Genomic DNA, 144,179 nt, shown 5'->3' on the forward strand with positions numbered 1-144,179 from the left:
ATTGGAGTTTCAGCTTCAACATCAGTCCTTCCAATGAAAACCCAGGACTGATCTCCTTTAGGATGGACTGGTTGGATCTCCTTGCAGTCCAAGGGACTCTCAAGAGTCTTCTCCAACACCACAGTTCAAAAGCATCAATTCTTCACTGCTCAGCTTTCTTTATAGTCCAACTCTCACATCCATACATGACTACTGGAAAAACCATAGCCTTCACTAGATGACCTTTGTTGGCAAAGTAATGTCTCTGCTTTTTAATATGCTGTCTAAGTTGGTCATAACTTTCCTTCCAAGGAGTAGGCATCTTTTAATTTCATGGCTGCAGTCACCATCTGCAGTGATTTTGGAGCCCCCCAAAATAAAATCTGACACTGTTTCCACTGTTTTCCCATCTATTTGCCTTGAAGTGATGGGACCGGATACCATGATCTTAGTTTTCTGAACGTTGAGTTTTAAGCCAACTTTTTCACTCTCCTCTTTCACTTTCATCAAGAGGTTCTTTAGTTCTTCTTCACTTTCTGCCGTAAGGGTGGTGTAATCTGCATGTCTGAGGTTATTGATATTTCTCCTGGTAATCTTGATTCCAGCTTGTACTTCTTCCAGCCCAGTGTTTCTCATGATGTACTCTGCCTAGATGTTAAATAAGCAGGGTGACAATATACAGCCTTGACGTACTCCTTTCCCGATTTGGAACCAGTCTGTTGTTCCATGTCCGGTTCTAACTGTTGCTTCTTGACCTGCATACAGATTTCTCAGGAAGCAGGTCAGGTGGTCTATTATTCCCATCTCATTAAGAATTTTCCACAGTTTCTTGTGATACACACAGTCAAAGGCTTTGGCATAGTCAATAAAGCAGAAGGAGATGTTTCTTTGGAATTCTCTTGCTTATGGAGACATATTTTTCTAGGAAATTCCAAGATTGTCTCTTTCACGTCATTTCCCATGCTACTGTATTCATACACCTTTGACCTCCAAGAAACAAGCCAATGAAATGAAATTTTTTTGCCTTTTTCATATTTTAATTCAATCATACAATTACTATCACATAAGGAAAATTTCTTGATGAAAGAACTAAAAAGCCTCTTGATGAAAATGAAAGAGGAGAGTGCAAAAGTTGGCTTAAAACTCAACATTCAGAAAACTAAGATCATGGCATGTGGTCCCATCACTTCATGGCAAATAGATGTAGAAACAGTGACAGACTTTATTTTTTGGGGCTCCAAAATTACTGCAAATGGTGACTGCAGCCATGAAATTAAAAGATACTTATTCCTTGGAAGGAAAGTTATGACCAACCTAGACAGCATAGTAAAAAGCAGAGACATTGCTTTGCCGACAAAGGTCTGTCTAGGCAAAGCTATGGTTTTTCCAGTAGTCATGTATGGATGTGAGAGTTGGACTATAAAGAAAGCTGAGCAGTGAAGAACTGATGCTTTTGAACTGTGGTGTTGGAGAAGACTCTTTAGAGTCCCTTGGAATGCAAGGAGATCCAACCAGTCCATCCTAAAGGAAATCAGTCTTGAATATTCACTCGAAGGACTGATGCTAAGGATAAAACTCCAATACTTTGGCCACTTGATGTGAAGAACTGACTCATTTGAAAAGACCCTAATGCTGGGAAAGATTGAAGGTGGGAGTCGAAGGGGACGACAAAGGATGAGATGGTTGGATGGCATCACTGACTCAATGGACATGAGTTTGAGTAAACTCCAGGAGGTGGTGATGGACACAGAGCCCTCGCGTGCTGCAGTCCATGAGGTCGCAAAGAGTCACATACAACTGAGCAACTGAACTGAAGGAAAATTTCTTTTAAGAGGATGCAGCTCTATCTCATTCATGGGAAAAGAAATTTTTTGATGAAGGAACCAAGAAAGTTCAATCCCAGGTCTAAATATTTTTTTCTCCTTCTTATGTGATTCCATATAAGATGGGTCCTGCAGTAATAAGACTGCCAACTGAGCCACCACACAGAACAAGCTAGGGCTGGGACTGCAGACTTGGAGTGAACTTTCCTCCCTTCCAGCTAGTTTGTGTAGCAACTGCCACTTTATTTCGAGATACTCAAAATTTTCATGTTCTCCCCTACCATTTTGGTGCATACCTGCAAGAGCTTCTCCTGATCTTCTACTCTTTCTTAATCGTATCCTAAATCCCACTACCTAATCCAAGTAAGTATTATCCATACATACACTTGTAGGCTTCTTCTAAAGGCACTTGGTTAGGGTTTTCCAGTCAACACAAAATGAACCATTCACATCAATTCAAGGGATCCATAAAGCTGGAAGTCATGGTGGAGTTTTTACTAGTTAGGGCAAGAGTAATGGTACCACTGAGACAAAACTAATTCACTCAAAGGCTTTACGGACCTATTTCCAGTGTCACTTTTGCTGTAATGCACAACTGTCCCAAATCATGCAGGAATCAAAAATTTCCAAAGGGAATGAAGCTAATGATATACCAACTCTACAGACAGACTGCTCTGCAGTAACATGCATCTGCCATCTACTCCCGCCCCCATCCCGCCCCCAGTTAATGGAATACTCTGCCAACATGTAATTCTTTTTGAATAGCTGCTTTTGTTTCTTCTATTATAAAACTATTTAATTTTATAAAATGGGCGATTCATGTCGATATATGGCAAAAACCATCACAATATTGTAATTATCCTCCAATCAAAATAAATTAATTAAAAAGAATTTTTAAAAACAATGAAGCCTTTTATTTAAAAAACCAAAATGCAGAGTCTCTGATCTCGTGAACAACTGTAACACACTGTGGTTGTCTCCTCAAGTTAGCGTGTGTACAGACTGCATACTAAAATACTGTCTTAACCTCACAATAACCCAATATTGTAAAGCAATTATCCTCTAATTAAAAGCAAATTTAATCATCAAAAAATATATTGTCTTAACCTCACAACTGCTCCCTTATGCCCACAATGCACCAACCAACAATCCTTGAAAGTTCTGCCTGCAAATCTCTAATCAGACCACGCCCTCCATGTCATGCCCACCCCCACTGCCTTGGTTCCAGCTCTTATCTCCCCCGTCAACTACTCTAATAGCCGCAAATCAAAAGGTCCTACTGATTCTTTCTGACCAACCTCAAAGCTTTCCTCCTCTGTGAATATTCCCCACCTCTCCAGGGTGGAGAGAGATTCAATAACTCCAATTTGCTTCACCCAGTAGCTCTTAGTACACACCACTCTTACAGTACTGATTATACTCTACTGCAATGCCATCAAATAAAAATACACAAGCCACAGGCATAATTTTAAATGCCCCAATAGCCTCATTAAAAAGGCAAAAAGAAATTGGTAATTTTTAACACTATATTTTACTTAACCAGATACATCCAAAATATTATGTCAATATGTAATCAATACAAAAAACAAGATATTCTATAATTTTTCATATTAGTTCTTTGAAATCCAATGCACGTTTTCCCTTTACAGCATATTTTAAACACTAAGTTGTTATCAAAAATAGTTGATCTGTATTTAGTTGCATAAAAGTTACAATTGAAAAAAGTAGATTCACATACCCAAGCGGTTCCAAATGAACTTGAGAGTTTTATAATAACTGCATCAAATATCAACTTTTTATTTTAAGCTAAAATTAACATCCAAAAATCAGTTCCTCAGTCACACTAGTGGCTAGTGGCTATGAGGTGGGATCGTGTAGCTGTATGGTAATTATTTGCATATACATTTGTCTTTCCCACTAAATTAGACTATATCTAATTTACCTATATCCTCCTCAAGCATAGGCTTGGCACATATATGGTGTTTTGTGAAAGTCTGTTGACTAGACAAAGAAAAACAGACATGGAAATCACCTGACTATAGCAACAATAAATCAACAAAATTCTTTTGTAGGGAATATGAATGGCAGTTTAATGAATATACACACACATACCAGCACAGGCTTGTATAAAAAATAATCATGACTAAGTACATTTGAAATAGGTGCAGCCACTATGGAGAATAGTATGAAGGTTCCTCAAAAAACTAAAAGTAAAGTTGCCATATGATCCAACAATTCAATTCCTGAGCATATATCCAGGCAACCTATAATTCAAAAAGATATATGCACCCCAATGTTCACTGCAGCACTATTTACAACAGCCAAAATATGGGAAAAGTGTAAATGTCTATCAAAAGATGAATGGATACAGAAGCTGTGGTACATATATACAATGGAATGCTACTCAGTCAAACAGAGAATGAAATAATGCCATTATAGCAACATGGACAGACCTAGAGATCATACTACCTGAAGCAAGTCAGAAAGAGAAAGAGAAATATCATATAATAACATTCATATGTGGAATCTAAAATATGACACAAATAAACTTATCTGTGAAATAGAAAGACTCAGAAAGTCTGTCTGGAGAATAGGCTTGTGGTTGCTAGGCATGGGGGTGGGGAGAGAAGGAGGAATGGATAAGGAGTTTGGGATTAGCAGGTGCAAACTGTTATACACAGAATGGATAAACAAGGTCCCACCGTACAGCACGGGGAACTATATTCAATACCCTATAATAAGCCATAATGGAAAAAAAAGATAGGAATAAAAAACATACAAAGGAAAAAAGGCTAAGTGCATTTGATTTGTTACTGATTCCTTCAATAACAAAAATCACTTCGTATATACTATTCCCCCTCTGTGCCCTCACCCCTTTCTCTCCGCCCTTTAAAGCATTCATGGGTATTGTACGCAATTAGCACTTCGTAATAGTTTTTACATTCACTGGTTGCCTTCTCTATGTCTTGCCTTCTCAAATTATATTTCAAACTTCTGGAGCTAGAGATCATTCCTTGTACTTTGTAACTATCCTCATCCATGGTTGAATAGCAGTAACAAAGTACAAGAATTTAACATATGACATCTAATCAATTTTCAGATGCTTTCCTTTTCAGTAAAGTCTTTCTCAATCAATCCTCGAAGCCCAGCCTCTCAGCACTCACATTCATATAACTGTCTCTGGATACCTGGCACCTGGGACCTACCACTTGACCAGTTCTTCTCTGGGCTTTGCATGCTCAATTGCCCTTCCTCCCCAAGCAGGTAGGGTGAAATTTCCAGTCTATGTCACAATTACCTACTTGCAGTGCTCTCACCAGATAGACCCTTCTGTAGGTGCTGCTTCCTGTTCCCATTTGCCACCTCCCTCTCCCCCTATCAGCCATGGATGCAGCCAAGTGATAGAAGAGAATTCTGTAAGGATAGAGGCCACCCTGGCGGCTCAACTGGTAAAGAATCTGTCTGCAATGCAGTAGACTGTCTGCAATGCAGGGGGCCGGGTTTCATCCCTGGATCAGGAAGATCCCCTGGAGAAGGAAATGGCAACCTACTCCAGAATTCTTGCCTGGAAAATTCCATGAACGGAAGAGTCTGGTGTGTTACAGTCCAAGGGATCGCAAGAGTTGGACACGACTGAGCAACTAAACCACATAAACCATAGAGAGCAGGTTGGTTTTGTTAGACGCATCACCTGGGCTTTGCTGGTAGCTCACCTGGTAGAGAATCCACCTGCAGTGCAGAAAACCCCAGTTCCATTCCTGGATCAGGATGATCCGCTGGAGAAGGGATAGGTTACACACTCCAGTATTCTTGGGCTTCCCTGGTGGCTCAGATGGTAAAGAATCTGCCTGCAATGTGGGAGACCTGGGTTCAATCCCTGAGTTGGGAAGATTCCCTGAAGAAGGGAGCGGCTGCTACCCACTCCAGTATTCTGGCCTGGAGAATTCCATGGACTGTATAGCCCATGGGTCACAAAAAGCTGGACACAACTGAGCTATTTTCACTTCACTTTTCAGACCCATCGCCCTACTGAAAAGATTGGTGGTGTGGGCATGCTCAGTTGTGTCCGATTCTTTGTAACCCCATGGACTGTAGCCCCCCAGACTCCTCTGTCCACAGGATTTCCCAGGCCAGAATACTGGAGTGAGTTGCCATTCCCTTGCCCAGGGCATCTTCCCGACACAGGGACTGAACCCACATCTGCTGCATCTACTTGCATTGAAGGCAAATTCTTTACCACTGCGCCACCGGGGAAGTCCACCGAGAAATAACCCTATAAATCAATGCACACACACACATTTACATGAAGGGGATTACAACAGGTTTATCTTTTAATTTCATGTTGCTTGAATAAGAACAAAATAAAAATAAATGTAAAGAGGTCTGGGTGGATCAGTCATGGGGCTCCTCCAAGTCTGCGCTCTTTGTCTTCTGCTTGGATAGCTCTTCGATGACATTCATCTCTGCAGGAGTGAACTTGGGGGTTAGCACCACTGCATCATAATCGAATTCTTCATCAAGCGAGAAGGGCTGAACTTCGTCTCCAGTGATCTATAAAAGGTAATGAAGGAGGAAAATCATATATAATCATTGGAAATGAAGATAAAGCTGAAAACATAAACTCCCTATTAATATTTAATTAAACTTTTTTTAGACTTCAGCACTCTCAGCTGATTAAGCTGTTTTTAAGTAAAGGAATAAATTCAATTATTCAATTTGACCTAATTTAGGCCTTTTAATGTGCCCCATTTGTACCATCCTGCGTTGGAATGAATATCATTAGCTAATTCCACCCACGGCAAGAATCAGAAAATCTCTCTTGCACACATTCAATACATTTTTACCATTTGTAGCATATGGGCTACAGGCATATGGAAAAACTAAGTTTGCTGTTGTTCAGAGGCTAAGTCCTATCTGACTCAGGGTCTTTTCCAATGAGTTGGCTCTTCACATCAGGTGGCCAAAGTATCTGAGCTTCGGTTTCAGCATCAGTCCTTCCAATGAATATTCAGGGTTGATTTCCCTTAGGACAGACTGGTTTGATATCCATGCAGTCCAAGGGAATCTCAAGAGTTTTCTCCAACACCACAATTGAAAAGCCTCAGTTCTTCAATGTTCTTCAATGTTATGGTCCAACTCTCACATCCATACATAAACTACTGGAAAAACCATAGCTTTGACTCTATACAGACCTTTGTTGGCAAAATGATGTCCCTGCTTTTTAAAAGTTATATTCAAATGTGAGAAAATAAACCCTAAGATTTTGTTCAATCTTAAAGACATTTTTATTTTTAGTATTTACTAAAAAAAGACTTGCATCAAAAATACATTCATTTTTGAAGATAAAAATACCCTATGCTTAACATACTTCTTCAGATAGTACTTGGGCCAATAATAGCAAGAATTAAAACACATAGTGTCCCCCTTAAATTAAAAAGTCTAGGATCCTTTCTTCCCACCAAGAATTTTAAAATATTACAGAATTTACTTGCAACTCAGAGAAGCTGCAAAGAGAAATAATAATTTTGTACCTGCTTATTCATAATCTGTGAATTTTAAAGACTTCCTAAAGGAAGGTAGTTTAAAAAGTGTATTTTCCAATAAACAAAAGAGAATGCTTTAAATCTCATTGTATTACCCCTTGGAAAGCCTCTCCAAAATCAAATGGCGTGTGATACTATGAGATCACCCAGTACTTCTTTGTAGCTCTATATTATGTATGATGATGCTGAAATAATTGAAAACTATGGCTTATGCAAGAGTAAAAAAAAATGCCCTGAAGCTATAATCAGCTTTAAATATTCTTGCATGGAAAATGATCTCATCGAGTGGCTTTTGCAATGTTCTTGAAAATGGAGCATCTCACTCAGAAGCTGTGTGCTGTTTTCAAAGATGCGAAGAAAAAAAACATGAAAATTAGGTTATCACCTATCTGTTTAGCAAGCTGCATTTTGTAGTTGGGTATGCAGTGCTAATAGCAAACACCCAGCCATCTATCATCCTTTCTTAGTAAAACCAGCAAGAGAACAAATTTCAGAGACTTGTTCATTTCCTCTTTATTAGAAAGTGTCTGTGCTTTTCTGACAAAGGTAATGATGAGACCTGTCACTGAGTGAGTTCCCACCACACGCCAGCCCCAGTTACTAGGAACTTTGTGGGAATTAGCAGTAATCTTCAAACAACCCATTTTACAAAGCTCTAAGAAGCTAAGTAACTTATCAAGGCTGTACAATTAGTAAGGTAGAGAAGCAAGATTTGAATCCCGGGTGATCTGTAGATAAAGCTTCCACTTTCTCAACAAAAAACACCAGCAAAGATCAACCTTGAAGTTTCCCTAAGCCAAATCATGTCTCTTTGGGAGAAAAGATCTTTTCTAAATAAGCTAAAAAATTCTCCCAGTCTACCATAAAAATGCACTCAAGGATCCACATAATACCGTGACTGTCCTTAAAGGAGCAAGTGTATACAGGAATCAAATCAGTCTGCTGAGAAGCTGATCTGTCCCTTCTGGTCAGTCTCTGAAAATTAAATTTTGCATCACCAGTGGGGTAATAGGGCTAAGACCAGCTCAAGTGAAGAAACGTGTACACAATGACACAAAACGCTCATTTCCTGAACAGAAGCATCCTTACCATCTCCAGCTCTATCCGGCAGTGAGCACTGAGGCCTGCAAGCCTGGTCCTGGCAGACGACGAGGAGGAGTCCCCTCTCTGCCAGTGTCTTCTGTCCAGTGGGATTCTTGCTGCCCTGTAGACTGGTTAAAGGCCTGCCATCCACACGTCCACCAAGATTCCAGCTGCCCACTGTACTGGGACTTTGAACCCTGTCCTGAGGCCTCTAAGACCTGCCCAGACTTCACTGCTGCTGCTAAGTCACTTCAGTCGTGTCCGACTCTGTGCGACCCCAGAGACGGCAGCCCACCAGGCTCCCCTGTCCTTGGGATTCTCCAGGCAAGAACACTGGAGTGGGTTGCCATTTCCTTCTCCAATGCATGGAAGTGAAAAGTGAAAGTGAAGTCGCTCAGTCGTGTCCGACTCCTAGCGACCCCATGGACTGCAGACTACCAGGCTCCTCTGTCCATCGGATTTTCCAGGCAAGAGTATTGGAGTGGGGTGCCATTGCCTTTTCCATCAGACTTCACTAGCCACTCTCAATAGATGCAGTCACTCTGCCTTCACCTACCTCCCTCTGAGACTGGAAAGCGGGTTCAAATACAACAAATCTCTTTGCTGAGCTAAAATCTGAGCAAGAGCATCCTTCTCAGACTCCCTCACACCACATGAACAGCCCTCACTTGCCCACCTCCCTCCCCTCTACGTGTTCACTCCATAAACAGCTATTGAGCATTTAATGTGAACTGGATACTGAGAACACATAAAGATAAAGAAAACGAAAATCTGTGTCCACGAGGTTTTGTTAACTTCAAGGAGAAGAGAGAAGTAAGGGAGTGATTTCCTGACCATGCTCCATGCTCCTCAACAGAGGGATGCAAAAAGGGCTACACAAGCATGGAGGGCAAAGTGCTAAAATTAGCTTACTTCCAACTGAGCGTGACCACTCTCCAGAAAATCCTACTCGACTCCCCACTCAACACCCTAGTCCTGACCCACCTTGTACCAGCAACCCAGACAGGGCAAGGCTGCTGTGTTGAATTTCTAAACTCTCTTGACAAGGGCTGACTCCCACAGTCAAGTTAGTTCTTTTTCCCAGGTACGGCTCAACCCATCACCCTCTTACCACTCTCCCTTCCCAAGGGTCCCAAGATACCTTTTGGCCACAATATCCAACATTATGGAACTGGAGATATAGAAATTAATCTTTAAGTGGAAAGTTTTTATTTTCCATAAGTTCTTTTTCATACACTTAAATTTTTCTCTATTATAGAGCACAATTTCCTTCATCAGTTATTTGGTATTAACTTAAATGATGCCAAGGAATAAGTTTTTAGCTAGCCAATAGATATACAATGCCAATGCAAGAATTATTCATTTATAATACACTTTAAAAATTAAAAATATGCTTAAAAATATAAATGCCTTCACTTAGAAACTCAGTTATTAACAGCAGCTTTTATTGTTAGATTAATTCCTTTAGGCAATCAGTGAAATGCTGATGTATATAATAAAAGAAAGAAATTAAGGGTGATAATAATTTCTTATCTGCAATGCCAAAATATGATACTCAAGACATTTTAAAGCTGTTTGGGTGTATCACTGTCACTCTGTACTGCAAGGTGTCCAGTACATCTCTGGATCAAAATATCAGAGGAATAGTCTCCTGCAATCATTCAGATATATTCCATTCTTTCCACGAATGTTTATTAAAATCTAGGTGCTGTGCTGGGTGCTGAGGATACAAAGCTGCAGACTTGTGTGAAACCTCAGAGAAATGATTTAGATACATATATGAACAATTATAGTAAAATGTAGTAAGTATACATGGTATAGTTAGGAGGGAATAGTAAAAGGAAGGAAAGCGTAACCCAGCCTAGATTAGAAGGCATTGGGAAGGAATCAGGGGAGGCTTCCTGGAAGAGCTGCTATCTAAGCAGAATCTTCAAAGGTAATATTATTTAACAAGGTGAGGGAAAATGAGCTTGGGACAAAAGCAGGTCTCATGAGCAGAGGAGGCCAAGTAAGAAAGACACAGAATTTCATGTATGTAGATCTACAAGCAGGTCAGTGCTGAAAATGTCAGGTAGAGAGCAGCAGGAGACGAGGATGGTGCCAGGTCACGATGGGTCTTGTATGCTGCTTTTCCCAGAGATGATGAAGTCGCTGAAGGATTTTTTTTGAAAGCAAGTAGATACTTGGTCATCTATGCATTTCAAATAAATTCCTTCCTTCATTCAAATGCTAACTGAGATAAGTGCTGGGGGCACCGGTGTGGTGCAGAGAACAGGATGCCCTGCCCTCCTTGAGCATACGTCGAATTAAGTCACTTTGCAGATGGAATAAAGGGTAGGCTTGGAGTCAGGAGTGGGCTGAAGCAGTCCAGACAAGAGACAAGGAGCACAGGGCACTCAGAGCAGACATTTGAAAATTTTAGAAAAACTGGCTAATTTGCATATGGGAAGGGACGAAAGACAAGAATGCAGGAATGGAAGCAGGTAAAGATAAGCTCAGTATTTAACATGCTGATTCGAATGTACCTTATGGAATCCAGATAGAATTGTCAACAGGCAGTGAACACACAAACCTGGAGCTCAGCAAAAGGTCTGAAGCTATAGAGACACAGATTTGGAGACAGAAGCACAAAGGGGAGTCACCTAGAGACGAAAACGGATCCATGTGTGCAAGTGGGAAGAGCTGTGGTTTAGCATGGAACCCTGAGGAACACCAGCTCCTAAGAGGAGCATGGCAGGAAACCCCCAGAGGAAGCAGGGCAAGAACACCCAGAGAAATACACACGGGAGCGCCAGGAGTGTGAGTGTCAGGCAAGATCAGTGGTGACAACTGCAGTGGAGAGGCCCATTAAAGACAGAAAAGTGTCCACTGGCATTTGGCACTAATAAAGTGCTTGGTACCTTTATTCTGACTCTGTCCAGGTAGACGATCAACACAAGGACGTTTTGCAATGAACTGAATGAGGAACAAGGGGAAAGGAAGCAGAGACGACGAGGGGAGCTAGATCTAATGGTTTGTGAAGTCTACATGGAAAGTGAGAAAAAAGGACAATAGCCAGAGGGGTCCAAGGTAAAGGGGAGGATATTCTTCCTTAGTTTTCTTTCATTTTGTTAAGAATGGGAGTGCCGGGAGCCAGCGTGAGGAACTCCGCCCATGGCAAAGGTCATGTGGAAGGAGGCTTGGCATACACAAAGGCGTGATCAAGCCTCAGGAAACCCCCTGTTCCCGAGCATCTAACCCCAAGACCAGAGTCTGTTTTATGCTCTCACCTACACCTCTGACTTTACGGGGGGCTCTCCCCCATAACTGTTTCTCTCGGAGAAGGAGTAAACGTGCAGCTCCAAGGCAAGAAAAATTCTTGGGCGTGACAGAGTGTTTCAGCTTACGGACTCCTCTGAAGGTTATCTAGCCCACCTGTATAGGTTCGTCCGGCCACATGTGATTGTTCACAGCCTCCCAATCTGAGAGGCATGAGATGTTTTAGACTTACTAAAGGCAAATTCTTTTGGGGAATTAGAAATTATTAGTATAGTGGGTTGGTTAGGAATTATATTGGTGAAGGGTTTTTCATTTGTTGGGTCAATAATTGCTGCTAATTCCCTGCTCTGGGTGGGACAAGGATGTCTCAGGTCAAACCTCTCTGCTGACAGACTAGCTTGTGTGACAGGATTATCCATACTCCTGCCACTACGCACATGATTGTTTACTACCTCTCAACCATAAACAGCACAGAGTTTGGGAGTATTTTGAGAGTCTTAATTAGCACAGGGCTTTTTCTTCTTGTTGAGTCAATGATTGCCGCCAGGCCTCCATATCCTTAGGCTCCTGGGAACATATTAATCAATGTATTTGGAATATAGCAAAGGAAATATAGTAGTTTGATGTTAGCAATACTAGACTTTTTGAGTTAATGGATTTTCTCTTTTATAATAGATCACTGTGCTTTGTTATAAATCACCATGATCTTGCTATGTAAAAATGTAACTTTATCATATCTTAAGACTAAATAGATCTTAAGGGGAACATTGGTGAAAGGATTTTCATTTGTTGGGCTGATGTTTGCTGCTAAATCTCCATGTTCCCTACCCTTATAATGAATATAACTAACATATAGGAGAAATAAGTATTAACCTTTAAGCATATAGGAGAAGTAAGTATTAACCTTTAAGACTAATCATGTTAACCTTGGATTAAATAAATTCCTTTCTTGATTGTAACTCACTACACCCTCACCCTATAGGAATGTAACTTTATTTGGAGGATGGTGCCTGGTTTAAGAAAAAACACCCTTGGAAGAAATAAGTTTTTTGGTTATCAGAAAGAAAGGATCATAAAATGTCAGCAGGTCTCACTCATGGCCAGAAGATGATGTACCTTTTTTATACATTTATGTGAAGCACCTGATTTTGATAAAGGTCAGGACTGCTGACTCCCGCGTGACTCTGTATTCATCCCTATGTGTAACAAAAGGTATATAAGCTAACCCAAAAATAAAGAAATTGGATCAGTTTCCGGAAAGACTGATTCCCCCATGTCGCTTCTTTCTTGCTCTCTGCTTTCCTGGCTGAATTCCCATCCGGAGCATGGATGCTATTCCACGTAATCCAAGTTATTCAGCCTCTTTTTCTCCACTAATCTTCCTACTACACTATCCATTTCTAATCTCTCTATATCTGTGATTAAATATGTATTTTTCCAAAGACGCCGACTCCGTCCCCACCTTCAAATCACCCTGGATCCACCGGGGCTGGACCCCGGCATGGGAGAGACTTAGATGTGTTTACATGTTGACGGGAATGAACGAATAGAAAAGAAAAAAGAGAATGACCCTCACCATCTTATTATACCAGAAAGTCACTCCCGGTAGCTAGTAAAATTTTTTTTGATTATTTGCTCATTCAGTATTTACTATGTCTTCTATAGGCATAGCACTGAACTCAGCACTAGTTCTGACTTTTTTGCATTTCAATTAAGGAATCTCCTTATAGAGACACACAGGAGTGAATGTAGTCTTCTAAGACAAGGGGCATACATGTAATTCAAAGTGAACCCTGACGTACCCTGCAGTTTAGAAGACTTTGCTATGATCTTCAAAATGACAGCTTTCCAGCCACAGTAAAGCTGCTGTTCTATTTATGCATTTCAGCTGTTGGCTACTGTGGCACACTTTGGGAATTCTCTTCTTTCAAGTTGCGTTCATTTTCGGGTTCTAAGCTCCAAGGCTCCGAGGTTTTTAAATTGCAAACTGAACTTCTGATTTATTTCAAAGCGCAGAATTTGTGCAATGGGACACCAAATCTCCTGCTACTAAATAGAAAACAACTGTGAATTAAGTTATTAACTTGTTATTTTTGCCTAAGGAGCTGAGAGAAATATATGGATTTCAGGTGTCTAATTTCAAATTTAATTGAAATTTTTTGTAGCCTCCCAGGGAATAGAATTTGTACACTATCAGAAAACTGCTGGTTTTCTTAAAATTGTTTCTGTGACTTATTCTAAGAGGGACACTGTTACAGGAAGAATCATTTTCATTCACAGAACCACACAGGCAAATTAAAGAAAATAAAACTAATGCTCAAATCAATAATAGCAGCATTTAGCTATAGGCTGTCTTGCACAGTAACATGGTAACTAAACTGTCTTTACAGGTGAAAAACTTGACAGTCCTATTTTGAATTGGAAAAACAGGCCATCTCCCATTAAAATATTACGAAAGTTTCTTCAATGACCTCTTCTGTACTTTGGAAAGTAGGAAAGGAACTGGTAATTTTTTATCTTCTTAACGTGAATTCTTTTTGTTCTATAAAGCTTCAGAACTTTATAGAACTTCCAAAATTCTATAAAGTTCAGAACTTCCAAAATTCATCAAAATAGAATGACCACAGCAAGAAATTATTCACAAAGGGAAAGTGGAAGTTTCTTTAAAAAGGTTTGACTGTTAAGGGGGAAATGCACATGAATAACAGCAGTGATAAAATTAGCGAAAAAAATTAAATGGGTTCAGTTCAAGAAGTTATAGATTCTTATTAGGCAATTAAGAGGGAGTCAGGACATCCAGGATACATTTTCAACTTTTGAGACTGACATCACAGAAAGGAACCACCGTCTCTAGCCCAAAATGGCCCCTCGGTAGGTCCTCACAGGACCCATGTGCTGGAATTTGGTGATTATGTTCTTTTTCTTGCACTGCGTACTTTAGAATAAGATTAATACTATTAAACCAAGGCAGAGGTGGTGCGGTACTGTGATTCTAGACAGTCCTGAAATGTTTCTCTAACAAATAGTGTCTAGAAATTAAAAGCCCACCCACAACATTACTCTGAATATAAATTATTCATCTGTGTCTCATTAGTACTTTGGCCACCTCATGAGAAGAGGTGACTCATTGGGAAAGACTGATGATGGGGAGGGATTGGGGGCAGGAGGAGAAGGGGACGACCGAGGATGAGATGGCTGGATGGCATCACGGACTTGATGGACGTGAGTCTGAGTGAACTCCGGGAGATGGTGATGAACAGGGAGGCCTGGCGTGCTGCGGTTCATGGGGTTGCAAAGAGTCAGACACGACTGAGCGACTGAACTATAACTGAACCGAACTGTGTGTCTCATTAGTTGCCAGCACAAAAACTGTTCCTATCATTTTGATTTGAACATTTAAAAATTTTCACATTTTCTGAGAAGAAACTTATACTCGTTTTAAAGAGATAATCATATACAGGCTTTTAACTAGCATTTTGCTGGCTATATGAGAGATCATAGAAATCATTCATTTTTTTAAACCCATCAGCTAAAGCCATTTTGTAACAATTTCTATAATGGCATGAATGCCACTGAATACTGGCTGGCCCAATAATTTGTACGGTCACAACTGAAGTCAAGAACATGAACAAGTCTTTAAAAGAAGCTGATTCTTGCATAGCAATCACCTTGCAATTTTAGCTTCTTAATACTCAGAGGAAGCTCCATAATTCAAAAAGACACTGAAAAGTGGCTGTCTCGACCCCATGAACAATAGCCCACCAGGCTCCTTTGTCCATCGGATTCTCCAGGCAAGAATACTGGAGTGGGTTGCCATTTCCTTCTCCAAGTAACCTATTTGGGGGTTCAATATAAGTCTGCAAACCTCCTAGATAGACTTTTCTGGTGTCAGTGAACAAAAGTTCTATTAGCAAAGGGCAAAAATTGAAATGTGTGGATTACTTCTGATTGAATGACTGCTTCCATAACAGAATATCTTCAGATGACAAGACTAGTACCTGAACGATTAAATAATCAGGAAACAGTCTAGTATTTTTATTTGGAATCAATAATAAAGAGCCCTTAACAACTTCTTGTACCTGATCCCCTTTTATGCTAGCGTAAAAAAGGTGATAAAGGTCACTACCCAGCACCATCAGTGGCCTCAGTTGGTGCCTGTCTATTAAGTAAATGAAGATATGACTCTCCATGTTGTGTATTGGGGAGAATTAACAGGTGGCAGATTCCATTCTCCCATGCTGGAGAAGCACATGGCTAGATGACATTTCTCCCTGGTGATCAGATAGGAACACGGGACTAAGTGGTTGCCAACGAGAGAGAGCAGAAATGAAGAGCCTAAGTCCTCAGCCTTGGGGAAGCACGCTGTCCCCATCCTCTCATTCCCTGCCCCTCCAGGTAGGACAGTGACCTGACTTGGAACATGCACACGCCGACAATGTCCTGAGGTGCACTGAGATCCAGAGAGAAGGAACCCGGTGGGCCCCAATGACTGAAAACAGAACCACCACTTGCTCACTTTAAAGGCTCTCCTCAGGCTGTTACAGGAGAGAAATAAACTTCTCTCTCCTTTTAGCCATTGAATTATTGTTCCCTATTGACCCCCTATAGGGTTCCCTACTATAGCAGCCTGGCCTTACCTTAACTAATGCAAAATGTTTATAGAGACTTGGAAGCAATAACAAAAAGAAAAGAGGCTGGTACAGACAAAAAGAGGAAAGAAATCTGTCCAACCTATCTGTGGATTAGTCCCCAGGTAGCACCATCCTGCAGCACGGCAAACATGATGACATAAAAATAGTTTCTGAGTAAAAGCATAATTGCTCTCTGTGTGTTCAAAGGGATTATACACATTAGAGAGAGATGACAGAGACAGGGACCCAATTAAGCAACCTGAATTCCACATTTTCCCAAACCTGAGAAAACTACAGGCGCACACGGGTATGGTGGCATTTCTCTGAAAGGACCAGTTATAGCATCAAGGCAACTTCAAGAGGCCTGAATTCCCTGAAAAGTACCTCTTCCCTTTGTTTATCTGCTGCTTTCACGGTGGGCCTGGGCTTCGTTCCAGGGGTGACAGGCTGGATGGCCACAGAAGGAATGTAAGAGGGAACACTCAGGCTCACTTCCTGCTCCACTTGTCCTGGAAGCAGCAGCACGTCTGTTGAACACAAAATACATCACTCGATCCCTTCACCAAGTCCACAATTGACCTAAATCATCAAAAAGCCTATGACAGTCAAAAGAATGAGCAAATATGCTCAAGTAAAGTAGGCCCGTTTCACAACACCTGTTCTCACTGGGGAACTTGGCTCAAGGGTGTCTCCCTTCTAGAAAATAAAAGCTGCTGGTGCATTAGTTTTTCTCTGATTGCTGCTATGTTAACAATCCATCCAAAAGGTCTGGGAGAAATGTTGTCTGGGGCACAGCTTGATCATGCCTTTCAACCCAACTTCTACTTCTATAGGAAACCAAGTCCAGAAGATGCTACTTTTGTCTCATTTTGCCACATTTTCCTAAGGGGGGAAAGAGAAAGAAAATGGAGTGCTGATTTCATCCTGTAACAATATGGCAATATTTCAAAACAACGTATTAAAAAACAATGATGCCAGAAGGAAGGAACTTCCACTTGCAGCAGAAAAATGAAATAATCCGTCATACTCAGAATGCGTGGCCTCATTTCCAACACTTGCAAACAACAATGTGTTTTGTGTTTCCGGCTTGTTTAGCACAACAGCAAGAATTCAAAAGCCAATCCTGGTTTTCTGATCAATCCATTAGAAGTAGATGTGTTCCCTTTATTTATTTATTTATTTTTGCACATGTGGCAGAATCATGGATGCATCATGGACAAACAATGATCTTCCACAGCTCTCTCTGAAGACAGAAAAACAAACAGAAGCCCAAAAGGATTGCTCCTTGGCCTGTTTCTGCAGGACCAGAAGGGCTGCTGGAGCCAGCCAGTAACTTGCAGCTGGCGCAGGATGCTGCGGCCTGCTACTCAATGATGATCCTAATTAAGACACTAATTAAGTTCTCAGTGGAAGTGATTAATTAACAACAGGCATGCCTTGGCTGTTGCCAATGGCAGCATATATGAGGAGATAACTGAGCAGGTACTGCTATTCAGAAATGGAAACAGATTTGAAATACATCTCTCTCCACTGCAGATACCACCTGGAAGCTTAAGAATTTTGTAATCATGTCTTTTTTGATCCCTGAGTGAGGAAGAGCCCCTGGAGGAGGAAACAGCAACCCACTCCAGTACTCTTGCCTGGAAAATCCCATGGACAGAGGAGCCTGGCAGGCTACAGTCCATGGGGTTGCACAGAGTCAGACACAAGTTAGAGGCTGAGCATGCACGCATGACTATGATTAATTACTGAAATCGTAGAAGGTGACCTGATTAATTAGGGGAAATGAAAACGATAATACTAGCCAGCTTTTTACATGCATTAACTCAGCTAATCCTCTCAACAACTCTATTATTGCCTGTTTTACAGACAAGGAGTTCTAACACCCAGAATCACCGCATTCAAGGCGCCACAGCTGCAGTCTGGCTGCAGAGCCCTGTTCTGAGCCCAAGACGTCACATCAGAAACTGATTTCTAAGAAAGCAGTTTCATCTCTTATGTTATTTAAATCTACCAGATTTGTATCTCCAAACTCAGGGCCAAGAAACATCACTATGATAAGCATGTTAACATGATTAGTCAGCAGTCAGTGTGTTCACGCGTTTTATAACCAGAGAAGTAACACTTTTAAATACTCAATAAGGTTGGTGGAAAGACTGGCTTTCCCTTGATGAGTCCAAAGCTAAACTCCTTCACTGGTTAGGGGCCAGCCAACAACAGAGGCAAGGAGAGTAAGGGTCAAGCCTCTTAATATGAAAACCAATATCTACCAGACCCAATGGCTGCCAGAGCAAACATCACTTCAAATGTGAAATAAAAATCAATTCTGCTTTCAGAGCTATTTAAGATCCGACTGACAACACTGTGCATCAAGAAGAACAACTCTGCCATTCCTTGGCTGAGATTCTTCACGTCCCTCATATATTTGCAAAGAAGGTAGGGTTTTCAGCAATAACGGTTTCCTTCCTAAAAAGCCCACTGCCATGGGAACAGTTCTTTCAAAACAAGACGACTCAGTATTCACCACATTCCACATTCCTGTCATTCGTTTCTCCAGGATAAAAAGAAAACACACAAACTTGCATAGTTGGAGTCTAACACACCCAGCACCTTATGTGTAGTAAATTCAACGCGTACTTGCAGAAAGGAAATGGATTTCCTGTATCTCAACTTTTAAATTGAACAGCACGTGTAAGTCTACCTATCCATAGAACATTGTGAATGATACAAAATATGTAAAGTCCTTATCCTCAAAAGCTAAGTTTTTTTCCAGGGATATGATTTTTACACATAAAATCAGAGACTAGTCAACACAAAAACTGAACTGCTTTACCTCTAAATAGGACAGATTTATAAAATGGTGAAACCATTATGGACACGAACAGTCTGATAATAAGTAGGTTATAAAGAAACCTACCTTGTCCTTTATCCATTTTATAGTCACTGATGGGTTATATATAAAATAACCATTTATATATTCATTCTCTGAGAGGGAAAATAATTGTATTCATTGATGACGAGGAATGGAATTTCTGAAGATCTCTAAAGCTTTTTAGACTGAAATCTGATCTTTAAGACACTTTTGCTGTTGTTTAGTCACTAAGCCGTTGTCCACTCTTTGCAACCTATGGACTGCAGCACACCAGGCTTCCTTGTCCTTTACTATTTCCCACAGCTTACTCAATCTAGGCTTACTGTTTCTAAAACAATTAGTTTTTTCTTAACTATTGATAAATACCACCATCTTGACTGATGGGCTTTGTCGAGTTAAGGCAACTCTCAAAAATGAATCTTCATATTGGATGGCAAGCCTGGTTGAAAGCATTTCAATCTCTTTCTCAACTACATAATAAGAATGTCCAACGTTTATAAATTATCCGTTTCTGCCATGTGCCTTTCTATATTTAACCAATGATCAGCAAGTCAAAGGTAATACCTTTAAAAGTAAGCAATCAAAAAAAGAAAAGGTAATCTGACACCTGATAATCTAGACAACAATAATACTTAATCTGCCTATCATATTTATAAGATCAACCAATTCAATCCTTTGTTGCCATGTAGAAATAGCCAAAATTTCCTGAAATTTTGGGCACTCCTCAAGACCAAAAAAGATACACATAAGAAATGGACTGAGGTCTCTTATGCATACGGATTCCAGCTATGATAGTTTATGTCAGAGTTTCTTGTTAAAAATTTTTGAAGATGCAAAGAGCTTTTTTTGGTGGGAGTTATATCTAACAATATTTACCATATTAGAAACTGAATTTTCAAATATTTGATTTCAAATTATTAAAATAATACAATCATTATTAAAATAAATACTTTTTTAAAAAGATATTTTCCAAAAGCAAAAATAATAGAAAAGAAGCATTGTTTTACATTTTCTGAATCTTTTAAGTTCTTAAGTAGAGAAAGCTGGATTCTATCTTTGCTTCTGCATTCAATTTTTGGAATATGCTGTTTCACATGATGAAAATGAAGAAATTCTAGTCTCACACGATATATACGTTGGAAAGGGGAGGAGTACTTTAATACTCCTTTTATACAGTTGGGGATATTCTTTGATACACACTGGATCTTGACAAATGATATTGGTTTTAAAAATATTTTCAATGTGCAACATGAAACCCTTTCAGAGAAGTTTTCATGCTCTTATGTTTAAAATTCATTGGTCTGGCCTTTATCATAAATGAATTGTTCTGTGCATGATTTTGTAACACCATAAATCGGTTATTTGGAAAACGGTGGTTCACTCTGTTATGCAGATCTTTCAAATGCTGACATATTTCATTATGCAATATAAAAGTCACATTAGTTAACATTACCAATTTTATCAAAAAAGCCTTTAAATATTGAGAAGCTGTCAAGCTCACAGTACTGGATATAAGTTTTCCAAAAATCCAATTTTCACTTGATCCATTGCCAACTCTATCACTGGCAATGAACACTATCAGTTGTTTGTCTTGAAAAGACAGCTTCACTTCATTCACTTTTGAGAACTACATTTTGTCAGTCATTCTTTCAAGTAAAAATGTTGATCCATGAAAGAAAAAAAAAATTAATTCCGCACACCACTCAACGGCATAAGTGTTTTTTATTAAAAAGTGTTTTCCATTTTTTCCATGAAAAAATGCTCGTGTATTTCATGCACATGTGAAATACAACTGTTGTATGTCAGTATGCAGCAGAAGTGCTGTATACATACAAAACATTAAAAAGAGGTATACTCAGGGATCAAGATTCAATAAAATTAATAATTTTTACTACTTCCCTGGTGGTGCAGACGGTAAAGAATCTGCCTGCAATGTGGAAGACTCGGGTTAGATCCCTGGGTCAGGACGATCCTCTAGAGAAGGAAATGGCAACCCACTCCAGTACTCTTGCCTGGAGAATTTCACAGACAGAGGAGCCTGGGGGACTACAGTCCACGGGGTCACAAAGAATTGGACGTGACTGAGCACACACCACACAAACACCATTTCATCAAAGACATTTTCAATGGAAACTGGCATTTGTTTTAACTACAAATTCATGACAGTGAAGGTAACAGTGACGACTAGTATAGCCTGGTGATTCTACCTTGAGTCACACTAAGGTACTAGTATCTTTGCCCATCATTGCTTTTGCAACATCAGTGCAAATGTCAACATATTTGACCTTCAGACCTTGGGGTTTCCAAAGGAGCTCCCAGACCACATTTAATATCTGACCCTCATCATATAGTCTGAACCTTCCAGCAAGAACACTGGAACAGCTGGGAAAATGATAAAAATTAACTAGTTAAAGGCATGCTACCAGGGAAGCCCAAAACTTGAGGGGCTAAGATCCTGGAGAGAAGGAAAGTACTGAATGTGAGTCTAAGATTCTAAGCTGTTTTTCAACATACGGCATCTAGTGATTTGTAAGCAGAGGCTAAAAGACCAAGAAGAAGAAATAGGCTAAGAGGCTGAGAAGCTTAGCAGAACTACCAACAGATTCACAGTGCTCTGAAGACAAAAAACAGAGTTCAGGACTTCCAAAAAGAAAGGGCTGTAATTTACCCTGAAGGGCTACACCCTAGAAGCAAGCGAGAACTAGAAGTAGAGCAGCCCTCATAAAGCCTGAGGTGGTGGCTCAGATGGTGAAGAATATGCCTGCAACGTAGGAGATCCAGGTTCAGTCCCTGGGTTGGGAAGATCCTCTAGAGTAGGAAATGGCACTCCAGTGTTCTTGCCCAGAGAATGCCATGAACAGAGGAGCCGGAAGGGCTACAGTCCATGGGGTCGCAAAGAGTCAGATATGAATTAGCGACTAACACTTTTACTTTCTTTCATAAAACCTGAATCTCAGTCACCAAATCAGCTCAATCCCATATTGGGTTAAGCTGATCTATAACTACTCTAAATGCTAGCAGAGAATGTTGGAGTTTCTCTAAGCACAGATAAAGGTAACATCATCCAGAGCCTCTGTAATATTTTATATACAGTATTCAGCGCTCAAACAAAAATTACCAGGTATACGAAGACACTGGATCAAAAGGGGAAATTAATGATACACATGGACCCACGGAACATCTCAGTTATTGGAATTATGAGACAAGAACTTTAAAATAACCAATTAATACATTCCAATACATATATTACAAGATGGAGAATTTGGGCAGGGAACTGAAATTTTTAAAAATAGATACTCCAGATCTCTTGACAACTATAACAGAAATACTGATGGCTTTAACATCATATTTGATACAAGACAAGATTACTGAATTGAAACACAGTAGAAAATATTCTAGCTGAAGAAAGAAAGGAAATAGAAGATGACGGAAATGCAGGAAAGAGCATGGGGAGATGTGGGACATGATGAAAAGGTCTGGGCACAGGTATTATTTGAAGACATAATAGCTGAGACTTTCCCAACATTTATACGAATCCGCAAACCCCAAGCAGAATAAATGCAAAGTAAGCAATACCAAGGCATAATGAAATTACTGAAAAACAAAGAGAAAATCATAGAAGTAAGCAAATGAGGTAAAAAACATATTGATATTACCTTCAAATGTACAACAATCAAATTGACATTTGGTTTTTCTACAGTTTTCAATAGAGGAACAATTAACACCATAACAAAACAGAATAACACCTTTAAAATGCTGAAGAAAATAATTATATATATTCTGGGTAGAATTCTCTACCCAGAAAAAATAGGAGGCCATGAAACAATAATATGTGATTGATCCAAAATAGGCAAAAAATGAGTGAAGAAAAGAATATATAACTGGCAGAACAAGTGGAAAACAAAATAGTAAGATAAGAGATTTAAAGTCAAATATATCAGCAACTATATTGAACATAAATGGATCAGGCACTCTAAAAGACAAAGTTGGGTGTATGTGTGTATAGATGCACATGAATTAATCATACGCCACTTTCAAGAGACACATTAGCCAACACCCACTCCAAGAAACAAATTGCAAAGTAAAAGTGGAAATATAAAAGGAGGCAGAAGACTACTACTGCCATCAAAGAAGCTGGGGAACAAGCTGGGGAAGATCTGGGAAGATTGACTTATGGCTGGAGCTGGCATTTGACAGTGATAATAAATCATATCCCTCTACCTTTAAATATAGCAATAGAGGAAAATACATTCAGGAGCCAAAATAATGGGGATCAAAATATGAGCTTTATAAATAATGAAGCTGATTTTGAAAGTGGAGCTTGTCTTGCAGTCACAATTGGATCTCTTGCTTATTGAGCTTTCCTTCCAAATCTAGACCTCAGACTATCCCACCTGAGAGGAAGTCCACACAGATGACACGAATCCAGCCAGGTAAAAGGAGAACCTCTTCACATCCCTGTAGCTCTTGGAGTAGGGGCTCAAGAGTGATACCTCCAGAACTGTCTAGAGCTGGTTCTCAGCTTCAATAGCATATTAGGGTCACCTGGGGAGCTTTAAAACCTGCCAGTGACCAGGACACACACAAGGCTACTGGAAAAGGATCTCCAAAGGCAGGATGCAGGTATTGTCTTTTTTTGTTAAAGCTCCTCAAGTGATTCTACTGTATCTCAGGTTGAAAACCACCGGGTAAGGCAGGACTGGGTCCCATGTAAAGTGTCTACAATAAGAAAGGTGGGGTGAGCACAGAAGAGAGGACATACACCTTCCAAACAGCACGACCCCAGAGGAAGAAGCAAAGGCCTCATCCATACACATCCAGTGTTTTCCCCTGATCTCTCCAATTAGATAAAACCTTTCTTTTTTCCTACGGGAGAAATAAACATAGGAACTGTTGAAAGGGCGTAATTATCATGCCAATTCTGTTCTCAGGAATGGAGTGGAAGCATTTATCTTTGTGGCTGACAAGGCTTTCAAACTGGAGTTTAATAGATGGATAAGTCTGCACATAAAAAATAATTGGAGGAAGAGAGACAGAGGAACATTTTGAAGCTAGGATTTTTTTCCTTCTCAAAGTTTTTAGTGATCTTCTAAGCAATGAAATGATGATTTTTAACAGTCTCAAGTGTAGAGTAAATGAAATGCCTAAACTATGAACTGGCGGAAATATGCCATCCTCTCCTAGCTCAGGACCTTTACATAAGCTGTTCTCATCCTGTTGCTATACTCTCCTGCCCACCCCTCACCTAGTTAATAATTACTCATCCTTTAGATCTCAAGCTCTCTGCTCTTTATCTGATCCACAGAAAAATTAAACTCCTCTACAATGTGCTCTCATAAGATCTAGAGCAATTCGTAATTACATATTTGTGACTATCTGGTTAATGTCCAATTCTTCCAATAAACTATGAATTTCCATAAGGACAGGAACCAGATATGTTTTATTTTTTATTTTATTCCCAGATCCAGTCACAGTTGTTAAATATTTATTGAATAAAGGCCAGGTCATTCATAGGCTACATAAAGCTGCTCTAAGTTGCAGATAAGGAAAATTTTAAACAAAAAAAAAAAAAAAAGAGGGAGAGGGAGAGAAACTGATATCTTCATTAAAATTGTAAGCACTGGAAAGCTTGAAAATGAAAATCAAATAAGGCTGCCAATCTTCAAGCAGGAATCAGTTGCCCATTTTCATTCAGTGAAATCAATCACAACATAAGTACATACACTGGTCAAGAAACTTGTATAATACAGTATAGTTCTGAATTCCAGACCTCAAAATGGTCTCTGACCTTCTGCACTCATACAGAGAACAGGCTGGGCCAACTGAGGGGTGGAAATAAAGACAATCAGAAGATTCTTTCTACTCTAAAGGGCTAACCAATTGTTGAGTCTTCTGTGATCCCATGGACTATATAGCCTGTCAGGCTCCTCTGCCTATGGGATTTCCCAGGCAAGAATACTGGAGTGGGTTGCCATTTCCTTCTCCAGGGAATCTTCTCAACTCAAACCAAACCAGAGTTTCCAGCATTGGCAGGCAGATTCTTTTACCACTGAGCCACCAGGGAGGCCCCTATAATAATTAATACCTATTCCAAATAATAATCTTTCTGGCTATGCATGGCAGTAAGTAACCAGGGTAATTATCTTGTCTCAAAGGAGGGGAAAAAAAAAGTTAATTTAATGTCAAATAAACACAGGGCACCACACTTTGTGGCCAAGGTTTCCTTGGACAACTGGTCAATAGCACGGCACTGGGATGGCTTCTTGGAAAAACTGTGTCCACCTGGGCTGCTGAAACAACAAGCTAAATCCCAGGGCAGCATCAAAGGCCTGAATCTTGGAGAATGTTTATGAAAATGAAGAAGGTGAACAAATAAAGTCAACGGTAGAAAAACAATAGGCAACTCACTTCCTTGTTGCCCCAGGCAAATCTGTTGTTTAAACAATAATGACAGAATCTAATCAGTAAGCCTCTCAGCTGCCAAAATTATACAAGCAACTTGTTTATTTAAAATGTCACATTTCCCATCTGATATATTCACCTTCTGCTCATATTCCTGAAGTGTAATACAAATTAGAAGTGTAATACAAATTAGACCCAAAGATAAAACCCACCTTGGCAAATAACTTGTGTGTGTGTGTGTGTGTGTGTGTGTGTTTTTTCTTTCAGATGACCCAGATTGTACATTATAAAAACAGTGAAGCTTGGTGGTCTTTTCAGTAATTGGAATAGATCACTGAAGCCTTGGTTGCTTTTTAGCCTTGACTTTTCACATTATTTTACACCTCAGAAGGTCTTGCCTAGCTCATCCAAGTCCACTGAGACTTGGTTCAGCCTCAAGAAGCTTTTATACACAAATGAAAAACTACCTGTTCTCAAATTTCTGGAAAAATCATACTAGTGAGACGTTTTTATGCAATCTTTTAAACAAAAGAAACAGACCTAATAGTAATAAAAAATAACTTAAAAAATGTTTAAAGGAAATAATGTGAAAGTAGTGGGCAAAGTAAAGACTAATTTAAAATACTGATACAACCAAAAGCAAATTCACTGGCTATGCAGGATCATGTCGGTGTACAGACTTTCTAATTACTGGCAAGAAGAGTAACCATCACAGAATCGTTCCACCTGTACACTGTTGTGCCCTTCTGTGAAGCTAACTTTATGTTGCAAATGTACACATGCCAATTCCAAGTGCCAACTCCAAGTACTACCCACAGAAGAACTATATCAGAATCCCCAGGGGGAGTGGTTAATAACACAGATCACTAGCTGTCACGAAAGACCTTCTGAATTAAACTCTTTTTTGGGAACAAGACCGAGGAATCTGCTCCTTTCTCCCAAACTACCCAAAACCCAGAAACAGTGCGCTTGCTCTACAAATTTGCCTCCCTCATCAATCCTTAGCAATATCTTCGAATCCAATCAGAACCCCTAAATTGCTCTTATAAAGAAATTCAGAGCCGCCTAAGGCACGGAAGTTAAAAGAACCTCTCCCAGGAGTCTGTGATTCCCTTAGATCCCTCATCTCCCTTAAGCAAGGGGAAAAAAATCTGCAGTTTGCTGGTTAATAGACTGCTTGAGAAACAGTCCCTTCAGTGGAGTACGGTTATGTTTGGAAGCAGAATAAAAATGTTAATTGCTTCCAATTACCAAAGCCTCTCAAATTCAGGGGGAACCAGAGAAGCCCAAGCAAAGGTTTCTATAGACAATTTACAGACAGCAGTCCACAAAGCAGCTACAGCCTGCACTTAAACTCCTGTGTGATCAGAAAGAAGCCCTCCTCCCCAACCATAATGACCACAATGGCTGTTTATGACCACCTAATGACTGTAAACAGCAAACACCAACAACCAACTCCCCTGTGGAAACTGCCCCATGGAAACATTCAACATTAATGTTGAGATATTCTTGCATATTAAATTAGGAATGAGAGTTTTCAAAACAACTCAAATTTTGAACATATTTCAAAGCTCCTTGGAGTAACAAAGGATACCTATGCTTACACAGAAATGTTAACCAGGAGAGGAAAAAGGCCTCATAAACGTCATGGACGATGTACATGTCAGCAGACAGCAGGCTCTCTCAGCCCAGCCTATGTAGAACAGCCCAGAAAAAAACATTCATAACACAGCTTTAGATTTAAGTGTTTGGCTTACATATTAATAAATATTTATAAAAGCAAAAATCTGGATTTTATTTTCTTTTGTGTTTATTTTATGACCAACTCTCATAATGTTTATGATCAACTGGTATTTTACGGAGCATTCAAAACTAATCTCAATTTATATAGCATGATGCAGAAATTCTAAGAAATAAGAGTTTGACTTAAGTGGTTCTACTTGAGACAATTATCCAAAAATCAATCATATGGTAAATGGGAGATGGGAGGAAGAAAATCTTTATTTCTTTTAAGACCAAAGACTTTACAACCTTCAACAAGCTTTGTTTGACCTTTCAGCTGAAATCTTTATTAATAAAAAAAGAGACTGCAGGACTCCAGTTTTCTGTATCTCAGGGAAAGGAGGGGTAAGAATTGCACCCCACGCCCACCCACCCAGGGGAAAGAAAAAAAAAGAAAAGCTGTCTAAAGTCTTACGTGTAGTTTCTAGAAAGAGGTCAAGCAGTGTAGGAAGGAAACAAAAAACATACCCTTGCTCAGTTGAGGATTAATCTCTTCATCCAGGTCTAAATCTTCTATATCAAGGAAATTGTCTACCTAGAAAAGGATTAATATCATTTTTATGCAAATCAGACCTAGAGGAAAAAAAAATGCAGTTAAGAATCAATGAATCCATTTCTACAACACTCAAGTGAGCAACTGAATCCAATTTTCTCATTAACTTTTGAGTCCCAGCTAGAGTCCTTTGTGTTCACTGTGCTTTCCCAGAGACATCTGAAAGAAGCAGTAAATTTAGAAGCTGGCCTGGATTTTGTAGGCACCATAATAAAATCTCTAGACTGAAAGAAAAAATACAGTCTGGGGAGTTTTTGAAAAGTTTTTGTTCCTGATTCTATCCCAGAATATATACCACCATCAAGACAGTCCAAAGCAGTGTCTCTGTCTTTTGTTTTTGTTTTATTGCTCTTGTTTCTCTGGCCAGCGATGGTGGTGGGTCTGACTATTCTCATAACAGTGTGCTTTAAATCCCAAAGAGAGAAGAAACTAAAGCAAGCAGGAGAGAAGGTTCATTCGAAACAAAATCATCCTGCCCCAGGTAACCACATGAAAGGAGAGCAGGGCAAAAAATCAAGTGTTCTCTTTCGAGCAAATAAATCTGAAGATTACTTCAAAGGTAAAAAGCAGAGCAAATGACCTTTACAGACACAATAGCAGCATTTCAATGAAAAACTATTCCACGTGGAATACTGCTTTCCACAGCAAGCTGACAATGACACATTTTAGATTAACAAAATGTTAACACTTCATACATGAACTGATTCATCTCAGGTGAACATCAAAGAGTGTAAATTAAAACAATGATTTCACCACTGGCAGACCTAGCAAAGGCAGGATGTCGAAATGCCTTTTATGCTTATGATCTAAAACATGTGCATGACAAAATACCATAAAATCATAAATTTAGATTTCATCACTGGAATTCAAAACACAGCCTAGGTCTTTCTTCCCCACTCTACTTATCAGACCATGGCTTTTACACAGGAATTAAAAATGGTAGCTTCCACTGCTTCTAAGTACATAACTGCAGTTATTTTTTGACATCCAAGTGACAGCAAAAACTGATCTTCCAAATGATGGTTTAGCGCTAAAACTTGAGAATCTGTTATATTGTCATTTCTCTTAATGGTGTAAGTTCAGGGGAATGAGAGTCATGTTTCTCTATTGAAGCACCACTTCCATTTCTAAAGCTTTGAGGAAAAAAGATCCAGAACCCAGCCAACCAAGACAGCTGAAGATAATCAAACATCATTTTTTTTTAAATCAAATACCATTAAAAAAAAAAAAATCACATGGACAAAATCTGCTGAATTTTCCAAATCTGTATGGGAGATAGCAAATGAGTCCTGTGAGGTTTCTGTGCTTTTTTAGGGTTTTGGCCATGGAACAAAATTGAATCATGCCTCACCTTCACCTCCCCTGCTCGATTCAGATCCCCTTGAAAGGAACTGCCAGCTTTTTGGCCATCATCTATCATTATCTGAAAAACAAGACAAAAACCACTGAAGACATATTGATGGGAACTTGAAATGACAGAAAATAAAGGAGCTGGTCTGTAGCCCTTCAGGCACAGCTCTCCCCTTCCGGTTTCTGTTCATTAGCTATGCTTGATAGACCGTCTCACCTTAGTGACGGCAGATTCGCTAGGTCATAGTGGTGGTCAGGGAATAGGTTTCAAGAGGTCTGACTTCTACTTCTGACCTCTAGACCCATCTACAGTGCACCTTAGAGTAACATACTTCATCTCGGTTTTCTCGTGCGTGAAACAGGAACACACCCCCTCTCATTACCCCAGCTCCCATGCCATCCAACGAACCTCTGCAGGACAAAGCAGAGAACGCTAACACAACATTTTCAAGTTATGAGGAAAAAATATTGTGAAACAATTCTTTGCCTCGCACATACTGGTTAAAGATTCAACAGAAAATGTAATTCCTACTGCCAGTGACTGCCAATAGACAGAAAATCTTCTAGGAAAAAAAAAAAAGTTTTGTTCCTTAATTGTCTCTCTGGAATAATTTTTAGAAGTAAAGAATTATAGGCCTTCACTGTATATAAACACACTTCTAACTTGGAGATGTTTTTCCCTTGCATAAAACCACAATCTCACATACAATTCTATCCACCATATCACAGGGAAGACATGTGAGATATAAAGTAGAAACTCAAATGGCTTAAAAAAAATAGAACAGTTTCCACTAGGATTCCTTGATTGTTAAAAAAAAAACATAGCTAGAAAGAATGTGAACATAGTCTATGAAATCTTGAAGATTAGGAAGAGAGCATCTAACATTTATTTATTGACCAACTCTTGGAAAAACCAAGATAACACATTCTACTTTAAGTCTGAAGGACTGAAACCACAACAGTAAAAGAAATTCCATTTACACAGAGAATTGTAAAAAGGAACTCTTTTATCCCAAACAGAAGATAAGCTAAAATATAGAAGTAATTACAAGAAAAATCTGTAGATGGCAGATCCTGATATTATCATAAGCTGGCTGTTGAAACCATGAAATGTAATGACGATTGTCAGCTAAGTAATCGGGTCTCTCCTTCTAAAATCAGGAGTGTGAGTTACTGATCCAACAACTGTCCAGTGTTTTTATATTCTTACAGTCTCTTGTTTTAAATTCATGGTGAATTTTTTTCTCTGCTTCCGTAAATGTGCTATGGTAGTACCTGCTCCTCTTCCGAACACTGTGATGAAGTACGAAGAAAGATGGCTTTATTGCTAAGACGGTGATCATTTGGTTCATTTCTCTGGGTAAATTTTATTGAAGTAAAATTGTTTTCTGAAGAATTAGCTCCAAAGGCTTCTCTTTTGGTCACATTCTCTGAAATGATAAATTACATAATATTAGAAAACACCCACCACATCCAGTCTAGTTTATTTTGTGTTTATTGAGAATTTTTCTTCCAAACAGCAACAGAAAACTTTTCAAGGACATCTACAAACTGAATGCTTGAAGCTTTAAGTACTCTTAACCTATAAAGTTATTTCTAAAAATGCATAAAAGACGACACTATTTTATTCACTATTCAACAAACATTTATAAGAGCTTACTATGTATCCAGCATTGTTCTCAGCCTGCGTTAAAAGGTCAATAAAACACAGTATTTGCAAGACTCTTAGACATTACCCGGAGAAGGCAATGGCAACCCACTCCAGTACTCTTGCCTGGAAAAACCCATGGACGGAGGAGCCTAGTTGCAGTCCATGGGATCGCTAGAAGTCCAACATGACTGAGCGACTTCACTTTCACTTTTCACTTTCATGCATTGGAGAAGGAAATGGCAACTCACTCCAGTGTTCTTGTCTGGAGAATCCCAGGGACGGAGGAGCCTGGTGGGCTGCCATCTCTGGGGTCGCGCACTGAGTCGGACACAACTGAAGCGACTTGGCAGCAGTAGACATTACCCATCTCTCTTTTTTTTTTTTCTAAATTTGAGGGGTTTTTTTCCCAGAAAGAAAAACACCAATTCAGTATACTAACACATATATATGGAATTTAGAAAGATGGTAACGATGACCCTATATGCAAGACAGCAAAAGAGACACCGATGTATAGAACAGTCTTTTGGACTCTGTGGGAGAGGGCCAGGGTGGGATGATCTGAGAGAATAGCACTGAAACATGTATATTATCATATGTGAAACAGGTCGCAGTCCAGGTTCGATGCATCATACAGGATGCTCAGGGCTGGAACATTGGGATGACCCTGAGGGATGGGATGGGGAGGGAGGTGGAGGGGGGTTCAGGATGGAGAACACATGTACACCCATGGCTGATTCATGTCAATGTATGGTAAAACCAATACAATATTGTAAAGTAATTAGCCTCCAATTAAAATAAATAAATTTAAAAAATAAAAGTAAAAATATGGAAGCAACGTACAGATGATTTTAGAAAATTTATAAGAGAAAAAAATTAAAATTAGAATATCACACATAATCCTACAAGACAGAAATGCTACAAAACAATTTTTTCAGTGACTATTTTTCTCATCTTTTATTTATGCATACATAAACTTCTAAAACAAAAATGGAACTGTATGATACATACCATATTATAAGTCAACTTGAGAATATTTTTTCCATATTATTGCATATTCTTCTGTGTAATTTTAATGACTGTAGAGAATTCCACTGTATATATTTAACATATTTATTTAACCAATTCATATTCTCAATTATTTAAAACTGTAAACAGTAAATACCTTTGTACTAAATTTTTGCACATTTCATCATTTTGTCCTTAGGATAAGGAAAGAGTCTAAGATTCCTAAATTAAGAGAAAATTATGATAACATGGTGCCATTAACAGAAATGTGGGGGATAAATTCAGATGAGAGAGGACAAATTAACCTTTGTCCCAAGTTGCATTTGAGGCTCCAGAGGAGACTGAGGGAAACGTACCCGGGGCAGCTGCAAATGTAGGCTAAAATGTGGGCGAGAGTCAGAGCAACAGGTGAAAGGGCTAGTGAGCCAACTACCCTGCGGCCAGGGCTTAAGCCATAAAATTAGTTTTAATATTAGCAGTAATATTAAAATAAATAAGGGTTAACACTTACTTGAGTGTCAGACAGTCTTTTATATGCATCTCATAAATCTCATTTAAACCTTGCAACTGCCGTAGAGGTAGGTACTGTTAGTATCCCCATTTTTCAGATGAAGAAATCAAGGCCTACAGAGAGCCTAAGTACCCTGTTCAAAGTGACACAGCTGGTAAGTAGCCAAGTAGGGATTTGAACCCAGTCCTTCCTAACCACTTACTGTGCTATGCAACTTAACTGGGAGCGTAGCACTGGCACAGATTCACTGCCATGTGTGAAACAGATGGCTAGCGGGACGCTGCTATGTGATAGGACGCAGCTCAGTGCTCTGTGTCCTGAACCGATGGGACATGAGGTGTGGGCAAGAGGAGGCCCACTGAAATCAGTGGGATTTGTGTTCTAATGACCTCAGCCTGGTGCAAGGCGACCAGAATCCTTTGTCTGTTTCTGAATACCTCATTTTGGTAGAATTAAGACTTATAGGGCTGTCTGCAGGACATTTAACACAGAAGTACTATTGGGGAACAGAGGTAAGGTGCACGCGTGCATGCTAAGTCACTTCAATCATGTCCGACTCTTTGAGACCCCATCGACTATAAGCACACCAGCTTCCTCTGTCCATGGAATTTTCCAGGAAGGAATACTGGAGTGGGTTGCCATTTCCTTCTCCAGAGGCTCTTCCCCCGCCCAGGGATGGAACCAGCATCTCTTCCATCTCCTGCCCTGGCAGGCAGATTCTTTACTCTTGGCACCTGGGAAGCCCATCCTTTAAGTCTAGCACAACCTAAGTCTAGTATTTCCAGAAAAAATACTGTGTACCCAGCACAACGTTACTGTAATAATCTATTGACTTACATATTTGAAAAGCACAGTCACGTCTGGGAAGAACAGATGCTCTCTAAGGACAAGTTCTATTTGTTCTCGTAATCACTCAGTGTACTCCTCTGCCATTTCCAATAAAACACCAGGTTATTTGACAGATAACCAGATGAAACTCCTTCAAAATAAAAGAGCAAAATATAATGAAGTCCTGGCTTCTGATGCTGATGTGGAACGACTGTTCAGGTGTCAGATCGAACAAAACTTCTCATTCACTCTTTTAAAACTTCTTCTTATTGTACACATAGAGCTTTCATTTTTAAAATACCAAAAGACGCAGAAAAAAAACTTATTCTCTGTCTGACTCAACCTACACTTGAAGACTCCTTCCTAAACCTGGAAAGCAGTTTCACAAGAGTACATACTGCTTGACCCCAAAGTGCGTCTTACAAAGGCTTTCATCACTTTAAAAAACAAAAGCAAAGAAAAATTAATCTCTGGGCAGAATCAGTTCAGTTCAGTTCAGTCACTCAGTCGTGTCCGACTCTTTATGACCCCACGAATCGCAGCACGCCAGGCCTCCCTATCCATCACCAACTCCCGGAGTTCACTCAGACTCACGTCCATCGAGTCAGTGATGCCATCCAGCCATCTCATCCTCTGTCATCCCCTTCTCCTCATGCCCCCAATCCCTCCCAGCATCAGAGTCTTTTCCAATGAGTCAACTCTCTGCATGAGGTGCAGAATAAGATAGGAGAAAAGTTCCTTTTCAATATGATAATAACAAGATGGCAGATGATGGCACAGCCCAGGATCCAAAGTAGCCTAAAGCCTGATTCACGTGCCGGATGTTGCCTCCCAGAGTGATTCTGGTGGCAATCCACACATCCCATCCAAGTGTGTGTCTCATATTCTGCTGTTTCTGTTTTTCATCAGAGTCTTTTTCCACCCTTTCATCTAATCCCTAATGTTTCTTGCTTTGAAATAAGTGTCAGACATAATACACTTAAGAAATATAACAGCAATATTTCAGAGAACAAATCGGTTTTTGAGACCTGAAAGAGCATTTCTTTTGGGTATCTCTGAGTCAAAACTTCAATATACATGAAACAAACGTTGTATTTTTTTTTCCTAAAAGTTTCATTATTCTGAAGCAGTGGAATTTCAATTTTCTTTTGATACCAAACAGACAAGCTTCAACAGATTTTCCTTGCAAGGCTACCAACTATATCTATTGTGTCTATTTTCAGGCCAAAGAAAAAGTTTACTCTTCTGGAAAAGGGTTGAAACTACTGATACCTTGATAAATTAAACACCTATCATAAATTGACTGTATATATTCCAGATGAAAGCGATCTGTTTCAGAGAACTCGGTTTCAAAAGAAATTTTTAAAAATTCAAATTCCCCCATTCAAAGGCTGGACTAGTGTCCATGAGCTGAGAAGAAAGTTTAGGCTTCTGGGAAAGTTTTCAGAAATCAACCCAACCAACATCAGAATTCACGATCTAATCCTCCTGGCAACCCCTAAGAGTCTGTTTTTCTGCACCATGGTCAACAGTGATATAAATCAAGAGCATGTTCCCAGTCATGAAGTGATATTGAATATGTTGCTATAAGGAAAGAAAAATTCATGGGGGGGGGGGTGCAAAATTCTGTGCAACACTGGGTAGCTGCAAAAAGCCTTCTGACAAGAGCGTAGGGGATAAGCATTCATGCTTATAACAAGGTTGGGTCCTTTGAAAATCAGGGGGGTGATTTTCACATCACATTCCTAGCCTAGAGCAATGTTTATCTGGACAATATCTGCTCTTCATTTGCCCAGCCAAACTACTTCACGCCACTGCTTCTTAATCACGTGTTCCTTGGTATCTGGCCTCCCCTGGAGCGAGAGTCATTAGGATTAAATAAGCAGGTTAAAAGCCAATCAATCATAAATCCGAATAAATCCAAAGAAGCTAAATTCAGCAGACAACGGTTTTGCCTAAATTCCCTTTGCAGCACTCTGAATTTCAACTGTTTCATGTTCTTCACTGGAAAGGGCGCAGGGAAGAGGGACTTGCCTCAGCCTGGCCAGCCAGAGATCACTGTGCTTTCCCTGAGGCTGGACAGTAACTGACTCATTATTCACAGTCAGAGCTCTCAAGCTGCCAGGACACAAATGTACAACCCTAGCTCAGTAAAAAAAAAAGAAAGAAAAAAGTGTGTCCAAAGTCCAAGATGAAGGACACAATAGCAGTTGATTTTTTTTTAATTTTACTTTATTTTACTTTACAATACTGTATTGGTTTTGCCATACATCAACATGAATCTGCCACGGGTGTACAAGTGTTCCCAATCCTGAATCCCCCCTCCCACCTACCTCCCCATACCATCTCTCTGGGTCATCCCAGTGCACCAGCCCCAAGCATCATGTATCTTGCATCAAACTTAGACTGGTGATTCGTTTCTTATATGATATTATACATGTTTCAATGCCATTCTCCCAAATCATCCCACCCTCTCCGTCTCCCACAGAGTCCAAAAGACTGTTCTATACATCTGTGTCTCTTTTGCTATCTCGCATACAGGGTTATCGTTACCATCTTTCTAAATTCCATATATATGTGTTAGTATACTGTATTTGTGTTTTTCTTTCTGACATACTTCACTCTGTATAATTGGCTCCAGTTTCATCCACCTCATCAGAACTGACTCAAACGTATTCTTTTTAATGGCTGAGTAATACTCCACTGTGTATATGTACCACAGCTTTCTTTTTTGTTGTTGTTGTTGTTGTTGTTGTTGTTGTTATTATTAAGTTTTTTTTTTAATTTTTTTTCCCTTCTTTTTTTTTATTTTTTTTAAATTTTAAAATCTTTAATTCTTACATGCATTCCCAAACATGAACCCCCCTCCCACCTCCCTCCCCATAGCATCTCTCTGGGTCATCCCCATGCACCAGCTCCAAGCATGCTGTATCCTGCATCAGACATAGACTGGCGATTCAATTCTTACATGATAGTATACATGTTAGAATGTCATTCTCCCAAATCATCCCACCCTCTCGCTCTCCCTCTGAGTCCAAAAGTCCATTATACACATCTGTGTCTCTTTCCCTGTCTTGCATACAGGGTCGTCATTGCCATCTTCCTAAATTCCATATATATGTGTTAGTATACTGTATTGGTGTTTTTCTTTCTGGCTTACTTCACTCTGTATAATCGGCTCCAGTTTCATCCATCTCATCAGAACTGATTCAAATGAATTCTTTTTAATGGCTGAGTAATACTCCATTGTGTATATGTAACACAGCTTTCTTATCCATTCATCTGCTGATGGACATCTAGGTTGCTTCCATCTCCTGGCTATTATAAACAGTGCTGCGATGAATATTGGGGTACACGTGTCTCTTTCAATTCTGGTTTCCTCGGTATGTATGCCCAGCAGTGTGGAGATTCCTTAAAAAACTGGAAATAGAACTGCCTTATGACCCAGCAGTCCTACTGCTGGGCATACACACCGAGGAAATCAGAATTGAAAGTTGACATTTTTGCAATGTCCAGTGTTAGGTGCTTTCAGGGAGGAAAAAAAAAAAGTGAAGTGAATGTAAAGTTGCTGTAAGTTTATTTTCAGGGAGAAAAGCTGAGTGGTAGTTGAATTATGCTGTTCATTCAACCCAGAGGTTATATTCTGAACATCAAATATGTGCAATGTGATCAAGACGGGGAAGACCCAGTCCCTGCCCTGACAGAGTCTACAGACTAAGAAGTCAAGCCAGGTTTGCAAACCACTCAGCTAGAACACAACTAAGGCAGAGGATGGACTTCCCTGGTGGCTCAGGGGTAAAGAACCCACCTGCCAATGCAGGAGATGCAGGATGGATGCCTGGGTGGGGAAGATCCTCTGGAAGGAAATGGCAACCCACTTCAGTATTCTTGCCTGGGAAATCCCGTGGACAGAGGAGCCTGGAGGGCTACAGTCATGAGGTCACAAGAAGAGTCGGACACGACTTAGCAACTAAACAACAAAAGGAGAGGTTGTAAGGAGAAGGGTGAAGTCACGGTTGGTTTAGGAGAATCACAACAGACTTCATATAGGAATGCGGAGTCTGAGCTAGACTCTGAAAACTGGCCACGATTTCAGCAGGTGAACCCTGCGCAGAGCTATCCCACAGAAGAAGAACCACACACAGAAGAACCACCACACCTCCAGGAAGACAGGAGTACATACTGGGCGATGCAGGAAGGCCTGCTACTTACAGGGCCTGACAAAAACTCTGCACTATACCAAGGCCCTAGGGAGTCATAATTAGACCAAGCTCTAAGGAAATGAACTGGATGGAATGCAGGAGAGTGCTTTAGGTACTGGAGGTAAAAAGTACGACGTTACTCCAACAATCCAAGCGAGAAGTAAAGGGAGCCTCGGTAACAGGAGTTTAGAAAGGAGAAAAGAGTTCACAAAGTGGGTTCTTCTTGTGTTTCTAGAACAGAAATGAAGACTCTGTCTCCAAGTGGTTATGTTTCTCCCACGAGATATCTCAGAAGGTTCACCTGATCTTTCCACGGCAATCTATACTATTCTCTTAATTTCATCTGGCATGCCCTCAGTTCAGTTCAGTTCAGTTCAGTTGCTCAGGCATGTCCGACTCTTTGCAACCCCATGAATTGCAGCATGCCAGGCCTCCCTGTTCATCACCATCTCCTGGAGTTCACTCAGACTCATGTCCATCGAGTCCGTGATGCCATCCAGCCATCTCATCCTCAGTCGTCCCCTTCTCCTCCTGCCCCCAATCCCTCCCAGCATCAGAGTCTTTTCCAATGAGTCAACTCTTCGCATGAGGTGGCCAAAGTACTGGAGTTTCAGCTTTAGCATCATTCCTTCCAAAGAAATCCCAGGGTTGATCTCCTTCAGAATGGACTGGTTGGATCTCCTTGCAGTCCAAGGGACTCTCAAGAGTCTTCTCCAACACCACAGTTCAAAAGCATCAATTCTTCGGCTCTCAGCCTTCTTCACAGTCCAACTCTCACATCCATACATGACCACAGGAAAAACCATAGCCTTGACTAGACGGACCTGAGTCGGCAAAGTAATGTCTCTGCTTTTGAATATACTATCTAGGTTGGTCATAACTTTTCTTCTAAGGAGTAAGCGTCTTTTAATTTCACGGCTGCAATCACCATCTGCAGTGATTTTGGAGCCCAAAAAAATAAAGTCTGACACTGTTTCTACTGTTTCCCCATCTATTTCCCATGAAGTGATGGGACCAGATGCCATGATCTTCATTTTCTGAATGTTGAGCTTTAAGCCAACTTTTTCACTCTCCTCTTTCACTTTCATCAACAGGCTTTTTAGCTCCTCTTCACTTTCTGCCATAAGGGTGGTGTCATCTGCATATCTGAGGTTATTGATATTTCTCCCGGCAATCTTGATTCCAGCTTGTGCTTCTTCCAGCCCCGCGTTTCTCATGATGTACTCTGCATAGAAGTTAAATAAGCAGGGTGACAATATACAGCCTTGACGTACTCCTTTTCCTATTTGGAACCAGTCTGTTGTTCCATGTCCAGTTCTAACTGTTGCTTCCTGACCTGCATACAGATTTCTCAAGAGGCAGGTTAGGTGGTCTGGTATTCCCATCTCTTTCAGAATTTTCCAGAGTTTATTGTGAACAAAAACAAACAAACAAAAAAAACAATCTCTGTGGTGGTGGTGGTGGTGGTAGGTATTGCAGCATGCTTGCAATCTGTCAAATGGATCACACTGTGCTGCAGAGAGGCTGCATGTATCATCCCATAAGACGAGTTCCCCTTGCAACAGCTTCATTCGAGGCTGCAGAAGGGAGCTGGCCCAGCGTGGGTACAGATGCAGTATATGTGAGTGCAGCTTCCCTGAGCTCCCAGAATCCCTAACAGGCTGACCCATTAGTGACACTGTCTACACAAGGTAGGATACTGTGCCATCTGGGAAGTCTGTTTCTTTTTTGTATCACAGTCTTTATCTACCTAAAATTTTCAAGTCTATGCTGCTGCTGCTGTTGAGTCACTTCAGTCATGTCTGACTCTGTGTGAACCTATAGACTGCAGCCTGCCAGGCTCCTCTGTCCATGGGATTCTCCAGGCAGGAGTACTGGAGTGGGTGGCCATGCCCTCCTCCAGGTCAAGTCTATGCACATATGGTTTATTTTCCTGGTAGGAAATAATTATGACAAGCAGGACCCTCCGAGTTTTTCAGCCAGATCCAGAATCACAAGGCTATATGCTCATCCAGTGAAGAACTCAGGTAAGAATCTAGGTGTCTGTGAACAGTAACGCTACCTCTCCATAGCTTCATTGAGGTATATTTGCAGAATTCACTTAAGTGTGTTGTTATTGTTCAGTTCAGTTCAGTCACTCAGTAGTGTACAACTATTTGCGACCCCATGAATCACAGCACGCCAGGCCTCCCTGTCCATCACCAACTCCCAGAGTTCACTTAAACTCATGTCCATCAAGTCGGTGATGCCATCCAGCCATCTCATCCTCTGTCATCCCCTTCTCCTCCTGCCCCCAATCCCTCCCAGCATCAGAGTCTTTTCCAATGAGTCAACTCTTCACATGAGGTGGCCAAAGTACTGGAGTTTCAGCTTTAGCATCATTCCTCCCAATGAATATTCAGTACTGATTTCCCTTAGGATGGATTGGTTGGATCTCCTTGCAGTCCAAGGGACTCAAGAGTCTTCTCCAACACCACAGTTCAAAAGCATCAATTCTTCAGCGCTCAGCTTTCTTCACAGTCCAACTCTCACATCCATACATGACCACCGGGAAAACCATAGCCTTGTTGTTATTCAGTCACTAAGTCGTGCCTGACTCTGTGATCCCATGGACTGGAGCACACCAGTCTTCCCTGTCCTCCACTATCTCCTGGAGTTTGCACAAACTCATGTTCATTGAGTCAGTGATGCTACCTAACCATTTCATCCTCTGCCACCCTCTTTCTCCTTTTGCCTTCAATCTTTCCAGCATCAGGGTCTTTTCCAATAGGTCAGCTCTTTGCATCAGGTGGCCATAGTAATGGGAGCTTCAGCTTCCGCGGCAGTCCTTCCAAAGGAAATTCAGGGTTGATTTCCTTTAGGATTGACTGGTTTGATCTCCTTGCAGTCCAAGGGACTCTCAAGAGTCTTCTCCAACACCACAGTTTGAAAGCATCAATTCTTCAGCACTCAGCCTTCTTTATGGTCCAGCTCTCACAGCCATACATGACTACTGGAAAAACCACAGCTTTGACTATACAGACTTTTGCTGCAAAGAGATGTCTGGTCTTTTTAATATGCTGTCTAGGTTTGTCATGCTTTCCTTCCAAGGAGCAAGCAGTCACTTAAGTGTACAATTCAATACTTTTTAATAAATATATGGGGTTGTCCAACCATCACCACAATTACATTTTAGATCATCTCCATCATCCCCAAAAGTCTCAGATACTCATCTGTAGTCACTCTCCATTCCTACTGCCAAACACCAGCAAGCACTAATCTAATTTTTAAAGCTACAGAGTTGCCTTTCCTAGATATTCCATATAAATGGTACCTATTCTCTTTTGTAGTTGGCTTCCTCACTTAATATGAAATCTTTGAGGGTCATCCACATTGTAGTTATATTAGTATTTAATTTCTTTTTATAGTCAAGAACTATTCCATTATCTTCATAGACAATTTTTTTTTGCCATTCACCAGTTAATGGACAGTTGGATCTTTTCCACATTTGGCACCCCCTTGATTCAAATACTGAGTTTGATCCAAAGACCACCGTCACTAATCCAATTCCTTTGTGGTGCCAAGACATGTTGAAATCAAAACAAAAGCCAACCACAGAGTTCCAGCTTCCCTTCACACCCCAACAAGGGAAGAAATGTGTATATTAATTGAAGCTACATAACTCTCTGATCATCTTACCATCTCATATGGTCACAGTCTTAGAAACACGACCCTGTTCTCTTCTCCAAACATACTGAAATCATCTGCAATTGCCTTTCTTTAATTTTCCATGGTGATCTCCTCCTACTAAACTGTAAGCCTAAGGAGAATTAGGGACCTCTCTGTCAGAAACTTACTCACAGTTCCTGAAAGGTAAATATCCTTTCCCCCTTCCTAAGGACATGTAACAATTAAGACTGGAAGGTGGACTGACGCAGTACACTTCACCCAGCGAGACCTCTGTGTGTTCTGTGCCATGCTAGGCTGGCAAACCAGGAATCGAGAAAGTTAAAGGTCATGACCTCTGCCTAAGAGAAACAGAATTTATCTCCTTAAAACTTTTACTCACTCAAAGGCATAACACTTTGCATATCTTTCAGCAGCATTTCTATGTCTAAGAATTTATCCAAAAAAATAATTATGTGGGCAAAGATTTCACTACAAAGCCAAAAATGTCTGATCTATTCCCTTGAAATTTTTTTACTTAATCAAGGCCTTACATTTTTGCATATCTTTGAACCAGCATTTCCATGCGTAAAAATTTATTCAGAGACCATAAATAAGAAGGGTGCAAAAATGTAGCTACTAAAAAAATAATAATAATACAATATGACCAAAGTCATTCAAGGACCTACCAAGCTACCATGCCTCGTCTACCCCCACCTCAAAAGCCTTTGATATCAGCTTCTCCTCTCTTCTCCCCCAACCGGGCCACTCTGGCCTCCACACTGTTCCTCAGCCAGGCCGGGTACCGCTCTCTCTAGGCCTCTGCACTGTTGTTTCACTGGCCTCGGGTGCGTTTCCCCCAAGTCTCTGCAGGTTTAACTTCCTCACTTCCTCCCAGTCTTCATTCAGATTTGACCTTCCTGTGTCTGCTCAGTCACTTTAGTCGTGCCTGACTCTTTGCGACCATATGGACTGTAGCCCACCAGGCTCCTCTGGATTCTTCAGGCAAGAATACTGCAGAGGTTGCCATGTCCTCCTCCAGGGGATCTTCCCAACCCAGGGATCCAGCCCACATCTCCTGCAGCTCCTGCACGGGCATAGAGATTCTCTACCACTGCACCACCTGGGAAATCCAATAATTGTGTTCGGTTCAGTTCAGTCTCTCAGTCATGTCTGACTCTGCAACCCCATGGACCGCAGCACGCCAGGCCTCCCTGTCCATCACCAACTCCCAGAGTTTACCCAAACTCATTGGAGAAGGCGATGGCACCCCACTCCAGTACTCTTGCCTGGAAAATCCCATGGACGGAGGAGCCTGGTGGGCTGCAGTCCATGGAGTCGCAAAGAGTCAGACATGACTGAGCGACTTCCCTTTCACTTTTCACGTTCCTGCACTGGAGAAGGAAATGGCAACCCACTCCAGTGTTCATGCCTGGAGAATCCCAGGGATGGGGGAGCCTGGTGGGCTGCCATCTATGGGGTCGCACAGAGTCGGACACAACTGAAGCGACTTAGCAGCAGCACCAGCATGTCCATTGAGTCGGTGATGCCATCCAACCATCTCATCCTCTGTCGTCCCCTTCTCCTCCCGTTCCCAATCTTTCCCAGCATCAGGGTCTTTTCCAATGAGTCAGCTCTTCGCATCAGGTGGCCAAAGTATTCCAGCTTCAGCTTCAACATCAGTCCATCCGATGAACACTCAGGACTGATCTCCTTTAGGATGGACCGGTTGGATCTCCTCACAGTCCAAGGGACTCTCAAGAGTCTTCTCCAACACCACAGTTCAAAAGCATCAATTCCTCGCCGCTCAGCTTTCTTTGTAGTCCAACTCTCCCATTCATACATGACTACTGGAAAAACCATAGCCTTGACTAGACGGACCTTTGTCGGCAAAGTAATGTCTCTGATCTTTAATATCCTGTCTAGGTTGGTCATAACTTTCCTTCCAAGGAGTAAGCGTCTTTTAATTTCATGGCTACAGCACCATCTGCAACAATTTTGCAGCTCAAAAAAATAAAGTCTGCCACTGTTTCCCCATCTATTCCCCATGAAGTGATGGGACCGGATGCCATGATCTTCGTTTTCTGAATGTTGAGCTTTAAGCCAACTTTTTCACTCTCCTCTTTCACTTTCATCAACAGGCTCTTTAGTTCTTCACTTTCTGCCATAAGGGTGGTGTCATCTGCATATCTGAAGTTATTGATATTTCTCCCGGCAATCTTGATTCCAGCTTGTGCTTCCTCCAGCCCAGCATTTCTCATGATGTAATCTGCATATAAGTTAAATAAGCAGGGTGACAATATACAGCCTTGACATACTCCTTTTCCTATTTGGAACCAGTCTGTTGTTCCATGTCCAGTTCTAACTGTTGCCTCTTGACCTGCATACAGATTTCTCAAGAGGCAAGTCAGGTGGTCTGGTATTACCATCTCTTGAAGAATTTTCCACAATTAGCTGTGATCCACACAATCAAAGGCTTTGGCATGGTCAGTAAAGCCGAAGTAGATGTTTTTTCTGGAACTCTCTTGCTTTTTCAATGATCCAGCAGATGTTGGCAATTTGATCTCTGGTTCCTCTGCCTTTTGTAAAACCAGCTTGAACATCTGAACGTTCACGGTTCACATACTACTGAAGCCTGGCTTGGAGAATTTTGAGCATTACTTTACTAGTGTGTGAGATGAGTGCAATTGTGCAGTAGTTTGAGCATTCTGTGGCACTGCCTTTCATATATACAAATTAACTAAAAGAAAAATTCAAGAAGGATATATAATATGCCCATGGTTTATCTCTTAAGACACAGGATTATGGTTTTATTAATTGGATATATGTTTGCCTACGTTAAACAGATACCCAAAGTAACAATTGGTTAAACTAGACAGAAGTTTATTTCTCGTTCATGTAATAGTACAAGTAGAGATAATTCAGGGCTAATATGGTTGTTCTGCTCCACAAAGTCATCCTAGAACCCAGGCTCCTTCTATCTTTCTTCTCTGGCATTTTTAAGGAACCACCTTTCTCCACATGATCCAGGAGGCAGCACCCTTGCTTCAAGAAAGAGGATGAAGAAAAGAGAAGAAGAAAGCATGGATGTCTGCTTCCCTCTGTTACTCACCAAGGTTCAGTTTAAGCTACTAAATGGAGGAAGCACCAAAACAAAGCAGCTGAAACAAGAATTTTATTTCTCTCTCATTTTATTCCTCATGGGGCAGGTGGGCAGGCTCTGCTCCATGAGATGATGCAGGGATCCAGGCTGGTGGGATGCCCTGCCATCCTCAGCATAGGGCTTCCACCTCTGGGTCTATGGAATTGCTCCAATGATTGCCTAGTTCGAGCCAGGGGAAATGAAACAAAAAGAGTCCAGGGTATGTTTCCTGAGGATGTGACTTCAAAGTTACACACATCAGTTCCCCTTACTTCTTTCAGGCACATACTTAGTCAAATGGCTATACCCAATTGCAAGGGAGAAGGAGAAACGTAACTTTCATTCTGAATGACCACAGAGTGGCCAAACATTTTACTGCCGGAGCAAGAGTACGTATTCTGATTTGTTGTGTGTGTGCACATGTTTTGGTGCCTCTCTGTATTTTCTGATTTCCTACTATGAATAAAAACAGACAAATACACATTCATTTATAGAGGTGAAAAGCATTTTGTTTTCAAACCCTCAATTCAGGGAGAATACCTACATGCATCTCCTTCCTTCTTAAGAAGACTTTCCTAAAAATACTCAAGAAAAACATACATATATGGTGTTTTACATTTACATGCTTTAATATTTTGGACAAAAGTTTCCTTTAGCATTTAACTTTGTGGTCCCTCTTTAATTTTTTGTTAATTAATTTATTCTTAATTGGAGAATAATTACTTTACAATACTGTGTTGGCTTCTACCATACATCAACATGAATCAGCCACGGGTATACATATGTCCCCTCCGTCTTAAACCTCCCACCCATCGCACCCTCTAGGTTGCCGCAGAGCGCTAGATTTGCGCTCCCTGCACCATACAGCAATTGCCACTGACTGTCCATTTAATACACGTGGTGTCTACATTTCAGCGCTGCTCTCTCAACTCATCCCACCCTCTCCTTCCCACACTGTGTCCACCGGGTCTGTTCTTTATGGATGGGCCCTCTTATAAATCATAGTTACCCCAATCATAAAATTTTATGCTTGACTAAATTTTTAAAACTTACCAAGAAGCTTCATGTATGAAATACAGAGCAGAAAAGTTACCAAAAGTACAGAACTATTGGTGGGGCATTTCCTAGAAATACACATAACAAGATGCCTTCATAGCCCGAGTGGCCTCCCAAGTCTCCTGCCTGTGCACTTGCTAATGATAAAATACTCAAACACGCTTCTGGTAGCAACAGAAGTAGAGAGGAGATTTCTCCGTGATTGGGTAACTTTGGCCTACAGATATAAGCACTATAATCCTTCAGAGTTGGGACAGAATTTATGCTGAACCAAAAACCACCCTAAAATTCTGTAAGTGATCGTATCTTCGCCTCTGTATCAGGTGGGCAGGATCAAAGTAAGACCATTCGTATAGGGCTTGCTTTGGTAGCACGTGTACTAAAACTGAAATAATAGAAGGTCAGCTATTGAATAAGAGAAGATCAGCACGGCCCTGGAGCAAAGATGTCATACAAAATCCGTGAACTGTCCCATATATTTTTGCAACTAGACATTATCATACAAACTGAAGCAAGTCAGAAAGAGAAAGGCAAATACCATATGATACCATTTGTATGTAGAATCTGAAATATGGCACAGATGAACCCATCTATAAAACAGAAACAGACTCACAAACACAGAGAGCAGACATGATTGCCGAGGAGAGGGGGACGGGTGAGGGATGGACTGGGAGTTTGGGGTTAGTAAATGCAAAGGATTATATATAGAATGGTCTTCTATAAACAGCAAGGTCTTCCTGTATAGCACAGGGAACTTTATTCCAACATCCTGAGATAAACCATAATGAAAAAGAACATGTATATGTGTCTAACTGAGTCATTCTGCTACACAGCAGAAATTAACACATTATAAATCTACTATATTTCAGTTTAAAACAATTTTAAAAAATTTTTTAATCATTCCTGCAACCTGCCATACTTTTTCACTGTCAAAGTATCTTTTAAATAATATAAAATGGTGGCATTAAATTAAAAGTTATATTTAAAGTACAATAATTGTTCTTGCCCTTTGGGTAAAGTGTAGACAATTTCATGAAAGCTGTGAAACTATTCCTAGAGAAATACTATATATACAAAAGCCAAGAATTCTGAGGAATTCGTTCATCTTCCCACACCCTTCCTTAATCTCATTTAGAGTGTTTATCAAAGCTGGTCTGAAAGTCAAGGCTCCCGGGCTGCACATTAGAACTGGTAAATCAGAGTTGGGAGATTGGTCCCCAGGAACCCGCATTTTAATAACCCTCTCCCAGGTGATCTTTACATATACTTCAGGTGAGAGTCCCAAGTAAAGATTCCATGGAGCAGTATCTAAAAAACTTATAATTAGAGGTTTCTGATGCCTGTCTTTGTCAAAGCACATAAATATACCTTTGCCTGAAGGATCTATGTAGACATATTATTTAGTCCATCCACCAGAGGCCAGTGTAGGATTATTCCCTGCACCATACAGTGTTACACTGCGTAACACACACTGTCGACACTACGCAATACATACTGTGCACAGCTGGCTTTAGCTACCTCAGTGAAGAAGTGTGGGAAACAATACCGAAATATATGACATCTTATAAAAATAGAGAATACTATAGGTAGTATTTTACATTTTTTATATTGTAAAGTCAAGATTTCTTTAACATTTAACCTTGATGTTCCTCTTTTAAATTACAGTCTGCATACTCATAATACTTGAGAGTAAATCTTTAAAATTTACCAAGTATCTTCATGCACATTTCATCTGATTATCTCCACAACCATATGAGACACCAAGCAGACAGGGTTACCCCTGATTTACAGATTCAGAGAGAGTAAGTGGCAGGTCTGCAACCTCAGAGGATTAATGAATGCCAGCATCCGGTCTTCTGAATCCTATACTAGAATAGCATCCTTTCCATTACACTCATCCTACCTACGACAAAATAAGAAACACAAGGGCAGTATACTAAGTTCCCCATAAAACTAAATCCTGCCAACCTAAGAAACGTCCCTTCACTCGAGATCATGCCCTTCTGCCTGCCTACAAAGAGATGCGTCTACTAAGACAATCTCTTTCACTCACACAGGTTGGAGAAAGCTGGAGTAATTTTTTTTCTGTCTCCTTCATAAATAAAGGCTTCCTACAAGTTTTCAAACTTTATGAGGTAGAATACCCTCTCCTGTACAAATTTGTAATAACATAGGACTCATACATTGGTGTGTGAGAGCAATGCAAACACAGAGATAAATTATACATGTCTTTCACACTCTCGATTTTTTTCAGAGTACTCCAAGACATCCTTGAATGTAAAAAACAAACGAACAAACAAACTTGAAGCAAAAAACAAAAGAAAAGTCTGAAAATCCACTGTTTCTAAACATTCTTACTGCTCTTTTCTTAACTCATATTAAGTGTTTATTCAACTGAAAATTGAGACTCCAAAACCAAAGGCAATATTCTGGATACTGTTTAATCAGCACTATTGTAAAGAGTAGTGAGTATTGGATCCCCAAACAATCTATAACTATAATGTCTACAAATATACAGATTGCTATTGCTTTTTCATACATCTAGAGCACTTGGAACACCCAGGACACAGAAATTAGTAAGAATGACATATTTCTGTCTCATTTATCTTGTATTCCCAGATTCCAACTCAATGCCTGAATTACAGCAGGAACACAGTCAATACAAAAATGGCCTCAACATTAGCAAGAAAAACTGGATTGATACCACAATTAGGAACTAGAATCAGTACTCAGAAATTAGATGAGTGGCTACAAGTCACACAAAGCAAGATTTAGAGAAGGTGGGGAAAAAATGGTACTTGGTTCACAACCCTTTTTTTCTAATCAGTGATTTGCACACCACAAAAACTAGAACAAAAGAAGCTACATCCAGAAAGCACGCGAAAATGGTCCAGCAGTTCCTCAGTGTGCTAAGGGAGCAATGGGCTGCAAAAAGAGTGAGCTAACTAGTGTCACTTCAAGCTATCCCATCTGGGACACATCCGAATGGGAAGGAGAAAAAGACAAAAAATGTCATACTAGACCGACTGCGGTTTGATTTTCATATAAGAAAAATAAGAGTTTGGTTAAAATACAGTTTCCTGTTTGTATCCCTTTGGGTTTAGTGGACCATTTCAAAGAAAATATTATTGTTCCATGCCTGGAAGAACATTTTGCTAAAACCATCCAGATGTGAATATGTACCCACTCACTGAATGAAAGGACACAGTCTTGCGACCACCTCAGTTTCAAGTCTAGTAATTAAGTTTTTTCCATCAAGTATAACAATACATTGACAACAATGATTTCTTAAAAATGCGTGCATGTGTGCTAAGTCGCTTCAGCGTGTCCGACTCTTTGCAACCCTCTGGACTGTAGCCTGCCAGGCTTCTCCGTCCATGGGATTTCCCAGGCAAGAATACCGGAGGAGGGTGCCAAGTCTTCCTCAGCACTCCAAACAAATGCACATGCACTTCATACTGTTTAAACTGGCTACTTAAAGGATGATAGGAAACATCTTAAAAGTTTCTTTGGGGATTTCCCTGGTGGTCCAGTGGTTAAGAATCCACCTGCCAATGCAGGGGAGATGGGTTCGATCCCTGGTCTGGGAATATTCCACATGCTGCAAAGCAACTAAGCCCACGTGCCACAACTTCCGAGCCCGTACATCTAGAGCCAATGATACGCGACAAGAGAAGCCCCCCTAATGAGAAGCCTTCGCACCCCAATTCCACAGCTAGAGAAAACCCATGTGCAGCAGCAAAGACCCAGTGCAACCAAAAAAAAAAAAGTTCTTTGGCTACCAGTAATTCTTTGCTTGTGTTTTGAAAAAGTTCAAAATTCAATTTACCCAAGAAAGTACACCCTTCTTGGAGAAGGCAATGGCACCCCACTCCAGTACTCTTGCCTGGAAAATCCCATGGATGGAAGAGCCTGGTAGGCTGCAGTCCATGGGGTCACTAAGAGTTGGACACAACTGAGCGACTTGACTTTCACGTTTCAGTTTCATGCATTGGAGAAGGAAATGGCAACCCACTCCAGTGTTCTTGCCTGGAGAATCCCAGGGACGGCAGAGCCAGGTGGGCTGCCGTCTATGGGGTCACACAGAGTCAGACACGACTGAAGTGACTTAGCAGTAGCAGTAGCAGTATACCCCTCTAATTTATGCATACATATAAAATATGCTAAATAATATATATATGTGTGTGTGTGTGGAGAAGTTATAAAAAGAGAAAGAAAATGACTCATTTATTAGGACATAAACCAGATTTAAAACTTCACATCATATCTTTTGTGTGTTTTACTGAGAAAACACACTAGAAAAGATATTTACTGTAAGAAAATACATGTCAAAAACACTGCCAAAAATAATTTAATGATTGTAATTCAAAATGTTGTAAATACTTAAATACATTTTCTTTCCTTATCCAATTACACCTAAACTACAGCAGACACAGAAAACAAATGACTATCTATGGACCAAATATTCCTGTGCAGAATGAATATGAATTGTAACAACTGCAGCTGAAGATTTATGCTAATATATCTAAAGCAAAATGGCTTGATCAGCTCAAAATCCATCATAGTTTGGTGGGGGTTGGATTTCCTTCTGCAACTGAACCAGCAGTTTTCTGTGTTTTACAATTTGTCAATTTCTCCCTAAGTGTAGTGATTTAGTGATGACAAAAGAAATAGAGAAACAAATGAAAACTGCTTAATTACCATTTGCAGATGTACCCCCAAAGAGAAATAGGTTCAGCAGCTGATGCTATTTCTTCCACTGGACTCTGCTATAAAGTAGCTCACTTCATCCAATACTCTTTTTCTCCTTCGGTGTTTATCTGATATTTGATGCTATGCTGTGATAAATATGTCACATACAGGCAGTCACTAAATGTATGACAGATATAAAATCATGAGTTTTTTTCTTCTCCTTTTAGTCTTCTCAGCAATCAGTTCAGTTCAGTCACTCAGTCATGTCTGACTCTTTGCGACCCCATGAACCGCAGCACGCCAGGCCTCCCTGTCCATCACCAACTCCCGGAGTCCACACAAACCCATGTCCATTGAGTCGGTGATGCCATGCAACCATCTCATCCTCTGTCATCCCCTTCTCCTCCTGCCCTCAATCTTTCCCAGCATCAGGGTCTTTTCAAATGAGTCAGCTCTTCGCATCAGGTAGCCAAAGTATTGCAGTTTCAGCTTCAACATCAGTCCTTCCAATAAACACCCAGGACTGATCTTTAGGATGGACTGGTTGGATCTCCTTGCAGTCCAAGGGACTCTCAAGAGTCTTCTCCAACATCACAGTTCAAAAGCATCAATTCTTTGGCACTCAGCTTTCTTTTATAGTCCAGCTCTCACATCCATACATGACCACTGGAAAAACCATAGCCTTGACTAGACAGACCAATAACCCTGCCTCAAAAAAAAATCAATCAATCAATCCTTATTCTCTCCGTTTGGATGCCAGATTAATTGGTGGATTTTTTTTAACTGCCTACTTGCTTTTATTAGCAAATGCTCATTTGATGTCTTCTACAATTTTCTCTTGAAGTTAACATCCCAGTGGTCTACATCCTAATTTAAATCAAGTTTATTACTACTTGCTGTGCTATTTTCAACAATGCACTTTACTGTTAAATTCACATTTGTAAACATGCTTCCCAAGTTGCCTTTTTTTTTTTTTAATGTGGCTTATGTGAAAAAGGAAACAGAAGGACACTGTAAATGGCCTGTGAACTAAAAACACCACTCAATATTCAGTAGGGAATTAAATGACTGATAACAACAGCACAGAAAAACTGGCTTAAGTGCCACCTGGAAGCATAAAGCTGGTCAGTTCGTTTCCAACTTCCGCTGGCGGGCAATCTGCCAGTGGTGAGGGTGTCAAAACAACGCTAAGCCCACTGGTCTCTAATACTCGACAGAAAACAACTGCAAAAGGCTATGCAGCAAGGATTATGTTTTGTTGTCGTGCTTTCTTTTATGAGAGAAAGCTGTTTTCATGCTTTACTGAAATTCCTTTCCTGCTCTGAAATTGGTAAGAGGGCCAGCTGCTTTCTCTATTTTTCTCTGAGGTATTTGTCAATGGCAGATTTTAAATTCATACTTCAGATGGGGAAAAGACGCTTCGTCTCCCTGTGGAAGTCTAAAGATGCATCGCTAACAATCAAATTCAAGATAGCTTTGGGGACCAAAAGGATATGTCAACTTTGGAAACGTGTTGTTTTACGTGCTGCCACCAGTTTCATTTTTAATTACCTTTTTTAGAAGTTGTCAAGTGTGAGTGGTGATACATATCCCTTTGGCTGAAGTGACAACTCGAAGTTTATCAGTCCAGAAGTGTAAACCAAATCCCAGCCCAAGATTCTAAGCTCTTTGACAGAATATACACTCAATAAGGAAAAAAAAAAGAAAAGGCTCCTGAAATGAGAACTGTGAACAAGTTGGCCTCAGTGGGCCTTGGGATCTCCAGGCAGGACGCTTGTGATTCGTCTTTGGCTGCTGCTTCTCCCTAATCCTGTCAGTCACCTGTTACCAAGGGCTGCACTTCCTCACTTGCAGAGTCTCACTGGCCCTATTTCCTTTCTATTTCCTCCTCCATGGCCCTAATGAAGTCTGTACCACCGTATATGTGTTTCTGCTCAGCCTCCTGGCTAAGCTAGTCTCCATGACTCTAGTTGCTTCTCTCCTTCTTTGCCTGTGTTTTTCAAAATCACTTTGTGTGTGTATGTGTGTGTGTTTGTGTGCGCGTGCACTCAAATTCCACTATGGCTCTCAATTAGCTAGTATATCAACTCCAGATTCAGGGCATCATGACATCAGGGCATCTTTTCCAGGCTCTTCTTTCTGTGCCTAGCCATTACATGTGGGTGTCCTTTAGGGTCTGGTCTGAGGACCTCCTGTCCATCTTTCTGCCATCCTGCGTTCTCATATGTTCTTTTTGTTTCATTTCTTCAACAAATATTTATTAAGCATCAATTTATTCTACATTACCAGTCACTGCTTTCGACACGAAAATAATAATAATGAACAAAACCCTCAAGCAACTAGACCTCATGGAGCTTACACTCTGGAGCAGACAGAGTAATTATATTTTGAGAAAGCACATCCATTCCCATGACTCACATTACCCACATGCCAGGGACTCCCCAGATCTCGAGAACTGCCCACTTGCTATGTGGAAGGCAGAAAAGTGAAATGGCTCAGGGTATGGGCTTTAGAGCTACGATGACTAGGCCCATATTCCAATGCCATCACTAAATAGTTACAGGACCTTAGGTAATTCTGTTAGGGCTGCCTTTACAAAACACCACAGACTAGGTGGTGTGAAACAACACAAATTTATTTTCCCACACTCCTGGATTCTAGAAGTCCAAGATCAAGGCGTGTGCCGGTTACCTTTTCTCCTAAGGTAAGGTCCCCTCACCTTAGCTTGCAAAAGGCTGCCCTCTTGCAGTGGCCTCCCGTGGTCTTTCCTCTGTGTGCATGCATCCCTGCTGCAGCTCTCTTTTCAGGAGGACACCAGTCATACTGAACTAGGACCCCACCTCACGACCTCGTGTAGTCTTCATTACTTCTTAAAAGGCCCTGACTCCGAACCCAGTCACCTTACCAGTTAGGGCTGCAACAGATAAATTTTGAAGGGACATAGTTTAGTCCATAACAGCAATTTACTTAAACTTAAGCCTTGGTTTTCTCATCTGTAAATAGAGAATAATAAAAATTTTTTAAATTATAATGGAAAAAAAGAAATTTACTAGGTTATTACAAAGTTTGAGATGATCCAGGTAAAGTGCCAAGCATAATACCTAGTACTTAATAAATGTTAGCTGCTTATCAATAAGGGAAGGTCAAACCCTCATGATTATTAAGAGTATTAGAACCTAAGAAAAACTGAAACATATTTAGAGATTTTGAGACTAAAATTTTGAGACAATCAAAAGACTAGACCACAACCTGATTATAAAGTCACAGGTATGGCCATTTGTCCAGAACATTCAGACACATAATATTCTACTTAAGGGGGAATTTCATTCAAATATTAACAAGCATGAAGGGGAAAAGGCAGGTTGAGTTGACAAGGTTTTTTTTTTTTTTTTTTTTCAAATATATGTTGAAAGAACAATAAAAGGCTAAAAGCATGAAGTGTTGGAAGGGAAATGAGAATGGCATAAAGAAAACAAGAACACATCAAAATCAGAAACAAAATCTTTGATCTCAACTGGTTTAAGTATATAAATATGGCAGTGAGTAGGAAGCTGTTATTATATGATATTATAGAAACTGACAAAATCACTTGGGAATCTGGATCCTAGGTATTTAAAGAATGAAATGAGAGAATGAAAAGCAAAGTCTTATTTAAGAGTTAATCATAAAATTACAGTAGATTCATTTCCATTTCCAAAGCATTTTAAGCTGAAATTGGTAAAACTGGCAACCTTAATGGAAATTAATCATTTACTCTGAAGCACACACACAAAAAAGACAATAATGGTGTGAGTGTGTGTGTGTATATGTGTGGGAGACGATGAGTGCTTGAGAACACAAACTATATCTTAAATGTTTTTTAATCCTTAGCATCTAAAACAAGAAATTCAGACAATAAGACACTCAGAGGATTGTTGAATGAATAAATGCATTAACAGAAAATCAAATATAATTATTTATATCTGTGTTTTTGTAACCTAAACAATGATAGAAATATAACAAGGAGGAAGAAGCATTTTTTTTTCCTTCAGACACACAGTCTGGTATCAATCAATTATATTCACAAAGAAACTGAAATACCAAAGATTGAAAGTCAGCCTCTTATCTTTACCCACAATAATGTAAAGAATATAATAATGTCTTCACTGATAATGAGCAAACTCAAAATGTGCACACCAGTCTTCTAATACAAATCTTAAACTCGGTCTTAACTTTCTTAAACTGAAGAATTAAATTATAAATGTCTGCTTAAAATTAATAAGCAATATATCTCTTTAAACATTTTGGTAAAACACAGTATTTATCATCAAATATGCCCCATGATAATAAAAACCAGAGCTGCTTAAAGAAAAAACAAACTGCAAAACATAGTCAATATAAATGTACTGGAGTGAGAATTATTCTACAATATTAACAGTTTCCAACTGTTTTCCAAGCACCTGAAGCAGTAATGTGAATTTCCTCAAAAAGGCTATAGTTTAATTTTTTCCAGGGAAATATTTTTAATAGGATTAATGACCCTTTTAACACTCTTGGAAAGAAAATGAATCTCATAAGCATTCTGGCATATAACTATTATAAAAATAAATAGAAGAGTCAACCAGTGAAAGCATACTCGAGAAACTAACTAAAGAAATGTACGTAACTTTACATGGTGATAACTACTTTAACACAGACAAGATTTCACTTCCTTAGCAAGACAACCAAATACACTGGGACAGATGAAGGGCTAGCAAGGAGGAGAAACTCTGAAGAAAAAACTTTCATATCTTCCTTCAAACAGAACTAACTACATTGACTGTGGTCAAGTCTGTTGGCTATTATTCAACTCTTAGGCCTGACCTTAAGTCCTGTGTGGTTTTTCAGAGGCATTTAAAAGTTTCAGGGTAAGAAAGGACACTTAGTGATTTAAGACATATTTTTGCACTCAACTCTTGCGCTCTAGGAGGAATTTTTTCAGATCATTAGTTTGTAATGTGAACTGGCGCCGAAGGATATTTTGAAAGGGAAAAAACTAGTGTGCTTGGAGATGCAGTTTCTGTAACTTGCATCATCATTTATTTCAGCTCAATTTGGGGCCTAAACGGAACTCAAAATGAAGTCACCACATCTGCAACAGATTCTCTGGGCATGGAATGAGCACACAGAAATCTGCAAACAGAACAGACTCCTTACCCGGAAAAACAAAAACAGTGTAACCTCCTTAAAATATCCAAGTCCTTGCAAGAAGTTCTTACACTTTCAGAGTACAAAAATAAAGTCAGCCTTACAAGTAAGTTCCAAAGTAATCTGGGTTATCAAAAGGCCATTGGCATACCAAAATGCATGAATTCTGCCAGTTTTACCCTTCTTTCCACAGCCTACCCCAGCCATTCACACAACCACACATGTGTGGGTCTGGAAAACATGGAACCAAATCATTAGGCTCAAAGAAGGCAAGCATCTTCCTAAATCCATGTGCATAAGACAAATGGTGATTTGGCCATTATCAAGATTAATTTGATCCACATATGATACCAAAATAGATCATTCTCAGCCCCAACTTAACAAAGTATTTCCTAAATTCTCTATTTCCCTTTCAGTTTAGTTCAGTTCAGTTTAGTTGTACAGTCATGTCCGACTCTTTGCAACCCCATGGATCGCAGCACACTAGGCCTCCCTGCTTATCACCAACTCCAGGAGTTCACCCAAACTCATGTGCATTGAGTCAGTGATGCCATCCAGCCATCTCATCCTCTGTTGTCCCCTTCTCCTCCTGCCCCCAATCCCTCCCAGCATCAGAGTCTTTTCCAATGAGTCAACTCTTCGCATGAGGTGGCCAATGTATTGGAGTTTCAGCTTTAGCATCAGTCCTTCCAAAGAACACCCAGGGCTGCTCTCCTTTAGAATGGACTAGTTGGATCTCCTTGCAGTCCAAGGGACTCTCAAAAGTCTTCTCCAACACCACAGTTCAAAAGCATCAATTCTTTGGCGCTAAGCTTTCTTCACAGTCCAACACTCACATCCGTATATGACCACTGGAAAAACCATAGCCTTGACTAGACAGACCTTTGTTGGCAAAGTAATATCTCTGCTTTTTAATGTGCTATCTAGGTCAGTCATAACTTTCCTTCCAAGGAGTAAGCATCTTTTAATTTCATAGCTGCAATCACCATCTGCAGTGATTTTGGAGCCCTAACCGTATCTCCCTTAAGAGTAAACAAAACAGATATTCCCACTACCTTGTACAATAAAAGAAACAGGTTAGAATCTCTTTTCCTTTTCTTAATTATAACTTCACTTCTTTTACATTTATTAAGGACACATGAATTATGGCTTCAAATCATGGAGCTGAGGATCCTGAGATTGTCATAACCTAAGAAATTATGGAACTCCCTATTTTCAATCCTGGGTACACATTAAAATCACCACAGGAACTTTTAAAAAGTCTATATTCCCGGGCCCCATTAGGGCCCTGGAGTTGAGTCCAACATACAGGTAAGTCAACAGTCTCCCAAATGTGGAATCATGACCTAAAAAGGACCAAGGTTGAGAGCAAGCCAATGGCAGTCAAAACAGAACTCAATGCCTACAGGAGCCAGTGACGTGAAAGAAGCAGGCAGGATATGCACACGGTTTTAGGGTGTGTGAGAGCCAGAGAGTGTATCACACTAGTGAGGTCACAGGGCATGGGCTCCTGAACTCTAGCTGCTGATACTGCCATCAGGGAAATAAGAGGTAACCATCTTCTCACTTAATCAGAAAAAAGAAAAAATAGAAAATAAAGATTTTTGTGTAACATTTCCAACTTTTAAATGTTGGCTCAATAAAACAATAACAATACTGCATGAGGTAACCAAACACATTACAAAACACAGAACACGTGTTTAGCCTCTAGGGCTTCAGTTATCACTTCTGGTCTAAAGAGTGGCTTCCATTCTACAGAAACCACAGCATCATCAGCAGCACAATAACAACAATAACAATACCTAGCCTTCATCAAGCATTTACAAGCTAGCCATTATGCTAAGAGGTTTACATGGTATCTCAATTAGCCTACATCAACCCTTATGATACTATGAATATCCCCCCTTTACCAAGTGACTTCCCCTCAAGCCAGAAAGTGGCAATGCCAGAATCCAAATGTGCGAGGTGTGACTCCATATCCTACATGGTGCTAGATTTCTTCAATGTTTTCAGTATGCTCTTAAAAGCCTGGACTCTTTGCACTTGTATTTTTTCAAAACTAAAACAAAGGGATTATACTAAATGATTTCTCTGGTCCTTTTTGGTTCTCAAATTCAATGGCTCAGACTCCATAATACAACTCTTGGCTGGATGAAAAAGTTAGCATTTATATGCATCAGTTGCAAATGCCTTGATGAGAATAACCTGATCAAAACAATGGAATGAATGAATGCTCATTCAATAGTCTTTCTGAAAAGACAGCAAAGACATAAAATCATAATAAAATTCGTTACCTCTACTGGGCTTCCCTGCTGGCTCAGTTGGTAAAGAATCCACCTGCAATGTGGGAGACCTGGGTTCAATCCCTGGGTTAGGAAGATCCCATGGAGGAGGACATGGGGAGGATACACTCCAGTATCCTTGACTGGAGAATCCCCAGGGACAGAGGAGCCTGAGGAGCTACAGTCCATGGGATTGCAAAGAAATGGACACAACTGAGCAACTTTCACTTCACTACTGTTATAGAAAGTTTACTTTCCCATCTTACCTTTTGAAAGATGAGTGAATGTTTTCAGAAATTCTTCATATGTTTGCTCATGACAATTAACAAACTTATCCAAGACTTCTTCAATTAGCCGATCTTCATCCATCATCTCCAATTCTGGTGTCTGGGCAGGCATTCCTATTCATAAGGCCACTTTATCTACAAGACCAAGAAAAACATGACCTACGGTGAGTTGTGCACTACCAGCCTCTTCAAAATATTCTAGATGGGTAGGTGGAAGAATTCCAAGACCCCAACAGGACAAATCAAGATAGTTATTAGAGTGATATACCCTGGTTTAAGAGACCAGAGTTATATTCATATCTCAACTGCAGGACTGTTAACTATCCCAATTTTATTTTTGCCTGTTTCCTGGTTACCATCTTCTTAATTCACAGGAAAATCATCACACAGTTACATAACTAGAAACTAAAAATCTTTCAAGGTGAGATAAACCAACCACCCATCCAAAGACAACAGCAACAGTTGCTAATATTTGTTACTTATTGAGCACCTATTAGACCCCAGGTACTGTTCTTTAACTTCATAATAATTTTAGCTCAGATTACAGAGCCAGTAAGCAGAAATGTCAGTTCTAGAAGTGTGACCCTAGAACCCATGCCCCTAAATACTTCACTATGTTTCTCTATCCATTGCATAACATACACACACACCCTCCATACTCTGGTACTATTGCTGCCAAACAGTTGACTTGTCTGTGCTTTAACATATCCAGATATTGGAAACCCTTTATGTTCCAAAGAAGCCTTTGGACAGCTCTATTAAAGCTTCCTTCTAAAACAGCCTAAATGTGTCTTTGTGTTCCATACCCCAAACTGGTCCTGGGCCCCTGGAGGGGACTGAACCATTTCAATTCTTTTCATACATGATATCCTTTCAAATATTTGGGCAAGCCTATCCTGTCCTTTCTCAATCTTATTTAATCCACTTACATAAATTTATTTTTCAAAATTCAGTTCAGAATTCAGTTTGTCTCTGAAGGCTTTAGCTTTCCATCTTCCATCAGCACAAGAGCACATCATAACTTCTGTGCTGCTTCTCTCTGCTGTGTCCACTGTTCCACTTATCCCCGTGTATTGTAAATAGTTGTATACATGTCTGTGTCTTCTATGAGACCTGGAGCCCATGAGAGAAAGGGTCCATATCTTTTCATAGCTCAGGACGTGGCACAGAGTTGGCGGTCCATCCATCTCAAGCTAAAATTATTCATTTGAGCAGGTACTATAGTCAAATATTGTTAGAAGTTGGCCAAAAACTCTGCTAAGCCTACCCGGTCACTGTATCTGTACCTTATATGACATGGCTTTGAGTCCTTTCACCCTTCTGATCAATCTACCTGGAAAAGATTTCACACTGTCTGCATCCATTTAAAATATGTCATCCAGAAATGAAGACAAGATTCCAGGAACAGTCTGGAGACAATGAGATTTGATTAACTCTCATATTCTAAATGGCTCACTCCTACTTCATGCAAAGATCGTGGCCCCTTCACATTGTCAGATCACTGACTACTTCGCTAACTAAACGCTTGTCAGCTGAGACAATACCTCAATCCTTGAGGAGTCTGAACTTTGTTTTTAGTTGTGATATTTCACCTTGTTGAATTCCGTTCATTCTGTGTGAAATATGATTCTTACACAGCTTTGAGAAAAACGACAATCTACAAAAAGCAGAAGAATAATGACAGCCTACATAGCCAGTGTGATTCACGGGAGGGGTTCTCCGATACTACATAAATTCCGTGGTTCTTCTATTTTTCCGGAATAAAAGTGAACATCTGGTGTCTGTTACTAACTTTATTATTTGATACTTACCATAAAGTTAAGGAAAAACAAACCAAAAATATATTCACAAGATGATACCCAAACTCACTTAGTGGCAAGACCCAACCTGCATTAACATGAAAGTGTTTGTGGCTTTTATTTATTCTGTATAAATAGTATTACTATTTACGTTTCCCTGAAAAAAAAAAAAAACTAATGGGCTTGCTTTTGAGGTGCTTTTCCAGACCCCACTGCAGATTTTGTGTATTAATAATATGTGGCATTTGCCCTGATTACCTTTCTAAACTCCAAAACACTTTTGAATTCTGAAAGACAACTGACCCCAAGAGTTTTAAATAGGAAGTATGAAGCTACAGGTACCTCTCAAGATTGCTGTAAGGATTAGATGAATATACAGGGGTCCTCAAGAAATGTCAGCCATGAGGATGACAACAACGGATAAGTCTTAGTATTCTGTCCTTTGTTTACATGAAGACCTGTGTTGACTGTGACCCCTTTGACTTTGAAGGTACTAATATTACCCAAAGATCATTCAAGAGAATTCATGATGCATTACAACCCTAGATAAAATATGATATTGTAGCAGTCCAAGTGAAAATAAAAAGTCTAGCTATGCACCAACCCAAAATGAAAGAAACAATTTGTACCTGAAAATTAGGTATAAGAAAAAGCACCAGTTACAGTTCATGCAAATTTACCTATAATACTACCAGGCTTCAGCAACCCATAGTTTAATAAATTATGCTTGCAACTGCTAGCTAATAAATAATGATAAATTCAAAGGTGGTTATTATTTAACTATCAGTAGGACAAATACTTAATTACCAAAATGTTAATGTCAATCTGCTTTTCCAGAAGTGGACCCCAGCAAAATTCCAGCACTGTATTATAGCAACCTCTTCCTCAAGCCATCTCAGGTAATCTACTTCTGCAGACAAATATCAAACAGAAGCAGCCAGGTTGTATTTTATATTGCTGTAAATGCCTTCCCATGGATGCTTTGAGAGTTATAATAGGAATTCCTTTAGACATGCTTTGCAATTCTCAAATTGGTATATTTTGGGTATTTAGCCTTAACACATCTCAGTTTTACTAAAGGCAGACAATTAACGGGCTGTGCACAGCACAAATTCAACATCTTTCAATGTCTTTAATTTTTTTCCTGTGGTTATCACAATACAGTAACTGTACGGACTTTTTAAACAGACTTGCAAAATCCAGCTTTACAAGCTGTCATGATTTAAAGAGTTTAACCCACCTTCAAATTTAGAACTTTCCTTATCTATGAAAATACAAATAACCTCATGTTAAAAGTCCTCAGAGACTGACAGAGCAGATAATCATTTACCAGACAATCAAGCGGTTTATGCAAATCCTAGTGGTTTTCTAGAAGGAAGCATTGCTTTTTCAGTTACCATTCACATTAGTTTGTGTTTTTACTATGAAGTATTTTTCTAAAAGAGAAAAAGGAAGAGACAGAGATATACTTGTCTGGATAACAGGATTCTTTGATTTGGTTTTTTTGTCTTAAAGCTTAAAGCTCCACATAAAAAAGACCCAGAACATATTGTGATGATAAGTAAATGTGTAACAACATACCCTTTCATAATCACAGCCTCCAAAAGGAACCACTGGGAGGATGTATTGCTCTGCTTGGACTACTAAACTCCACAAAAGACCACAAGCTTTCTTAGAAACAGGATTCTCTTCTTACTGAGTCCCTGGGAGCTAGCAAAAGAACCACACCATCTTCCTGGAGACCCGCTTTCTTCCTATCAAATAACAAAACTAACGACCACTCAAGCCAGATAGTGTCATCTGCTCTCTGAAAGAACACACAACACATCCAGGCTGGTACTGAACCCAAGTTTGCTCACTGCCAGAAAGAACAATACTTGAGAGACAAGTATTGGTAAAAAAGGAAAAGCTGCCTTATTCAGGAGGCCAGTGACCTGGGGAGATGGTGGGCTAATGTCCTAAGGTCATCTCCAAGTTGCTGGCTAGGAGACCAAGGTTTTCAAGGGGAGTTTCAGGGATGTACAAGCAGGGGTTGACATGCAGAACGGCAGTCAGCTCTGATAATCATGTCCAAACTGGTCTAGTTAATGTCATCCTCATTAGGTGTTCATTAATTTTCTACTCAGGGTCATTCCATCCCCATGTCCTCGAGGTTGGTTTCTGAAATTCTTAAGCAAGCGAGATTAGTTCTCATTCTCTCCTCGTCAGCTTGTCATTATCTGGGCAGCTCTGAGGCATGCCAGGGCCAGCAGGAAAGGAAAATGCCCGTGAACTTGAAAATCTGTGCTGTTCAAGATGGATCAGCTCATGCCCTGGCTATAAGTCCCCACTGTCAATCCTTCATTCCATTTCTATGGAACAGGGGCAAAGGTCTTTCTTTCTTTCTTTCTAGGAGAAAGCAAAAGCAATGGTTGGGACATTTTGTTATATACTTAGAGCCTTCATGATGGTTTCAGAGTTTCAGTTTTTAATTGACTCTCTCTGTGTCATCAATTTCAGGTCCACTTGGAGCCAGTCGGTTGAACCCACAGGACATTATCTCAACAGTTCGGGATCATAAATCAAGACACTGGTTTAAGCTAACAATAGAAAAAAATTATGTTGGGCTGTTTTTTCCTTTGCTTGCACATTCCCTCACTTCTCTAGATAGTACCTGTTTGAATCTGCTCTTTGGAGCTCAGGGAAGGTTTAGGAGACTAAAGCCTTTTTATAAACAAGAGGCAAGCAGAGGACAGAGTGGGGATTGAGGGGTGATCTGTCCTGGGAAGGTCCCTGTAAAGGGTCCCACTCCTTTACAGACATTATTATAAAATAAGGTATGTGGAACTATCACCACTGATGTAGCATTTTTTTGATACTTATCTTCAGATCCCTGCCTCATGTGACTTACTTAAAACACATTTGTCAGAGACAACAGCAAGAAGCCTTAAGAAACAAGTCACCCTGAGCTAGTAATCTTTCAAAACATATAATCTGCTTTCTAACAGTAGAGAAAGGTATATGCCTGCAAAATCGCGTTTGTTGTTGTTGTTAACTGTGAGGCTTACTGCTGATACTTGAAAGCAATAGATAACACATTTTTAAAGAGTTTTGCAGGGACTATCAAAGCCCACTGTCTCAAATTCTCATAGTTCTGTTCAAAGCTGCTCCTGAAGTATGAAAGGTAAAATGGGATATTTTACAAAGAACTCACAAAGCCTGAGGAAGGAAAATGTCAACCTTGGTGCTGCACAGGCTAGGTCTCTCTTTATACTTTGGAAAATGAACAAATCTCAAATGACCAAATTACACAGTAAGGGTACAGATTTATTTACATGATAGAAGAGACCCGGTATAAACTGCCAGCCTCTGCCTTGACTGAACAACAACTATTTTGCATCCTATAATATTTTCATGTTGTTTAGATCATATTAAGGAGAATGAAATTCAGTGACAGAAATTGGCACAGATTCTCAGAGTTGAGAGAAACCTAAAGGTCATCTAGTTCAATCACAGAATACAAATGAATGAATCTGGAAAAGAAACTTAAGTGAGGTTTTTGCCAACTGATGACTCTACTGGTGAGCAGCATTATGTGGTTCTCATCAACAGTAATGAGATGTTCCTGGTTATGATTTTTAATGCATAGATGAAGTCATCAGGAAATTAAGAAATAAGCAGCAATCTCACTCAGGTTGGGTGTATTCATTCATGTGTCTGACTACAACTACGTTCTTTATCCCAATAACATACAAAACATCTTGAGGCAAAATGCGCGCACATTTTGCATATATACCATTTGTTTTAGACATTTACCAATACAAACAGGAAAACAAAGGAAAAGAGGAAGACATAAATACAAAACTTCTTATGAAATAGAAGAGGATCTAAATTCCTTTACAGTTTTTTATCTGGGTGATAAAAACACACATTCTGGCATCAAAGAATACACAACACTTCAAGTTACAAGCTTCTCCCAACCAGCCTTTTCTAATACTTTAAAAAGCATGGAATTCTCCATTATCACCAAAAAAGCTGACAGTATAAGCCTCTAGATTTCCATATAGATTCCCCTGGATACAACCCTTTGCAGTGAATATTAAAGGAAGCCTTTGGTAGGAGACAGGAGAGGCTTGGAGATAACTGCTAACTATAAAGCTTTAGAAGAACAGATTCCCAGGTCGTTCGGTGCCAACGCAGGAGACGCAGGTTCAACCCATGGGCTGGGAAGATCCCCTGGAGAAGGAAATGGCAACCCACTCCAGTATTCTTGCCTGGAAAATTTCATGGGCAGAGAAGCCTGGCAGGCTACGTCCATGGGGTCACAAAAGAGTCAGACACGGCTTAGTGACTAAACAACAACAAAGCTTTAGAGGAGAAAAGCTGCATATTGTCATCTGTGCAGAGAGGTCTCAGAAGTTGGCACATCTTTGTTATACTTTTTCCTTGACAAAAATCTCATCTTAAGGAAAAGAGAAAGAGAAAACACCCAGTAAAAGTTTACCAAGAATGTTGGAACTCAGGCATGTTGATGGTTTTCCTCCTGCAATAAGCTCTAGAGAGTGGGAATAATACTAACCTATAAAATTACATGTTTAAGCAGAAAGTTTCCTCTTGAAAAATTTGCTTCCCTTTCCTGATCATCCATCCAAGTTACCATAATGGGGTTTCTTGAAGCTATAATTTATTAAGACTTTCTCATCAACAGATTGTATAAAATCAATTTTATTTCCCCAAAACATACTCTTCCTCCAAGCTGCTCAAGCCAATCCAGAAATGTCTACATTGACTCACTGAGGCGGGTCAACTATTAGACTGTTTTCAATTACACAGTTATTAATTCCATTAAACAAAAATGCAAAGAGTTAAGCATTCAGAACTTCCCTCTCCTTGCTTACTCCTTATATTTTTTCTTAAAAAAAAAGCCAATTACCTGTGGACATGGAAGCTGAAAGATGTACCCATAAGACAAATTTTAGAAAATCCAGTGTTTTTGAAAGCAACAAAATTACTTTTACACTATCATTTTTGTTTCTTAATTTGCTTTTTTGAAAAATTTGAGTCAATCACCTACCTTCACCTCCTAACAAAGCTACAAACATATTCACTGATCAAGTCGCTTCAGTCGTGTCCGACTCTGTGTGACCCCATAGACGGCAACCCACCAGGCTCTGCCATCCCTGGGATTCTCTAGGCAAGAACACTGGAGTGGGTTGCCATTTCCTTCTCCAATGCATGACCTCCGGACTAGTACATTTTATCAAGAAAAATGTACAATACGCATATTTCAATGTTACTCAGAACTGATCTCCTGGCCTCAGAAATGTGATCATCTACCTCAATGAGTTATGGACAATAATAGTGAGTATTTCAGTGAACATTTTTTCAAGGCCCCTGATAAACCTGTGGATCCAAACAGGCAGTAGAGTTTCTCAGTCAACTTTAGAGCTCTATAATCATGCAATAAGGTTTCAATCATAAAAGAGTTATTAGCTCAACTGTAATCCCGCCTTCCCATGGATACAATGTCCCATTATTGTGCATGACAACTGTGGCACAAAAGCATCCACTCTCAATTAAACTCATCTCTTTGTCTGGCTTCCCAGCCTGTGGGCCACGTGCTCAGCACACAGCACTTCCACAAAACCAGAAAGCCTGCTTTAAAGCAACACCTGCACAGCTAGTTAGGAACAGGTGTAGACCCACCAGACTAAATCAACTCTGTTTTTAGGAATTCATTTCAAAAAGTGTTTCAAAATGCCAGATGGTGCAAATAATATCGACCTTCTCATTTGACATTCTCTCAAAAAGAAATAAGATTTTAAAGCTGTATTTCTCAGCTATTTTTGATTCTAAATTCCTATGACCGTAGAATAACAAATGGGCCTTAAGGAATAACACAATGATGCCCTAATTTCCAATTTCCCTCAGCACTTTATTTGCAATTTTGCCTCGATGTACACAACATAACACACACATACACCTACATAAAAACCAATTTCTTTTTGCCAGCATGGTTTCTATACACAAAAGTAGTTCAGTTCAGTCGCTCAGTCATACCCGACTCTTTGTGACCCCATGAATCACAGCAGGCCAGGTCTCCCTGTCCATCACCATCTCCCGGAGTTCACTCAGACTCATGTCCATCGAGTCCATGATGCCATCCAGCCATCTCACCCTCAGTCGTCCCCTTCTCCTCCTGCCCCCAATCCCTCCCAGCATCAGAGTCTTTTCCAGTGAGTCAACTCCTCGCATGAGGTGGCCAAAGTACTGGAGTTTCAGCTTTAGCATCATTCCTTCCAAAGAAATCCCAGGGTTGATCTCCTTCAGAATGGACTGGTTGGATCTCCTTGCAGTCCAAGGGCCTCTCAAGAGTCTTCTCCAATACCACAGTTCAAAAGCATTAATTCTTCGGCGCTCAGGTAGAAGTTAAGAAACACAAATTCCCTCCTTCTCTAAGAATAAAAATTTTAAGTGCATTTTCTTTCTGAAACAACACTGTAAATCACCTCTGAAATGTTGGTCCATTTTATTCTACAATTAGGAATCCTGCTTAAAAATCAGAGAATGTTCCGGTCATGTGGCTGCATTTAATTCATCACTTTAAATAAAAAATGACAAATCATTTGTCATGTTCTTCTCTTGACAATCCATCACACTAACTGTAGATTGCTTCCGTCTATGTTTCCTTTTCCTTCCTCTTTTCTCCTCTTTGCTAGTTTCAGTTGTGGCTTCTATCGTGGGATTCATTCAACAAGTCAGACATCTCCCTTTCCCATACTATTTATATTATTTCCTGAAAAAAAATTCAGCCACTTATTTAAAAAAGCAAAATTTGTCTATGCCTGTTTGAATGCTATGAAAAGCTGCCATCGACCTTATTTCAAACACTTGCTAACCCGTTGGGCAATAATGTCATTTAAGTTGTTTCTTCATTTATAAAAGGGGATGGAAATGCTTGACAGGTCACTACATTTCTTGGGAAACACTGTCACGAGTTCACAAAACTGTGCTCCTCCTCTGCCCGCCTCAGTTCACCATGTACACACACTCTTGCAGCTGTTACCCTTTCAAGTTATTTAACTTTTCTAGCCTTAAGTAGTGTGAATGTAGGTATAAAGGGACAGGATTTGAAGCTGTCTTCCATCTCTGACATTCTATTTTTCTCCAACTATGTTTCCTTCTTATTCAATTACTATGACAGTGTATCCCATTACTAAGTCTTTTATCTCCTCTGTGGAATGAAGATTATTTTACTCGGTAATGACACTGACTTGTATTCTTTAATTGACCACTGTCTTTGGAGTTAAGGTAGAAGAAATACACATATCGCAGTATGAATTTGACTCTGCCCCTATAATTGTGATTTCTTGGTGAACTTTTAAGAAAGGGTGACTACTTCCTACTATCATGCAAGCTCCTTAAGGCAAGACCTGTGTCTGTAATATTTTTTTTCCCTAATCCTCCACAGTGGAGGTACACAGTGGATGCTGTATAAATATTGTTCATGACTTCACATTTAGCTTCTGTGCTAGGATTTTGATAGGCTGGGGACAATGAACCCACTCAGCAACCAACTACCTGTTTTCTGGTGTTAGTAGAATGCAAAGGCTAAAGCACTTACCTAAACCCACCCCTGGTTTCTGTGTTGCATTTATTATTTTATATTTATTGTGGAGATATCCACTATGTCAATTAGATGAGAGCTGTCACTGATGCTGGAATTTCAAGTGCCATAATCATTATACAACACCATGAATAGGTTAGGGGAACAACCCAATGCTCTTTTGCAGAAAGAGATTTAAACAATCACTGTAGGAGTAACTAGAAGAGATGATGACATTTTTTAAAGAATGGATCAACATTTCAAATGATGAAAATCAGCCAAACAACTGAGCTACTTGCTCGGTTTTTAAAAAGTCAACCCTGAAAACGCATCCTAAAATTTTTCAAAAAATGAACATCTTCACTTTTACAAATAAATTTATGGCACCATCATCATTACACAGATTTATTGAGTATACTCTCTATAACAGACACTTCATATCCATCCATCCTCCCAATAAGGCAGGTATCACCGTTGTTTTAGAGATAAGGACTGAAGCTCAAAAAGGCCATTCAGCTAGTAAGTGGCAGAACTCAGACTCAAATCCAAATCTATCTACCTCTAATCACTACATTCTATCATCTAAGCCACACAGAACCTGATTAAATGACCAACAACACTGAACGGCCTGATAGATTACATTATATTTACCCAATGGAATTTTTAGGCAAGTATTAAAAATTATAAAGGTGGAAATATACATTTCATAGTATATATGAAATAACATCACATTGAAAAGATAAAACACAATTTAAATACATTCTTATCATAATTATTAATGTATGTACACCTGGATAAAAATTAGAACACAAAAAAATTTATGGTTAGGAAATGGGCTTAATAAATGGTATATATTTTTCTTGAGGTAACTGTTTTTAACGGATTGTTTTAAAATTAAGTCAGCTACAGTAATCAAGGCAGTGTGGTATTGGTGAAAGAATATACAAAGAGATCAATGGAACCGAACCGAGAACCCAGGATAGATCCACCTAAGTAGAGCTAACTGATCTCTGACAGAGAAGCAAGGGCAACAAAACAGGAAAAATAGTCTTTTCAACAAAGGATTCTGGAACAACTGTACACCCACAAGCAAAAATAGGAATCTAGGCTTATTAATAAAATGGATCACTGAACAAAGAGTAAACCACAAAATTATGAAACTCCTAGAAGTTTTACATCAGAAGAAAACCTAGATGACCTTGGATATGGCAATGGGGTTTTTAGATGCAACATTAAAGGCATGATCCATGAAAAGTATAATTGATAAGCTGAACTTCACCGAAGTTAAAGACTTATGCTCGCCAAAAAACACAGACAAGAGAACGAAAAGAAAAGCCATATGATGGGAGAAAATACTTGCAAAAAAAAATCTGATAAAGAACTGTTATCCAAAATATACAAAGAACTCTTAAGATGCAACAACGAAAAGACAAATAACCTGATTAAAAAATAGGCCAAACACCTTAGTAGACACCTCACTGAATAAGACGTACAGATTACAAGCAAATGGAGAGATGTTTGCATCAAGTCATTAGGGAAGTGACAAAATTAAAACAGTGAGATACTACACACCTATCAGCATTGCCAAGATCCAGAATGTTGACCACACCAACTGCTGGTGAGGATGTAAGCAACATGAACTCTCATTCATTGCTAGTGGGTATACAAAATCATAAAGACAGTTTGGAGGTTTCTTACAAAACTAAACATACTCTTACCATATGACTCACTAACAGGGCTCCTTCGTATTTACCCAAAGGACTTGAAAACTTACGTCCACACAAAAACCTGCACATGGATGTTTATAGCAGCTTTATTTATAACTGCCAAAATCTGAAAGCAACCAAGGTGTCGTTTGGTAGGAAGACAGATGAACTGTGGATATCCAGGCAATGAAATACTACTATTCAGAGCTAAAAAGAAATGAGCTATCAAGTCATAGAAAGACATGGAGGAAACTTAAATGCATGCTACTAAGCGAAAGAAGCCAATCTGAAAACTATATGACATCGTGAAATCTGCAAAAGTATGGAAACAATAAAAAAAAGATTAGTGGTTTCAGGGGTTGAGGAAAGGGAGCAGTGAGTAGGTGGAGAACAGAGAACTTTCAGGGCAGTGAAATTATTCTGCATGATCCTGTAATAATAGATACATGCCATTATACATTCGTCCAAACCCCTGAATGTACACCACCAAGAGTGAATGTTAACTTAAACTCTGAACTTTGAGTGATAATAATGTGTCAGTGTGGGCTTCCTTGGTGGCTCAGTGGGTAAAGAATCCACCTGCAATGCAGGAGATCTGGGTTCGATCCCTGAGTTGGGAAGATCCCCTGGAGGAGGGCACGGCAACCCACTCCAGTATTCTTGCCTGGAGAATCCCCACGGAAAAAGGAGCCTGGCGGGCTGCAGTCCATGGGGTTGCAAACAGTCGGTCACAACTGAGCGACTAAGCACAGCACAATGTGTCAATGCAGGTTCATCTATTTTAACAAATGTATCTCTGGTGGGAGGTACTGATAACAAGAGGCTATGAATGAGTAGGGGCACCAGGTATATGGGAAACTCTACTTTTCACACAATTTTGCTACAAACCTAAAACTGCTCTAAAAAATAAAGTTTATCTTAAAAAATTAAGCCAGCTTTTACATCTGCTCTGAACCCCTTGGTTTACTCTTCCTTTGACTGTGAAACTTTGGAATAGGGACGGGGGAGGCTACTATCACAGTTTTTAAGACTGCTGTGGAATATTTTCCTTGGCAGAACATTTATTTAATCTTTTTGCAACAGTCTTTTGAGGTAGATATTTCTATCCCCACTTCAGAGATGAGCAAACAGAGACTTAAGGATTAAGATGACTCCACCTGGAAAACAGCAAAGTTGGCAGAGAAAACCAGGGCCACTTGACTCTAAAGCCCATTTTCTTAATCACCCCATTGTATAATCCTACACAGCAGCTGCCCAATATAAAGTGGGTGGTAGGCCTCCCATAAACAGAACTCCTTTTGATTTTGAGAAGACCACTCAAAATCACTGACATTGGTACTAGTAGTTTCTGTTTTAGGAAAAATAATTTCCCATTTGAATTACGATAGCATTTATTTGTTGCTGTTGTTGCTGTTTAGTCACCAAGTCATGTCTGACTCTGTAAATCCCTGGACTGTAGCCCGCCAGGCTCTTTTGTCCATGGGATTTCCCAAGCCAGAATACTGGAATGGGTTGCCATTTCCTTCTCCAGGGAATCTTTCCAACTAGGGGATCAAACCCATGACTCCTGTTTGGCTTGGCAGGTGGGTTCTTTACCACGGAGCCACCTGGGAAGCCCCAGTATTTATTTAAATCATATTAATTATATTCATTTTTCTAAAATGTTGTTGATAAATCAGGTTTCTACCAGGGCTTTTTTTTCTGTCTTTACAGATAAATAGTAGATTAGGTTTTCATTGCTCACCAGTAAGGAAACAGTTAAATCTTGAGGGTACACCCTGGTGGATATCTCCCTCAACCATCTAAAGAAAAAAAAAAGTCACAGTCAGTTACTCCCGTTAGATCTGCGTTCGCTGGGACATCTGTAGGCACACATACATGCTCTGTTTACCGTCATCCTTCTGCAGGCCACGGTCAGAGTCAGCAGTCAGTGAATCTTCCCCAAGTGCTGACAGTTAATACCGGGTTTAGCGGCAAAGATTGAGAGAGGGCTGAGCAGACCCCTGGCCTTCAGGTAGGTCCAATAACTTCATTTCTACTGGAGCTAAAACCTGGGAGCTTACGCTTGTCAACTTTTAGGTAAAGATGCCCCCTTCAGCAGTATGTTAGTTCCAGTTGGACTGGGTGTCCAGATAGGGAAGGGATGATGTAGAATTCGGAGAGAAAGGGGCTTTCTGGTCTCAGGCTGCAACAAGGATTTTACTCCTGTGGCATCCGAGTTGACATATTAAACTTAGTGTATAAATGCTTCTCTGATACAAGGGTCAGAAGGAAGACCCAATCCTGGCTCCGCTGTCAGCAAAAAAAATCAAACAATGTGTGCCTCAAGCCTGAGTAACTGTGCAAGATAGGGTTAATTCACACACTGAAAAGACTGTAGTTACATGAGGTTACCTGCTATTTTGGAGCAATCAGGAAAACATGGGCCACACTGATCAGTAAGATTTAATGCTTCCGAGTACAGTAGCTTTCTTTGGAAGGGAAAAAAAGTCAGTTCAAACACAGGAAACTAAAAACCCAGACCTCACACCATTAGTCCTCTTTTGATTCTCAACTATGCCCTAGCTTCATAGTGAATAAGTGAAACGTTCCCTGCTGAGGGATGTTAGCATGGGGTTGAGAAACCTGTATAAATTTATTGGTCCCGTATTTCTGTCTCTGAAAAAGAATCTTTAATGTGTTGACTTTGAAAGTTCCTTCAATCGAAGAACGGTGTCTTCTTTTTCAAACCCTGCCTGTTTTTATCTGGCCTATTTAAAGAGAAGCACTTCAGTAGATTATTTTAGTTATAGTATCACCTTTTAAAAACTCATTTAAAAACCAAGATGGGACAAATAGAGTCACATTGAAACTATGGAAAATATACCATAGTCTACTCCTGTGAAGACATAAATTTAAGTTAGTAAAGCAAAACTGCAAAATCTAAACTACATGGCAAAATAAAGTGAAAACACTTTCAATGTTCTTGTTCATTCTTTAAATACATAAGTCATCCTGCCATGGTTTAAAATGTGTAATCTAAAAATTAAAAACACAAACACTTTGTGTTTCAAGAAGAGGTAATTCATCTTAACAATAATCAACTTTACCACTATTTTTAGGGCCCTGTAATTATGGGGTGAGCCAAGAGCAGGACATCAAAGGGAAAACAGGTCAGGAATCTTTGGGCACCCAAAAAAGCTACACAAAGAGGTAGTATTTGTCATGTCTTGCCTAAGAAATGTTTGTTTAATCTGCAATAACCATGTTTTCCTTTATGAGGAGTCAAAATCCCTATGAACTTTATTTATAATCAATTTTTTTTAGTAATCTGTTTTTCAATGAGAACACATTGTATAGCACAGAGAACTCTACATAAGGCACTGTGGTGACCTGAACGAGAAGGAAGTCCAAAAGGGAGAGGATATGTGTATATGTGTGGCATTTTGTTGTACAGCAGAAACTCATACAACGTTGCAAAGCAATTATACTCTAATAAAAATTAATTTTAAATTCAAAATCCCCATGAACTTCAAAATGAAGCCAATAGGCTACAGTGAAACTTTCTGTTTAAAAGCAAGCACTCTTGGTGTATGGTCACCCCTTGGGATCTGGGATCCATTACCTCTGCATAGCGGGCTTTCTAGCCCAGTCATTCCTGGGTGATGGCCAGTCTTCCCCGGTGTTTACAATAAGCAGGTGCTGGCGCGGGTGCTCCCTTAACCCCAGAGTGGGCAACTCTGAAAATCATCTGCACGTCATGCTGAGTGTGATCACTGATGGTTTTCCTTTACTGAACTGAGGGCCAACAATATTTCCCTTTAGTTCCGATGGAGAGCATTTTCTTAGTTGCACAGATGCCTTCTCTCAAATACACCTGGATAGGCCACAAGTAAATAAAACACTTGCCCAGGTTATTTCATAAGCAAGGCAAGTTGCTGAACCTGCAAACCACCATGTCTGAGGAAGAAAGAGGCTTGCTTCATAACCTTAGGCATAATCCTTCTCATTCAAGTTCCTCATTTGCTTTAATAACCCACAAGATGATTATTAAAATATCACACTTTGAATCTCCCAAGCTATAAATAACTAGAAGAAAATAATTAGCAATTAATTAAATCTGATCTTCAAGGCCCCACCAAAACTGCATTAGACTGACCATAGATTCCAAATGGCCCAAGGAAACTTTGCAGGCAGAATAAAACAAATTATACCATCAAATAATGTTTGCTGTATGGTGTGCTATGCTCAGTCACTAAGTCCTGTCCAACTCTTTGCAACCCCATAGACTGTAGCCCTGGAGAAGGCAATGGCACCCCACTCCAGTACTCTTGCCTGGGAAATCCCATGGGCGGAGGAGCCTGGAAGGCTACAGTCCATGGGGTAGTGAAGAGTCGGACACGACTGAGCGATTTCACTTTCACTCTTCACTTTCATGCATTGGAGAAGGAAATGGCAACCCACTCCACTGTTCTTGCCTGGAGAATCCCAGGGATGGGGGAGCCTGGTGGACTGCCGTCTATGGGGTCGCACAGAGTCGGACATGACTGACGCAACTTAGCAGCAGCAGCAGACTGTAGCCCCTCCAGGCTCCTCGACCAGTACATGGAATTTCCCAAGCAAGAATGCTGGAGTGGGTTGTCATTTCCTTCTCCAGGGGATCTTCCTGACCCAGGTATCAAACCTGTGTCTCCTGCACTGGCAGGCTAGTGTTTATTCAATACTTATTATGCACCAGCATATATAATCACATATGTGCTGTGTAATTTACGTGTGTCATCTCATTTACTCTCAAAAATTACTCAATGAATAGATACTGATACTATCCCTACTTCACAGATAAGAAAACAGAGAAAATAAACTTGGCCAAGAGAATTAAACAGCAAATATGTGCTTCAGCCCAAATTTGGACTCAGACAATCTAACTTAAGAGTCTGCATATTTAATCAGGAGTTAGTGGAAGGGTAACAAGAATAAAATATTCCCTGTTACTTAAATTGAGCTCACCACCAACACCTCTGTCCTACTGTCCTATGCATGCACTGTCGTGTCCAACTCTTTGTGCCCCCGTGGACTACAGGCCCACCAGGCTCCTCTATGGGACTGCCCAAGCAAGAATACTGGAGTGGGTTGCCATTTCCTCCTCCAGGGGATCTTCCCAACCCAGGGATCAAACCCACATTTCCTGAATTGCAGGCAGATTCTTTACCACTGAGCCACCTGGGAGGCCCCTTCTGTTGCCTCAGTTCAGTTCAGTCACTCAGTGGTGTCCGACTCTTTGTGACCCCATGGACTGTAGCACGCCAGGCTTCCCTGTCCATCAACCAACTCCTGGAGATTACTCAAACTCATGTCCATCAAGTTGGTGATGCCATCCAGCCATCTCATCCTCTGTCATCCCCTTCTCCTCCTGCATACAATCTTTCTCAGTATCAGGGTTTTTTTCAATGAGTCAGTTCCTCGCATCAGGTGCCCAAAGCACTGGAGCTTCAGCTTCAGCATCATTCCTTCCAATGAATACTCAGAACTGATTTTCTTTAGGACTGACTGTTACATATGTTTATTCAATTCTCACCAGTCTAAAAAATTATCAATCTATACCCACTAACCTGATTCCCAGACCTTAAAACCATTCTTATCAGCTAACTGTGCATTAACAACCTTACTTTTCATAAGTTCAAATATAACCATCACAACTAGGACTTACAGTGTACAAAGCCCTGTTCTAAGTGCTTTGCGTGTTATTAACTTACTAATCACAACTTACATCAACCAGTGAGGTAGGTAAAATTATCATTTTACAGATGAGGAAACTAGACACAGGTTAAATTACTTGCCCAAGGTAACATAGGAAGTGACAGAGCCAGGATTTGAATCCAGGGAGTCAACTTTCAGAGTCCATCCTCTTAGCCACTGTTTTTGAAACATTAACAGTTTATTCTTAGAAGTCAAGTAATCTGTGCTTTTCTTGTTTCCTTTAATTTAGGAATTTAGTCTGCAAACAGGGAGTGTATTTCACATAAAGGCTCCTGATATCCCTTCAAGGTAGGTAATAATTTTTTTTAATTAATCAAGCTTACTTCATCTGATAAATATCTCTCTTTATAAATCATACAAATATTACCTTCTGTATAATGCCGGTACCTCTTTTTTAACGCTTGCTTACAACAGAATTACTAAAGAACTACTTCGAGGTTCTGGAACAGGAAAGGGATCTGAAATAATGGCCACTAACCCTCATTTTCTTATCCAAAGAGGGAGGAAGGAAGGGAGGGAAAGAGACAGGGGAGAGAAGAGGTGTTGGAAAACTTCTCTGCTTCCCTAAAAGAAATCTAAAACCGAAGCAAGAGCAGCTGAGAAAGCAAACAGCCTTTGGCGAAGTATTCGGTAAAGTCTAATTACCATATTTCCATGACTACATACAGGCATGGTAAAAATCACTATCAGGTAAATTCTCCCCAGCACGCTGGGTATTCAGAGATTAATCTTTTGGTTCTGCAAAACAGTCACAGCTTGGTATTCTCGGTGCCCCCTTCAAACTCCCGCCCCAGCAACTTAAGGATGCCCAAGTGTGCAATTTTGAGCCCAAGCTCCAAAGCGTCCCGGCAAGAGTCCGTGAGGACAATTGGCCAGGAGTCTCTTCAGGCGGCGGTTCCCAGGCAACCCCACTCTGGCCAGAAGCAGCTGTGCTTCCTACCCCGTCAGCTGTTAATGAGTCCCCCGGAGAGGCTACACCACCACCCGGGCGCGGGTAGCCTGACGCCCCTCCTGGTACGCAACTTTCCCATAACCTGGATGTTAGGTGTGCATCAGCCATTCTCACCTCCCATTCCCTAGTTTTCTGTCTTGGCTCCCAGTTAGTCACTTCGCATTTTTGGCGTCTTTACTCAGCGAGACTTGTCTCCTGGAGAAGCAACTATTGGAGCCACACGTCCCACAGAGAATGGATTCCTGGGAAATGTAGTTCTTTCTGCTGACAAGTGGTGAATCTTTAAGGGAAAATGACTACAATTCCCAGAAATCTAAGGGACGGTAGTCCATGTCCAAAACAGCTCCCAGCTGCTATGATTGTTTTAAGCAAAAAGGTTCTGTGTCCCTTTGCTTGTCTAGCCGCCTGAATTTTTGCTATTCCACTGCAAACTTACGGGACAACTCTTTATTTTTAACATGCTTTTTGCATGTGAGGGAATCTACACATAATGATTTTATATGAATAGATGTAATAAGTAAAGAAAGTTTGTGTTTTTTTGTAATTCTTTCAGATAAAAGATCTATCCACCGTCAGAGAATATGTCACTACAGATGGTAACAGTCGGTAATAGCATGGCCTTAATTCAACCAGGCTTCTCATTAATGAATTTTGATGGGCAAGTTTTCTTCTTTGGCCAAAAAGGCTGGCCCAAGAGGTCTTGCCCCACTGGAGTTTTCCATTTTGAGGTAAAGCATAATCATCTCAAACTGAAGCCTGCAGTTTTCTCTAAGGATTCCTGCTACCTTCCTCCTCTTCGATACCCGGCCACTTGCACATTCAGTGGCAACTTGGAGTCTGAAAAGCATCAGTATATCATCCATGGAGGAAAAACACCAAATAATGAGCTTTCAGATAAGATTTATGTGATGTCTGTTGTTTCCAAGAACAACAAAAAAGTTACCTTTCGCTGCACAGAGAAGGACTTGGTAGGAGACGTTCCTGAAGGCAGATATGGTCATTCCATTGACGTGGTGTATAGTCGAGGGAAAAGTATGGGTGTTCTCTTTGGAGGACGGTCATACATACCTTCTGCTCAAAGAACCACAGAGAAATGGAACAGTGTAGCTGACTGCCTGCCCCATGTCTTCTTGGTGGATTTTGAATTTGGGTGCTCTACGTTATACATTCTTCCAGAACTTCAAGATGGACTATCTTTTCATGTCTCCATTGCCAGAAATGATACTGTTTATATTTTAGGAGGCCATTCACTTGCCAATAACATCCGCCCTGCCAATCTGTATAGAATAAGGGTTGATCTCCCCCTGGGCAGCCCAGCTGTGGAGTGCACAGTCTTGCCAGGAGGAATCTCTGTCTCCAGTGCAATCCTGACTCAAATAAGCAATGATGAATTTGTTATTGTTGGTGGCTATCAGCTTGAAAATCAAAAAAGAATGGTCTGCAACATCATCTCTTTCAAGGATAACAAGATAGACATTCATGAGATGGAAACCCCAGATTGGACCCCAGATATTAAGCATAGCAAGATATGGTTTGGAGGCAACATGGGAAATGGAACTGTTTTCCTCGGCATACCAGGAGACAATAAACAGGCTGTTTCAGAAGCATTTTACTTCTATACATTGAAATGTGCTGAAGATGATGTGAACGAAGATCAGAAAACTTTCACCAGTAGTCAGACATCAACAGAAGACCCAGGGGACTCCACTCCCTTCGAAGACTCAGAAGAATTTTGCTTCAGTGCAGAAGCAAACAGTTTCGATGGTGATGATGAATTTGACACCTACAATGAAGATGATGAGGAAGATGAGTCTGAGACAGGCTACTGGATTACATGCTGCCCTACTTGTGATGTGGATATCAATACTTGGGTACCGTTTTATTCAACTGAGCTCAACAAGCCTGCCATGATCTATTGCTCTCATGGAGATGGACATTGGGTCCATGCCCAGTGCATGGATCTGGCAGAACGCACACTCATCCAGCTATCAGAAGGAAGCAATAAATATTACTGCAACGAGCATGTGAAGATAGCAAGAGCACTGCAAACTCCCAAAAGAGTTCAATCATTAAAAAAGCCTCCACTGAGATCCCTCCACAAAAAGGGTTCTGGGAAAATTATTACTCCTGCCAAGAAATCCTTTCTTAGAAGGTTGTTTGATTAGTTCCATGAAAGCCTTTCAGATTCAAGTGCATCAAAATTTTAACCTTATTTTAAAGAATGGTAACAATGATAACATTTATCTTCGTATTTTTGTTTATTGAAGACATCTAATGTTTTCATTTAGTTATATGAGTAAAGTACTAGGGGAAAGTGCTTATAATGCCATACTGAATAGAGTCATTGTGTTTCGACCTATGCAGGACCTATAACGTGTATTTTGAAAATATTTTACTGAAACTTATATTCAATGGAATTTATGATCTGAATTTTTATTCAAGGAATCTTAAACACAGAAGTGGTAATAATAATCAAGGTATGCTTACATCCTTTATAGGACTTTTGGTAACAAATAATCCACCAAGCAGTTAATACAAATTTAACCAGTAAAGAAACTAACACCCAAAGGAGTTAAATGAATTATTTTGTGGACTATTACAATTTGGTGGTTGACCAGAAATTAAAACTGAGATCACCTGTATCCCACATGAGTGTTCTTTGTACACCTCAAAGATGGCCACTTGACTATGCCCATACACAGAAAAAATTATAAGGAAATAGATAGGTAGATAGATAAATAGACTGTTGTTGTGTTTAGTCACTCAGTTGTGCCCAAATCTTTGGACCCCCTGGACTGTAGCCCACCAGACTCGTCTGTCCATGGGAATTCTCCAGGCAAGAATACTTCAGTGGGTTGCCATGCCCTCCTCCAGGGGATCTTCCCAACCCAGGAAGCGAACTCAGGTCTCCTGTGTTGCAGGCAGGTTCTTTACTGCCTGAGCCACCAGGGACGCTAGATAGGGAAAAAAAATAGATAATCTCCATTGACATGAAGAAAAACAAAATGAATCTACATTGTCTGTTACATTTTATCAAGCTATCCACATGTACTTTCTTCATAGACTCCTCCCCCTCTCCCACCCACCCACCCCTCCACTCCTTCCCAGGCATATGGTTAACAGATGATAAAGTAAGCTAGTCGGTTGAAACAGTTCTTCGAGAGATTTAATGAAAATTCAGTCCACTGATAGCTCTCTGAAAGAGGGAGACGAGTCAGAGTACAATAAGAATCTCTAAATAGATCTCATGAGAGATTATTTCCACAAGTAATATTGATTACTTACCCAAATAATAAAAGTTTAGAGATTGACAAAGTTAACAGGTAGATAATTTTTAAAAGGGAAAAAGAAATACACATGTGTTTATGAGTCTAGTTGGTGTATGGCGTTTGCTGCCAGTGAAAGTTGTAGAAATCAGTGAGCTTGCTCAGGTTCAACTAGATACTTGCTAGAATTGAAATTAAAAGAACTGTTAATTTTGAGGCTTCACATCAATTGATAACTAGATGGCCTTAGATACAAATGTCTTCCCCCCCTGGAGTATTTTTCTGGAAATGTATTTCATTTTAGCCCAAGAGCTTAGACCATAGCCTCTCATTCATTTGTTTCCACTGAGTCCACAATGTGTAAGGTATTATTGCCAAATATAGGGGAAATATGAACCATACAGGAGATGAAATCCTGCTGAAAAGTTCTGCTAACAGTTCATGCCTCAGATACTGAAATAAATCTGAAAAAATTAAATCATGTTCACTTGCTTCAGTAATGTTGCTTGATGAATATTCTTTTTGCATAATTTGCTGTACCATTGTTTTGATTTTCTGTTGTTTCTATTACTTAATAAAGCTGATAAAATATGAAAATGTCTTTTGTTTACATTGATTTATTCCTATTATTAACATTTGTAGTTACCCAGTTATCAGCAAAATCCTACACTTAATTTTTTCAAGATCATTCTACTTTTATTTCTCTTTTATCTGTCAGTAGAAAGTGACATGAGTGGGAGCTGAAATAGCCTCCACAGAGTTCAACATGTTTTCCCCTCACGCTGTAGTTTTTCCCACAGTCATCTCTTATCTTTATTTGTCTACAGTGACCAAGTGGCTAAAAAGTAATTACACGTATTTGTTTCAAAGTGAAAGCAGATTACATACGATAATCTGAGAGATTCAATTAAACCTGCTTTTCATGCGTGTGTGTGTGTGTGTGTCTGTGTGTAAGTCAAGGGCAAGTACTTTGGTTTTACTCACTGTAAGTTTGAGTAAAAATAGGTCTTTTTAAGTCATCTCACTAATGAGTCTACTAGGTGTGATTTGAAGACAATAAAGTTTCTTTTCTAGTAAGCATATGCAAACTTTCAAAGGAACCACATTAGAAGAGTACTCACTTATCCCAAGGAAATAATGCTTTTGCCTAACTCAGTTCTAAGACTCACTTTTCAATCACTTTCAGAGTCTATGTTTCATTCTTTTGAAGATACTCAACAGTTAGAGATGAATTTGGTTTTTGGAAACAGACAAATGTTATCCAAAGCCAAGTAGGGTGTCATTTTCAGCATTATTGTCACTTTAGGCCAAAAGTGAAGTCTGAGCTAACAAAGTGGTTTTTCTGATATGCCTCACAAATAGATTTTAAAGGTAAGTCTCAAACAGTTTACACAGAATAATGTCAATAAATAAGTACATGGCTTTCCAGGGTGACTATTTTGAGGGAGTCTACTCCTCTCCAGGCACAAAGATGGTCCATTGCTTAAGAACTCACCTTGGAATGCAGGGGATGTGGATTCAATTCCCTGGTCAAGGAACTAAGATCCCACATGCCATGGGGCAACTAAACCCTTGGAGCCCAAACACCACTAGAAAAGATCTTGCATGACTCAACAAAGATCCCACGTACTGCATCTAAGACCCCCATGCAGATATCTACACATGGATCTATGTATCTATGTAGATAGACACACATATATGTTTATATATAAACAAGAGCAAAATACACAAACGAGTTCAATGTGTCAAGAAAGTGGAAAGCATAGTGGAAAAGGAGTAGTCAGTCTAAAGGGTAGGAAGCTTGTCATGTTTATGGAACTGAAACAGCATCAGTCTGATGAACATAGTAAACAAGAGGAGTGTGGAATAGCATGGGCATGGAGGGGTGACCAGGGTAGGGACCCCCAGCTTTTCATCAGTACAAGAAAATCACATAAAACTTCATTCATATCATGTGAGCTGTTCCTTCCTGCTTACCTCTGTGTTACTACTCTGTGTGGGGACATCTCACCTAATGAGCTTATGCTTTCACACTTTATGCACAATCTCCTCAAATGCTGAACTGATAACATTTGTGGTGAGCCCTCTAGTTACTTTGGAGAAGGCAATGGCACCCCACTCCAGCACTCTTGCCTGGAAAATCCCATGGATGGAGGAGCCTAGTGGGCTGCAGTCCATGGGGTCGCTAAGAGTCGGACACGACTGGACGAATTCACTTTCACTTTTCACTTTCATGCATTGGAGAAGGAAATGGCAACCCACTCCAGTGTTCTTGCCTGGAGAATCCCAGGGACAGGGGAGCCTGGTGAGCTGCTGTCTATGGGGTCGCACAGAGTCGGACACGACTAAAGCGACTTAGCAGCAGCAGCAGCAGCAGCAGCAGCTTTAAGCTAACTTTTTCACTCTCCATTTTCACTTTCATCAACAGGCTCTTTAGTTCTTCTTCACTTTCTGCCATAATGGTGGTGTCATCTGCATATCTGAGGTTATTGATATTTTTCCCGGCAATCTTGATTCCAGCTTGTGCTTCATTCAGCCCAGCGTTTCTCATGATGTACTCTGCATATAAGTTAAATAGGCAGGGTGACAATATACAGCCTCGACGTACTCTTTTCCTATTTGGAACCAGTCTGATGTACCATGTCCAGTTCTAACTGTTGCTTCCTGACCTGCATACAGGTTTCTCAAGAGGCAAGTCAGGTGGTCCAGTATTCCCATATTGTGATCCGCACAGTCAAAGGCTTTGGCATAGTCAATAAAGCAGAAATAGATGTTTTTCTGGAACTCTCCTGCTTTCTCTATGATCCAACAAATGTTGGCAATTTGATCTCTGGTTCCTCTGCCTTTTCTAAAACTAGCTTCAACATCTGGAATCTCCGACATAGTATATATTTAAACATGCAGATTAAATAGTCCCGAGTACCTTGAAGTAATAATGAAGGACACTAATATGGTTCTGTTAAACTGCAAACATAGCCACAGTCACTTGAGGGAAAAAACAAAAGAATTAGCAGGCAGTGTGTCACTAAGATGTTTGAAGTGGCTACTCCAACATTTAAAATTATGTACATAGTCCTTCTCAGTCTTAGACAAATCACTTCACATTTAACCCTTTCCCAAAGCATTTCACTCTTGTCCCTTCCCTGGCTTGGCATGGGTTGCATGCCTCAAACTCTTCAATGGTTTCCATTTGCATTTGGGGTAGGATCCAAAGTTTTTACCCAACCACAGGGTCCTGCATGATGAGGCCTCTGCCTGATTCTCTTGACTTATCAGTCCCTCCCTCAGTCTGCTTCTGCTACACAGACCTTCCTTCAGTTCTGAAACATCTCCAGCTGAAGCAAAAGGGAAGGGGGCAGGGAACAACCTTTAAAAGAATGGCATGGTCATGGAACATGACAAAAACTGATTAGAACCAACCAGCAGCTCCAAGATGGCAGAAGATTCCACTTCCAGTAGACTGTGATCCTCATTATACACTCATTGTAATACATTAGCAAGCTAAATGATACACCCTCAAGTGCCATGACTGTTCTGAGGCCAATCATAAAAGGTCAAAAAGTGGACAGGTCTCCCATCGGTCTTCCCACAGGTTATGTTGGGCCTGTTCTATCATTCCTCACCTGCCCTCACCCCACTCATCCTACCAGTCTCCTCTTAAAGGTTCCTTCTTCCTAGATATTTCTATGATTCCCCAATTTAAATTCTCGTCTTACTGTACTTGAATTGCACCTAGTACTTCTCGTTCATAACACCCACTAGACTGTGGAATCATGCATTTATTATAATTACTGTTGATTCAGTGTCTACCTCCAACCAGTTCTTTGTGAGCAGAAACCGTCTGAATTCACCCCTCTGTCTCCAGCGCCAAGTATACATTGCCTGCTCCTAAAAGTTATCCTATAAATAGCTTTTAAAACAGGCTGAAATAGTTACAAAGGGTATCAAGAAATATCTAGAACTTAGCTAAGCCTTAAAGGATAAGAAGCTGCTTCATTTTCAAATGCAGGGGTAATATCAAATACCCTTGGTCAAAGGGTACCAACTTTCAGTTGTAAGATGAGTAGGTTCTGAGGATCTCTTGTACAGCTGAGTGACTATATGACTGACATGGTACTGTCTCATACCCTTGAAAATTGTTAAAAGACTCAATCTTAAGTGTTCTAACTTATATGCAGAGTACATCATCAGAAATGCTGGACTGGATGAAGCACAAGATGGAATCAAGATTGCCGGGAGAAATACCAATAACCTCAGATATGCAGATGACACCACACTTATGGCAGAAAGTGAAGAACTAAAGAGCCTCTTAATGAAAGTGAAAGAGGAGAGTGAAAACGTTGGCTTAAAACTCAGCATTCAGAAAATAAGATCATGGCATCTTGTCCCATCACTTCATGGGAAACAGATGGGGAAACAGTGGAAACAGTGAGAGACTTTATTTTGGGGGGCTCCAAAATCACTGCAGATGGTGACTTCAGCCATGAAATTAAAAGACACTTGCTCCTTAGAAGAAAAGTTATGACCAATCTAGAAAGCATATTGAAAAGCAGAGACATTACTTTGCTAACAAAGGTCCGTCTAATCAAGGCCATGGTTTTTCCAGTAGTCATGTATGGATGTGAGAGTTGGACTATAAAGAAAGCTGAGTACCGAAGAATGATGCTTTTGAACTGTGGTGTTGGAGAAGACTCTTGAGAATCCCTTGGACTGCAAGGAGATCCAACCAGTCCATCCTCAGGGAAATCAGTCCTGACTGTTCATTGGAAGGACTGATACTGAAACTGAACCTCCAATACTTTGGCCACCTGATGCAATGAACTGACTCATTTGAAAAGACCCTGATGCTGGGAAGGATTGAAGGCGGGAGGAGAAGGGGACAACAGAGGATGAGATAGTTGGATGGCATCACTGACTCAACGGACATGGGTTTGAGTAAACTCTGGGAGCTGGTGATGGACAGGGAGGCCTGGCGTGCTGCAGTCTTTGGGGTGGCAAAGAGTAGGACACAACTGAGCGACTGAATTGAACTGAACTGAACTACACATATACAAAAGGTAACTATGTGAGGCACAGGGTCAGCTAATTAACTTGATTGTGGTAGATATTTTACAATGTACACTTATATCAAATCATCACTTTAAATATTGACAATTTTATGTGTCAATAATACCTCAATAAAGGTGGAGGAGAATAGTACAAAGTAAAGATAGTAGGATTTTTAAAAAGTCAATCAAAGATGGTCGCACTGGAACAGTCTTTAAGGCCCCCTGCTGTGCCAGCAGTCAACTTGTTACTTGCTGGATCTGAGTTCCTGGGAGATGGATTAGGGCTGCAGGAGTATGGAGGGTACCAGGGTCTTTGGGGTACATGCTGTTTACCTACAAGTACAAACATATTTCAATATTTAAAAACTTGATATGTTTGCATGGAAGTAGCCAGGCCAGATCTCTGTTCTGAGTAGGAGTGAGCTGGGAAGCCTCCAGCAAAGGCGGCACTAAGTTGCTTGAAATTTCACGGATGATGTGGTAATGACAGACTAGTATGAAGGTAAGATGGACAGAACTGAGGGAAAATTGTGAAGGCGCAGTCCTGTCAATTTCGGGCTGAGATAAGCTTCGGTGACCTCGCATGTAAAATGAAGAACATAGTAGTACTGACTCCAAAAGAATCCAATGAGAAAACCATAGGCAAAGTGTTTGCCACACGGTTTGGTCAGTGGTAGCTATTATTACTGTTGTTGTGGTCGCCATTGTTGTTGTTGTTACTAGGGAAAGGACTGGTCAAGAGAACCTGGGGGCTAGCTCACTTCTGTCATTATCTGTGTGGCCCTGGCAAGTCAACACTCTTATCAAAATGTTGAGTGTATGAATGCATGAATTTTATGGGGCAAAGGATCATATTTTTATGATTGTCAAAAGAATTTACATTTTCATTTCAAATCCTACATTTACCTTAAGTATCTGGAACCAAATTGTCTTTCTTATTTTAGTATAAACTATATTCATTATTCTGTTGCTTTTTTATTATAAAAGCACCAAATTCATGTTGTATTTCCCTCAAGGAAAAATGTCATTTCATTTTTTTAATGTTGTACTCAATATTATTATTTGAATATAAAACACAATACCCACTGTTTCCAAGTTTTTAACTTTTATTTCAAATACTTAAACATACAACTGTTAACTATAACCATAATATTAATAAGGAATAGAAATATTAAAATATAAAAATTAAGTGCTGAAACATATTTTAATTAAAAACATTTGACATGGAAATTCCTTCACAACAAATCATCAAATAAAACCACTGCATCCTGGTGCCTAAACTTTTCCTAAAACAAATACAAAAAAAAGAGGAAGAAGAAAGGTCTTAGAAGCCATTAAACAAACTTTACAATTATGTGTATGAAAATAAAGTGAAGTGCAATTTCACAAAAGGAAAAATCTCACCAAAAATGAATGAGGTATATTTATGTAGGTCACTGTAGTTAAATGGAAAAAATCAAACAGTGACAAAATATCTACTGTTACTTAAAAATCTCTCAACATCGAAAGAATAGACCACTTCTCACACAATAACTGAAGACACAGACATATCCGCAATCAAAAATCATTTGCATCAAAATGATGATTCATTCTCCAAACCACCACTGGTGCTTACAAACGCTGCCTCCTAAGCTGTGTGTAATTTGAATTCTGTTTGATCTAATGTGAGATCCACAAGCTCAACCAAAAAAAAAAATCTTACCTTCATCTATATTTTGTGAAAACAAATTGAGGCAAAACTCAATTTTAATTCACTTGGAAGGAAAAGACATCTTTTCCTCCTGTTCCTGCTTCTCAGTACATATTTACGAATCCCAGGGAGCTTTTTGACCTCATACTGGCTATTCATCAGTTTTCATCAGCCATTATCACTGGTCCCTGCACTGCACCTCAGCGGGTTGGCAGGAGAGCTTGCAGAATCAGGTTTCATGGGAAAAAGATCCTTTTCACTTCTCAAGTCTCAGTCTATACTTCAGAAAAAAAAAGGCTCCGCTCAGCGTGGTGAATTTCCCTAGAGAATGTGACTGCATTTACAACGGACACTGTCAAAAATAAGCCTTGACTATAAAACCAGGGTCTAGGATATTACAATCTCAACAGTGAGGAGGACAAAAACAACCATAGGCCACATTTCTACATATTGAAATTCCTGCAGCCATATGTTCCTGGGGTTTATTAAAATGTGATCTGATTAAGGCATTATTGGGAGGGTTGTGCTATAAATCATGCTGTTAGTCACATGCATTCAAAGGAGTTCCTACAATGCTAGAAAAGTTGAATTTAACATTAGAAAGTGTTTACATTGCCACCAATCGAGTAACAGAGAGGAAGTGGGAAAAAAAAAATCTACAAACCAGAGCAAGCATACCTCAGGGAGTAAGAAGATTACAGGAATTTAGCTGTTTATTAGGGCAGAGACATGCTGTAAGGATTAAAGGGGATGAAGGAAAGGGGTGGCTTCAGTCCATTAGTTTACCTAATGCAAAAAGTAAATGTTTTCTAGAAAAAATAAAATTAAAATATGTATATCTTTTTGACAACTAAATTACAAGTATCTTTGTAATTTATATATTCTATACAAAAAAAGCAAGAAAAAACTGCTGTATTGTTTAAATGGAAAATACCAGGTTCAATCCCTATAAAAGCATCAAGTGCATACCATTTAGGATAATATTACTGATGCACATTTGACAACTAAATTACAAAGCTCTTTGATATACTGTGTGTGAAGAGTGGCAATTAAGGCCAATAAAATCAAAGGAAGAAAAAAAACTAATTAACACTAACATATCATTATGACTCACTAGCATATAAACTCCCATGCCTGCTCTAAATTGCCAGCAATTGGCAATTCCCAAATTCCTAAGGATGCAGACTAGAGTTTCCAGAAACTGGAGCCCCCAGAGGTTTGGTGGTGGGGGTGGGGGGCTCTTGAGAACTTTGACAATTCTTCCTCCTAGCAAAAGGCCCTAAGTACACCAAGGACTTAAAACCCACCCATCCCTGCTCCCAAGAATGCAATCTCAAGATTATGAACTATAGTGATGAGTTGTAGATTCTAAACAAATTATGTTACTGCTTTAGTTCAAAAAAAAAAAATTAATGGTTCATTTTTTGTGGCAGAAACAACATGGAATCTGAAGACAAAAGATTTGAGTTCAAATTCCAGATCAGGTATGTACTATCCCCACAAATTTGGGCAAGTCATTTAACCCTCCACAAATGAGAACCATAGCAATGTCTACCCACAGAGTTGTTGTGAGGAAAAATGAGGCAAAATGAATGTGGATAAATATGGAGATATTCTAAAAGTGGCAAAAAAAAAAAAAAAAACCCTCTGCAAATGTTAACTCTTCCACTGTACCATGAGCGGGCTCCACCTAAACTTGTGCACGCATGCTCAGTGGCTCAGTCATGTCTGACTCTTTGCAACCCCATAAACTATAGCCCACCAGGCTCCACTGTCCACGGAATTTTCCAGGCAAGAATACTAGAGTGGGTTGCCATTGCCTACTTCAGGGGATCTTCCCAACCCAGCGATCAAACCCACCTCTCTTTCATCTTCTGCATTGGCAGGCAGATTTTTTTACCATTGACACCATCTGGGAAGCCCTCCCTCTAAACTTAGCAGGTGAGAAAAGTACAACAATTTCCTGCTACAAAAACCTTAATACACTGAAATTAAACTGATCATAATAGAAAAAAAAAAACATAATGTAGAGGGAAAGACTCCATGAAAACTAGATTGAGCAAAATTGATCCAGGTTTCATATGGAGAAAACCTGGCAGAGATTTTCAGCAAGACATTAACTGTTTTTATACAGTAAACAAACCCAGATTTCAAAGGCCACTGTGGAGTGGAAGGTGAGAGGGAGGTTCAAGAGAAGAGGGACGTGTGTATACCTATGGCTGATTCATGTTGATAATGGCAGAAGCTAACACAACATTACAAAGCAATTATCCTCCAATTAGAAATAATTTTTTTAAGTAAAAGCAAAACAAAAAAGGCCCCTGTGGCTTTGAGATTGTATGAACAATCATTTGGAGAATCTAGCTAAAAGTAAAAATAAAGATCATACTTGGCTACTGATGGCAAACTAAACATGTACTACCATAAGATTAATAACTAACTGCAGCTAACAGTTTTATTCTTCTAACTTTGTTATTGAAAAATCCATGCTACAGATGATCTCCTAAACTCCAACCATTACAAAAGAAACATCATTTAAATTCAGAAAAGGACTGATTTTCCAAAAATATTCTGGATGTAGGGTATTTCTGCATAAGTGTACCAAATGACAGGATGCACCAAGAGCACTTTGTCAAGGTCACTGTACCATACACAAGGAAGATGTTATTGCTACAGATATCTGAAAAGCTGTTCTGAATCTTGTAGAATAAGCCAAAATATGTGAAATTTATAAAACAAAGAATTCTACAAAAATGAAATAAAAAACACAGCTCAATATAAACTAGAGTAACTTGGTGGGGGGATGGAGACCACAAGTCAAATTTCTCTCCTGGGTTCTTTGGCAACCCTGACTTTGATTTTCACGTCACTAAGTCACACACATACATATCTTTGTTCATCTCCGCTCCTCTGCAGTTACTCCTCCTCTCAGCTATTGAGCTTTCAAAAAACTGATGTCCCCTGTTGCATCTCTGAACTCCCTAAACAGCTCAAGCAATCAGCTCACCAGTTACCCATTCCTGACATGGGTTCAGCATCTGCGGCCTCTCCAACCTACCACTGCCTGGGTGGTGAAGCCCCACACACTGGAGTGCAGGGTACCAGGAGAAGGCCTCATGCCATCCAGAGGAAAACATATTTGCAAAACCAACTCATAAGTGGCTGCCCTGCTTAAAATTCCATTGAATCTTGGGATTCTGGGGATTCCTCTAGGTCTAACGAGTCCCCTAAGCCTCCCTGCGAGTTTAGGGTAAACCCCGAGTCTTTCAGGGCATTGTGAGCATTCATGAACTTCTGCAGGTATTTGGAGGTATACAACCAGTGATGTTTCAAAACGTCTTCCATTTCATAGTACTTGGACTGCCTGGCATTCATTTTCCGGAAACGCCTGAACAGTTTGTTGCCAGATTCATTTCCCTCGCTTGCCCATGCCCCAATGGAGCCATCCCTCTCAATAATTTCAGGGACGTGAGCCAAGGTTTTGTGAAAATAATTGGTGATTTTGCCCTCATATCTATACTTGAACTTGGTGGAGAGGAGCTCAGCAAAGCGCTGTGAATTGAAGCTATACTGGCAGAGGGATTCCGGGCACTCTTTAGCAGGGCATGAGGATCGCCAGACGGGTTTCATCTTCAAATAAAGGTCCATCAGTTCCTTCAGGGCTTCGTGCCTCTCCTGGGAGGGAATTAATTCACAAACTGCCTCCACCGTCTCTTTGGTCATGAGCTTCCGGGCAAAGTTGCCGTTCATCCTCATGATGGGCTTTAGGTTCATCTTCTTCCGGAGGTGCTTGTCCAGGGTAGCCTGCCATCTTTTCCTTTCCTCTTTGGAGGCGTTGGGGTTCTTATACACCTCTCCGATCTCCAGCTGGAAGATCTTGTAGAACTCAGCCGCATTGCCGATGTCGCAGTGGAGCGCATCTATGGAAGGAACCGTCTCAATAAAGGGTTTGGCCGAGACCCCCTTCACCCGGTCCCGCAGTTCCTCCACCGTCTCATGGTAGGGGTTCGAACGCCAGACCTCATAGCGCTCCAGATTCTCAGCATGGCTTCTGGTTATGGAGTGGAAGACCAGATTTTGAGAGGCCTCCAGGCGGGTGGCATCACAAAGGGTGCAAATGTACACTGAGCCGGAAGCCTCGAGACCTTCCACTTCCCGGACCAGTTTCTCGTCGTAGCCGGTGCCCCTAAAGATGAACTTGAAAGTCCGGAGGATGCCTCCCATCTCCAGCATTAATTCGCTGCTCTTCATGGCCTCCCTCTCGGCAATCAGAGGGCTCAGGATGGCCGTCAGCGTCTCGTGGTCAGACTCATCGGCTAGCATGAGGCACAGCGGCTTGCAGCACAGCTCGGAGTTCGGCTTGGCTTCCTCGAACACCTTCACGTTCTGTGACCCGCGAGCAATGCTGACTTTCATGACCGTGAAGGAAAACCGGACCGCCTTTTCCGGAACGGCCGGTCCGCTGCCGTGCTTCTCGCTCACGTCTCCCATCCCATCACAAGACTCCTTCACCACCACGGTGAAGGGGCCATTCAGGTAGTCGTCGAGCTCTTGGGCTCTCATGCCCTCCAGGATGTCTTCTTCCATGTCCATCAGAGCGGACACCAAAGCTGCATCATAGCGGAAGCGCTTGGCGATGGTGTCCACCGGGTAATCGTCCACAGAGGAGGCCAGTCCGGACAGTCCATCAATAATGCCCACGTCAGTGCTGGAAGACACGTTCTTCAGAGGTGGCTGCCACTCGAAGGGGTGGTAGCCTGGCAGAAGGACTTTCTCAGCGCTCCGAAGGGAGTGCAGAGGCTGGAAAATCTGCCTCCCGGTGATGGCCTTCACAGTCCTGTACATCTTGTGGTACTGGCTGCAGCTGAGGAAGGTGTTGACACGGATGGCTAAGCAGACAGCCGGCTGCAGGCCGGAGCCACGTCCCTTCATGATGGCCTCCAGCTCATCTGCTTGTCTGTGCTCATTTCTTGCTCTCAGCGCCAGCAGGAACAAGGTCAGGCACACGGACTTCACATCCCCACCTTCCTCCTTGTCGGCGAAAGCCTTGACCTGCATCTTGAGCTCCCTCAGCCGGTGCTTCTGAGCCCGGCGGGTCAGGGACAGGAGATGCTGGCGGGGCCGGCCCCCTTTATTGATATGCACAAAAGTCTCTTTCGATTCCTTGTGGCTTGAGACATGGTGATTGTATTTTTCCAAGGTGACCTCCTCATCGCACTCCTCTGCTGGACATTTCACCATCAGGGAATTCAAGATGCTCAGAAAAGACTTCACCGGACTCTCCAGGTCGGTGGGGAAACAGGGATACCGGCAAGAGGGACAATAGCTGCCCATGATTTTGAGGCATCTGAGAATGCAGATCCTGCAAAAGACGTGCTTACAGTTGGTCTCCACGGGGTCCGCCAGAATGTGTTCGCAAATCTGGCAGGAGATAGATTTCACAAAGTGCGCTGGGAAGTCCACTGCCAGGAGCCTGGTACTGAGGTGTATCTTACTGCAGTTGGCAATCTTCTTCATCAGTTCCTTGCTGCTGATCCTGTCCTGAGTTCTTCTCTTGCACCGTCGGGCTTGTCTCGCTCGGTCGATCACAGTTCTGAGTCTTTTGCTGAGCTGCGAGTTTGGCGGCTGACTCTTCCTCTTGAGTCCTTGACGGGCAGCATCACAGATGTCACAGGATGGTGTGTGGGGGTGCCATTCCATCGCTGTGTTTCTCGAGGGGTAAACCTCACACGGGGCACTGCTGAACTTCCTCTGCATGAAGGTCCAGCAGTCATGGCAGAACTCAGTGGGGTGGATCGAGTCCACATCTGCCTTCACGTCGATCCGGAAGACCTTGGCAATGAGGTCTGGCCAGGATGTGGCCCTCTTTTCCTTCTTTCGTAAGAGGACTTGGGTTTTGCCATCCACGGGCCCGTGGACTGGATATCTCCTGTGGTGTCGATCAGCTTTGAGAGAATTCCCACAGATGCGGCAGAGATGTCGCAGGTTGGCTTGGTGGATTGCTTTGTCTCTTGCTTTTCCATCATCGTGGGATTTTTTCAGAAATTTTGGGTGAGGCTTTAATGGCGGTTGAGTCAGGGCTGGCTTCAGACCACCAGCCTTGTCCAGGGCTGCTGGAGATTGCTCTAGAGAGGGCTTCCCCTCAGAGGAATCTTGCTTTTCTGCTTGAGCATTTTCAGGGGCCTTTTCAAAGGATCTCACCCTGAACAGCTTAAATTTCCATTCTGAAAATTTAATATGTGGATGCTGGATTTCATCTGGGGCAGAACTGAGTCCCAGGGTGGGTGGCAGAGAGACAGCCATGCTGGCTGATACCTGGAAACAATAAAAACAAGTCAGATGAGGAAAAAATGTCAACATCCCACTGATGCATCTTGGAAAGAATACAGATTAGTATTTTCAATTATTCACTTATTAAATCATCCAGAAAGTTAAGTATTAAATCTCCTATTTTAATATACTATGTTAGGTGCTGGTCATATATCAGAGAATAGGGTCATTCCCTATTCTTACAGTGTAGATGGTCATTTAAACCAGGTATGTAAGTATATGCACCACCATAGTTTATTTTACATATATGTGTGCAACCTTATGTTTTAGTTTATTATTTTTATTGAGGTACAGTTGATGTACATACCATATGTACAATATTATTTCCCTTTCATTAAAACCTTAAGGTCTTTGAGGACAAAAATCTCTAAACGATTTACCTCTGTATCCCCAAAGTTCCTAGTACACATTACATGCTCAATAGTGGTTTGCCAAATAAATGCAAGAAAAAACTGGCTACTAAAACCAAAGACAAGTCATATTCTCTGCATTGTATCAGCCTCTTTGCACTAGCTGGACAATATATTTCCAGCTTTTTAAAGCTGTCTCCCAGGAGGTTGATTGTTTATTTCTTCCAAACGGGACATAAAAGGGTGATAAAGCTACAAATCCAAAGAAACTAATTACTCAGTACTTGAAAGGATGAAGTGAATTTTGAGCTTTATGAATGCATGCTAATAGTAAGTATCATGGATTAGTAATTATGCTTACAATTTTAATTAGTGGACGCTGCTGTAAATTAAAAGGCTGTGTCTCCATTAGAAACAAACCCCACAGAACTCTCTAAACCTGAAACAAACCACAGTGTGCATGTACGAAGATTCTGAAGAATTTTTAAGATGAAAAATTTGAGTATTTTCAGATAAAATTCCACAGGCCATCCTGAAAGTCATTACCAGGCACTGATCATTAGTTAGCTCTATAGTTTTTAATAAGAAGAGGTGGGAGTAATATTTTTCTTCTTTGAAAAACAGTAGCAATTGTACATTTCAGGAAACCCTAGCAATCTGGGTTGTGGTGTAGACATCATGGCGCTGCAGAGAAAAAGTCTTAAAATGCCATTTGAGTATCTCTAGACCCCGTTAGCCCAATATTCTCAAAATTCTTTAGTACACATAACTGGAAAAAACAGCAACTGTGTGTTCAAACTGTCATCTATATATCCCACATTTGGCTGGATTAATGCTTTTTCTTAAAGTCTTGGTTAAGTTTGCTACAGTATTGCTTCTGTTTTATATTTTGGGCTTTTTTTTTTTTGGTGGGGGGTGCTGTGAGGCATTCAGGAACCTCGCTCCCTGATCAGGGATCCAGCCCACAACTGGGAGGCGAAGTCTTAATTACTTGGACTGCCAGGGAAGTCCCTGGTTTAATGCTCTTGACTTGGCGATTATATTAAATAACATTTTCCCCTCAATTAACCAACTAACTAACCAAATTGATGATGTTTTTCTAGTCATGTGGTCATGGAGACTAACCCTCAGAGAAGCACATTTTGCCCAGAGGTGGGATTGGAGGTGGGGGGTGGGTGGGCAGGGGGAAGCCACGAGGGCCGTCCTGACGGCTGCCAACAGTTTCCTGGCAGGCTGTCCTTTAAACCGCTGAAGTCTGCTCCATCTTGCATGCATTTCGCTTCAGAGGTTCATGTAAAAACTAATAGCCAACTCCCAAGTCTTGGTTGAAAAGGAAATCCTGTTACCTTGTTCTGTATGCAGGACTATGTGAGAACCAAACAGTTCCAAACCATTTCAAAGGTCTCCTTAACCTCAGAAGTATTTCAGCTGCAGCCCAACCAACACCTCAAAGTTGCATACGGTTCAATTATGTTCCTAAATTCTGTCCTGGGTCAGGGTCAGGGGCCTTCCCATGCCCCCTCTGTTGCCTTGGTTTGAACTCATTCCCAAGTGTCTTTTTCATTTCTTTAGCCTTCCCCTTCCCTGTCTTTTCTAGCACACTAGTTCTCTGGAATTCCAAGATAATACTTTGAATTCTTCTTTTTAAAAATGCATGACCATCTCTAGAGTTATTCAAGTTAAATATTGAACTTTCACAATCAGTAAGTCAAGGCATGTTAGAAGGAGCCCTAGAACTGTCTCCCCTCTCTACCCACACCTCCCCTTGACTCCCACTACCCTAAAATAGTCTCTCAAAATCAGCTGAAATACATTTGTGAAAGTACTCCCAGAAAGAGTACCATCACCAAGCTATTGTTAGCCACTGACATCCAAATCAAATTTACTTATTAGATTATTTTTCTATTTAGCTGCTACAAGTTTATCCAAACTAGGAGCAAGAATGGAGTAGGGAAAATGTGTTATTCTTCTGTTTTTTAGGTAAACATACACCAAGAAGCTAATAGTGGTGATGTGTGACACCTGTGAGGCTTCCCCAGGTGGCGCTAGTGGTAAAGAACCCGCCCGCCTACCAATGCTGGAGACAGACGAGATACAGTTTTGATCCTTAGGTTGGGAAGATCCCCTAGAGGTGGGTTTGGTAACCCACTCCAGTATTCTTGCCTGGAGAATCCCATGGACAGAGGAGCATGGAGGGCTACAGTCCATACGGTCACAAAGAGTTGGACACAGCTAAAGCAACTTAGCATGCACGCAGGTGAAAGCTATAGATGTTTTATATTCTTTATCCTTAGGGAGGATTTTAACTGCCTCTGAAATAAGCATCTATTATTTTTAGAAGATAGAACTTTAAATAACTAGTTCTAATCAGATATCATTTATCTATTTGATTAGCAAAGATTAAAAACACGAGATTGATGCTCATCAGCATTAGTGAAGGTATGGGGATTGAGGGTATCTTCATACATTCTTGGGAGGAATGTAAATTGGTATAATATTCCTAGTGGAAAATGCAGCAATGTCTTTCGAAAGTTTAAATATGTATTATCTTTGGTGAAATAAATCTGATTTTAGAAACTTCTATAAAAACATTCCCACAGGTTATTCCCATAGTGATATTTTCTATGGAGAGAGAGAAAGAAAAAAATTTTTAATGTGTTTTAAAAATTTTTTACTTACTTTGCAAAATAGAAAACAGCATAAATAATCACCAAGCATTTTTAAACAAACTATGGACCAGGTACACAATGGAAAACATATAAAATTTTCTATATGCATTGATACATATATGCAATTTCTATATACATCAAGATATAAAATGATGCCCACATGACAAAGCAGATACAAGAACAACAATAGCAAGTATAGTAAGACCTCATGCTTGCATGTTTGTTCATGTTTGTATATATCTGAAAATATAGACAGTCTGGAAGGGTATGCACTGAAACCTTCACAATGTCAACTCTTGAGAAAATAGAATTGATACTGGTAAGATCTCTAATTTTCTATTTAATTCATTTTTATATCATTAGAATTTTCACAACAAATATGTATTATTTTTAAAATTTTTGTGATATATTCACTTTAGGGAAAAAAACATTTCTGAGGCTAGATTTCTATGTACCCATAGTCATTTTCCCATGTTGTTGTTGTTCAGTTGCCCAGTCGTGTCTGACTCTTTGTGACCCCATGGACTGCAGCACACCAGGCCTCCCTGTTCCTCACCATCTCCTGGAGTTTGCCCAAGTTCATGTTCATTGCATTGGTGATGCCATCCAGCCACCTCGGCCTCTGACACCCTCTTCTCCTTCCTCATTTTCCCATACTTCTTCCTAAATTTCCTCCCAGAAAAGTTTGGCCAAGTGTCGAGTCTGACCACCATTCTTAGCTTTTCTTTTCTGGCAAACATGTGCTTGCGTTCTCAGCCGCTCAGTCGTGTCTGACTCTTTGCGACCCCATGGACTGTGGCCTGCCAGGCTCCTCTGTCCATGGGATTTCTCAGGCAAGAATACTGGAGCGGGTTGCCATGTCCTTCTCCAGGGGATCTTCCCAACCCAAGGATTGAACCCATATCTCCTGAGTTGACAGGAGGATTCTTTAGCACTGAGCCACCTGGGAATCCCAAACAAGTTGCATGGGGATTGAAATATGGACTTGCAGACAGCATGAAGTTAGAACCATGAAAGAGTTATCTTATGGTCTTTTTTTTTTTTTTTTTTTTTGGACACCCAGGAATCTTGCAAACTCTTGATCTCCTCTCTTCAGTGGTGGACCAGCGTCAGACTCTATAAGGCAGGGTGGTTGTTGCTGGCTCAGCCCTGTTCCCATCGTGCTCTGCCCTCTCAGCCTTGCTATCACCTTCCATCACAGCTGGAGAGGTCCTTCTCCCTACAGGGCATGGATTCACTTTGGCAGCCAGTCTAAGGTGACTTGGCTGGGGCAGAAACTGTCATTCATATGAGTGCATCATCAGTTATTGTGGAAGGCAGGGCTGCAGCACTGCCCCCACTCCCAGCCCAGGCCCCTACTCTGCACACACATACATGCTAGTACTTGGTCCACAATCCCTCCTGTTAACGTCTTTGGTCCCCACACAATGCTTGAGTGACCACTGTGTGCCCAAGCGTGACCCCTTGTCGTCACACCCGTTGCACTCATTCGTTCATTTATCCATTCACTCCACAAATAACTATTGTCTACTTTTTGCCAAACACCAACATCAAAAACCTGACAGCATCAAAAGCCTTTTTATGTCTCAAGGCATCTACAAAATGACCTGAAGGTTCTTGCTCTTCCTCCAGGCAAATTCTTGCTTGAACTACTTCAGAAAGAGAAGTGCACTGTCACAGCCCCTGTTCAGGAATCCTGCTCGCGAATGTAACCTCTGTGTAGGGTCTCTACAGTGGCAGTTCTCAAAATTGCTATGTGCCAGCATCACTAGGGAGCTCGTGTGTTTTAAAACAATGATGCAGATCATCAAGTCCCAGAGAGTCTGATTCTCCATCTGGGACAGAGTCCAGAAACTGTATTTTTTTAACAAGCATTTCAGTGGCACTGCTACTAGGGGCCCGCAGGTCATGCTTTGGGAAACACTGGTCCCCTACTTAATCTGATGCGGCTCAGGAAATTCCTGGCAATTCTTGGCAAATACCTGGGCAAGTACATATTTCCTCCAACCCTGAAATTTGTTTGCTCCTGATTATTTTTCTTGCCTGGATCAGCGCAGTACTTTTTCCAAGAGACTCACTCCTTTCCTTCTGCTGATTCGTTTTGCAAATCCTGTCAATAGGCACTACTTGGGAAATTCCTAGCAGTCCACTGGATAGGACTCTGAGCTTCCACTGCCGGGGGCACATGTTTGATCCCTGGGTCAGGGAACCAGGATCCCCATAAGCCACACACTGCAGCCAGATAAATAAATAACACACTCCCTAAGCCCTTCCTCTGCCTACAGCCCTCATTTACAGTAATTCGGATATTTTGCATCTTCTCTATGAACCTACAGTGTCTTCCTCAACTTGGTCCTTGTTCCTTTCCTATTTTAAGCACATTAGAGAGAAAAACCAAACATACGTCAGCTTCCCTCGATCCCTCCTCTCATTCCCCACAAGGGAAAAAGCCCAGGTATTTCTAGTTAGCAACATTAAAAATATAATAAATACTGTGACTCAAGGCATGAAAGGCATGAGTGTTACCTTGCTCAGCAGGCTGCCTGGGCAAAGTGTTGGGAAGACTGCAATTCAGTTGTTATCACTTGATACCAAAGAGAAGGCAGAGGGTGCTCTCCTGTCTTTCAGGCAGGCCGCTGCATTATTTATCGGTCTCCACTGACTTTCCCAGCCTTCCCCCACCACACAGGGCTAACCACAAGTGACGGCAGCCAATCACAGCCCATGAGCCCCCTAGCTCCAGCTGGCACCTGGTTCTTCAGGAAGCTTAGCTGGGGAACCTGAGTGTAGAACCACATGCTGGTGTGTGCTGGAGCCCTGCCAGAGCTGCCAGGTCACTCCCCAAGACTGGCTGGAAGTGATCTTGTCAACATAATTTTGGACTTCTGCCAAGGTTCTATACCTATGCCTCAGTTTCTTCATCTGTAAGATGAAAATACATATACCTCAAATAGTCAGTGAGCTTATACAGTGAGAGTTATCATAGGAAACTACTTGCAACAGCATCTGCCCTTGTTGTTTAGTCTCTAAGTTGTGTCCAACTCTTTGCAACCCCATGGACTGTAGCCCACCAGGCTCCTCTGTCCATTGGATTTCCCAGGCAAGAATACTGGAGTGGCTTGCCATTTCCTTCTCCAGGGGATCCTCCCAACCCAGAGATCGAACTCACGTCTCCTGCACTGCAGGCAGATTCTTTACCACTGAGCCATCTGGGAAGCCCAGAGATCTGCCCTTAATAGGAACTTATCAAATGCTAACTCTGTGATCACTTTTATTATAATTTTGAAATGACCTACCTGGACAGTTCTCAGTAAGGGAAGTCTGTGCTCCTCGAAACTGCACTACATTTACATCACTAGAGTTTTGAAGGAACAGACCAGGATCTGTGCCTTCAGTTGCTTTGGGTCTTGGATATATTACTTAAATCCAAGTAACAGATTTATGAGATGCTATCTCCTTGTCTACATCTCAATATTGATTATACTAGCCCCAATTATCCAGAGCAATAGGCCAGGCTTCCAAGTGCTTTGCTTTACTTACTATCACTTATTTGTCACCACAACGCTGTGCATTTGACATTAGTTTTTCTAAAGGGAAGCCACAGAAGTTTAAAGCAATGGAGAAGCTTACCCGTGGACTCACACCACTAAATAGTGAAGTGGGATTCAAAGTGCATGTTCTCAACCACTTCACTATTCTGTAAAAGGAGAATACTGAGTGCCATCGGCAGCAAGAGTGTGAGGATGACTCAGAAACGAACTTCAGTCTGCCTGCAAGGTCTCTGTTTCAAATCCCCTTTATATTTCTTAGACCAAGTACCCCTGTGCTCAGCTAATATGTGAGGGGCGGCCTTGTTCTCATCTTCAGCAAAAACTGTTAGCATCAGGTGCGAGGATTTCTCTGTGCTCTGCTGCCCTCTCTAGACATTCCTCAGTTCAGTTCAGTTCAGTCGCTCAGTCTTGTCCGACTCTTTGCGACCCCATAAGCCACAGCATGCCAGGCCTCCCTGTCCATCGCCAACTCCCAGAGTGCACCCAAACCCATGTCCATTGAGTCAGTGATGCCATCCAGCCATCTCATCCTCTGTCGTCCCCTTCTCCTCCTGCCTTCAATCTTTCCCAGCATCAGGGTCTTTTCAAATGAGTCAGCTCTTCGCAACAGGTGGCCAAAGTACTGGAGTTTCACCTTCAGCATCAGTTCTTCCAATGAACACCCAGGACTAATCTCCTTTAGGATGGACTGGTTGGATCTCCTTGCAGTCCAAGGGACTCTCAAGAGTTTTCTCCAACACCACAGTTCAAAAGCATCAATTCTTTGGCGTTCAGCTTTCTTCACAGTCCAATTCTCACATCATACGTGACCACCAGAAAAACCATAGCCTTGACTAGACAGACCTTTGTTGGCAAAGTAATGTCCCTGCTTTTTAATATGCTGTCTAGGTTGGTCAAAACTTTCCTTCCAAGGAAGGACATGTCTTCCAAGACATTCCTAGTATGTTGTTGTTGTTTAGTCAGTCTTATCTGACCCTTTTGCAACCCCATGGATTGTAGCCCACCAGGCTCAACGAGATTTCCCAGGCAAGAATACTGGAGTGGGTTGCCATTTCCTTCTCTGGGGGATCTTCCCAACCCAGAGGTCGAACCCATGTCTCCTGCTTGTCAGGCAGCTTCTTTACTGGCTCATCCCACTGAGCCACCTGGGAAGCCCTCCTCCCTGTATATCCCCATTGTTTTTCACTCAGGCCTGTCCAACCACACAACAGTCCTGGGGGACAGTTTCCGCTCATAAAGACTGAGCAGGAGCCATTGCAATTAATATTGGGAGAGATGACCTGTGTCTTCCAGGAGCTTCTGTGTTTATACCCAAGTTTCAAATGCCATCATGAGGCTAAGCAGGTGGAAGCTGAGAAGTTCCTGGAGAACAAAGCCCATGTTCAAATCAGCAGGAAGCAGGGCCCCCAGGATGTGACTTATGGTCTCGATGTCCTCTTTGTACGATGGGGTCATGTAGAGAGGGGTCAGAGCATTGCTGATGCGGAGGGAGTTTCCCTTCCCCTCCACGCTCCCACGCTATAAAAGCCTGCATCTCCACTGGACTCACAGAAAGAGGAAGGGAGGGCCACCTCACCTTACCTCACCTTGAAGGAACCAAGGAAACAGCCATGTCTCACAGAACTGGAACAGAGCAGCAAGTCCCAGCTTCCAAGGGCCGGCTTCAATTCCACAGACCCACTTAGAATTTATTTAACACTAGAGCTGAGCCCATCTGCTCAACTCTCTTGGAACTTTCCTGGGTTTGGCCCTGAAAGTCCAAAGCAGAGTCGGTGGGTCATTCATCCTTCAACCCCAAACCAGAGCTGGAAAATTTCTCTAACCTCAAATATTCATAAATGCAATCCTTTTCAATTGTTCTTAGGAAAATTAGATATTCAAAGAGACTCATTAAAGAGTATGCATCAGGCCATAGGGACCAGGGACAAACCAAATTATACAAGAGCTTTATCTTTTATCATATTTGGCAAGGATTTCTGTGTTGTTTAAGTTTTTATCAGTCATATGTCTCTTTAAAAATAGAAAAAATAAAGATATACAAACAAAATATTAAAAATTTAAAACAAGGCAAAATAAGATATTGGGTACATGTAAAGAAACACTTCTAATTTTTTATATTTGAAAATCTAGATTTTTATACATCAGATTCTTTAGGGACAGGATTTCCAATATTTTCCCATCCCTCCCCATTACACCTGGGGACCTCTTTTTCCTATCCATGTTGAAATCTTGTAGCAGTCTCCTGTTTTCTGCTGAGAGATGACACCTCCATTGGATCACCAGGAAAACACGCTGAGCCATGAATGCATGCCCCCTTTCCCTGGCCACTAAAATTCCACCCACTATTCCCGTTTCAAGTCTTTGCCATGAGACAGACCCCTACCTGGAGCAAACCTTGATTTCCATCATGAAACAGCAAAGTCAGAGCTGCCAAGACTTCCACGTTGTTCAAAGCAGATTAAAAATAAAACATGCAAGACAGATCTTGACCAAGTTTATCAGGAGGAAAAGAATGAAAAGGGCAACTAGAATGAAAATAGAGTTTGGACAGTTCAAGGCCAGGCAGGTCCCAGCACTGAGTAGAGCCCTCCTGGCTGAGAGACTAGCTGTGGTTAATCCTAGAGATGTCGAAGGGGCCAGCAGTGGCCCTGCTCTGTATGGTGCACAGACACCCTACTATCTCTCACTTCACCTGCCTCTCCACCCAAGCCCCAAATCCTCCTTAGCAGATTGCCTCCACTCATTCCCCTGGACTCCCTGCAGGCCCTTTTAAAAGACCTTTTCAAATTCAATTTCCTCCCAGACTGCCAGGAGCTCCAGCTGCTGTATCAATCAAAATCTACTCCTGCAGCTGTGGTCTGAGTGTGTGAACACTGCCTTCTCTACTCTTATCATAACCCAGCAGATGCTGTTTACCGACACTGGGATTACGTATATAAGCATGTATCTGTGTATCTCCAGCTCACAAAACTTGTCTTCCAACATCACTGAATCGAATGCCAGAGCTGGAAGGGAACTTAGAGGTTATCTGACCCAACGGATGTCTCTTAAAAGTGAGAAACAGTCCCTGAAGGGCAAAGTGTCCTATTCAATATCATAGAGGGAATGAGAATTAGTAGCAAAAATAGCATTACAAACGGGTCTCTGGAGCCCTAGGACAAGATTCTTTCCAGTACATTGAAAAGGGAGCATCCCTCCCCTGCCCACCCCGATGCCTTCTTGCTTTTCTTAGCCTGGAAAGGATCTCCAGTTGGCAATGAAGCAAAACTGTAACAGGCCACCGCTAGACTAGAGCCTTCAGTGATAATGCAGAATGTCACAACGCCGGTGGTGGAGAGGCGGCACCCCACCCGCTCATTTCTCCCCCACTTCCCCAGTCTTGAAATTGCTTTCTAATTAACTCAATGTGGATTATCCCTGTTAGTAAATTTTCTAATACATTATTAATTGCTCTAAACGTCAACTGCAGCTCATTCCCCACAAATTCAGAAGTGCCTTGGCGGGCTTTCCGGCATTAGCTAAGCTGTTTTCTAAATAACTAGTGCCATCGTGTGGGCAAAAAAAGGCTGTATCATTGAGCAATCAGAAAAAGCCATCAGAAAAAGTCTAAGAAGTTCATAAACTGGTTCAGAAGCAGTTTAATAAGTTCTCTCTTCACGTGTCCCGACTTCTGTCTTCCCTACCCGTCCCCTTCACTATCCCCTGCCTCTGTAGGAATCTCCTATAATTCCTATAGACTAAGAAACATCATCAGAAGTTGAGATGGTCAAAGTAACTTGCTCCGAGACCTCAGACCTAGTTAACTCTAGTCTTCCACCAAAGTCAAAGCTCTGACATGGAACTCCACTTCACTACTGCTAACTGGTCCCAGAAAATATTTAATGAGTGCCTTCTCCCCCTTCCTCAAGAAAGTGAAGACCTAAGGATCGTGTCTTCATGAGGGAGTTTGAGGACTGAGAAGTGTCATCCAATGTTTCAGACTTTATTAGATATCCTTTCTAAACTGGAGACACCTGTTCCACCTTCCAACCCCAAACATAGAAAGGCATTTCTTTCTGCCTCATCTCATTCAGCTGTACAGGGTCTAAGAATGAGTTCAAACATCAATGTAGGATGAATTTGATCCAAGTGTCCAGGAGTTAGAATTCAAGTCTGAGGAATGAGCTTTCTTAAGCCTAGAATAAACATAATGGCTTGAAACAACTAATTGCAGGACAGCCACAGATATGTTTACAAAAAGCCAAACTAGGCATCTGTCTTAAGCTCTAGATTTGGGGGCTCCAAAAATTTTATAATTGTTTTTGGAGAGTGAGAAAGGAATACTCTTAAATGAAGGGAATTTAATTGTAATTTAACTGTGTGTCTATCTAGAGTTACTATGTAGCTTAACTTTTTATCTAATGAGAACAGTTGTGAAGTTTTTAATAAATTTTAATTAAAATTATATTGTTTTTCAACTTATGAATAGTGTTTTGGAAAGACCTAAGTAGAATCAGCTTCTAATTATATTTGTACAAAAAACTGTCATTGACTTGTCTATAATATGTTTATCAAAAAAGTTGAAAATTTATGATTTAAATGTATATCTTATTATGAATTTTTTTCTGGGACATTTCTCCCACTCAAAAAAGGATACTGTTTTCAAATGCAGATAAAAGCACACTTTACCACTATCATTACAGAAAAAAAAATTGTATCTTTATTTCTATATCTGAAGATACTATTATTATTACTCATTTATTTATTTCATTATATAAGTTTCTATTAGAAAGTCTGGATTCTATCCTTTCCTGTCCACATGTCAATTTTAAAAAATAACTCTGGGGAATTCCCTGGAGGTCCAGTGGGCAGGATTCCATGCTTCCACTGCCTTGGATGGTTTAATTCCTGGTCAGGGAACTAAGATCCCACAAGCTGTGTGCAGTGAAGCCAGTAACAATAATAATATACATTTTTAAATAATAAAACTAAAACATAAATAATGGGAGACCAGCTGAATTCAGATTGAATTGAGATTGGCCATGCTTTTTACTTCCATCAAAGAAGAATTTACCTTCATTCTCCTCAGGCCCCCCTCAACTTTTCCAGTCTCTCGAATGCCCCCCTACAATTCCCCAAAATCACCGGCCACAACAAAACCCATGAATACCTCTAATATGTGCATATTGTAGATGTTATACTAGAAAAAAAGAGAGGTTCTCAGTAGCATGACATCAGAGTAGTGCTCAGACTTCCTCCGTGACTTTGTGGCTTCTCTGTTTCTCATGGACCACAGACCATTACGTAGAAATTGCTGTAAGTTTCCAGGCATCTCCCCGCCTCCCCCCGGGTTCCCAGGCCTTTTGGCCACCTGGACTCACAAATCCCTTTTTCTAACAAAGCTATTCCTGCAGGTGGCAATCAATAACAATATAGTATAATGCTGAAGTAACCTGTGGTTTGTGTCTGTCAATCTAAACGTGGGCTTTAGATTGAAATGTGAATGTGAATGTGAATATGCTGAAATGTTCACCCCTCATACCTCAAAATGTGACTAGACTTCAAGACAGGGTTTTGAGAGAAGTGATTAAGTTAAAATAAGGTAGCAGACTTATCCCTGGTCTTCCCTGGTGACTCGGTGGTAAGGAATCCTCCTGCCAATGCAGGAGACATAGGTTCGATCCCTGGTGCGGGAAGATCCCACATGAGGAGGAGCAACTTAAGCCCGTGAGCCCCAGCTACTGAGCTCTAGAGCCCGGGAACTGCAACTACTGAAGCTAGAGCCCATGCTTCATAAGAGAGGCCACTGGACCGAGACGCCCACACATCACAGCGAAGAACAGCCCCTGCTCGCCACATCTGGAGACAGCCCTCGCAATGCACGAGGACGCAACACGGCCAAAAATAAATACACAAAACTATATGTTAAAATTTTTTGTAGAGTGATCCCTAATCTAATCTGACTGAAGTCCTTATGAGAAGAAATTGGGATGCACCAAGGCTCCTCCGTCCATGGGATTTTCCAGTACTCTTGCCTGGAAAATCCCATGGACGGAGGAGCCTAGTGGGCTGCAGTCCATGGGGTCGCGACTGAGCAACTTCACTGTCAATTTCCACTTTCATGTATTGGAGAAGGAAATGGCAACCCACTCCAGTGTTCTTGCCTGGAGAATCCCAGGGACGGGGGAGCCTGGTGGGCTGCTGTCTGTGGGGTTGCACAGAGTCGGACACGACTGAAGTGACTTGGCAGCAGCAGCAGCAGCAGCAAGGCACATGCAAGCACAGAGGAAAGACCACGTAAGGGCGCCAGGAGAAGGCAGCGTCTACAAGACAAAGAGACAGGCCTCAGGAGAAACCAACCTGAGGGCTCCTTAGTATCGACCATCCAGCCTCCAGCCCTCTGAGAAAATTAGCTTCTGCTGCTTAAGCCACCCAGTCTGGGGTATATTGTTCTGGCAGCCCCAGCAGACTAAGAAAATAGGGATCAGTCTCTCATCTTGGATATTCCTTTCACCCTCCCTGTGTGTCAGGCATTACCATCATGAAGGTCCAAGCAGATGCCACGGCCAAACTCAGGTTACTTCTGGGGCAGCCTCTTCTTCCTTTGGGGCATCCTAGTCATAATAGATCCACACATGTGTGCTAAGTTGCTTTAGTCATGTCTGACTCTTTGTGACTCTGTGGACTGTAGACCCCTAGGCCCCTCTGTCCAGACAAGAATACTGGACTGGGTTATCATGCCCGCATCCAGGGGATCTTCCTGACCCGGGGATCGAACCTGTGTCTCTTAAGTCTCTTGCATTGGCAGGTGGGTTCTTTACCACTAGCGCCACCTGGGAAGGCCCAGTCATAACAGATGCCACTACTCAATGGCCTCGTCTCTCCCAACTCAGCCTCTCAGTAAAACATTACAAAAGAGGCCTCCTCCGTCTCTTCATTTGTAGAAGCAAAGGGGAGGGAATGGGATAGCAGTATCTCCATAATTTCACTCTGACCACATTCACGACTTTTGCCTTATCCAAATACCACCTGCACTATAATTTGTTTAATATTTGTCTTTAAAGGAAGCCACCTTCTTTACTTATTAATTTACTTAGAGAAGGATTTTTATAAGCTATCAAATGTTTGTAGCAGAAACATAATGTAGAAAAAAAATTATCTCTGTGTTAGAAAGGAAGGTTAGTGACTATAAAGATCTACCAAATAGATACTTTTTCCTTCCCAAATTTAGACGGATTGAAAGAAAACAGGAAAAGCATTTCTACTGTTAACTTGCACACAAAGCTAATGTCTCCACCTGAAGTCATCTCATGTACTACCTAAACTCATTTCATGCTCCGCAATGAGACTTTTCAGGACACCAAAGGATGTGATATTTAAGAATCTTCCCAATTCTAAGAAGCTGCGACTTGTGTCTTACAAATCGTGACACACCTGTCATGGAGCAGCTGACTGTGGAAAGTCAGTTCAGGAATCGGCCCAGTAGGGGGCAGGGTTGAGACAGTGCCGCAGATGGAGAGCTTTCTTAATATAGCGTCGCTTGTTTACAGCTCTCAACCTGCTCTGCCGCGGCTCTTCCTACTCACCTGCTGTTTGTCTACATCTGCCTGGAAGTCCCTGAGGAAAACAGCAGACCACCACATCACTTCATGTGGAAACCAGACTGGGGACTCTAAAACACTCACATTTGTTGGAAGAAGCCCTAGGTCCCTCAGTCCCCATGGAATCTGCCTTCACCATCTAAACTGAGGAAATAGGATCCCTGTGCCCTGGATCCAATTCCAGGTTTTAAACCAATCGACCAAATCTCCAGCACTTTTAAGCATAAGCATTGTGTTAGACAGAGATTACAGAATTTAATAACCTGCTGCTTGCAAGCTAGATTAATTGGGCGGATGATATGAAAGCTGTTGCTATTAATGAATGGAACAGATAGGGCATAACTTCTAAATTGCATGCTAGAGAACATAAGAAATGTGAAGTGTCAGAGGAGATTAAGGGAAGGCCAAGGAGACCCTTCTCCAATGCCCCCTTGAAAATGCCCATAAAAACATCTAAGATGAGAGAACCATTTCAACAGGACCAGATATATGTGATAAAAATTAGCCTTATGCCACGATCCCCAGGAGAAGTCTCTTTAGATTAGGAGAATGACAGGTAAAGAGGGTTGCATTTGTTTGCTAGGGCTGACATAACAAAATACAAACTGAGGGACTTAACCAGTAGAAATTGATTTCTGACAGTTCTGGAGGCTGGAAGTCCCAAGAGCAAGGTGTCATCAGAATCAGTTTCTCCTGGAGCCCCTCTGCATGGCTTACAGGCTGCCTTCTTGCTAGATCCTCACGTGGTCTTTCCCCTATGCTTACAGATTCCTGCGGTCTCTTCTATTTCTGAAAAGGACTCCCATCCTATTGGATTAGGGCCCATCCACATGACCCCATGATCTCTGTGTAGTTGTTCAATCACTAAGTCATATCAGACTCTTTGTGACCCCATGGACTGCAGCACACCAGGGTCCTCGGTCCTTCACCATCACCCAGAGTTTTCTCCAATTGATGTGCATTGAGGCAGTGGTGCTATCTAACCATCTCATTCTCTGTCACCCCCTTCTCCCTTTGACGTCAATCTTTCTCAGCATCAGGGTCTTTTCCAATGAGTCAACTCTTTCCATAAGGTGGCCAAAGCATTGGACCTTCAGCTTCAGCATCAGTCCTTCCAATGAATATTCAGGGTTGATTTCATTTAGGATTGACTTGTTTGGTCTCTTTGCAGTCCAAGGGACTCTCAAGAATTTACTCTAGCACCACAGTTTGAAAACATCAATTCTTTGGTGCACAATCTTCTTTATGGTCCAATTCTCACATCTGTACATGTGTGGGGTGGGGGTGGGGGTGGGGAGGTGTTAGTTACTCAGTCATGTCCAGCTCTTTGTGATCCCATTAACTGTAGCCCACCAGGCTCCTCTGACCATGGGATTCTCCAAGCAAGAATACTGGAGTAGGTAGCCATTTCCTTCTCCAGGGGATCTCTCTGACCCAGGGATCAAACCCAGGTCTTCTGAATTGCAGGCAGATTCTTTACCATCTGAGCTAGAGGGGAGAAACCATAGCTTAGACTATATGGACCTTTGTTGGCAAAGTGATGTCTCTGCTTTTTCATATGCTGTCTAGGTTCGTTATTGCTTTTCTTCCAAGGAGCATCTTTTAGTTTCATGACTGCAGTCACTGTCTGCAATGATTTTGGAGCCCAAGAAAAAAAAATCTGTCACTGTTTCCACTTTTTCCCCATCTATTTGCCATGAAGTGATGGGACCAGAGGCCATGATCTTAGTTTTCTGAATGTTTAATTTCAAGCTTTTAATTTCCTCATTAGTAAGGTAATTCAAAATTTCAATGTTGAATGCTGAAATTCAACATTGAATTCAATGTTGAATTTCCACTCTTCTTTCACCCTCATCAAGAGGTTCTTTAGCTTTCTACCATTAGAGTGGTGTCATCTACATATCTGAGGTTGTTGATATCTCTCTAGGCAATCTTGATTCCAGCTTGTGCTTCATCCAGCCCAGCATTTCACATGATGTACTCTGCATATAAGTTAAATAAGCAGGTGACAATATTTTGCCTTGACATAGAAGAAGCCTTGACGTACTTCTTTCCCAATATTGAACCAGTCAATTTCATGTCTGGTTCTAACTGTTGCTTCTTGACCTGCATACAGGTTTCTCAAGAGACAGGTAAGGTGGTCTGGTACTCCCATCTCCAAAGAATGTTCCACAGTTTGTAGTGATCCACATAGCTGAAGGCTTTAGTGTAGTCCATGACGCAAAAGGAGATGTTTTTCTGGAACTCCCTTGCTTTCTCCATGATCAGTGAATATTGGCAATTTGATCTCTGGTTCTTCTGTCTCTTCAAAATCCAGCTTGTAGACCTGAAAGCTGTTGGTTCAAATACTGCTGAAGCCTAGTTTGAAGGATTTTGAGCGTGGTTTTGCTGGCATGTGAGATGACCACAATTTAACATTAATCACCCCTTTAAAGGCCTTATCTCCAAATATAGTCACACAGGCAGTTAGGGCTTCAACGTAAAAATCTGGGTGGGGGTGTGGATATAATTCAGTCCATAACAGGGCTGCAATCCACTTCTCAATTTTTGCAGAGAAAATAGCCTGGAAGGAAAACAGGCAAGAACGGAAGAGGGAAGAAGTAGAGAAGGGGAAAAGTGAGAACAGGGAAAGCTCAGTGAGAAGTGACTTGAAACCCCTTTCTTGACGGCCTCAGGTATACCTTCCAACTTGGAGCTGGGAAGGGAGGCTGCCCTGCTGAACAGGCTCACCCAAAGCACAGAGGGTTTGGAGCTCAGAGGAAACTAGAGAATCTGCACAGAGAAGCAGCTGTTCCAAGTATCTAGAAGCAAATTCCAAAGGCATGAATGAAAATCCATTTCAGGCAAGCAGCAATGCACTAGCCAGAAGTCAGGCAGAAACGACAGGTTAAAGAATGCCCCAAGAAGCCTCTCCCTAAAACCTCTTTTGCCTGACCAATGCTTCAGAGGCATAGAAAATTTATTCTCAGTTCAATAACAGTGTATTTGTTTTACCACATTAAATTCGTGCTAAGAGACTAAAAGGAGCCTGCAGAGTATAGTCCTATCCCTATTTGCCTTCGTATCCTATCAAATAAGAAAGAACTTGCTGAATCAGGTAATTTCTCTTTGCATTTGCATTGAAGAGCTTTATGTTCAGAGAAAGTTAGCATTGTTTTTTATTGTAAGGAGACCTCATTTTTATTGTGCTTCACTTTATTGCACTGTACAGATGCTATGTTTGTTTATAGATCAAAGGTTTGTAGTAATCTTCCATTGAGCAAATCAGTGCCATTTTGCCAGCAACATTTACTCACTTTGTGTCCCTGTCACGATCTGGTAGTTCTCATGATTTTTCGTATTTGTTATGATTGATTTTTTTTTTTTTTTGGCCGAGTAGCATGTAGTAATTGTTTCCTGACGGGTATTGAACTCGCCCCTCCTGCATCAGAAGCACAGAGTCCCAACCACTGGACTGCCAGGCCACTCCCAATCAGTGATCTTTGATGTTACTACTGTAATTGCTTTTGGGCTGCCATGAGCCATCCCTAAATGAGGTAGTGGACTTAATTGAAAAATGCCATGTGTGTTCTGAGTGTTCCACTGACCATCTCTTCTCCTACTCCTCTCCCTATTCTTGGGTCTCCTTATTCCCTGAGACACAACAGTATCAAAATTAGGCCAATTAATAACCCTGCAATGGCTTCTAAGTGTTCAAGTGAAAGGAAGGGTCACACGTCTCTCAGTTTAAAAAACTAGAAATGATTAAGTTTAGTCAAGAGCTGAGACAGGTCTAAAAACTAGGCCTTTGATATGAAACTGTTGGCCAAAATGAAAGGTGATATTCCAGTGAACACACAAAACAAAACAGCCTTACTGCTGATTTGGAGAAAGTGTTGCTGGTCTGGATAGAAGATCAAAGTAGTCACAACTTCCTTTTAAGCCAAAGCCTAATCCAGAGCAAGACCCTAACTCTCCTCAATTCTCTGAAAGCTGAGAGGTGAGAAAGCTGCGGAAAGAAAATTTGAAAGAGCACAGGTTGATTGGCGAGGTTTAAGGACTGAAGTCATCTTCATAACATAAAAGTGCAAAGTGAAGCAGTAAGTGCTGATGCAGAAGCTGCAGCAAGTTATCCAGAAGACGCAGCTAAAGTGAACAATTAAGATGGCTACACTAAACAACAGCTTTTCAAGATAGACAAACAGCCTTATAGAGGAAGATGATGATACCTAAAACTTTCATAGCTAGAGAGGAAATGTCAGTGCTTGACTCCAAAGCTTCAGTACTTGGCTTCAAGCACCGGAGCTCCCTTTTGTTAGAGGTTAATGTCGCTGGTGACTTGAATTTGAAGCAAGTGCTTATTTACCGTTCCAAAAATCCTAGAGCCTTTAAGAATTCCGCTAAACCTACTCTGCCTCTGTTCTATAAACGGAAGAACAAAAACTGATGACAGCATGTCTGTTGACAACAGTTTACTATTTCAAGCCCACTATTGAGATCTAATGCTAAGGGCATAAAGTGGCTACGCTAAACAACAGATTCTCAAGGTAGACAAAACAGTTGCCTTTCACAATATTACTGCTCGTTAACAGCGCTCCTGGTCGCCCAAAATCTCCAATGGAGATGCACCATAACTTTAATGTTTTTGTGACTGCCATCACACCATCCATCTGAAGTCTGTGGATCAAAGAGTCATTTTCACCAATTGACGTTGGTCATAGCTTTACTTCCAAGGAGCAAGCATCTTTTAATTTCATGGCTGCAGTCACCATCTGCAGTGATTTTGGAGCCCCAAAATATAAAGTCTCTCACTGTTTCCATTGTTTCCCCTTCTATTTGCCATGAAGTGATGGGACCAGAGGCCATGATCTTAGTTTTCTGAATGTTGAGCTTTAAGTCAACTTTTTTACTCTCCTCTTTCACTTTCATCAAGAGACTGTTTAGTTCTTCACTTTCTGACATAAGTGTGGTGTCATCTGCATATCTGAGGTTATTGATATTTCTCCCAGCAATCTTGATTCCAGCTTCTAAGATCAAATTGCCAACATCCGCTGGATCATTGAAAAAGCAAGAGAGTTCCAGAAAAAATATCTATTTCTGCTCTATTGACTATGCCAAATCCTTTGACTGTGTGGATCACAATAAACTGTGGAAAATTCTGAAAGAGATGGGAATACCAGACCACCAGACCTGCCTCTTGAGAAACCTATATGCAGGTCAGGAAGCAACAGTTAGAACTGGACATGGAAAAGCAGACCGGTTCCAAATAGGAAAAGGAGTACGTCAAGGATACTGTTATTCAGCCTTAAAAAAAAAAAAAAAAAAAGGACATTTTGACATATGTTACATCAATGAATCTTGATTCAGTTATGCTAAGTGAAATAAATCAAATACACAAAACAAATACAGATTGATTCTACTTTTATGAGGCACTCAGAAGTATTAAAGATGTTAATGAATTAAAGCCCTTAACTCTTTACATTAAAGCCCTTAATATTATGAATTCTCTTTATCAAGTTACAAAAGTTCAAAGTGCTGACGAAAGAAATCATAGATGATGTAAACAAATTGAGATATATTATGTAAATTAATTGAAAAACTCAACATAATAAAGATGTCAGTCCTCCCAGAAATTGAAACATAGGTCTAGGACAACTCCTATCAAAATCACAAGATTTTTTGCAGATAGACAATATTATTCTAAAGCAATATATATGGAAAAGCAAGGGAACTAAAACAGTTAAAGCAAGTTTTAAAAAGAAATCAAAAGTAGGAGTAGCTCATTTGTTTGATTTCATGACATTATATAACTATAAGAATCAAGCCTCTCTGGTAATATTGAAGAGATAAACATACGGATCAATGGAACAGAATAAAGGAACCAAAACTCGATCCATACAAATATAACCCAACTAATTTTTCACAAAGGTGAAACAATTTAGTGGAGGAGGGCTTTTCAACCAAGTGATGGTGGAGTAATTGGACATCCAAACAGCAAAACAAGAAAGTAGCAAGAAGGAGAATGAGGGAAGGAAGGAAACCTAGTTTCACAAAACTTACACAAAAGCTAATTCAAAATGGGTCACAGTGAAAAGACTAGCAATGTAATTAGAAAATAGGCAAAAGAAATGAAGAGACATTTTGCCAAAGATAATGTACAGGGGGCAAATAAACACATGGAAAGCTGTTGTATATCATGAGCCATTAAGGGAATGAAAATTAAAAGCACAGTGATATATCACTATACAGCTATCAGACTGGCTAATATAATAAACCTGAATCACTGCATTGCTGGTGAGAATGTACAATAGAGCCACTCTGGAAAACTATTGAGAGGTTTCTTAAACAGCTAAAATGCGAATACCATATGACTCAGGGATTGCACTCCTGGACATTGACCCCTAGAAAAAAAAAATTTATGTTCACACAAAAATCTGTTTAGGAATGTTTATCGCCAATTCCAATGCAAAAGTTTCCATGTTAAGTGATCCCATTAGAGTAACATTCTTTTTAAAATTTGTTTTTATTTTTTAAATCTGTATTTATTTATTTGACTACACCGGGGCTTCCCTAGTAGCTCAGCTGGTAAAGCATCTGGCCTGCAAAGCAGGAGACCCGGGGTCAATCCCCGGGTTAGGAAGATCCCTGGAGAAGGAAATGGCAAGCCACTCCATTATTCTTGCCTGGAGAATTCCACGGCAGAGGAGCCTGGAGGGCTACGGTTTTTGGGGTCACAGAGAGTTGGACACGACTGAGTGGCTAGCACGCACACACGCTGGGTCTTCGCTGCCGCACACGTGATCTTCAGTCTTCATCGTGGCATCTTTAGTTACAGCACGCAGGATCTTTAGCTGTGGTGTGTGGGATCTAGCGCCCCAATCAAGGATCGAACCTGGGCCGCCTACACTGAGGGTGTGTAGTCGTAGCCACTGGACCATCTGGGAAGTCGTGTGTGACATCCTTAAAATGGTAAAATTAGAAATGAAGAACAGATTACTCGTGGTTCCCAGGGTTGAAGGAGGGGGGGAGGGAGAAGGGAAGTGGGTGTGGCTATAAAAGGGCAACATGGGGGATCCTCGTGGTTATGGAAATAGCCAGTATCTTGACCAGATCAATATCAAGATATTGTGATATTGTGCTATGTTTGTAGGAGATGTTACCATTGGTGGAAACTGGGTAAAGGGTAAAAGAGATTTCTCTGTATTATATCTTGTAATTGCATGAGAATCTACAATTATCTCAAAATTACAGTTAAATTTTTTTAAAGGTTCTATAACCGCAAGCAAATACAATTGCAAACTTGGGCTGGGTCCTAGACGGAAAACCAAACCAAACGAAGAGCTCTAAAGGGTTATTTGGAGTAGAATTGGGGAGGTTTAAATACAGTTGTATGCTAAACAGTATTTATTGCACAAGTTAAATTTTTGAGTGTGATCGTAGTGTTATGATTATATAGGAGCCTATATAACTCATTGTTACACTGAATTATTTAGTACAATAAATTATTTAGGGATAGCATGTAACAACATCTATACCTAAATCTCAAGTAATCAGTAAATAAGTTTTTTTAACTCTCAAATAATTAAGAGAGAGGGGGAAGGAGGGCAAGAGTAAGCAAGCCAAGCGGCAAAATAAAACATTCCTGAATGATGAACAAACAGACAAGAATGGTGATGAGGAAAACAGCCTCCATAATCAATAGTTATGAAAGTTATGAACTCTGTCCCGTACTAGGAATCTTTCACGCCCTGCTTGCCTAGACAAACATTGCATACTTTTCCATTCCTATAGGTAAGCCCTGTAGACTTTTTATAAACCATTTTACTGATCAGATACTGGAAACTTTTTCAAATGAACATTATCAGTATCTTTAAACAAGGTTTTTCAAGTTGGCCAACTAAGAGCTGCAAAGTTTACCTTCCCCTCCTGTCCAGATGCCCTGGGGTCTCATCTTCCCCAGTGACTTTCGATTGCCCTCTCCTTGAAGTGTTGTGACAGTGATGAATGCAGGCATTGGGTTGTAGTGGTCCCCAAGTCCGAGCAACAGACATTCTCCTCCTTCCATAAGGTAGTCAGATGAGGACCAAGGCCTTGTTTAAAAATTTTAAGTGAGTCATATTTTTTCCTTCACAGTGGTTTCCTCAGGAAAGTAGAACTGAGTTTCAAAAATGCAAGGAGAAATCTTTTTTTACCTTCTGTAATGAATAATTTATCTTGTATGTGTGTCTTAATTTCTTTTCAAAGTTATTGGGATATGTGGTATGTGTTTTGTGTCTCTCTCTGTGTATGTGTTCATTTGTTTTTTTAAAGTAATACTCTACCCTAGAATCCTAGGGAGAATGAGTAAGAGACATACCAAGAACTCAGTGGAACAAAAATTGACAGTCTTTCAGGGAAGTCATTTGAAACAGTCATAAATATCCATGGCCTCTGACCTGCCAATTTCCATGTAAGGAAACCTCGTAAAGTTATAATTTAAAATGTGGACAAAGATTTATCCACAAAAGTTCACTGACACATTATGAAAGCAAATACTATATGAATAATCTGATGTTCCAATTTAGAGGAATAGTTAACTGATTATACATGCAGGCATTTAGATAGGAGACTGTACATTCTTTATTATTATCTTATAATCAATAAAAGTAAGTATTTTAATTACTTTGGAAATGTTTTATATGAGAAATAAAATAAATATAAACTATTTTATGCGCAACAGAAAACTGATGCGTCATTTCCAGTTTCCAATTGTATTCTAATCTCTCATACTTTGTTTCCTCTTTGGAGTCTGTTACTTGGCTCTTTCCCAATTTAGCTTTGAGGAATTTCCTATCAGAAAACAACGCCTCTCTGGTCATGGGTGTAATGATACCTTGTTCATTGATTTCTTTTACTGACCCTTATATCCCTAGTTCACTGGCACAGAAAAACAGAAAAGTGTAAATGATGCTTAATAAATGCCTTGAGAAGAAATTACCACCACCATCCTCAAGAAACCATTTTAGAAAAAAGGATATGTACATGTAGAGTTTTGAAAGATCATTATTAGTTTAACATAATTCTTATATGCTGTATCCCCTACAGAATCTCCTTCAGGAAAGCCTGGAGGATTAGCCATAATTCAGAACATGAATATTACTCTGTTACAAGAAAGTAATCAGTCCCATGTTATTCATCAAAGCCATGTTTTACTTAGGAAATCCAGAAACAAATTCATTTTGGTCTGGCAGAAACTGGGGTGAAAGTATGATATTTTTGGTGGACGAAATGCTGAAAGTTTTATTTGAAACTGAAAATTGTTTTGTCTTAACAATCACAGGCATTAATGACAGCACCACATGAAAAAGAAAAATTATAGACAAAGGTTTTAGAAACTGAGAATGTGTCTTACTGGGTATGATAAAAAATTTAAAGGAGTGACACCATTACCAACACACACACACACACACACACACACACACACACACCCTTTCCATTCCCTTTTATAGTAAAGCAGCTTTCAATTTACTTGATTTTGTCATTGTGATAATCCTCATTAAGGCTGTTTCCAAGCTATAAAAAATTGTATATTCTCCTCCAAAGGAATTTTATTGAGCTGTTTCCAACAAACTACATATGTTCTATGAAAACATTGTTAAAATTGGGACTCACTTTCCCCCTCCCCACCTCCACCTCTGTCTGCCCCATGAAAGACAATTTCACTCACACTCGTATCTGAAAAAATGTTTGCAATGAAAGAGATATAGTTATGGAAAATAATACTGTTGCAGAAAAGACAAATTATGTCAACGTCAGTTGTGGACAATCAGGGAAACGAAACATTTATTTAACTGCCTTTTGGGGAAATTATATTATAAAATCTAATGAGGAACACTGGAAATGTATCTCCTGTTCTTCCCACCAAGTTAGCTCAGACCGCAGTTCTGGACACTTCCTCTTTCGTGTCTCAGATTTTCTCTGCTTTCCACTGCAGCTGTGAGAATTTTCACACCTGGCAAGCAGCAGGAACTCACACATAAGAGGCTTTTGAACTCATAGCCTTCCAAACAGCAATCCTCTGTTTGTTTCAAAATGTAGATAAGCCAAACAACTATACAGTGCCATGATTAGGATTGTTTTAAGGATCCCATGTCCTGAAAGGTTTGACATTGTTGCATTCAAACATCAACACTGCAAAAATCTGACCAAGAGATTCAATATGCAAACATTGGACAGAAGCAGAGTTAAGCAGGAATGTTGTAATGCTAAAGCATAATTTTCAAAAACTTCAACATGACTGCCACAGAAATCAAGAATGAACATACTGTAAGATTTTATTCAACCCATTAATTATTGAGAGAAGTAGTAAGATGATAAAGCTGGTCCAAAGGAAAGTTGGAGAAACAGAGATTTTATAGTCAGTCAAAGGAAAGCGGAAATGGATTTACCAGTTTAACAGATACAAACTGGTTAATAGCCTACAGTGCGCTAATCTCTGGGAGTATTTTTTTTTTTTTTTGCTAGACAAATCTATGAGTTAATGTTCAACTTCAGTGTCTCATCTCTAATCAAATAGTAAATAGCAAAGTCAAACAGGTGAATTCTCAGACACAGGTGTGTGTTGTGTGTTTAGTCGCTCAGTCGTGTCCATTCTTTGCGACCCCATGGACTGTAGCCCGCCAGGCTCCTCTGTCCATGGGGTTTCTTCAGGCAAGGGTACTGGAGTGGGTTGCCATGCCCTCCTCCAGGGCAGACACAGATAGAGATATGTAATAGTTATTAGGTGAGCATGTTAAACAATGACACGGTTACCTTCTTACTGTGTTTCAAGTTTTGGATGATCCTTCTTAATAATAATGCCTTCAAAAGAGTTTAGAAGAGAATGTACCAAGAGAAATCATAATGTATTATTTACCTTGGTAAAATATTCTGACTCAGCTCTGTCAGCTCAAAAACTGATTTTTTTTTCCACTCAGTGTGCTCACAGGAAACTGTAAGTCAGCTCACAGGAAAAACAAATCTACAAATCAAACAAAAACAATCTGTTTACATTAAAAACATAACTCTTATATCCTATGGCTGGTACATTCTTTCCTCTAAGGAAAGCAGTTAAATGGGTCAACTTATCAGCTCAATGGGGCCTCCCTGGTAGCTCAGCTGGTAAAGAATATGCCTGCAATGTAGGAGAGCCGGATTTGATCCCTGGGTGGGGAAGATCCAGTGGAGGAGGGCATGGCGACCCACTCCAGTATTCTTGCCTGGAGAATCCCCACGGACAGAGGAGCAGCTAAGCGTATAGCACAGCATCATCTCAATATTGCTTGATGAGCTGTAGTGAAACCAACTAAGAAAATCAGGCTGCAAAGCAGTAAAAATGCCCCCTGCCTCCTCATTTTTCCAAATGAAGGTGGGGGGGGGAGGACATCTCCTTTCTTCAAGAGCAGAAAAAATGAGTATGGCCACAAAATGTCCTGATTCTTGACTGGTATTTGGGAAGAGGGAAGCACAGTGAAGAGAAAGTCACTTAGTTGTATCCAACTCTTTGAGACCCCATGAACTGTAAGTCCATGGAATTCTCCAGGCCAGAAAACTGAAGAGGGTGACCTGTCCCTTCTCCAGGGGATCTTCCCGACCCAGGAATTGAACTGAGGTCTCCTGCATGGCAGGTGGATTCTTTACCAACTGAACTATGAGGGAAGACTAGAGAAGGAAGGCAAGTACTTTTACTTCTTGCTAGTGGACAGGTTTTACCAAAGAAAACTCATTGTCAAGGACAGTATTGGGAACTTCGATAGATTTGAAGGCAGTTTCCAAAACTAAGCTTCCGCCTCCTGGCTCAGAGTCCTGCTCTCAGTCTGAATAGTGAAATGAGCCAAGGGCATAGTCACAAAGCCTGTTATTGTTTGCAGTCTCCCCAGGAGCCTCCCCATACAACCCATGTGTCCACACACCCCACTCCCTTTACTACCCACCCCCTTCATTCTTCACCATGCATGTCCTCCTCCCTCTGCAGACTGTCCCTTATTTCGGTGGCGTGGGGTGGGAGGAGAGGGAGAAACAGTGGAGGCTACCCTGAGACTTACTGTGCTTGGAGTGTACCCTAGGACCAGAGCTCTGTACGGGGTAACCTCCCTCCTGCACCCCTCTGGCTTCCTTTAGCCAGTATTGTGCTTTGTGCGCTCAGCTGTGTCCGACTTTTTACAACCCATGGACTGTAGTCCACCAGGCTCCTCTGTCCATGGATTCTCCAGGCAAGAATACTGGAGTAGGTTGCTGTTTCCTACTCCAGGGGATCTTCCCAACCAAGGAATCGAACCCACGTCACTTGCATCCCCTACGTTGGCAGGCAGATTCTTTACCACTGCACCACCTGGGAAGCCCAAATCATTCAATAATTGAATTGCTTTTTCAGTTCAGAAGTTAAGGCCATCAAGACATCTCCAAAATCCTGCCTTCAAAAAAGGATAGCTAGGGGGAGATTATAATCCAGGGCTGTTCCTTCCCCAGACAGAATAAACATGGGAAATGCCACACTGAATCTCTTTGACCTTTTTTCTAGGTTTCATCAGACCTAATGCTTCCTCTGATTGACTCAGTCTTTCTTGGTCTGTGATCTTATCCAAGGTTAACATATTTACTTTCTTACTGCTTCTAGTTTGAGAAAGGTTATGATTCTTGAGTGCTTTTGTAAGTTGGTATATTCCATCCTATGGACTTCCCTCGTGGCTCAGACAGTAAAGAATCCGCCTGCAGAGCAGAAGACCTGGGTTCAGTCCCTGTGTCTGGAAGATCCTCTGGAGTAGGAAATGGTAACCCACTCCAGTACTCTTGCCTGGAGAATCCCATGGACAGAGGAACCTGGTGGGCTGCAGTCCAAAGGGCCACAATCAGACATGACCCAGCAACTAATACACACAGGCGCACACACACACGCACACACGTGCAAGCGTGCGCACGCACACGTTCCATTGCCAACTATAGATTGGCATGTGTAAAATTTTTTATGAAAAGTTCAAATAATTGCAAAAGATAACAATTCTGCCATACTGTTTATCTAGTACCCCACTCATGTTACTAGAGAAAAGTGTGAGCGTCAACAAAGGCCCTATACAGCTAAACATAAATAAATAAATAAAACTTTTTAAAAAATCTAACAATATGCATCATGAAAATGATCTCATTTTTTAATTTTACCTTTAAAATAGACATAGAGATCATAGATGGGTAGACTGACAAACGAATGGAAAAAGAGAGAAATGATAGAGCGCTGAGTCTTATTTTGAATTTGTTATCTACATAAAGTAAGATGGAATCACTTAGAAAATTTCTTTCTGGATCTGTCCTTTTTCACCAAGAAATTCTCCCTTAGCAGCTTTGAATTCTTTAATTGGTTCCTTCGGTATCTTGGAGACTACCTGGTGTAGGAAGTTGCATTCTGTTGTTTTCAGAGCATCCCATTGGTTGCAACTCGGTGCACTCTGTTCATGTGGAAGGAGATCACACAAGGGCCTAAATATCATCTTCAAGGCTGCTTGCCATACATGCATGATGGTTGTTCAATATATATGTTTTGAAGTAAATAATTGTGTTCTACCTTTATAATTTAAGACTTAGAGACCCATCTTATCTCTAAATAACACTTAGAGACCCTCCCACCCCCATACTGGACAGCCTACAAGGTGAATCATTTCAATTTTCAAATAGAAAGTGAAAACCAGCAACCCAGAAATGATATAGTCATGATATTTTTGCTCACTTCGAATACTTACTTATACAGGACACTGGAAAATATATTAGATTAGTAGCATTTCAGGAAACTTAGGTAGTGTGGTTGCTGGCGTATCAGGTAACCCTATTAATCAGAATTTTCAGATCCTTCCACTTGTATAGAGCTTCCAATTGTAGAAAACATTTTCACATAAATGATCTCATTTGCACTCCTAAAAGCTCTGAGAAGACAGAACAGATTTTATTCCAACTTTACATATAAGGATATTTGACTAGGTCCCAATTTTTTTTTTAACTTTTTTGGTCACATTTTGTGCATTGCAGGATCTTAGTTCCCCGACCAGAGATCAAACCCTTGCTCCCTGCATTGGGAGCTCTGAGTTTTAACCACATGTGTGCGTGTGTGTGTGCACGCACGCATTCAGTCATGTCTGATTCTTTGTGACTCCATGGACTGGAGCCCACCAGGCTCCTCTGTCCAGGGAGTTTTCCAAGCAATAATACTGGAGTGTGTTGCTACTTCCTACTCCAGGGGATCTTCCTGACCCAGGGATCAAACCCACATCTCTTGCATCTCCTGCATTGGCAGCAGGATTCTTTACCACTGGGCCACTGGGGTAGGTCCCAATTTTAATAAGCATAACCAGGAGTAAAACCTTGTTTTCTGAGATTCCTATTCCAGGAAGGGTATGAACGATCAGAAAAGACTTTGAGGAGGAACTTGCATAGGATAGGCAGGTTTTGCTACAGAAAACACAACCCCAACATCTCAATGGCTCAAAGCAACAGAGATTTGTCACATAAGTCTAACGCAGGTGGGTTGACTTTTCAGGGCAAATGCCCTCCATACCGCACGTTAGTGATCCACCCTTTTAAAGCTGCCCCATGGTTACCAGGTGGGGAAGAGGGTCTTTCAGTGGAAGTCAAATGCTTTGGTTTTACAATAACATTTGCTGCCTCCTCCCGCCACCATGCCTGTGGGCCAGAACTAGTCATAACATGCTATCTGACTGCAAGGTGTCGGTGTGCAGGTTGGAAAAGAATTTCCAGACAGGCGACATAACGAAAGGAGAGTAAAATGTATTAGAATGGGGGAAGAGGGCGGGTTGCTGCCAGTACAGCAGGCCAGCTTCCTGATAATCAGGGAGAGCTGACCCCTCATGTGGGCGTTTAGTCTGCTTTTATAGCTGGAGAACCAAGGAGCAGGGTAGGGGTCTTGCAAACCATTTGCTGATTGGATAAGGTATGTGTGCATTCCCTATATAGGGGTGAATGAAGAGTAAGACGTACCTTTCCTTGTATGGGACAAGAAGGGGACAGGCCATGTTACACAGGAGGGCTCAAAAATTCTGCAATGGTTATAGCATGGCGGGAAGGGCCATAAGGGTCTGGGTTTTTTCCTGTTCCTACACTTCAAGACCTTTCTTGCTCATCTTGTTTTTTTTTTTAATATTTATCATTTTTTAAAATTGTGGCTGCATCAGGTCTTGGGCTTCCCAGGTGGCCCAGTGGTCAAGAATCCACCTGCCAAGCAGGAGATGCAATTTTGATCCCTGGGTCGGGAAGATCCCCTTCCTGAAGAGGAAATGGCAACCTACTCCAGTATGCTTGCCTGGAAAATCCCAGGGAAAGAAGAGTCTGTTGGGCTGCAGTCCATAGGGTTGCAAAGAAGTCAGACATGACTTAGTGACTGAGCATGCCCACATCAGATCGTAGTTGTGGCACACAGAAGCTCAGTTGATGCTTGTGGACCTCTCTATAGTTGTGGCATGGGGCTTGGTTGCTCCAAGGCCTGTGGGCTCTTAGTTCCCTGACCAGGGATCGAATGTGTCCCTTGCTTTGCAAGGCAGATTCTTAACCACGGGACAACCAAAGAAGTCCCCTCATCTTGTTCTTTTGTCCTCAGGGCACCATATAAGGGGACAGGGAAGTATAAGTTTCCTGTGTCCCAAGGGCATGGGTGAGCACCCACACTCTCCACCATGAATAAATATCGAAGAATAAATAGCGTTTGTAGAAGTAGGAGGAGGCCCCTTAAGGACCTGAAAACGGTGAAATACACACACAACATCGGACCTTTTTGAAAGCCCAATGCTGGGTTTTCTCACGTACATTTTTATTAGTTGATTCTGACAATGGCCTGGAGGGTGAATATTGTTCCTTGTTTTATGGTTTAGGAAACTGAAGTTTATAGATGTGAGAAATGGAATATTTCCTGCCATATCATTAAACAAGGATGTCACAATCATCAGCAATTGCAGCCCTCCAGTGTGGGATGGTGAACCCTGAGGGAGCTCAGGAAGGAGAATACCTGCTATCTAGATGTTGGGAAAGACTGAAGGCAGGAGGAGAAGGGGATGACAGAGGATGATATGGCTGGATGGCATCACAGACTCGATGGACATGAGTTTGAGTAGGCTCCGGGAGTTGGTGATGGCCAGGGGAAGCTTGGCGTGCTGCAGGCCATGGGGTTGCAAACAGTTGGACATGACTGAGCTGAGCGACTGAACTGAGCTGAGCGACTGAACTGAACTGAGCAGCCATCTGACTGTAGCCACTCCCCATGGTGAACCCTGAGGCAAAGAAGCTCAGGAAGTGAAAACAAAGGATACTGGCCACAGATTTAACTAAGGTCTTTATCAAAGGAACAAATCTGGTGGAGGTGATGGAATTCCAGTTGGGCTATTTCAAATCCTAAAGGATGATGCTGTGAAAGTGTTGCTGTCAATATGCCAGCAAATTTGGGAAACTCAGCAGTGGCCACAGGACTGGAAAAGGTCCGTTTTCATTCCAGTGCCAAAGAAAGGCAATGCCAAAGAATGCTCAAACTACCACACAATTGCACTTATCTCACATGCTAGCAAAGTAATGCTCAAAATTCTCCAAGTCAGGATTCAACAGTATGTGAACTGTGAACTTCCTGATGTTCAAGCTGGATTTAGAAAAGGCAGAGGAACCAGAGATCAAATTGCCAGCATCTGCTGGATCATGGAAAAAACAAGAGTTCCAGAAAAACATCTACTTCTGTTTTATTGACTACGTCAAAGCCTTTGACTGTGTGGATCACAACAAACTGGAAAATTCTGAAAGAGATGGGAATACCAGACCATCTGACCTGCCTCCGGCAAAACCTGTATGCAGGTCAAGAAGCAACAGTTAGAACTGGACATGGAACAACAGACTAGTTCCAAATTGGGAAAGGAGTATGTCAAGGCTGTATATGGTCACCCTGCTTATTTAACTTGTATGCAGAGTACATCACGTTAAATGCTGGGCTGGATGAAGCACAAGCTGGAATCAAGATTGCTGGGAGAAATATCAATAACCTCAGATACGCAGACGACACCATCTTTACGGCAGAAAGTGAAGAAGAACTAAAGAGCCTCTTGTTGAAAGTGAAAGAGGAGAGTGAAAAAGTTGACTTAAAGCTCAACATTCAGAAAACTAAGATCATGGTATCTGGTCCCATCACTTCATGGCAAATAGAAGGGGAAACTATGGAAATAGTGAGAGACTTTAATTTTGGGGGCTGCAAAATCATTTCAGATGGTGACTGCAGTCATGAAATTAAAAAAGGCTTACTCCTTGGAAGAAAAGTTATGACCAACCTAGATAGCATATTAAAAAGCAGAGTCATCACTTTGCTAACAAAGGTCCATCTAGTCAAAGCTATGGTTTTTCCAGTAGTCATATATGGATGTGAGAGTTGGACTATAAAGAAGGCTGAACGCTGAAGAATTGATGCTTTTGAACTGTGGTGTTGGAGAAGACTCTTGAGAGTTCCTTGGACAGCAAGGAGATCCAACCAGTCAATCCTTAAGGAAATCAGTACTGAATATTCGTTGGAAAGACTGATGCTGAAGCCGAAACTCCAATACTCTGACCACCTGATGTGAAGAACTGATTCATTTGAAAAGACCCTGATTCTGGGAAAGATTAAAGGCAGAAGGTGAAGGGGATGACAGAGGATGAGATGGTTGGATGGCATCACCGACTTGATAGACATGAGTTTGAGTGAGCTCCAGGACAGGGAAGCCTGGCATGCTGCAGTCCATGGGTTTGAAAAGAGCTGGACATGACTGAGCGACTGAACTGAACTGAACTGAACTGATATCAAAGGAATGATTTCAATGAGCCCAGACTCTTGCATTTTCCCATACCTAGAAAAGCGCTAAATTCCTAAACTTGGGATATCTGGTTTTAATCAACAATAATCTTTTGATGTTTGGACTATCTATTCTTTACTGAAAAACTTCTAGATAACCTGGCTCCTTCCCTCACCTCCTTGGAGCAGTTCTCTCAGAGTCACTTGAGGTGCTGACTCCCAGGCTTGAAGTCCTAAAAATCCCCACTGAGTAAAACATAACTCTCAAATTTTAGGTTGTGAATATATTTTAAGTTGACAGAAACTACAAAACTTGCCCGAGTTCATATTAGTAAGTGGAAGAAAGTCTAACTCTCTTGATCTTGCTTTTCTCCATCTATCAGCTTCACATAATGATCTCTTCACCATTCCACACAGTTCAGTTCAGTTCAGTTCAGTTCAGTCGCTCAGTCGTGTCCGACTCTTTGCAACCCCATGAATCGCAACACGCCAGGCCTCCCTGTCCATCACCAACTCCCGGAGTTCACTCAGACTCGTGTCCATTGAGTCAGTGATGCCATCCAGCCATCTCATCCTCTGTTGTCCCCTTCTCCTCCTGCCCCCAATCCCTCCCAGCATCAGAGTCTTTTCCAATGAGTCAACTCTTCACATGAGGTGGCCAAAGTACTGGAGTTTCAGCTTTAGCATCATTCCCTCCAAAGAAATCCCAGGGTTGATCTCCTTCAGAATGGACTGGTTGGATCTCCTTGCAGTCCAAGGGACTCTCAAGAGTCTTCTCCAGCACCACAGTTCAAAAGCGTCAATTCTTCGGTGCTCGGCCTTCTTCACAGTCCAACTCTCACAATCCATACATGACTACTGGAAAAACCATAGCCTTGACTAGACGGACCTTTGTTGGCAAAGTAATGTCTCTGCTTTTGAATATACTATCTAGGTCGGTCATAACGTTTCTTCCAAGGAGTAAGCGTCTTTTAATTTCATGGCTGCAATCACCATCTGCAGTGATTTTGGAGCCCCAAAACATAAAATCTGACACTGTTTCCACTGTTTCCCCATCTATTTCCCATGGAGTGATGGGACCGGATGCCATGATCTTTGTTTTCTGAATGTTGAGCTTTAAGCCAACATATTTGCTCTCCTCTTTCACTTTCATCAAGAGGCTTTTTAGTTCCTCTTCACTTTCTGCCATAAGGGTGGTGTCATCTGCATATCTGAGGTTATTGATATTTCTCCCGGCAATCTTGATTGCAGCTTGTGTTCCTTCCAGTCCAGCATTTCTCATGATGTACTCTGCATAGAAGTTAAATAAGCAGGGTAACAATATACAGCCTTGACGTACTCCTTTTCCTATTTGGAACCAGTCTGTTGTTCCATGTCCAGGTCTAACTGTTGCTTCCTGACCTGCATACAGATTTTTCAAGAGGCAGGTCAGGCGGTCTGGTATTCCCATCTCTTTCAGAATTTTCCACAGTTTATTGTGATCCACACAGTCAAAGGCTTTGGCATAGTCAATAAAGCAGAAATAGATGTTTTTTCTGGAACTCTGTTGCTTTTTCCATGATCCAGTGGATGCTGGCAATTTGATCTCTGGTTCCTCTGCCTTTTCTAAAATCAGCTTGAACATCAGAAAGTTCACAGTTCACGTATTGCTGAAACCTAGCTTGGAGAATTTTGAGCACTACTTTACTAATGTGTGAGATGAGTACAATTGTGTGGTAGTTTGAGCATTCTTTGGCATTGATTTCTTTGGGATTGGCATGAAAACGGACCTTTTCCAGTCCTGTGGCCACTTCTGAGTTTTCCAAATTTGCTGGCATATTGAGTGCAGCACTTTCACAGCATCATCTTTCAGGATTTGAAATAGCTCAACTGGAATTCCATCACCTCCACTAGTTTTGTTCGTAGTGATGCTTTCTAAGGCCCACTTGACTTCACATGCCAAGATGTATGGTTCTAGACGAGTGATCACACCATCGTGATTATCTGGGTTGTGAAGATCCTTTTTGTACAGTTCTTCTGTGTATTCTTGCCATCTCTTCTTAATATCTTCTGCTTCTGTTAGGTCCATACCATTTCTGTCCTTTATCGAGCCCATCTTTGCATGAAATTTTCCCTTGATATCTCTAATTTTCTTGAAGAGATCTCTAGTCTTTCCCATTCTGTTTTTTTCCTCTCTTTCTTTGCATTGATCGCTGAAGAAGACTTCCTTATCTCTTTTTGCTATTCTTTGGAATTCTGCCTTCAGATGCTTATATCTTTCCTTTTCTCCTTTGCTTTTTGCTTCTCTTCTTTTCACAGCTATTTGTAAGGCTTCCCCAGACAGCCATTTTGCTTTTTTGCATTTCTTTTCCATGGGGATGGTCTTGATCCCTGTCTCCTGTACAATGTCATGAACCTCATTCCATAGTTCATCAGGCACTCTATCTATCAGATGTAGGCCCTTAAATCTATTTCTCACTTCCACTGCATAATCATAAGGGATTTGATTTAGGTCATACCTGAATGGTCTAGTGGTTTTCCCTGCTTTCTTCAATTTAAGTCTGAATTTGGTAATAAGGAATTCATGATCTGAGCCACAGTCAGCTCCTGGTCTTGTTTTTGTTGACTGTATAGAGCTTCTCCATCTTTTGCTGCAGAGAATATAATCAATTTGATTTCAGTGTTGACCATCTGGTGATGTCCATGTGTAGAGTTGTTGGAAGAGGGTGTTTGCTATGACCAGTGCATTATCTTGGCAAAACTCTATTAGTCTTTGCCCTGCTTCATTCCGTATTCCAAGGCCAAATTTGCCTGTTACTCCAGGTGCTTCTTGACTTCCTACTTTTGCATTCCAGTCCCCTATAATGAAAAGGACATCTTTTTTGGGTGTTAGTTCTAAAAGATCTTATAGGTCTTCACAGAACCGTTCAACTTCAGCTTCTTCAGCGTTACTGGTTGGGGTATAGACTTGGATTACTGTGATATTGAATGGTTTGCCTTGGAAACGAACAGAGATCATTCTGTCATTTTTTAGATTGAATCCAAGTACTGCATTTCAGACTGTTCTGTTGACCATGATGGCTACTCCATTTCTTCTGAGGGATTCCTGTCCGCAGTAGTAGATAAAATGGTCATCTGAGTTGAATTCACCCATTCCAGTCCATTTTAGTTTGCTGATTCCTAGAATGTCGACGTTCATTCTTGCCATTTCCTGTTTGACCATTTCCAATTTGCCTTGATTCATAGACCTGACATTCCAGGTTCCTATGCAATATTGCTCTTTACAGCATTGGACCTTGCTTCTATCACCAGTCACATCCACAGCTGGGTATTGTTTTTGCTTTGGCTCCACCCCTTCATTCTTTCTGGAGTTATTTCTCCATTGACCTCCAGTAGCATATTGGGCACCTACTGACCTGGGGAGTTCCTCTTTCAGTATCCTATCATTTTGCCTTTTCATACTATTCATGGGGTTCTCAAGGCAAGAATACGGAAGTGGCTTGCCATTCCCTTCTCCAGTGGACCACATTCTGTCAGACCTCTCCACCATGACCCGCCCGTCTTGGGTTGCCCCCTGGGCATGGCTTAGTTTCATTGAGTTAGACAAGGCTGTGGTCCTAGTGTGATTAGATTGACTAGATTTCTGTGAGTATGGTTTCAGTGTGTCTGCCCTCTGATGCCCTCTTGCAACACCTACCATCTTACTTGGGTTTCTCTTACCTTGGATGAGAGGTATCTCCTCCTGCCGCCCTTCCTGACCTTCAGCATGGGATGGGTCCTCTAGGCCCTCCTGTGCCCGGGGAAGCCACCACAGGATTTGTTTATGGAGCTTAGGGAATCACTGGGGAGTGATACAGGAGAGCTGGCAATGCTACTGGCACTGATTTCTTTAGCAAGCTGGGTGGTGAGCAGATAAATGTGTGTCTAATTTCTTTTACATCTTAAATATTTCAAAATACTTTTTTAAAAAAGAGAAGGGGGCAGATAGAATTGAAAACTTGTGACAGTTTCTTATTTTAAAGACATAATATTTTTTTAAATAGATCAGCAATGAGAAAGCAGGAAATACATTATTGTTAACATTTATTGAGCACATACTACATCCTGCTGCTGCTGCTAAGTCACTTCAGTCGTGTCCAACTCTGTGCGACTCCATAGACGGCAGCCCACCAGGCTCCCCCGTCCCTGGGAATTCTCCAGGCAAGAACACTGGAGTGGGTTGCCATTTCCTTCTCCAATGCAGGAAAGTGAAAAGTGAAAGTGAAGTCGCTCAGTCATATCCGACTCTTAGCGACCCCATGGACTGCAGCCTACCAGGCTCCTCCATCCATGGGATTTTCCAGGCAAGAGTACTGGAGTGGGGTGCCATTGCCTTCTCTGATATCTAGGATACTACATCCTAGATCATTCTAAAAAATTTATTTCTATGTACTAACTTATCTCACTCCAACACGCTACCAATGAGGTAGATATTATCATTATCCTTATGTTAATATGAAATCAAAAACTAAAGAAAGATTCAATACATTATTTAAAGTTAAGTAATATAAAGCAGAAAAACTAGATTGGAATGAAGCACTGGTTTCAGGATGTGTACACATAAAATCCATCACCTGGCAATACCTCCGCTAAAAATGTGAAGACAGTCAGGTTTTTGCTGTGGGTCAAAATCTTTCAGGCATCTCCTGCTTGTTACATTCCTTAGAGGTCTGCATGTAGTTCTGCGGGGAATTCAAAATAGCTTTCTTGTGACACTGATAGAAAAAGAGATGATGTGCTTGGCAGAAGTTTCAAAAAAATATTTAAATATACGGGTTTGACTCCCTTGGACTGGTTGAAGGGGAAGGTAATAAGAGGGTTCTACTTTCGATGAAAACTTCCTTGGCAAGTCCGGTGGAGTCAGGGAAGGATTTAAGAATTCTCGAAGGTCGAGTGATTTCCTTGAGTTGGCATATCTCTCCTGCTTGGATAGGTAATTAAACTATAAGAACATTGTGGAATTACTGCTACTGCTGCTATACACACACACCAGTACACACACACACCACTTCAGGAACACACACCCCAGTTCACAGACACACACACACACTCAGCACACACACACACTCAGCGCACACACACCAGTTCAGGAACACACACACCCAGTTCTCACACACACACCCCAGTTCACACACACACACACACACACACACACACACACACAGTTCAGGACTGCGGTGTAAAGAACCCGGGTGGGATTCCCACCACGGAGGGACAGAAGCACAGCCGGAGAGCGCTGGACAGGCCGCCTCGCGCATGCGCCACAGCGCCCTCGCGTGGAGGACCGCCGCCAGGGGACGCCCCCGCGCGGCTCGGCCCCTCTGTCTCCTCCCCGCCCGCTCCCCGCCCCTCGCTCCCCCTGCGAGCAGAGAAGGCGGAAGTAGGGGTGTCCACCTCTGGGGCTCGGGCTCCGGCCGCCCAGGGGAGGTAGCAGTGGCAGCCTTCAAGTTAGGAGACTGGCTTTCCGGCCACTTCGGCGCGGAGCGCGGCGCCTTCCTCTCCTGGCGCCGTGGTCGAGCGGAGTCGTGCCGCCGGGTGGAGTCGGCGGCCCAGCGAACCCGAACGGTGAGTCTTCTGACGGCTCTTGGAGGTCGCGGCCTCGCTCCCCACGAGCTGGGACGTCTCCTTCTCTCCTCTCGCTTCCCACGGGTTGGGGTCGCTGCCCCTGTCCCCTGGCTTCTGACGGGGTGGGATTGCCGCCCCTGTCCCCTCGCTTCCCAAGGGCTGGGGACGCCGCCTCCTCTCCCCTGGGCTCCTACAGGTTGGGGACCCCGCCCCCTGTCCCCTCTGCTCCGCCGGCCTGCGGGCACCTCCTCTCCGAGTCACTCCGTCCCCCAGCGGGAGTCGCGCGCCAGCTTCCTCCGCCCGACCTGCCCCACTCGGCGCATTCCCTTCCCAGAAGAGGAAATCGTCTCCTGGATTTTCCCGTCGCTCGGATGTTGACCAGCTTAAAAAAAAAAAATCCCTCTTAAGTCCGTAGCGACTCCCTCTGTCACTGTCATGGGAAAGCTATTTCGAGGCTCCGTGTTGAACTCGGTAGACTTCCCAGGCAGCAAGCTTTTTTTTTTTTTTTATTCAGCTGACACGAATGTTTCCTCCCCCGCGCCTGCACTTGGGAGTTCTAGCGATTGTTCCTGACGCTGGGTTGATAAAGCTGTTCCTAGTATTTGGCTTCAGGGGAACTCCAGCTGAGAGTTAGGACTGTCTTGAGTGAACAGAAAGTACCTACAAGTTTTAGCGGCTTGAACCTGTAATATCTGCGTGTTTTCTCTGGTTTCTCGGGAGAGTAATTTACTAAATGCCTTGCTGTACACAGGCATAGAAACAAGAAAAACTTTCTGAGTGTTGGCCTTGAGAATCTGGCCACAGGCGTTTTATCCATCCACTTGTGATTGCTAGGGAAGGGAGAAGGGGCTTTTCTGATCTTAAGGCGGGGGATGGGGTGAGGACGTTGTGGCCCCTTTCATGACTCAAGGAAGGACTGTGTCTCCGGCACTTGGCACTTGCTGCCAATGTGAAAATCAGAGTTTGAACCTGCACGCGCTGCATACAGCAGTGTTTCAGAATGGTAACTTGAGGGCTTTTCTGTGACAGATTTGAATACCTGATAAAATTGTGGCCTCTTAGATTTTGAAAGAAGCTGTTCAAATCTTTGCCTCTTGGAGAACAAATAGTGCCTAGAAAGGGGAATGCCCCTCAAATGTGTGTTCCAGAATAAGGCATAGCAGTTGACTCTTTGGGCCAGCACTTCTTGGCCATTGCAACACTTTTGCAGGTCTTCGCAATTTTAGGAATATATTTTAAAGACCTGGTAATAGTTCTTGTTTCTAAAGCTAATAGCAAATTAGAGGTGATTTCTCAGTGTTTTGTATTAACACAGTTTTACTTTATGTGACTTACATGTTTAGCTATGAACGAATTTCTGTTGACTTAAAATTGACCATTTCAAGATATAACATTGATTTCTTTAGCTTGGTGGGTTTCTCTTCCTAGCATCTGTAGATCTTAGAGAAACAAATTTTTGTGCATCACCCTACTCCCCCTCCCACAAGATGTTTAACAGTATACTCTTTAGACTACTATACACACCCATGCTAATAGGGGAATGTAAGCTATGATTTCTTATAAGGCTATTTTCAATATTCATTTTGCAGTCAAAATAAGTTGGCAGGGGATACATCCTACAATATTTAATTAATGCAGTGCTTACTAGGTTCACAAAAAGGGAATTATTCATGAAACTCTTAACCTACTAAGGAACCATGAACTTTGTACTATCTCTTCTATTAATTCATGTAGAAAGCCCCATGAATTCTAAATGTTAGAATAGAAAAGAGGCTGTAAGAAATCTTTATTTGCAAGTAAGAATATCTGTTAACTCTATTTTAGCTTATGAAGAGCCAAGCCTACCTCTGTAGCATCTCATGCAGTGGATACCTGAGGCACCATGTGAGGTTAAAAAAAAAAAATCCTAATAGAACATAATATTTTCTACTTGGTTGCCAGGTCATCTTCCATTCCCTCCTGTAGCTGACTGTAAGCACTATTTTTTTCATTGGTGTTAATTAAAACAGTTACTCCTTGTAGTTAGGAAAACGATTTTCATTTAAGTCATCACAATCCCAAAAAGCAAAGGGAAAAATTGTTTTAACTTGCCAGAAAAAAAGAGTAAACCTAAAAATACTGAACGGCACTCAAAATACTGCCTTAGCTTAATTTTCCCTTTGCAGTATAGTTACATGGGACTATATCCTGTAGACACAGTGACTACCTAAAATTTATTTGAAAGGTGTAAAGCTTCTGTATTCTTAAAAGCTTGAAAAGCAGTGGCAATTAGATTTTTAAGACATGCTCACTTTCATGTCTTAACACTGCATTCCTGCAGTGGAATTCTTTTTAAGGAATTGTGACTGACTGGACAGATTTTCTTAGTAACATATTTGCTATAAAAGGTCTCTTTCAACCTTCCAAGTCTTTTGAACTGGACAGCAAGAGGGCAGTATATAGACTATCCAATAAACTAAATTTTAACTGGGCATTTGGGCAGAGAAAGTAGACTTGGCTCAGTGACTTTTGCTTTTGTCTTCTGGCTGGCACTTTGATATATGCTGTATAACCCAACAAACATTAATTTCTCAAAAGTGATTTTACTTTAAAAAAAATGAATAAAGTTTCAAAAAGTAACTATACCTGGAATTATCAAAGGTATATAAAATGTGTTCTCTCATACTTAATCTACTCTTGGGAGTGGGAATTAGAAAGTCTTTGATATTATGTATCAAAATGTAGCTCATGTTGGATAACCAGCATCATCTATAAGAAATCATAAAAAGTTATATACCTGAGCTGATAACTCTACTTCTAAGAAATTTACCTAAAGTAGTAATTAAACACAAAAGTGTGTGTGTGTGTGTGTGTAGTTGCTAAGTCGTGTCCAACTATTGAGACCCCATGGACTGTAGTCTGCCAGGCTCCTTTGTTCATGGGATTCTCCAGGGAAGAAGACTGGAGTGGGTTGCCATTTCTTTCTCCAACAAAAATTTATATGGGGAAATAAAAACAAAGGATATAAACCCGAGTATAGCATCACAGTGTCATCTGTCCTTAGATTTGGAGGGTGTAACGGGGCCCTTTTACCCCCTCCTGGAGCACAGGTGTAAAGACTAATTCTGTTTGTTTCCATTATCTTGCCTTTCCTTTCTTCTCATCAACTTGTACAGCCTTCCCTAGGAATGTGCATTATGTATAACAAGGCTTCTTGAACTGTTTTTAACTCTTTGAAGATATTATATCAAAACTAAAAATATGAAACAAAACACCAGCCTTTCTTTACTGATTTTTTAGAATTCTATCAACCCAACCTAATAGCACTGGACAGCTCATGTTTCATTAAACAGCTCATGTTTAATAGAAGCTGTTGTCAGCATCTTAGTCTAGTGTCATAAAAATAATTGGGAAGAGTTTTAATGCAGCTTGAGAGACAAAGTTGTCAAAATAGAGACAACTATAGGCTAGTACAAATTGCACGGGCTCTGGGGTCAGGTGATCTCGAGTTCTGATCCTAACCCTGTTTCTTATTAGTTGGTTAATCCTTGGCAAGTTGCTTAGCCTTTCAAAGATTCAGAGTTTTCCCTTTGACAAGTGGGAAGGGGGAACAATGAAATTGTTAAATAAAATAACTCTTATGGAGCTACACAGGGTAACTGATTTTACTTCGAAGCACAGTTCTAAGTGTTTTGCTCATATTAATACACTTAATCAAATTCTGTGGAGAAGGAAATGGCAACCCACTCCAGTGTTCTTGCCTAGAGAATCCCAGGGGCCTGGTGGGCTGCCGTCTCTGGGGTCGCACAGAGTCGGACACGACTGAAGTGACTTAGCAGCAGCAGCAGCAGCAGCAATCAAATTCTGAGGTGGATTCTTTTGTTATCCCCATTTACAGATGAGAAACTGAAGCACAGAAAGGTTATGTCATTTGCCGAGGGCATATACCAAATAATGGAGACGGAAGTTAAACTTGCATCATCCCATTCTAGCACTAAGCTCTTCACCAGTTCATGGTATTGCCTCTCCAGCCAGAATACTGTTTGATCCTTTGTAGGTGCTCATCAGATGGTTCTCGGGATTTCTGAGAAGGAAAATAAAGATCTCTATCATGGTAAAAAGATTGAGGATTACTGTCTTAGTCCACTGTTTGTCATGGAGGCAGACAGGATTTTTATATAGAAATGAGACAGGCTGAGGATACATTGTCTACAACATTGGCCGGAGAGTTACATTCCGTTTTCTAGAACTCTGGTTGATACTTGAACACAGGTTTGAACTGCATGAATCTACCTATAGGTGCATTTTTTCCCAATAAATACTACAGCATTATGTCATCAGAGGTTGGTTGAATTATATACCGACACAGACCATAAAGTTGTGTGTGGATTTTTACCTGCGTGGGGGTCAGCGCCCCTAACCCCCATGTTGTTCAAGGGTTAGCGGTAAATCTGGCACATAAACTGAGAATTTTCCTTCAGTGTAATTATCTACAGGAGGGACCTGGTTAACTAGACTGAATTGCTTTTAGACCTTAACTTGTTAACTTGTAAATTCCAGTAATGGTTTGAATTTGAAGGCATCCTTCCTACCCATGAAAGCCATAGTTTTCCATAGGCAAACAAAACCTCATTTTTTTTTCCAGTCATTAATAATGAAACATAGTCACTTGACTGAGGGCATGGGGACGTACAGATAATATGCTTTTAAATTCTGTTCTTCCTGTGTAATAGAAATTGCCACACTGAACATTTGGAGGTACAGTTGACCCCTTGAACAACACAGGTTTGAACTGCACAGGTCCACTTATATGCTTTTTTTTTTTTTTTTCCGGTACAGGATCTGTGGTTGTTGACTTCAAGAATGTGGAACTCTGAGAACAGAGGGCCAACTTGGATTTTTTATCGTGTGGGAGTTGGCACCCCTTACACCAGGTTGTTCATGGGTCAGCTGTACCCAATAGAATTTTCGGTCTAGAGGAGGAAACTGATATCCAAATGGTTACATCACCCTAAATCACATAGCTAATAGTTTCTCATGCTCCTGTGATCCCTCCTGCAGTGGTCGTCTTTGCACTGCCTGCCGGTCGTACTGTGGCCTTCAGCTCTGAATACTTGAAGGAACTCAGCAGCATAACTAAGTTCATTTCAACTGCTTAATGAACACCTGATAGGTGAAAGAGCTCATGCTAAGTACCGAGGAAACAAAAATTCTTGAAACTCCAGTCGTAGAAAACAGACATTTAAATAGATAATTATGCTAATTATTACAACTGAGGTATTTTTCTTCTGTTAACCTTATATTGCGGCTTTCTACTGGCTCACGAATTTCTTAACTTGTAAAATAGTACATTTATGAGGCAAAGCTAAAAAAAAACTTTGAAAGTTTTCTGTAAATGATATTAACATAGCTAATGTATTAATATAGCCACTAAAAGGTGGCTTGCATAGATAGCTATGATATATACGTGTGTGTGTGAATATATGTTAAGGGATTTTTTTTCCTTGCTGTGTCTGCAGAGCAGTTGATGATCGCGTTACTATGAGTCTGCTACACTGTGAAAACAGCTGCGGATCCAGCCAGTCCGAGAGCGACTGCTGCGCCGCCATGGCCGCCAGCGCCTGTGGGACCGCAGCAAAAGACGACAGTGTGGGCGGGGCGGCCAGCACGGTGACTCTCTCCAGCTCCTTTATGGAAGAGATCCAGGGCTACGACGTGGAATTTGACCCACCCCTGGAAAGCAAGTACGAGTGCCCCATTTGCTTGATGGCTTTGCGGGAAGCAGTGCAGACACCTTGCGGCCACAGGTTCTGCAAAGCCTGCATCATCAAATCAATAAGGTACGTGAGCGTAAAGCATGAATCAAATGCTGTAACAACCAAATGGAACGTTATTACACAGAATAATCTTGCACATTTATAAAAAGCTGCCTCAGGGAAAAGAACAGTGGACAGAAAAGGGAGAAGTTTACATTCTTATTCCAATTCTTACTGTAGCGTGAAAGGTAATTACTATCTCCTTCCCTTTGTGACCCTTAGAAACAATAAGTAGCTCCTTCCACTTAAAGCAGTCATATTACAGTCTGGAGTGTGTCTTGAAGCTTTAAGAAAATAATATAAAAAGTACCTTAAATGATGATGCATCTAGAATATGATTATCTCGATGGTACAAATAATGCTGACTCTGTAAGTAATCATTATTCTCATTTTAGCCGCATTACATTTTTGTCTGCTACCTGAGGCCTATGGACCACTGTAAAATAACCACTTTTTTTAAGGTATTGATTGACGGGACTTCCCTGGTGGCTCAGTGATAAAGAATCCATATGCCAATGCAGGGGGCTTCCTTGGTGGCTCAGCTGGTAAAGACTCTAACTGCAATGCGTGAGACCTGGGTTCGATCCCTGGGTTGGGAAGATCCCTTGGAGAAAGGCTCCCCACTGCACTCTTCTGACCTGGAGAATTCCATGGACTCTACAGTCCATGGGGTCACAAAGAGTGGGCCCTGATTGAGCGACTTTCACTTTCACCTAAGGCGCTGATCGACAGGGCTTCCTCGTTGGCTCAGTGATAGAGTCTGCGTGCCAGTGCAGGAGGTGCAGGAGACTTGAGTTCGATCCCTAAAATGAGTCGGTCCCCTGGAGAAAGGAATGGCGGCCCAGCCCAGTATTGTTGGGACAGAGGAGGCTGGCAGGCCGCAGTCCATGGGGTTGCAGAGTCGGAAGTGGCTTTGTGACAAAACAACACTGATCGATGCCTCTGCCAACATTCAGTGTCTCCTCACTGCCTCCCCGCTGCTGAATCCCCCTCAGCGCTCTCGCAGGCTGCCCTGCTGCTGCCCTTGCCTGCTTCCAGACTGTTCTCGATATAGCAGCCAGAACAAACCTGGTGAGATACGTAAGATGATGTTATCTCTGCTCCAAACATTGCAGCCGGTCATCTGGCAGTACACGCCAAAGCCCTTGTAAGACCTCATATCACGGGTCCGTATATTTCTCTTGTCGTTGTTCAGTCACTAAGTCATGTCTGACCACCTTTCTATTAGACTCCGTTCCCTCCACCTGTTCACTCTTTTCTGTTCTTGAATTTGCCAAGTATGCTCTTGCCTTGTGTGGTTGGCTATAGCTGTTCTCTCTGCATCTTATCAGCTAAGTGCTTAGTCAATGCACTTTACTCCATTATTGCCGCTCAAATCTCACCTTCTTGTAGGTACCCTGGCCTCCCTGTTAATACCACAGCATGTCTTCCCCCTCATCTCCCCATACTCCCCCTTTCTCCCTTAAGTACGTTTTTTCTTCAGCACTTTTCATCTTTAAAAATACAGATAATTTATGTGTTTCTTGTCTGCTTACCCCCCCGAAAGATAAGCTCCTTGAGAGCAGGGATTGAGAACTTTATTTCTTGATATTTCCTAAGTGCTGATACATAGTAGGTGCTCAGTAAGTCATGATTGCTTCAACTGAATGAAAGTATATGGGATTTCCACAAAGGAATAAAATTCATCTAAGAAATACATGTATTTTACTATTATTCAAAAGTAGATGGGAACATTTTTAGGAGTTCTGTACAAGACCAAAAAGTGGAAGAAGTAGAGGAATTTTAGGTTTTTCAGCTAATAAGCATCTACTTACATTGGTGAGATCATTTTTAAGTAGGTTATCTGGCCATTCACTCATCTTGTAAGTTTTTCTTTTGACCTTTAAATAAATTATTTTTTTCTTGTGGCATCCCTTATCTGGTTTGGTGTCGGTAATGCTTGCCTCGTAAAAGGAGTTTGGAAATGTTCTTTCCTCTTCTGTTTTTCTTTGGAAGAGTTTGAAAAGGATTGGTATTCTCCTTTAAATGTTTGATGGCATTCACTAGTGAAACCATCTGCTTCTAGACTTTTGTTTGTTGGAAGGTTTTTGATTACTGATTCACTCTCCTTACTGGTAATCTAGTCTGTTCAGATTTTCTGTTTCTTTATGATTCAGTCTTGGAGGTTGTATGTTTCTTGGAATTTATCCATTTCTTTTAGGTTGTCAAATTTGTCGCCATGTACTTGTTCACATGAGTCTCTTTGCATCTGTGGTATCAGTTGTAATGTCTCCTCCTTCATTCTGATTTTATTTATTTCAACCCTCTTTTTTCTCTTGTGAGTCTAGCTAGACTTTTCTATAAAATTTGAATTTGTGGTAACCTCATCCATACTTGGGAATTGGCTTAATTTAAATTAAAAGGGAGCATGTGTCTCACTTCAGTTTTGGAGAAAAATTTGTTAACCAGTGGTGAATTGCCAGTGTCTCTTTAGGGTTGGTTTTCTTACCCTCCACACTATCAGCAGTTTGAGCTAGGTGGTTCTTAGTTGTGGAAGAATGTCCTGGGTGTTATAGGATGCTTAACTGCATCCTTGACCTCTGCTCACTGGGTGGTGAAAATAGGCCCACTTCTGCAGTTGTGAGACCCAGAGCATCTCCAGACATTGCCAGATGTCCCCTGGGGCTCAGAGTTGTCCCAACTGAGACCACTGGCTTAGGGTATGCATGAGAGTGTTAAAGGCTTACCTTTTTTTTTTTTTTCTGTTTATAATGATTTCTAATTTATATTATATTTCGATTGAATCAAGAGCACATAATGAATTGTTGCTTTTTCTGTAGGTGAAAGGGTACAGTATTTTACCAAGTGTCACACATGCCCAGGAAGGTAACTAATCTTTAGCGGTTTTTTAATAGCAAGATATTCATGAAAGTAGTGGAACAGTGATCTGAAAAGGAAGTAAAACCCACAAAAGGAAGTTGAGGCCTTTTTTCTTTTTTTCTATCTCCTTCTAAACTAGAAATGACCACTAACTTTGACTTTAATGTTCTTAAGGAATGGCTCAGGAGTTTCTCGTCAGTATAATCATTCAGAGCATCAAAAGACATCTCAATCCAATTCCATATTCTTTTGGAGTGATTGCTTATGCAGTGGATAATTATTTTCAGTTCACTTTGGAAGGTTCTTCTTACTTTCTCTTAAACACCCAATCATCTAGGTTTGGGAAATATATTTCAGTAAATTTGTTTATGTCCCTGCTTCTCAAAAAGATATTTGACAGTGTAATAATAACATCATGCAATCTGAGAGCGGCCCCATAAACAATGACTGTGTCACACCAATTCTAGTTCTGAGACGTTTGACAGCACAGCTTATTTTCAGCACCTTTACCTGCCACGGGAACCACCACTGTTGCTTTACACATAGGAAGTGCACAACCAGTGTCTGAGTGATGGGTGCTCTGTAGCCTCCCTGACCTGCCATGGTTTGTGAGTGAAGATTGAAACATCACAAAAAGTGAAAGGGGAATGACAGACACCCAAGCTTCTTGGGGATAGTTTTTCCCATCATTGGACAGAATAAACCATGGGGAAGCAGGAGATAGAGGTCCTTTTAACTCCCAACTGCATTGTACCCATGACACAAAGATACAAGAAACTGGTGTTGTCCATGAGCCAGTGTTGAAGACTTTCAGAGTAAACCTTAAAAATGTGGCCTCATGGGGTTACTGCTAATGGGTTTAATTTTTACTTATGACTAATAACTGTAGACATTTTATTAGTGTATTCTGAGCAGCATATATTTAGTTGCATCTCCCTAGTATGTTAAATGGCTGCTGTCAGAACACAGACAAGACTGGTTCATAAACTGTCCATAAAAGGACAGTTTATTTTGGTGATATTATGCAATATAATGCATTTATTTTCCATAGGAAATAATATATGAAGAATTTATATATGATGTATTATTGTTTTGTATTTTCTAAGGTGAATGTTTGTTTTAAATCTACTGAATAATGTATTTGTTTCTTTTAGGGATGCAGGTCACAAATGTCCAGTTGACAATGAAATACTTCTGGAAAATCAACTATTTCCTGACAATTTTGCAAAACGAGAGATTCTTTCTCTGATGGTGAAATGTCCAAATGAAGGTTGTTTGCACAAGATGGAACTGAGGCATCTTGAGGTATTAAAGTTATTTTTTAGCCATGTGCATTTATGCAAGAAGTTCCTGGAGAACAGGGACTTTGCTTTGTCCATCTGGATATTGCCACTGCTTAGCATATAGTGATTGGCTAGTAAATTCTTACTGAATTAACACCAACCCTTTCATTATTGAGTATAAATATAAGTAGAAGCCAGAAATTTCTTTTTCCATCTACTCTGGCTTTACACCCTGTGATAATAAAAAGTAAATGAGTATTCTTCTAAAAGTCTTTTGGGTGAACTTTATCTGCAATGAAACTGAAGAGCATTTTAAATGTCTCACGTTTTAATCCCATAGCTTCATTTCTCTCATTTTGAAATAAGCACCAAGCCCCACATAGTCATCATCTTAGCTCCCTCATCATACTTTTTTCTCTGGTTTTCTAAATTATTAATTTTATTTTGAAGTAAATGGAGTTCTCCTATAGCTTAAGATGAACTGAAGCCACCAGATAAAAGAATTTGTTTTTAAGTTAATCAATCCGTAGTGTGGTGGTTTCTATGAGAAGTTAAATATTGCTTAAGTTCCATTTGAAATTAAGCATTTAAAATATACATGTAGCTTACCCCCTTAGCTTCTTTTGAAAGAATGGTCTTTTGGACACAGCACTAAATTGACAATGAGAAAATCTGCTTCTTTCCAACCCTCTTCCCTAATTAGATAAATGAACCTGAGAAGTCAAGTCCTTTGTATAAACTTTCAATTCACAACCATTATTTGAAAAAAAATCCATTAAAGCCTTCATATTGTGGTTCTGTGGTATGTACTACACTAAGTTCAGTAGCCAATTCTGTAGAAGAGAACAGTATGTTCTTAGAATATATTTAGGAAATTTCTCAAGGACTGGCAAATACTGCTTATTTATTTTTCTTCATAGGAGCATCAAGCACACTGTGAGTTTGCTCTTATGAGTTGTCCACAATGCCAGCGTCCCTTCCAGAAATGCCACCTTAATTTTCATATTCTCAAGGAGTGTCCAAGGAGACAGGTTCCTTGTGAAAACTGTGCTGTATTAATGGCATTTGAAGATAAAGAGGTATGTACTAAGTTGGATTTGTTGATTCAACTACTGTTTTATTTTTTTAATGTACAGTGGAAGGAGTTAGCAGAGATGAAGATGTTAATCTAGTCCTGAGTCTGTGTTATCAATTGTGAGAAGACTGAGTTTTAAGAAAGTAAGTTAAGTAAACCATTTTAGTAAATGAATGTAGGGTTTATATTTTTGTCTCTTTCTTAGAAAGCATTATTTCTGCTCCTTAACCACTGTAGATACAAGTAACAAAATCTTCTAGGAAAGTATGTGCTGATCTGTTTCCCTATGTGAATTTTAATAACCTGTTTTGGATTAGAGACAAATAGTTGCTGTATAAGAGTCACATTTTTCTCTTTAAAAAAGAGAATGAGTTGTTGAAACTTTGAGGAGATTAAATTAAATCCCACAAAGTATGCTGCTTTGGTGATAATTCATTGAGCTATACACATACAATGAATTCACTTTTCTGTACTTAAGTTATACTTCAATTAAAATGTTTGTTTTTTAAAAGAAACTCCATGGCACCTGCCAGCATCATGATGATAGAACATCTTTTCCATTTATAGACACATTAAGTGATTCTATATAAATACTATCAATGGGAAGGCCAGCACAGAGATCCTAGATCCTGTATCCCCATCCTATGTCCTTTTTACTAAAATAATGTATGTGCAATTTATGTTCTTTTTACTATCAAGATATTTCCTTAGGCTTTATTTCTTGCAGATTCATCTTGGTAATGTCCCTACTTATGAGATCAAGCGTATTATGCTTATTAAGTTGATTAATTATTCAGACAGTGTCAGCTAACTTGCTGAAAACAGTGAAGTCTGAGGCATAATTATAGCAAATTGGTGTCTTCTTAAACTTCAGTAAAAATGGGCCTAACCAGGAGGGTTGGTTATTTCTTAAATTTATTGTATTCTAGAAAACAAGGCTCATTTTTCTGGGGCCTTCAAGAACCTAGGCCACCTGCCCCAATCATGCTTCTGTTCTTTACCCTCCTGATAAGAGTTTTAATTAAATCATCTTGCTGCTGCTCGAAATTTTTGAAAAGAGGTCTTTGGAGAATTATAGTATTGATGAATGATGTCCAAACAGTCACAGATGCTCTATGACTTTCAATTAGGTTTTTAAAAAGTGATTTAAAAGATTCTCTTTTGCATACTATCATATTCTTTCAAAGAGCTGGAAGGTGAGATGAATCTCATTTCTTCACTGGCAAAGGGAGAGAAAATAACCATTATAGATTATTCTCACATTTTTATTTTATACACACCAGTGTCCCTAATTTATTCATAGTGAAGAGTGTTGCTTTTTATAAAAATAGGTTGTTTTTAGCTTTTCTCATGTTTTTTCTTATATTTCGCCAATAAAATTTAGATTCATGAGCAGAACTGTCCTTTGGCAAATGTCATCTGTGAATACTGCAATACCATGCTCATCAGAGAACAGGTATAGTGATTCTCTTTCATAAACCAATGTTTCCATAAATAGATTAAAGAAGTGAATTAGGTCTTTAATTGAAAATTTAAATCAATAAGGCAAAAGGAATGCAGATTGAAGAAGAATTAAAGCTTTGTGAGTTTCAAATGCAAATCAAAGTCACAATCAGTTGTCCCTTCACACCAGTCAGAATGGCTGTCGTTTGAAAGTCTACAAATAATAAATTTTCAAGAGGGTGTGGGGAAAAAGGAACCCTCCTACACTGTTGGTGAGAATGTAAATTGGTGCAGCCACTGTGGAAAACAGCATGGAGGTTCCTTAACACAATAAAAGTAGGACTGCTGTATGATCTCATAATCCCACTCATGGGCATATAGCCCCCAGAGATGAAAAGTCGTAATCTGAAAAGGCACATGGGGAATTCCTGGCAGTCCAGTGGTTAGGACTCCACACTTGCACTGCCAAGGGTCTGGATTCAACTCTTGGTTGGGGGAACTAAGATCCCGCAAGCCACACCATGTAGCACAGAAAAAGAAAGCAAAGGTTCATGCCCCGCAGTGTTCATAGCTACTTGATTCACAGCAGGCAAGACTTAGAAACAAACTAAATGCCCGTCAACAGATGATGGGTGTAAGAAGATGTGGTGTATGTATACAGACGTTAGACTATTACTCAGTCCATGGGGTCGCAGAGTCAGATACGCCTGAGCGACTGAAGCATGGCAGCAGCCACAGGAAAGAATGGAGTGCTGCCGTTTGCAGCGGCATGGATGCACCCGGGGAATCTCACACCAAGTGAAGCAAGTCAGACAAAGACACAGGCTACACGTCACCACACACATAAGGGGTCCAGAAACGATGCCAGTGGATCTGTGTACAAAAACCAGGCCCAGCGATAAAAAACAAACTTAGGGTTACAGAAGAAGAAGAAAAGTGGGGAAGGATAAATTAGGTGTGTTGAATTAACAGATACAAACTACTATACATAAAATAGACAAGCAACAAGTATATACATAGCACACTGGGGAACTATATTCAGTATATTGTAGCAATCTATAATGGAAAGTAATCCGAAAAATATAAATATATATGTAACTGAATCACTTTGCTATCTACTTGAAACTAATATAATATTGTAAATCCACTATATTTCAATTTTTTAGAAAACTTGAGTTTTTTTCTGATATATTGATATAATACTTTCAGAAAGAACAAAGTATTCAGTCATAAGTACTTAAAATTCCTAAATCATTAACATAATATCTGTGTTTATGTATATTCATAAAAGTTCCAAACAAAGCCGAGTAATTTTTAGGTAAAAATAATTTAAAATGCCCATTTAAAGAACAAAAAACTTTATAAGAAATACATCTTTAGATTGTGAAATAAGGATCTTAGGTATCCAGAAACCACTTAAAAAAAGAAATAGAAGGAAACAAGTCTGTAGCAGAAGGTTATTTATTGCCATGGCCCCTGAGGCGTGTTGGGAGATTCCAGGATCTGTAGCCCCTCTGTTCAGTTGTCTGTAGACCCCTGATGGGGCATCATCAGAAGTAGTTGTAATAGAAAACTATTCATTTTTATTATTAATAGAGACAGGAAAGTTCCATCTGGTTGCTATCTTCTGACATTTGGAGAGTTTACCCACAGAATATGAATATTAGTCACTAAATATTTATATACCCATGAAATCTGCAAACCCAGAGATCATAATTGATTACCTTACTAAGTAGGAAAAGCAAAACCTGTCCCTCAACTAAATTTTTCCATTCATGTGTTAACAGAGTCCTTTAGTTTTTTTTCCAATAGGGCCTTAATTTGAAGGTGTTAAACTTCTTTTTGCTTATGAACTCTCACCTACTTGGTTTTTCTTTTTTGCTTTGTTTTGATGTTTAAAGGAAAGCACATCTAAAACCTAGCAGAAGTAAAACTTAATGTAGGAAAAAATGCTAGGTTTAGAGTCAAAAAACCTAGATTTTGACTCTGACTGTGCAATTGTCTTGCACGCTGATCTCTGATAAGAAAGTTGACATTCTGAGTTAGGGATTAGTAAACCAGCCCACCAGCTAAATCTGACTGCTACCTGCCTTTTTAAAATAAGTTTCATTGGAACACAGCCCTGCCCGTGCATTTTGGTCTTGTGTGTGGCTGGTTTTGTACTGCAGTGGTAGAGTTGAGTACTTGTGACAGAGTCCATGGGCTTCCTGGATGAATCTAGTGGTAAAGAACCTGCATACGAGACCTGGGTTCAGTCTCTGGGTTGGAAAGATTCTCTGGAGGAGGGCATGGCAACCCACTCCAGTATTCTTACCTGGAGAATCCCATGGACAGAGGCGCCTGGT

At 40.9% G+C, this 144,179-nt stretch overlaps 4 protein-coding genes across 7 annotated transcripts in view; 2 read left to right on the top strand and 2 right to left on the bottom strand.

Moving 5' to 3' along the window:
• C15H11orf74 (chromosome 15 C11orf74 homolog) lies at positions 6,107–75,760 on the bottom strand. 3 transcript variants are annotated; one of them, XM_005690094.2, is made up of 8 exons: positions 75,636–75,760; positions 70,578–70,635; positions 57,723–57,878; positions 30,552–30,706; positions 29,278–29,349; positions 27,842–27,908; positions 16,702–16,844; positions 6,107–6,353 (listed from the first exon to the last, which is right to left on the bottom strand). In XM_005690094.2, exons 3-8 carry the CDS (start codon positions 57,853–57,855, stop codon positions 6,195–6,197), a joined length of 729 nt encoding a protein of 242 aa, XP_005690151.2. In that variant the 5' UTR covers positions 57,856–57,878; positions 70,578–70,635; positions 75,636–75,760; the 3' UTR covers positions 6,107–6,194. The 3 variants fall into 3 exon arrangements, with proteins under 3 accessions (XP_005690151.2, XP_005690150.2, XP_013825284.2); XM_005690093.2 differs by lacking the exon at positions 70,578–70,635; XM_013969830.2 differs by lacking the exons at positions 57,723–57,878; positions 70,578–70,635.
• Positions 70,723–78,481, top strand: RAG2 (recombination activating 2). The gene is made up of 2 exons (XM_005690095.2): positions 70,723–70,847; positions 76,075–78,481. The coding sequence occupies exon 2, from the start codon at positions 76,103–76,105 to the stop codon at positions 77,684–77,686; it is 1,584 nt and encodes a 527-aa protein (XP_005690152.1). The 5' UTR covers positions 70,723–70,847; positions 76,075–76,102; the 3' UTR covers positions 77,687–78,481.
• On the bottom strand, positions 88,697–91,828 carry RAG1 (recombination activating 1). Its single transcript, XM_005690092.2, has one exon. The coding sequence runs from the start codon at positions 91,826–91,828 to the stop codon at positions 88,697–88,699; it is 3,132 nt and encodes a 1,043-aa protein (XP_005690149.2).
• The window catches only part of TRAF6 (TNF receptor associated factor 6), a 19,060-nt gene continuing 4,063 nt past the window's right edge, over positions 129,183–144,179 (top strand). The window contains exons 1-6 of one of the 2 annotated variants that reach the window (XM_018059227.1): positions 129,183–129,379; positions 134,198–134,292; positions 134,878–135,198; positions 139,188–139,338; positions 140,237–140,395; positions 141,776–141,847. In XM_018059227.1, the coding sequence (XP_017914716.1) occupies positions 134,222–134,292; positions 134,878–135,198; positions 139,188–139,338; positions 140,237–140,395; positions 141,776–141,847 (774 nt within the window). In that variant the 5' untranslated portion in view covers positions 129,183–129,379; positions 134,198–134,221. The remainder of the gene's footprint in view (positions 129,380–134,197; positions 134,293–134,877; positions 135,199–139,187; positions 139,339–140,236; positions 140,396–141,775; positions 141,848–144,179) is intronic. The other variant, XM_018059228.1, reaches the window with a different exon arrangement.

Source organism: Capra hircus, chromosome 15 (assembly GCF_001704415.2).
Source record: "Capra hircus breed San Clemente chromosome 15, ASM170441v1, whole genome shotgun sequence".
Lineage (NCBI taxonomy): Eukaryota > Metazoa > Chordata > Mammalia > Artiodactyla > Bovidae > Capra > Capra hircus.

What these genes read in the sequence shown, in the direction of transcription:
- C15H11orf74 (XM_005690093.2), bottom strand. Translation starts at nt 57,855, where the DNA reads ATGCCTGCCCAGACACCAGAATTGGAGATGATGGATGAAGATCGGCTA. An exon ending in ATCGAGCAGGGGAGGTGAAG is followed by an intron (nt 27,909 to 29,277) that starts GTGAGGCATGAT and finishes ATCCTTTTCTAG; the next exon opens with GTAGACAATTTCCTTGATAT. An exon ending in TAATCCTCAACTGAGCAAGG is followed by an intron (nt 16,845 to 27,841) that starts GTATGTTTTTTG and finishes TGTGTTCAACAG; the next exon opens with ACGTGCTGCTGCTTCCAGGA.
- RAG2 (XM_005690095.2), top strand. Translation starts at nt 76,103, where the DNA reads ATGTCACTACAGATGGTAACAGTCGGTAATAGCATGGCCTTAATTCAA.
- RAG1 (XM_005690092.2), bottom strand. Translation starts at nt 91,828, where the DNA reads ATGGCTGTCTCTCTGCCACCCACCCTGGGACTCAGTTCTGCCCCAGAT.